This window comes from Lotus japonicus, chromosome 3 (genome assembly GCF_012489685.1).
Source record: "Lotus japonicus ecotype B-129 chromosome 3, LjGifu_v1.2".
In the NCBI taxonomy this organism is placed as follows: domain Eukaryota; kingdom Viridiplantae; phylum Streptophyta; class Magnoliopsida; order Fabales; family Fabaceae; genus Lotus; species Lotus japonicus.
The window spans coordinates 20327908-20452925 of record NC_080043.1 but is presented as its reverse complement, the minus strand read 5'-3'; the positions used below and the strand labels follow the sequence as shown (position 1 = coordinate 20452925).

General features: G+C 37.3%; 11 protein-coding genes, 1 non-coding gene and 1 pseudogene across 16 annotated transcripts; 8 read left to right on the top strand and 5 right to left on the bottom strand.

Moving 5' to 3' along the window:
• Positions 1 to 2269: 2269 nt before the first annotated feature.
• Positions 2270 to 2910, top strand: LOC130749566 (non-specific lipid-transfer protein 4-like). Its single transcript, XM_057602940.1, has one exon. The coding sequence runs from the start codon at positions 2381 to 2383 to the stop codon at positions 2738 to 2740; it is 360 nt and encodes a 119-aa protein (XP_057458923.1). The 5' UTR covers positions 2270 to 2380; the 3' UTR covers positions 2741 to 2910.
• Positions 2911 to 8636: 5726 nt separating this feature from the next.
• LOC130748892 (non-specific lipid-transfer protein 4-like) lies at positions 8637 to 8994 on the top strand (annotated as a pseudogene).
• Positions 8995 to 26912: 17918 nt separating this feature from the next.
• On the top strand, positions 26913 to 28531 carry LOC130745955 (F-box/FBD/LRR-repeat protein At5g53840-like). Its single transcript, XM_057598419.1, has 3 exons — positions 26913 to 27852; positions 27944 to 28093; positions 28255 to 28531. Exons 1-3 carry the CDS (start codon positions 26962 to 26964, stop codon positions 28528 to 28530), a joined length of 1317 nt encoding a protein of 438 aa, XP_057454402.1. The 5' UTR covers positions 26913 to 26961; the 3' UTR covers position 28531.
• Positions 28532 to 35702: 7171 nt separating this feature from the next.
• LOC130709498 (non-specific lipid-transfer protein 1-like) lies at positions 35703 to 37442 on the top strand. The gene is made up of 2 exons (XM_057558866.1): positions 35703 to 36170; positions 37116 to 37442. Exons 1-2 carry the CDS (start codon positions 35803 to 35805, stop codon positions 37123 to 37125), a joined length of 378 nt encoding a protein of 125 aa, XP_057414849.1. The 5' UTR covers positions 35703 to 35802; the 3' UTR covers positions 37126 to 37442.
• A 7162-nt stretch (positions 37443 to 44604) lies between these two features.
• Positions 44605 to 45444, top strand: LOC130743745 (uncharacterized). The gene has a single exon (XM_057595972.1). It carries the CDS (start codon positions 44605 to 44607, stop codon positions 45442 to 45444), a length of 840 nt encoding a protein of 279 aa, XP_057451955.1.
• An 8016-nt stretch (positions 45445 to 53460) lies between these two features.
• Positions 53461 to 57506, bottom strand: LOC130749168 (protein MAINTENANCE OF MERISTEMS-like). Its single transcript, XM_057602477.1, has 6 exons — positions 57028 to 57506; positions 56329 to 56940; positions 55437 to 55580; positions 54992 to 55120; positions 54163 to 54594; positions 53461 to 54047 (listed from the first exon to the last, which is right to left on the bottom strand). The coding sequence occupies exons 1-6, from the start codon at positions 57079 to 57081 to the stop codon at positions 53799 to 53801; spliced, it is 1620 nt and encodes a 539-aa protein (XP_057458460.1). The 5' UTR covers positions 57082 to 57506; the 3' UTR covers positions 53461 to 53798.
• A 7169-nt stretch (positions 57507 to 64675) lies between these two features.
• LOC130748335 (uncharacterized) lies at positions 64676 to 65188 on the bottom strand. The gene has a single exon (XM_057601520.1). It carries the CDS (start codon positions 65165 to 65167, stop codon positions 64676 to 64678), a length of 492 nt encoding a protein of 163 aa, XP_057457503.1. The 5' UTR covers positions 65168 to 65188.
• A 4013-nt stretch (positions 65189 to 69201) lies between these two features.
• LOC130749813 (probable serine/threonine-protein kinase PBL1) lies at positions 69202 to 73175 on the top strand. 2 transcript variants are annotated; one of them, XM_057603183.1, is made up of 6 exons: positions 69202 to 69552; positions 69826 to 69853; positions 70317 to 71177; positions 71379 to 71636; positions 72070 to 72189; positions 72361 to 73175. In XM_057603183.1, exons 1-6 carry the CDS (start codon positions 69401 to 69403, stop codon positions 72916 to 72918), a joined length of 1977 nt encoding a protein of 658 aa, XP_057459166.1. In that variant the 5' UTR covers positions 69202 to 69400; the 3' UTR covers positions 72919 to 73175. The 2 variants fall into 2 exon arrangements, with proteins under 2 accessions (XP_057459166.1, XP_057459167.1); XM_057603184.1 differs by lacking the exon at positions 69826 to 69853 and having other exon boundaries at positions 69412 to 69552.
• A 3121-nt stretch (positions 73176 to 76296) lies between these two features.
• On the bottom strand, positions 76297 to 83300 carry LOC130745320 (B3 domain-containing transcription repressor VAL2). 4 transcript variants are annotated; one of them, XM_057597505.1, is made up of 13 exons: positions 82954 to 83300; positions 82731 to 82874; positions 81631 to 81712; positions 81418 to 81519; positions 80421 to 81061; positions 80183 to 80279; positions 79875 to 80049; positions 79287 to 79363; positions 78793 to 79110; positions 78501 to 78550; positions 78203 to 78316; positions 78021 to 78118; positions 76297 to 77332 (listed from the first exon to the last, which is right to left on the bottom strand). In XM_057597505.1, the coding sequence occupies exons 2-13, from the start codon at positions 82841 to 82843 to the stop codon at positions 76551 to 76553; spliced, it is 2649 nt and encodes an 882-aa protein (XP_057453488.1). In that variant the 5' UTR covers positions 82844 to 82874; positions 82954 to 83300; the 3' UTR covers positions 76297 to 76550. The 4 variants fall into 4 exon arrangements, with proteins under 4 accessions (XP_057453488.1, XP_057453486.1, XP_057453489.1 ...); XM_057597503.1 differs by having other exon boundaries at positions 76355 to 77332; positions 78793 to 79218; positions 82954 to 83299; XM_057597506.1 differs by having other exon boundaries at positions 76355 to 77332; positions 78051 to 78118; positions 82954 to 83296.
• A 5627-nt stretch (positions 83301 to 88927) lies between these two features.
• Positions 88928 to 91814, bottom strand: LOC130748770 (2-alkenal reductase (NADP(+)-dependent)-like). The gene is made up of 5 exons (XM_057602016.1): positions 91489 to 91814; positions 90729 to 90906; positions 89823 to 89989; positions 89665 to 89747; positions 88928 to 89408 (listed from the first exon to the last, which is right to left on the bottom strand). The coding sequence occupies exons 1-5, from the start codon at positions 91720 to 91722 to the stop codon at positions 89033 to 89035; spliced, it is 1038 nt and encodes a 345-aa protein (XP_057457999.1). The 5' UTR covers positions 91723 to 91814; the 3' UTR covers positions 88928 to 89032.
• A 1682-nt stretch (positions 91815 to 93496) lies between these two features.
• On the bottom strand, positions 93497 to 93569 carry TRNAA-AGC (transfer RNA alanine (anticodon AGC)). The gene has a single exon. It is a non-coding gene; the product is annotated as a tRNA-Ala (tRNA).
• Positions 93570 to 102760: 9191 nt separating this feature from the next.
• Positions 102761 to 111096, top strand: LOC130748484 (kinesin-like protein KIN-14N). Its single transcript, XM_057601710.1, has 17 exons — positions 102761 to 103023; positions 103156 to 103407; positions 103630 to 103774; positions 103849 to 103958; positions 104062 to 104181; positions 104302 to 104484; positions 105557 to 105766; positions 105847 to 105921; positions 106084 to 106230; positions 106301 to 106439; positions 106546 to 106655; positions 108800 to 108961; positions 109056 to 109273; positions 109578 to 109659; positions 109786 to 109890; positions 110003 to 110107; positions 110726 to 111096. Exons 1-17 carry the CDS (start codon positions 102958 to 102960, stop codon positions 110903 to 110905), a joined length of 2409 nt encoding a protein of 802 aa, XP_057457693.1. The 5' UTR covers positions 102761 to 102957; the 3' UTR covers positions 110906 to 111096.
• A 2713-nt stretch (positions 111097 to 113809) lies between these two features.
• On the top strand, positions 113810 to 115975 carry LOC130749658 (thioredoxin-like protein CXXS1). The gene is made up of 3 exons (XM_057603029.1): positions 113810 to 114088; positions 114254 to 114376; positions 115548 to 115975. Exons 1-3 carry the CDS (start codon positions 113987 to 113989, stop codon positions 115701 to 115703), a joined length of 381 nt encoding a protein of 126 aa, XP_057459012.1. The 5' UTR covers positions 113810 to 113986; the 3' UTR covers positions 115704 to 115975.
• Positions 115976 to 125018: the final 9043 nt, after the last annotated feature.

Below are 125018 nucleotides of genomic sequence, written 5' to 3'. Positions count from 1 at the left end.
AGTGAGAGAAAATGTATTAAATGAGGGTATATGTGGAAAAAATTAGCAAAAAATGCATTGGCTTTCTAGAACAACAAACATTTTGGGATATTAAAAAATGGTGCAAAACAACAAACTTTCTGGAACAGAGGGAGTATCATGTTATTCAAAGTAAATACTACATTAGTTTACTTGTCAATTAACTTCGTCTAATGAAATTTATTTTTTAATGAAAAATGAACAAGTGGTCTGGCGAAAACGAATGATGATGATAGAGATGCGCGTAAAATGGTCATGGTTGATGGATGAGTAAAACTCAAAAAACTCAACTCACATTCTTAAGAATAAAACGCTGATACTTGAGTTTTATTATTAAACCACCTCATTTTAAATATCACATCTTAATCTGAGATACCACAACAAACACCAATAATTCTTATTTCTTTAATTTATCAATTATGACTTTGAAAGGCGAAACAAATTTTCAAACAAGCTTTCAGATTTGGCATTTGAAATTCGGCGTCGTTGCCGTTGAAATCTGCTAGTTTAATTTTACTGTGAAATAATAGTTCACCATTCCGTGTCTAAGCGAAATAGATTATTAGCTATGCTAGCTGGGCCTTTTTATAAAATTTACATATAAATGAAATCAACAAGGCGATGTTATAAACAAATTAGGATATTTATTTTTCCAAGTGCAAAAAAAAAAACCGATTTAGCATAGTTGTGTCATAAAAACAAAAACCAATTTATCAAAATATAATATAACACAAATGACCAACTTTTGTTTACATAATTACCAATATATTACACAAATTAAAACTATAGCTATATATGATATTTTTCTTTTGATATTGAAGGTTCAAAAACTCCTCCTTCCCAATAATCATGGCAATTTAACTTGTTGGAGTTCGGTGCAGTGACTATTAGCTGAGCATGCAGTACTTGAGAACAGTGAGGTAGGTCAACGGTAAACCACCATTCAAGAATCGTCATGTGAGCTGGGTAATTAAATCTATGTAGTAATTAAGAGGGATATACAGTATACTGACCAATGATGACAATATTGTCTGTCTTTATCATCCCTTCCAACTATTTTCAATCCAACGTCTCATATTTAGCCAGCTGCTCAAAGATGAATCGTGTACCCTATACAGCAATTAATACAACACAACTACTAACCAACACAATTCACACTACCGGCCAATTTCACTTCACATGATTATTAGTGTTCAAATTTTGCCTATCAGAAATAATTAGTGTTCAAATTTTGCCTCCACCTGTTTGTTTAATATAAAGTAATGATAGTGGTACATCCAATTAGTTGTGCAATCAGTGAACACAACAGATACCTAATTTCCTCTAGGTCCCATATTTGAATAAAAAATATATGTAATTTACTGAACAGTACAGTTTATTCTTATACGCTTTATTTAGTAGCGGTTTCTAAATACCACAAACTTATATGTAGTATCCAAAAACTGCCACTAGCTAAATGAGTGTCTCAGAGTGAGCTGCAATGTTGAATAGTTTGTGTGTCAAAACAGTGTTTGAATCTTAGAATTCATGATGTACATTTCTAATTGTGATTTTCACTGTCGCCAAATAAAAAGTTAAAAAAATGTTTAACAAGAGTTTATTTTAAAATCCTGCAAAATAAATGTATAACTTTGTAGTTGTTCGAGCATGAGTTTAAAATCCCAAAAGGAAAAAAACTTCTATTATATACTTTGTAAATTGTGGCAGTCGTTAATTGAATGATTGGTATTTAAAAATCATTTTTCATTTTCCTTTTATCTTTTGCTTTTCCTTTTTATCAATTGAATAACTGGTATTGTACATCATAAGCAGATTAATTAAGAATTTATAATAATTAGTTATAATTATAAATTAATTCAAGAGAAATAAGCTGAAAGTATCCTATAAGTTATTCTGTGCAATCGTTAATTCAAACATTTTATAAAATAAAATTTAAAATACTTATGAAATATTATGGATCACATTTACCACTATATATAAAATGGAAAATTAAGTTTTGTTTCTTATTTTTCACACTATGATAGTAAAAAAACCGACACAAAAATGATTGTTCAATGGTGGTCACCGAAGACATGCGATTTAGTCACATAACATTTTTGCCTAAAAAGCTTATTGAACAGTTGTATAAATATTTAATAAAAGCTCAAATAAATTATAAAAAACTTAATTCAAATAAACTAACACCGTCCTAGTATTAATTAGGACAGCAAAGGAATCTTTCATCATCACCTAAGCCTCATCTCTTGCTTCTATATAAACCCTACACCCCTGCAGCACTTGAACTCACCAAGCAAAGCAAAACACACACACACACACATTATAATTTGCAAGTGCCTTTTGGTTTCCATCTCGATCAAGAAGAATGGCTACAAGTGTGAAGTTCTCATGCATGGTTGTTGCCATCTGCATGGCGTTGGTGGCAGCACCCATGGCAGAGGCTGCAATCTCATGTGGGTCGGTGATAGGCGCCCTTACACCTTGCATGCCTTACCTGACTGGCGGTCCTGCTCCATCGCCTCAGTGCTGTGCCGGAGTGAAGAACCTGAACGCCGCCGCGAGCACCACCCCTGACCGCAAGACTGCTTGCGGGTGCTTGAAGAACGCTGCTGGTTCTATGCCTAATCTGAATGCCGGTAACGCTGCTGCTCTCCCTGGCAAATGTGGTGTCAACATCCCTTACAAGATCAGCACCTCCACCAACTGCAACACCATCAAGGCTTGAATCTTGATGCTAGCTGATGCAGGGCACTGGAAACTAGTTACTAGTATGAGTATGAGATAGCATTATTGAGAATAAATCTGAGAGTGATGAGGGATCCCTCTCCTCTTCTTCTGTACTCTACTGGATCATGTTACCTTTATTATGAATGAATTAGTTAATTACTACTTTAATTTCCTTTTGTCCCTCCCCCCCCCCTACCTCGATTTATTCATCTGCTTTTTTTTTTCTGGTGTTAATTCCTGATAAATTTATTATTCACCGTTCGAGAATAAGCGACACCATCATCATGTATTGGTGAATATTGCATTAGAAAACACACAATACAGGAGTGATACATACCAGCCAATATATTTAGTTTTCATTTATTGTATTAAATCTCGGAATAATGTTACTATAAGGCTTAAATATGTTGGGGCCCCTGCAAAATAGGGGTCATTTGGTTTAAGCCCCTATAAAAAAAATTCTTTTCTAAAAGCCCTTAAAGGGAAAATAATATATAAGTTTAAGCCCCTGCCATCTAGTTCCGTCAAATTTTTGCTGAGTGTGCTAACAGAAGCTGACGTGGATTTATGCACGTGCACCCGTGTGAATGACAGAGGAAGCTAGAGCCACGTCATTTAATGAGGGTAAAAAAAAATTAAAATCCTAAAATCCTAAATTGGGGATTTAGGGTTAGAGGTGGTAAATTTAGGATTTTAATTATTTTTTATCCTCGTTAAATGACGTGGCTTCCTTTGTCATTCACACTGGTACACGTGCGTAAATCCATGTCGACTTCTGTTAGCACACTCAGCAGGAATTTGATGGAACTAGACGACAGGGGCTTAAACTTATATATTATTTTCCCTTTAAGGGCTTATAGCAAAGAAATTTTTTTGTAGGGGCTTAAACCAAAGGACCCCTATTTTGCAGGGGCCCCCAACATATTTAAGCCTTACTATAATAATCCATTTTCACCTCCACCTTAAAGAAAGAATAAGAGAAATGAGTGATATGATTTGTAATGTGATAGAAAATGCAAAAATGAGAAGAAAAAAAAAGTGTGAAAATGAGATGGAAAAGAAAATGATGTGTATGTATCATTTCCCTAAATCCCGTGCACAGCTTGAATATAAAGGGGAGATAAATAAAATAAACATATTAATATATTATCATTAGTTAATTATAAACGTAGACAAAAAAAAAATAGAGACTACTTTTACATAAATATGAAACATTAGGGGTAAAATTAAATTTTAGCTAAATATTAAATTGCATGCATTTCTTTATAGAATAATCCTTAATTTTTTTTTATTCAGGTGTATTAACTTATTGTTAATATGTGTGAACTAGAAATTAGTGGCTCCAAACAACCAAATATGAAACAACCAAATGACTGTTTTGTTACATGGTAAAAATTGCGGTGATGCCAAAATTATGGTGAATATTTTTAAAAGCTAAGAAAACTATTGTGATTTTCTAATGTTTTTTCCAAAGATCTAACAAAAGTTGTAAAATATAACTATAATACATATTAATATATTATATTTTCAGTCAAATAAATTTGTATATATATATATCACCACCACAACAAACAATTCCTGAATCCGGTAGTGGACCTGCTAACACCTCGGCCAATAGACTGGGTCTACTTTCTCCATATTATTATACCATCTTTTTAGTGAAAAAGAAAAACTCCCCCCTTTTCCCTAATCCGGGCAATTTGTTGAGACTCGATCGGTGAGTTGACATATATAGCTGAGCAGTACTTGAGAACAGGACTGAGGTAGGTAAACCATTCAAGTATCGTCATGTGAGCTGGGTAAATCTATATACTAAGAGGGATATATAGTACTGACCAACGATGACAACATTGTCTGTCTTTATCATCCGATTCCATCATACTTGTAGAGCAGCTAGCAGTCAATCCAACGACTGATATTAAGCCAGATGCTGAAAGAAGAACTGTGTACCAAACAAGCAATTAATAGAAGTATATAACACAACGACCAACTAACAAAACATCACGTTACCGGCCACATTTCATTTAAAATTTTACATCAAATAGTGTTCAAAATTTGCCTTCATGCTTAATTAACAATGTGTTTACTTTCTGTCAAAAAAAAAAAAACAATGTGTTTACTTAAATAGCTTTTAACTTTTAAGACAATAAATACCTATTATAATATATAATAACTTATTTATAGATTTATCATGCTTTTGAATTTTGATTCAGAATTTTATTTAAAATTTTATATAATAAACGTTTATTTATTCGTAAGCTAATATTTTAAAAAATAAGCTCAAAATATGAAATTAATAGGTAAAAATGTTTATATAGAACATGCATATTGAGAGTATGAGCATCTCCAATTGTTGGTTTTTAAGTGAGTACTTTATCACAGAATAATTATATCTTCACACCTCAAAAATAAGGTGTGGAGAGGTGGAGGAAGAAGGAGATAGGAAGAAATGAAAGAAAAAATAAAGATGTGATATGTGATTTATTTGATAGAGAAAAGAGAAATAGATAGAAATGAAGGTGGAAAAAAAGTGAAGATGTGTGTATATATCATAACTCCTTTATCATTATTTTTGTGGGTCTGAAATGTCTCGCAGGATGTAAGGTACTTATAAGCAATTGATGTATTTTTTGCTCTAATAGCAATATCTTATATTATTTTTGGTTGAATTTCACAATAACTCATATATTTAAATTTTCTCCTATGTATATTTTGCTTGAAGCATGAAAGTGAAAAATTAATTTCTTATTCAAAATCTTGGTTGGGAGGGTGACTTGCGGGAGATACAAATCCTAAATTTAAGGCACGTGTAACCCCAACTCAACCTTCTCCAATAGTTACTATTTTATAGGACACGATTCTTAAGCTAAAAACTGGTCTAAGGTTTCTACATTTGAGAAGCTCTTAAAGATGGTGAAGACTAGGGTGGACCTTTTAAAAATTGGTCCACTGGTGCACTAAATGTTATTTTGGTAGTTCACGATAAATTAAAATATGTCAAAAAAATGGAGAATTCTAGTGGTACCACCTCGAGCTCCGTCTCCATATATAGCAACACCTAGGTCGAACCCAGACTAGGTTGTCGTACTCGCACCACCGTGACAACCTTCACACATGGCCAGCGACGTCGTCGTTGAGGTATGGCTGTCTCGCTGATAAGCGCATAATTGATGCACTTTATGTTTGTCTTTCTAAGCTTCATTATATACATTTTTGTGCTTAATTGTTATGACTTAACCATGTTTTGACCATTAGTGCTTATTTGGATTATTCATAGAAAAGTGCTTAGTTCTACACTTTTAGTTTTTGTGACTATTTTTCTAGAACAGGTTAAAGCTGGAGCAACAAATACTCAAAAAAGGCGCATAATATGTCGTTGGAAAGCTAACTCGAAGCCCTACAACTTTCATGTTCAGCACAATTCGAGAAAAAGCTTCTAACATGGTCCGAATTGCCTTGCAAAGATGTTGTTGCTAATCCTGCGAGTCTGGAACAGTCTGCACTAAAATGATCATATCTTGGGCTACAGAACTCCGAATTAGGATCCGATTAAAAGCTCGTGAAGCTGACTTAAAGAGCTACAACTCTCATGTTTACCTCGATTAAAGATTCAGACTTCTTGTGGGACCCGCAAATTCCTGATTGTTCAGCAGCTTACTCCTTTATGTGGGCCCGATTTTGTGAAGATTTAGAAAAGATTTAGATAACAAGGATTGTTACTTGATGAGCAAGTTTATTTATTAGTATAAATAAGTGAGGTTTAGGCTTTTGTTAAAAAACCACCTCACCTCACCACCACCTCACCTAACCTCCTATCTCTCCCTCTTTTCTAGTATGAGTTGCTAAACTTCATAGTTAGTCTTAGGATTTTTAATATTCTTGTGTTGCAAACTTGAAGTTCTATTCTTAATGCGAATTTGTTCTTATTAATTTTCTTCATCTCTATTTCTGATCTAGGGTTTGCTTAATTCCTTAGTTTTAGGAATAAGAGTTGATGCATGTTCGCTTAGTTCATGTTATTTCGTAACTGTTTCTTAATCGCTTAGTTTAGGAAATTATGAATTAATTTCCGCTTAGTTAATTAGTTCTCATGAATTAGGGAATTGATAAGGAAGAATTAATCTTTTGTAACCAATGAAGGTTTGTTGCACTTGAATGTTATAATCCGGCGACTAACGCTTTCTCTCTTCTGTCTGATCTATTTAATTTGCTTTGTTACCTTCTATCAAATCTATCAAAAACCCCCCTTTTTATTTGCTTTTGTTTTACTCTAATCTCAATTAATAATTTATCAAGTCCTTGTGAGAATGATCCTGGTGTTCAACACCTTGTACTGCATTCAAAGTAAAAATACTTTGACACGCACCCGCAACAGTGCGTTTGAGCTCTCCTATATCATTCTTCATGTTCTTCACCATGAATATTAATAACAAACCATAAAACTAATACTTAGAAATCAATACATAAAATTCAACAATTTCAATCAAACTGGTTTCAAAATCTAAAAGGTTTAAAAACATAACAAAAGGATCACAGAATGAGGTGATTATGAGATTCTAAAGATAAAAGAAACCCAACTTTTTTTGAGAAACATGAGTAAGAGGGAAGGATCAAGGATATGAAGCTTGAAAGTCACGACCCTAATTCCCATGGCATTGGTGGAGCTCATGCACGATAAAGGCAACGAGATGATGCGATGAAGATATAATCGAGATGGAGCTCGCAACATCATATATATATGGATTTGAGATTTGGATCTCATATGGGTTGCTCCATGGGGGATGAGATCTGGACCCGAGGGCTAAGCGTGCAACATCTAGGGGCTTGGTGGGTTGTTTCAGAGGCTGAGATATGGATATGAGATCCTCGCACCTCGCAACTTGGACCTTTGCACCTCAAGAGAGGTTTCGTTTCGCTTCCATTGTTGGGTTTTGTAGATTTTGCATGTGAAGTTGGTGTGGAAGAGGGAATTGGGGAACGAGTTCAACGAGCTAGCCCTCGTCTAAGTCATTTTGAATGAAGATGACAGCGGTGAACAAACTTTAGATCTAGTCTCCCTCTCTCTCTCTCTCTCTATATATATATATATATATATATGAATCTTGTTGTTGATGGTGTGGGATTGAGGTTCCGATGTGGGTGTGGGTGGGAGCTCGCAAGCAGTGGATAATGGAACTCAAGCACGGTGGACGACGGTGAGACGCGAAGCTCCGACGATGTTGACGGTAAGTGGCGGAGTTCGAGCAATGTTGACAGCAGTGAGTTGTGGAGGTCTGACAAGGTTGATAAATTACAAAAAATATCTTTGCTGAAGAGATGAGATATTACATTTTAACCATTTTATCTCAAATTCAATCCTAACCACCAATCTAGCGAATATTCCTAGATTCCAAAATCTAACAGTGATTAATGGTGGTACATCGGTGGACCCAAAAAAAGTGTACACTAGTCTTTGCATCTTAGGAGTACTATCTTATCACTAAGTAATTATACCTTGGTAGTTGTGAGAGTAATCATTTATAAGCGCACTAAGCGGCAGATGGTTAACTAATGAATTTTTTCCATTCACAAAAGTTGAGATTCAAACCCCTAACCACCTGCTTAATTAAGGGACGAAGTGTTAAACTATTATATCAACTCAATTATTTAAAAAGTTTATTGAGTACTTGCATATATATATTTAAACTATAAAATATGTTCAAATAAAAATATTAAAGACTAAAATAATAAAACCCTCTTATTAATTAGGACAGTCAAGCCTCATTTCATCACTTGTCATCTCTTCATCTTGTTTCTATATATACCCCACACAACACTTGTAATCACTAAGCAAAGACAATAGTAATTGGCTTGTGGTTGGTTGGTTTCCTCGTCTCTTGTTTTACATATCGATAATGACAATAAGTGTGAAGTTTGCATGCATGGTTGTGGTTGTTTGCATGGTGGTGGTGGTAGCCCATGGCTGAGGCTGCAATCTCGTGCGGGTCTGTGATGAGCTCCCTTTTGCCGTGCATGTGGTACCTGCAGGGCGGTCCTGCTCCGTCAGATCAGTGTTGTGCCGGAGTGAGGAGCCTCAACGCCGCGACGAGCACAACCCCTGACCGCCAGGCCGTTTGAAACTGCTTGAAAAACGCAGCAGGTTCTATTCCTGGTCTTAGTACTGACCATGCTGCTACTCTCCCTGGCGAATGTGGAGTCAACATCCCTTACAAGATCAGCGCCTCCACCAACTGCGCCACCATCAAGGCTTGATGCAGGGCATTGGAAACAAGTACTTATGAATGCAATTTGAGAAATAAGACAGAGAGCCAAGAGGGATATCCTTCTCCTCTTATACCTTTATGTATGGTTTCTTGTTGCCTCATGAATGAACGAATTACATAATATTAAATAAAATACTTTAATTGGGTTTCTCCTTACTTTATTTATTCTTCTTTTTCTGGGTTATAAATAAATTTAAAATTTATAATCTGGAAAAACCTATATCAATGTGTGGTGAAACACACATAGCATTTTCAAATTGCATTTCAAATTGCTTATCAAAAAAAAAAACATTGCATTTTCAAATTGTTCAGCATTTAAATAGAGAAAGATATTACATTAACCTCACAAATTTTTTTTTTCATGGTTGAAGAAACATAAAAGACAAATTGAGGACATTACTTTAAATGCTGAACAATGAAAAACAAATTTCGTCCAACATGAGTAGGGAAATTAAATGAGGTTTCATCCAACAATCAGGTCCAAAAAAATTTTCTTTCCAAAGGAGATCTGCATCTACAGATGAATGATAACTTAGAGCCTACTTTCCATGGTGTTCGGTGCAAAGATGAAAGTTGGTGGTGGTACTGGGTGAGGGGAGGGGGTGTGTTCGGTGATGCTGTGGTGGTGGTTATCGGTGGGGGTTTGGGTGGTGATGGTGATAATGGTGGTGTTGGGTGGGAGAGGAAGGAGGAGGAGAAGATGAAGGGAATTTATGGGTTTTGAAGTTGAAGAAAATGGAGGGGCTGAGTTTTGAAATAATTATGAGGGGAAAATGACTAAATTTGATAGAAGAAATTTTGGAGGGATCGAAATATATGTGAAAAGTCCACATGGAAGCCTATATGGACCAGTCTAGGAAAATAAATTGTAACGTAAGCTTTATGCCATTATAAGGATCATTGTAAATCAAATACAATTTTTAAAGGACTAAAACCTTTACATTTTTTCATGTACCATTTTATATTCATGTATAAAAGTCAGGGACCAAAAACATATTTAACCCTAAATAAATTAATAGATAAAATATAAAAAGACGATGGTGACTGAAGGAAAAGGAAAGGAGAAGATCGGTGAGTATTCTGTTAGTGTCTATGCTCGTGATCCGAGGAGTGATGCACCACTGTTTGTGACTCAGCCGGTAGTCTCAAGGACTCGGTTTGGACGCTCAACGCAAACGATGCAAGGCGCTAAAACTCAAACTGATCCCTCCAGGAGAAGGTTGAAAACAAAATCCACTGGACCCTCATATCTTTTCAAAAAGAGGAAGCTAGTCACTGATGGAGGAAGTTCCTCACCGCCCCAACAACTCAAATCTATCTTTAAACGAAGTACTCACTCCACCAAATAATCCAAGTCCATCACAAGATTCTAAATCTGATGACGAGGACTCTCATACCATCCACACCATAAGCTCTGACAATGAAGAGCAAACTTTCACAACTCTCCACTTCCCACACCAACAATGCAATCATCTGATTCGTCCGATAGACAAGTCTCTCAAGGGCCTATGCAAGAAAGATCATCACCATCTGCTTGTTTCAAGAACAAGTCTACAATGGCATCATCCTCAAGAGATGACATTTTCCTTGCAGCTACCAAAGCTCGCAAGATGCGTCTCAGTACGCTGGTGCAAGAATCCCTAAAGAGGAAGAAGGTCAACACATCATCAGAGGCATCAACATCCAAGCCTCCATTTCTACATTGTCTCGCACAACAAGTCATTCAATCCGAATTTTAGCATGTCATGCATTCATGGACTGTGCCGTTTGCACCTGGCATGAGATTCACTCTATTTGCTCGAAGAGAACCATTGTTGCAAACGGTGTGTATATTGAACCAGAACCCTATGATTATATTACGTTTGTGAACTTGGAGATAAATTTAGATCTGGGTGGGTATTAGATGGTTCAGAGTAAGAATGGGTAATTTATTTTTCTGGGTTTTTGTTGTTCCTGAAGGATGAAGATGATAAAAGAATGATGGTGAATAAATTTAATTTTCTAGATTTTTGTTGTGGGAGGATGAAGATGATGAAAGAATCTTAAAAATGATGATGAATAAATTCCCTTTCTTCGATTTTTGTTGTTAAAGGATGAAAGTAATGATGAATAATGTGAGACCCAAGTTTTTAAGTTTGGAATAAATTGAATGAAATTTCTTTTCACGATTAATTTGATGTAACGTGAAGGAAAACCTGAACAAGTGCTTATTGAATGGGATAAATTTGTGAAGGAGAAAGTTCAGGAAAAAGCTAAGGATTGTATCAAAGTCGATAAAAGTTATAACACGATTAGTATTCGCTTAAACCTAGGTCAAGAACGTTAGTAAACAATTAATTTACCCTTAAAGCACTATAGGAACTAATTCCAAAAAAAAATATTCAGAGGAATGTCAGAATTTCTCTTATTCATTTCCATGACAAGCGTTTCGATACGAAACCCTGGAATGTACGAACGTCAATTTCCAACACTCGGAAGTTTGCCGAAACCGAAACCCTGATAGTTCAGAAACCCTAAAATCAACGGACGATGAAGACTTTTTCTATTCGGAGCTTCAAATAAAGATTTCATTCGCGTACTCCCACTCTAATCGACGTTCCGAATCTTTCTTCAGAAGGAAGTTTCTGCATCCGAGGTCAAAAGCATAAAGTGCATAAAGTGCATTTTTAAGCCGGTAAACATTAAAAACAAGCCTCGAAAACCAAAAATCATACTGATATTTCTTTGGAGAATTAGAAGATTCAGCGGGAAGAATATCATGTCTAAAATACGTAGGAATCAGTAGGAAAAATCGGAATCACGAAATAATCATTTTCTCACGTTTTCAATTTCCTATATATACTTTGAAAAATGAAAAAAAAAAACAAAAGCTTCACAACACACACACGGCCGAGGCATTGGAGAGGAAAAAGGAGGAAAAGTGATTTTTCCAATTCTTGACCGATCGTCGTTCCGTTCGTTGCTACGCGTAGACCTCGAGGTACTGATGCTTTTCCCTACCTCTGATCGTAAATTCTGTTGCTTTTCTCTATGTCTTTCTGTGCTCAAAGTTTTGAGCTTTTTGTAAAACTGTCCAAATAAGTTGATTTCAGTGTCTAAACTTATTGCCTACGTGCTCTAGAGCATGAATATCCGGTTGTTTTCTGCTGAATCTCGCCGAATTGCCGCCGAGTTTCAATTCTGCTCAAAAACCCATTTTTATGCTGAGGTTCCGCTTTTTTGATCAAAAACTCTCGACTGAGCTTAGCTTCAGTAGGATTAGTTGTTATATATGTCGTTAGGATCGACCCCATCTAATTTGTTTTTCGAAATTCTGATTTTGAGTTTCTGAGCTAAAAATATTGACCAAAATACCCCTGCGACAGTTTTCGACCCGATAATTTTTCTGAGAGTTTCCCTGGCCTAGATATTGCTTAAGAATACCTAGGAATTGATTTAGATCGAAGAAAAAGTTCGAAAACCCTATTTTCCATAGTGGCCGAAACCTATTTGCTTGGGTACCGTGTCCAAAAATAATTTTTGGGCCTCTATGACCTGAGCCATTGTGTAGCTCTTTCAATTGTCGAAATTTTGGCGCCGGTTTCGTGTCATTCCGAGTTTTGTAGCTCGAGTTATGCACGTTTTAGCGAATAAAGTGTTTTTGTACAAAACTTGAATCGAGTCAAAACTCATCCATTCGGGGGAAGCCCTTCCATTCGTGCCTAAATGTTGTACTCTGAAGCTTCTTGAGCTTTGTCGAACATTAGTTAGGATTGTTTCGACTGTATCGACTTGTGTTAATTCATTATTGCTTTGTTTGCTCAAAGGTTCAATTGTGGAAACTTTGGGATTGATTGAACAAGCTTGTGAGGGAGACCTACACCGCGAGACTGGAACAACTCGAGGTGAGGGCAACTTACTTACTAGCTATTGCTTTATAGGCGTCGATGAATTCGACTTGAATATTGCTTGAATGTTGGATATTATATTGATATTGTTATTGAACTGAGCTATATGCCATTATTTCTGCTGAGTTTATGATGTTTTGCATATGCTCTATTGAATTGTACTGATTTGAGATAGTACATGATTATATGATTTCGGGGTGTGGGAAAACGTGATGTTATGCCATGCTAATGACGAGGTTTGGGAAATGTTAGGCAGGCTTTGACCGGAGGTCTAAGCCATAGTCATTTTAGGATCGAGACCTTCCCGGGAAATTACTTGGGTTTATTGGGATCTTTTTACTTATAGAGTTTTGGAACAAAGAGAAACGAAACTTGACTTCATAAATGAAATTCATAATGCATTAACCAAAGATAGAACATATTCAAATAGTAATAACAATTTCTTGGAAAAGACTTAGGATCTGAAATAAGTTTGAAAACGGGAAGTGTCGGCGATCCTAGCGTTGTGACTGGGACAGTCACTGAGTGCGGATGACACTCCTAGCTCCTTGAGCATTTGGTTCGGTCATCAAGAAGATGAGCCATTGTGACGAGAGGTCACTGAATGCGAGCAACATTCTCTCTAATCGTTGATCAGTTGTTTGGCCATCGAGATGGTGAGCCAGGGTAACTTGAAAGGTCACTGAGTGCGAGATGCATTCTTTTGCTCGTGGAGTAGTTTGGTTGGCCATCGAGACGGTGAGCCAAAGTGACTAGGAAAGTTACCATGTGCGACTAGCACTTCTTTGTTTACCTCAGGGTATTGTAGAGACAATGTACTCTAGCTAGACACGCGTACCTTGGTGAGGACGTTTCGTTGTTTGGCTAACCATATTGCATTCATGCATACATTTCTTGGAAAGTGTGCTGCTTTCCGAAGGACGATCTCAGATCGAACTTCATCGGAGCGAGATGCTTCATTGGAGCGAGATGCTTCACAGGAGCGTGCTGCTTCACAGGAGCGAGATGCTTCATAAAAGCGAGATGCTTTATAAAAGCGAGATGCTTTACAGAAGCGAGATGCTTCATACGAGCGAGATGCTTTAGCGGAGCGAGATGCTTGGCTCGTCCCATCCATCGAGATGGTGACATTTTATCCGGATCATATTTTGAGCATGACATTGCATTGGCACGCCATGCACCTAACTATATTTGTTGATGGGTTGGAGATCCAATTGTTATTTGTGATTTGATGATGATAAACATCGTTATATATCTTGATGATTTGATGTTGATAAATGTTATGTATATACCTTAGGGTAGGCAATACGTAAGTTATACGTATATATACAACATATATATATATACCCCCCTTATTCTTCACATGTTGCTTGTATTATCTATTATATTCTGTGAGTTGATCCTCGCGCCTTGGCTTTGTGTTCATGTTTGTGTTTGGGCGGTCGGCCTGCTGCCAGACGTTCAACAGCCGATTCGAGATGGTTCGTCGTTCGGGGAGGACCCGGAGCGAAATGACTACTACTGAGCCTTCGACGTGGACCCGGACTTCATGCAGGATCAGATGAGGGTCGATGTTAGGGGTGTAGTACATCGGGTGTCGTTGTCATAGCTCTGACTGTCATTTCTTATTTTGGGGCAGGGTAGGTCCCCGACTATTAGCTTTTTGTGTGGTTCTCTTCCATGAGGATCACAGGGAGTTTGTCGGACGTAGAAGTCTTTCTTTTGGAAGCCGTTTTGGGCTGACTTACTCTTCGGAGGACTGTATTTATAAAACTTATGACTCTATTTATGAGTCACACTTATTTGCCTGCGGGCACTACTTTCAGTTATTTGATGTTACTTTCCGTCACTTGAGGACTATCGTGACGATGTTTTTAGTTGCAGCGAGGGCTGTACTTATACTGTATATTAGTCGCTGTTAATCGCGATTGGGTTGAGTCTTTAATTCGTCAAGTCTTTTATTTACTTAAAACAAATATCGAAAAAAAATATATACCTGCTTTTCCGCTTTATTTTATTTTTGAGTTACTAAAGTGACACTCGAAAATCGGGGTGTTACATTGTGGTATCAGAGCTTGTCGAGTCTTTCGGGAGTCTTTGGGAAATAGGTCTTCTGTGCTAGGTTGTGTGACTCTGCAAAGAGTAAAAGTTGATTGTCTGCAAGCGATTTTTCGCTTAGAATTGATTGAAGTTATTGCTTAATCATATTGTATAGTTATGTTAGATGCTATCTTATGATGAGTACTAACTGTTTGTTTGACTTAACAGAACATGGTGAACACTAACCAACTAGCTGAGATGATGGCCACTATGGCCCAAGTTGTGACTGCCCAAGCAAATGAAAATGCTTTGAGACGTGCGGCTGAGGAAGCACGTGATCAACATGAGCGTCAGAGGGAAATAACTCTGGATCAGAATAAGGGATTAAATGATTTCAGGAGACAAGATCCTCCTAAGTTCTCGGGTGGAACTGATCCTGATAAAGCGGATCTTTGGATCCAAGAGATTGAGAAGATTTTCGGTGTACTGCAGACTGCTGAAGGTGCCAAGGTTGGCATGGCTACTTATCTGCTACTTGGTGATGCTGAGTACTGGTGGAGAGGCACCGGGGGAATTATGGAAGCCAATAACGAGGAGATTAACTGGAATTCCTTTCGAACTGCATTCCTGGAAAAGTATTTTCCAACTAGTGCTCGGGATGAGCGAGAGGCACAATTTCTGACACTTCGTCAAGGAAGCATGTCTATACCTGAGTATGCTTCTAAACTGGAGTCTTTGGCCAAGCATTTCCAATTCTTCAATGATCATGTTGATGAGCGCTACATGTGTAAGCGTTTCGTCAATGGACTGAGGCCAGATATCGAGGACTCTGTGAGGCCATTGGGAATTATGCGTTTCCAATCATTGGTTGAGAAGGCCACAGAGATTGAGCTGATGAAGAACAAGAGGTTGAATCGTGCTGGAATTGGAGGACCGGTAAGGTCAGGTTCTCAGAACTACCAAGGAAGAGGTAAATTCCAACAGAGGAGGCCGTATCAGCATCCGGAGGGGAGAAGTTTTACCCCAAGATCTTATAAGCCTTTGACTACTGCCACTCCAGGGGCAGAGAGCCAATCAGCACACCCAGAGGTGACATGTTTCAGGTGTGGAAAGAATGGACACTACGCTAATGCATGTCTGAACCAAGGGCCTCGATGTTTCAATTGCAACCAGCCAGGGCATTTGGCCGTCGATTGTAGAGCACCCAAGGTGGAGCCAACTATTAATGCTGTGAAAGGAAAGCGTTCAGCTACAAGGGGGAGAGTTTACCTCATGAACGGTGAAGGAGCTGAGGGGTTAGCTGGGGGTGAGCGCAAGAACGAAGGTAACCTTTTAAATAATCTTTCTGATTTCTAGTATGACATACTTTGTTACTCTCGTAGTGTGTACAACACACCTAACTTGCCTTTACTGTCGATCTTTGACTTTATAGTTATTACCCCTATTAGGACTTTATCTGATTGTTGCTCGTGTTTTAACTATAGAAGTTACACGAGGTTTGGAATAACACGCTAAGCTTAGTGAGTTGTTTTATACCGATGCGTTTAAGTGGAAGCTAGAACTAAGAGTGAACCTCGTATAGATTCCTTATGGGTAATATATGGGTTATGCCGAGGGCGTGTAGTTTCGTAGCGGAATCCTTAAGGACTTAATATCAGGATATTTGTGACTACTGGACGATAGGAACACATTGACTGTTCCAGTGGGTTTTTATAAATTTCCACCTTCGATGTATTAGGCCTGAACAACTTACCATTGAGGGGGTGATATACGGGATCACAGCTGACAATGGACTTTGATAGAAGGACTGGTAGGATTAACTTGATTGATCGAGAATTAGTCGGGTTTGGGGGAAAAATTTGTGTTAAGTATTTGATTTCCTTGCGAAGGAGTTGTAGTTTTAAGAGATGAATTTTGACTTGAAAAGTGTTGAAGTGTTAAAGGACATTACCGATGCAAACTAGATAAAGGTTTAGATTTTAAGCCAATCGATTTGATCACGAACGCGTGAGACATGAAGTCTTGTCAGGTTTTGATCGAAAGGCTAAGTATTGGATTGAATGGAGGATGATCTAGTTACAGAAATAAAGTGTTAGTATTAAGATGAATACTTGAGGTTGTTATATGTGGACAAATTTCTTAGAGTTTAAGAGTGAATGGAACTTTGTTATGGATTTCGGTGATGCATGCTAGAGTTAGCAAGTGAATTTTGCTAAGTTGAATGAGAATCCTAGGGTTAAGGTTGACTTCGGGAGTTGAAAATCATGTACGAATAAGAGATTTAGTGGTGTTAGCATTTACGATTGTAGTTAAACCTTATAAAGTTGAAGGATCGGATGATAAAATGACTAGTTAAGACCCTTGAGGTATAGTTATGATTTGATCTTCTAGAGGATAAGTCTCGATTTATGCGAAGCGTTAGGGATTTCAGTAAGTGTAAATTGGTCTGAGTGAGGAAAGTTTTAAGGAAGGAAACGACAATGAAGGATTGTTAGATATTAAGATGATGATTAGCTTATCAGTTGTTTGTGAATTGATGTTAAAGGGAATAAGTCTAGCGATGAACAAGGTGTTAAGACTCAAGTCAAGTTTTAATTTAAATGGTGATTAAGTAGAAGATTGATTTCAGGGTACGAATGAGGATAGTTACGAAGTTCGAAGTGACGTTTAAGGACTAGTAGATTCCAAGGCAATAGTTCGTCTAGGAGTTATCAAGCGATCGAGTTGAGTTTTGGATCATGAGTGAACATCACAAGGACAAGTTGAGCATTCACTCCAGAACATGGAGATGTACCGAGTTTCTAATCAGAATTTTGGACGAACAAAAGCAAAGGAGTAAGTGGTTAAGGTTGTGCGAATGCACGAAATGCCAACAAATATTATTTCCAACGTAGACTAAATGCAAGTGGTCACGCTGGACAACATAGAGCTGAAAGATGATATGTCTTTGGAGACGTCGTTGGACAACATTAGGGCTAGAAAGTGAAACAATCGAGAGGAAAGCAGAGTGCTGTAGTGAAAGTTATTTGGAACAAAGACACGGACGATGCTATATGGGAGTGAGAGGAAAAAGATCAAGGAATAATATCCGGAACTTTTTGCTGAACCTTAATTTTCGAGGACGAAACTTTCTTTTTGGAGGGTAGTAATGTGAGACCCAAGTTTTTAAGTTTGGAATAAATCGAATGAAATTTCTTTTCACGATTAATTTGATGTAACGTGAAGGAAAACCTGAACAAGTGCTTATTGAATGGGATAAATTTGTGAAGGAGAAAGTTCAGGAAAAAGCTAAGGATTGTATCAAAGTCGATAAAAGTCATAACACGATTAGTATTCGCTTAAACCTAGGTCAAGAACGTTAGTAAACAATTAATTTACCCTTAAAGCACCATAGGAACTAATTCCAAAAAAAAATATTCAGAGGAATGTCAGAATTTCTCTTATTCATTTCCATGACAAGCGTTTCGATACGAAACCCTGGAATGTACGAACGTCAATTTCCAACACTCGGAAGTTTGCCGAAACCGAAACCCAGATAGTTCAGAAACCCTAAAATCAACGGACGATGAAGACTTTTTCTATTCGGAGCTTCAAATAAAGATTTCATTCGCGGACGCTACTCTAATCGACGTTCCGAATCTTTCTTCAGAAGGAAGTTTCTGCATCCGAGGTCAAAAGCATAAAGTGCATAAAGTGCATTTTTAAGCCGGTAAACATTAAAAACAAGCCTCGAAAACCAAAAATCATACTGATATTTCTTTGGAGAATTAGAAGATTCAGCGGGAAGAATATCATGTCTAAAATACGTAGGAATCAGTAGGAAAAATCGGAATCGCGAAATAATCATTTTCTCACGTTTTCAATTTCCTATATATACTTTGAAAAATGAAAAAAACAAAAACAAAAGCTTCACAACACACACGACCGAGGCATTGGAGAGGAAAAAGGAGGAAAAGTGATTTTTCCAATTCTTGACCGATCGTCGTTCCGTTCGTTGCAACGCGTAGACCTCGAGGTACTGATGCTTTTCCCTACCTCTGATCGTAAATTCTGTCGCTTTTCTCTATGTCTTTCTGTGCTCAAAGTTTTGAGCTTTTTGTAAAACTGTCCAAATAAGTTGATTTCAGTGTCTAAACTTATTGCCTACGTGCTCTAGAGCATGAATATCCGGTTGTTTTCTGCTGAATCTCGCCGAATTGCCGCCGAGTTTCAATTCTGCTCAAAAACCCATTTTATGCTGAGGTTCCGCTTTTTTGATCAAAAACTCTCGACTGAGCTTAGCTTCAGTAGGATTAGTTGTTATAAATGTCGTTAGGATCGACCCCATCTAATTTTTTTTTCGAAATTCTGATTTTGAGTTTCTGAGCTAAAAATATTGACCAAAATACCCCTGCGACAGTTTTCGACCCGATAATTTTTCTGAGAGTTTCCCTGGCCTAGATATCGCCTAAGAATACCTAGGAATTGATTTAGATCGAAGAAAAAGTTCGAAAACCCTATTTTCCATAGTGGCCGAAACCTATTTGCTTGGGTACCGTGTCCAAAAATAATTTTTGGGCCTCTATGACCTGAGCCATTGTGTAGCTCTTTCAATTGTCGAAATTTTGGCGCCGGTTTCGTGTCATTCCGAGTTTTGTAGCTCGAGTTATGCACGTTTTAGCGAATAAAGTGTTTTTGTACAAAACTTGAATCGAGTCAAAACTCATCCATTCGGGGGAAGCCCTTCCATTCGTGCCTAAATGTTGTACTCTGAAGCTTCTTGAGCTTTGTCGAACATTAGTTAGGATTGTTTCGACTGTATCGACTTGTGTTAATTCATTATTGCTTTGTTTGCTCAAAGGTTCAATTGTGGAAACTTTGGGATTGATTGAACAAGCTTGTGAGGGAGACCTACACCGCGAGACTGGAACAACTCGAGGTGAGGGCAACTTACTTACTAGCTATTGCTTTATAGGCGTCGATGAATTCGACTTGAATATTGCTTGAATGTTGGATATTATATTGATATTGTTATTGAACTGAGCTATATGCCATTATTTCTGCTGAGTTTATGATGTTTTGCATATGCTCTATTGAATTGTACTGATTTGAGATAGTACATGATTATATGATTTCGGGGTGTGGGAAAACGTGATGTTATGCCATGCTAATGACGAGGTTTGGGAAATGTTAGGCAGGCTTTGACCGGAGGTCTAAGCCATAGTCATTTTAGGATCGAGACCTTCCCGGGGAATTACTTGGGTTTATTGGGATCTTTTTACTTATAGAGTTTTGGAACAAAGAGAAACGAAACTTGACTTCATAAATGAAATTCATAATGCATTAACCAAAGATAGAACATATTCAAATAGTAATAACAATTTCTTGGAAAAGACTTAGGATCTGAAATAAGTTTGAAAACGGGAAGTGTCGGCGATCCTAGCGTTGTGACTGGGACAGTCACTGAGTGCGGATGACACTCCTTGCTCCTTGAGCATTTGGTTCGGTCATCAAGAAGATGAGCCATTGTGACGAGAGGTCACTGAATGCGAGCAGCATTCTCTCTAATCGTTGATCAGTTGTTTGGCCATCGAGATGGTGAGCCAGGGTAACTTGAAAGGTCACTGAGTGCGAGATGCATTCTTTTGCTCGTGGAGCAGTTTGGTTGGCCATCGAGACGGTGAGCCAAAGTGACTAGGAAAGTTACCAAGTGCGACTAGCACTTCTTTGTTTACCTCAGGGTATTGTAGAGACAATGTACTCTAGCTAGACACGCGTACCTTGGTGAGGACGTTTCGTTGTTTGGCTAACCATATTGCATTCATGCATACATTTCTTGGAAAGTGTGCTGCTTTCCGAAGGACGATCTCAGATCGAACTTCATCGGAGCGAGATGCTTCATTGGAGCGAGATGCTTCACAGGAGCGTGCTGCTTCACAGGAGCGAGATGCTTCATAAAAGCGAGATGCTTTATAAAAGCGAGATGCTTTACAGAAGCGAGATGCTTCATACGAGCGAGATGCTTTAGCGGAGCGAGATGCTTGGCTCGTCCCATCCATCGAGATGGTGACATTTTATCCGGATCATATTTTGAGCATGACATTGCATTGGCACGCCATGCACCTAACTATATTTGTTGATGGGTTGGAGATCCAATTGTTATTTGTGATTTGATGATGATAAACATCGTTATATATCTTGATGATTTGATGTTGATAAATGTTATGTATATACCTTAGGGTAGGCAATACGTAAGTTATACGTATATATACAACATATATATATATACCCCCCATATTCTTCACATGTTGCTTGTATTATCTATTATATTGTGTGAGTTGACCCTCGCGCCTTGGCTTTGTGTTCATGTTTGTGTTTGGGCGGTCGGCCTGCTGCCAGACGTTCAACAGCCGATTCGAGATGGTTCGTCGTTCGGGGAGGACCCGGAGCGAAATGACTACTACTGAGCCTTCGACGTGGACCCGGACTTCATGCAGGATCAGATGAGGGTCGATGTTAGGGGTGTAGTACATCGGGTGTCGTTGTCATAGCTCTGACTGTCATTTCTTATTTTGGGGCAGGGTAGGTCCCCGACTATTAGCTTTTTGTGTGGTTCTCTTCCATGAGGATCACAGGGAGTTTGTCGGACGTAGAAGTCTTTCTTTTGGAAGCCGTTTTGGGCTGACTTACTCTTCGGAGGACTGTATTTATAAAACTTATGACTCTATTTATGAGTCACACTTATTTGCCTGCGGGCACTACTTTCAGTTATTTGATGTTACTTTCCGTCACTTGAGGACTATCGTGACGATGTTTTTAGTTGCAGCGAGGGCTGTACTTATACTGTATATTAGTCGCTGTTAATCGCGATTGGGTTGAGTCTTTAATTCGTCAAGTCTTTTATTTACTTAAAACAAATATCGAAAAAAAAAATATACCTGCTTTTCCGCTTTATTTTATTTTTGAGTTACTAAAGTGACACTCGGAAATCGGGGTGTTACAAATAAAAATTAAAGATTGAATATAAAGAGGATGTGAACTTTTTTTATTATAATTAATTTCTTTTTTTAAAAAAATATTTAAACTGTTGTAATTTTTTTTTTATAAAAAAAGCATTAACCTGCACAAATTTTTTTGTGTGCATATTAGACATTCATGAAGAAAAACCTTTTTGTTTTCCCAATTCCATACCCTAAACCTTGGTTTCCCACATTCCCAACCGCGTCTGAGTCTGACTCTGAAGGATTCGGAAGCTGGCTGCTTCGATTCCAATTCTGTTACTTCCCATTTCCCCTTTCATATCTCTGTTCTTTGCGCTCTTGCAATTGCAGGATTTAGCTGGTTTGAGCGTCGCTACCTCCATTTATGCGGTATTTGCTTCTGCTCATAGAAACAAGGTTATATAGTTTTTCTTATTATTTCCCCTTGCTGCATTTGAACCTCTTCGGTGTATGTGCACTCCATTGTAAACCATTACATCCTCTTATACAGATAGGTCCTTTTAATTTGTTTTTGTTGATTAAGGCCCCTTCTTCTTTCAATCAGCCTCTGCATTTTCTACCTAAATGTGATTTTAGGTATAACAGAAAGGCAAAGAAGTCTATGAGGATATATTGAATTGAATTCATGATGGTATTTTTTAATGCTGAGAGTATGATAAGAACCTTGGGAGAACCACACCACAAAAGCTAGCTATTGTAATTGGAGAGCCCAAGGCCTTATAAACCCCACATTAGAATCCCATACCTCCAATGTGGGACTCAAGTCCCATACCTTGCAATTGGGTTCCTAACAAAGTATATCATAGTTAATGTTTGTGTAGGGCATCATGTGCTGTACTTGTTGTTGGAGCATTTGTAGTTAGTAATACTCATGAGAAGAAAGCAAATGCTTGATAAGATTTTGATTAGCTTATTAACTACTCCCTAATTGACAAGGAGTTAGTTACAAAATTACGTTGGTTAGCTCCCTAGGGAAATAATCCCCTTCTCCAGTGTTATTTAAGTTTTTGCTTTCTAAATTTAAATATGTTTACATGCATTGCCAGCATCTAACTGTTGTCAGCATCTGAACTGCATTTTCGTCATAGGTTTTGCATGAGGCTACTGTTGAAGTACCAAAACCAAGATCAGGAAGTAGCTACTCCTATCTCAGAAGATTTGATCTAGTATCTTTGTCATGGTATGAATGTTTATCTTATAAAGATACATTTTTATTTTGATGAATTGCCTTTTGTATTCTGCCTACCAAATCACCTGCTTTTTTAACTAGTCATGACTTATATCTGTTAGTAGGAACTGAAAAATTTCAGCGTACATGCTTCTATATAACCCTTCAGATAATTTCTCATTTCAGCATGTTTGGTATAGCTTTTTGCACTAACGTCAATGTACTTCACACCAGAAGCTTCACATGGGAGCTTCTATCTAGATGTAGTCTTGGACTCACCTGGGTGGCTACTGGGTTCCGAACACCTTCTAAAATTACCTTGCATCATTTTGGAGAAGCACAGACATAAACATCTTGGAAAAAAAGAGAGGGGGAAAAGTGTAGATAGACTTCCTTATGGCAGAGTTCGAAAAACATAACCTATCTTTAATTTACAGATTGTCTATTCTCCTCTTCATTCACCATCTTTGTGCTAGACTTCTTGTCAACAGTTATCTGTGAAAAATCATTTTTCCCCTGCTTTTTACATCAACCCTTTACTTTCCATTCTCCACTGTAAGGAGAATTTGAGATAAAAGAAAGATACTTTATTATTTGATAGGTAATGAATTTTGGTAACCAAATATCAAAAGCATTGTTGAAATTATTTGTAGTATTCTACATAACTATTGATACTTCAATAATAATACTTGATTTAGAAGTAAAATATTTATAGATTAGGTTCCTAGAGGTTTCCTAGTCAACTAGTAACTATAAAACAATAAAATCTTATCTTATCCTGGAGAGGTCCCGCCGTAGGGCGTTTCGGGAAGAATGTACCCCCAAGCTGAAGGTGACAGAGAATAGCCACATGGCGGGCAGACGATTGCAAGGCGATTGGGCCGGGAATAGCGAGCCCCAACTAGCCCATTTAGCTTAAGGATTAGGGTTTCTATGTAACCACCCTATAAAAGGGAACTCTTGTACCTTGAAAATGGGCTTTTTGACATTTATCTAAAAAAAGCTAGAATATTACCTCACCCTGCTTCTACTACGGTTTGGGGCCTATACCCGTTCTGAGTGTTCATTCCGGAACATGTCCCAATCTATCATAACAATATAACATCTATCATCCGAGGTTATATGGAGGTTCTTAGTGGTCTTGGTGCTTTGTTTTGGGTGCTTGGTTCATTGGTTTGATCCTGGTTGCGGGTTCGAGGGTTTTTGGCCTTGGTCTTTTATTTTATTTTGGGCTTTGGTGTTGTTTAGGGTGGTTTTTGCCCGGGTGTTAGGTTTGTTCTCTTTTGTCTGTTTGGGCCATTTTGTCATGGTCTTTTTGATGATTTTCTCTTTTTTCCTGTAGCAAATCAGTTGCGTTTGGCTTTCCTATTCGAGAGGCATGCTCTCAAACCTTGATTTATTAATATATATTTTCACTTTCTTAAAAAAACGGCGAGGCCTCGCTAAAGCTCCGCTTCTTGAACTTGAAACTCCCTGACATTAGAGAGTGCCCAGTTCTCTCCGCTTCTCCTTTCAGCAATATAAAATCTAATCTTAATAAACCATATCATAACAAATCTATTTCAAGAAAATATTTCATAATAGATATCTCTTATTAGATATCTCAACACTACCCCTCAAGCTAAAGCTTACTTAGCTTTAAGCTTGTAACAAATTGATCTCAACAATATATAGATATCTCTAAATAATGAGGATCTTGACGAATATCTGAATTGCATAGGTCAACTTTTCGATCTTCTGCTAAATCAATGGTTAGACAACAGACAATAACTCATACTTGATCTGGCTGAGATCGGTGCAAGTCAAAAACTAATTCTACCGTAGTGTCGTAGGGTCAGCTGAGCCAGCGAACTACGATGGAAAACCAGCTACATTTACCCAAATATAAAACTAGGCTGAAGCAACAGCTAACGGCAACAACCACAAAATTTAAAACTCGAGGTTGATCGATTGATGGCATTTGAGACAATGGTGTCAACTTTGTCATCGATAACTGTCGAAAACACGCTAATAGCAGTTGAAGCCCTAAAACCCGAAAACCAAAAATCGATTCTAAAACATACAAAGATGACGTCCCAAGACTAAAAACACTGTAAATAACTCAGAATGAATAATAACAAAGAAAATAATAGATTCAAAAGATTAGAATACCCTCAGGTCATCACGAGGACTTGGTTTGCTTGCTTAATGCGAGTCGGGGAATAGGAAGTCCTCGGTATCTCTCTGATCTAATGATGGATGAATTGGGTAGAAAAGTCACCCTAGCATGTGATGGATCCATGCATTAAGGATGGAACCGTGTGAGTACAACTTTGCACAGGGTCGAGAAAAATTTCTGCACATAACTACTCGTGAGCCCTCGAGACAGCTCATTTCATTTTTGAAGGTGTTAAGATTCTCACGGGGATCAAAGTCAACCGTGTAGGATTTAACCACAGGAGCCTTCCGAGTTTTTCATGTATATGTATCGTGGCCAAATTTAGTGGGGATAAGGAAGCGGGAAGGGAAGGAATTCACCTTCGTCGTTGAGGTGTGATATAGCTGTCACTTCTCATGGACGACTTCCTCTAGAATCCCGACTCATGTTGTGGCTAAGTTCAGGGATTTCCATTTGTGCTCCTTCATTAAGGAATGGAATCAGGGGTTCCAGATCTTCAATGTGCCTTTGGAAGACTGCAGTTCTTATAGGACAGAAGGCGGTTGCAATGGATCTTTACCGACAAGGAGAAGGTTTACAACCCTTTGGTTCCGCTCTAATTCACGCGACAGTTGTTGCTCTGACACTCTAATGACGTTGTCGCAAAGTCCAAGCACAACGCGTGCAAGGCTATTGTCGTGGTGGCTGGAATGGTTGGTTGTCCTCTATTTCCACGTGATCACCGTTCTGGTTAACTTCTTCGTTGGTAATAATTGCATGGCCCTCTCGCGAGGGGTACAACTTTCTTGCTTTCTTCTAGTGGTCACCATAAGAGATTTGAATGGGAGTACAATTTGAATTTTCCCACACACGGTGCCTTTTTTCGGGTTATCGAACTTGATAATGTGGCTTAGGCCTAGGTTGATATGATTTGTATTCTGAAAGGCTCCTTGTGAAGGGTCTCATTCTTCTCGTATTCAGGTATCAGGATGGCACTAGAGGCAGGTACCTACAAGGCACTGTGAAGCTAAGGTCAGCAAGACTAAGAATGAAATAGGATTTAAGTTAGGTAGTGTGTGCCTGAGATGTGTCTTTGTATCATGTATATATACATAGAGTTGCAACAAACCTTAGGAGAATGAATTGTAGATATGACATAATCATATTACATATATAGTTCGGTATACTTGATATTACCTTAATTAGTAATCCTTATTTTCACAATATGTAGGACCTTGTCAATACTAGGCCAATTCATTGGGCCTATGATTTTATTTCGTCCAAGAAATAAAATTTTAAACAAAGAAATAAGTTAATGCACCGCCATGCGGTTGTGTTTGAATCCTTGAGGAATTCGGTCCATGCTTTTATTCATCATTAAGTATTGCCTATTAAAAAGCTTTATCATTTCATAAAAAGAAGTATACTTTCGTATCAAAATCGTACACGTGTCGTGAAACATAAATTATGAATTTTTCCCTATTATTCGTAGTCAAATATCTATCAATTCAACTTCCCCATATTAAATCTATTTACTGTGTTCAACGTTGACAATTCACTACATTTAATTTTGATACATGTAACGGATACACATATTAAAAGCTTTTAATTGCAAAAATAAATGTTCTTTGAATTTTTTTATCGACAATCTTAGAATTTTATATATATATATATATATATATATATATATATATATATATATATATAGAGGTTGTCAGAGCACTACTTCGTTGTTGGTCAAGAAATGGATCCAACAACACAGAACGAAGAAGACACAGGGGGTATTGATAGAATCAATAGTCTATCAAACTCAATTTTGTGCCACATCTTATCATTCCTCCCGACCAAAACGTGTGTGGCGACAAGCCTTGTGTGTCGCAGGTGGCGCAACCTCTGGGAGCACGTCAAGGTGCTAAACCTTTGTGATGATGCTTTTAAGGCTTATGGGAACCTAGACTTGTTCGAACGCTTTGCCATTTTTGTGAACGGAGTGCTCGCTCTAAGAAAGTGTCGTGAAATTCAAAAGCTATGTCTCAAATGTGAGTACTCACTTGTAGACATGCTCTCCTCCATCTCTATCACCACATGGGTTCGCGCCGCCATTGGACCCCAACTCGAGGAGTTGCGCCTCGATCTCTACCCTATGGATGGACCTGAGTTTGTGGTCCCTCGTACCCTTTTCACTTGCACCAATCTCGTCTCTCTCTATCTCTGTGGTCCGATCAACATTCATAATCTTTCTTTAGTTCAGTTGCCATCCTTGAAGGTCTTGCAACTCAACATCGTCTCTGTGGATTCCATTCAGGCACTTTTGTATGGTTGTCCAATCCTTGAAACTCTTGATCTCTCTTTCTCGACCACAAGCTTCCCCATGCTTCGTTTCCCTCCTTCTTTAAAGAGGTTGAATTTTGTGGTTTACGACAAGTCAGGGACTTACCTTGAATTTGACACCCCTTGTCTTAACTATCTCAGAATCGGCCAAAGCTTTGCCCCCTTCAAGTGTTCCTATTGTCACTTACACAAAGTGGTGGAAGCGAATCTTGATGTTTATGTCGCATATGAGTATATGTTTCGCAAGCTTTTACATGCTCTTTCTGGAGTAAAGCATCTAGTCTTGGGTTGTTCTACAACAAAGGTACAATGGAGTTTATAATTTTGCCATAGTTCATACATAATACATCAAGTTATTTAGTTTTGTGCTAATAATGTCTTGTATGTGTAAACAGAACATGATTCGTGCCCCTACTCTTGATATTCCAAAATTTCGCTATTTACATGAGTTGGAGCTCGTTCTACCACATTTCAACATGAGTTTTGTGGTGAAAATACTCGAGAAATGTCATATGCTTCGACTTCTCACAATTGAGAATAACAATGTTAGTTGAACTCTCAAGTTTAATTATATTTACCTTTGCTCTCTGTGTGTGTGTGTGTGTGTGTGTGTGTGTGTGTGTGTGTGTGTGTGTGTGTGTGTGTGTGTGTTTGTGTGTGTATCATTGTTTGAATATGCTTCTTATATGAACCTTGTTGGTGCCAGGAACCATCCAAATGGGGAAAACCACCTAGGGCTCCTATTTTTCATCATGTATTACACCTGACCTTTATTCACTATAAAGGATATCAAGGATTCACTGATGAGCTAGAGTTTCTTGCGTATGTTTTACGAGAAGGAATTGTTTTGGAGAGAATGATTATATCTACTGATAGATTTTTAGACATTCAACAGAAGAACAAAGTTCTCAAAAACTTATTGGCATTACCAAGGTGCTCCAGCATGTGTGAAATTAAGTTTGATTGCGCTACATCTCCTTAAGGTATATACTCTCATCATAACTATTATATATGGCTTGCTAATTCAAAGATGACTGGAATTTGATTTTCTCCATATGGAAATGACCTAGTGATTCTTTTCTATCTCTTCATGACCCTTCCATAGTAATTTATTTATGTATTGTCCTAAAGTTGTGTTATCTATTTTATTGCTTAGTATTGCGCTACTTCAATATTGTGTATTGTTTTGGTTTTTGCTATAAGATGTTAGTCAATTCCTGTAAGTTTTAACTGACAAGGTGTGATATTTAAATAGAGGTTATATTTCAAAGATTTTTTTTTTAAGTTATACTACAATAAAATTTGTAGTAGATTTATTTGGCTACTTATACATGTAACTTGGCCATTTCAAAGTTTGTTAAAGGAAGAAAAGCAATATTTTTTTATAAAATGGGCCTAGTTTTTTAGTGTTCTTCAAGAGGATAGTTGTTATCTATGATACTTTTAAACTAGTAACCCTTTGTATGATTCTACCATTTTGAATTTTTCCTGTAGTTTTACTAAATAAGTAGTCTGATTTGAATTTTTAGTTAATAGTTAATACTAACTAAATGGAATGATTTGTAAATCCTAATTATATATTGATTGAATCTGACTATCTGAGTAAACTATTAGTCTAAAATTTATGATATAGTAGCGTAGATTAGGCATTTGCAAAGTTCTCGTTATCTAGGCTTCCTTGTTGGTGATATATTTAGTGGAATATGATGACTTTCTTCTGCTTGACTTGTTCCTTTGTATGTTGTGTAGTACTTGTTTGCCTTACTACTAGTAAGGCAAACAAGTACTACCAAACATAAAAAGGAAACATAAAGAAATCTAGGGGTGTTCATAACCAAACCAAACCAAACTGAACTAAACCGCTCAAACCAAACCAAAAAACCAAAATATGAACTAACTGATAACCCAAAAAAACCGAAACCTTGAAATCTGCTATTCTGTTAATGGATTGGTTCGGTTTTCAGTTGTCATGTCCAATGCCGAACCAATCCAAACTGAACTGAACGTATTATATATACTAATATACTTGTATTATCGTATATAAAATTACATCTGCGCCCATATTTCATACTACTTTTCACTTATGTCCCATAGTTTGAAGTTTAAACCTAATTTGAAGAGCGAACTGTGGCTGTGATTCTGAATGTGTTACCTCCCCTGCTCTCCGAACCTCTCTGTTCGCCACTCTGTCCTTTCTACAATTTGAAGAGGCAACCTGGTCATCGATTGACCTAGGTCCTCTTTTGCCATCATGAGCTCAAATCTGTGAAGAAAGGGTTTGCACCTATTTGTTCCTGGCTTTCTACTATGGGAGTGCTCTTTGCTGCCTTTGTTGCCTTGGTGTTATTGATTCTGATTGCTAACTTTGTTGGTTTTTTAACTTTGTTGTAAATGACTTTACGCTAATGGTTAAACAATGGACAACAGAGGCGGAAAACTGTTTATTGATTGATTAGTAGCATTTTGGCACAACAGGGTTGAAATTTGTGCTTTCCAAGTTTCAAGTTTCCATTATTTGTTTTGAAGCAATCAAACCCACTTTCCATTTGCATTCTAGTTGATGTATGCTTTCAAAAAATACCCAATGATGTACAATTAACAACTGTTAAAAATGTTGTATATTCATTCTGATACATATTTCTTTCTCTGTTTCCATTTTTGTGTTTGGTAGTACTTGTTTGCCTTACTGCCCAGTTAATAGGTTACTCCTTCTAGAGCAAAATAGATATCATAAATATATTACTTCACTTGTTTGCCTGCTAATTAATAGGCTACTCTTTCTAGAGCAAAATAATTTTCAAAAACCTGCTGAGTAACTTGTTTGTCTTACTGCCCAGTTTTAAAGGAATCATCTATTTCTTTCTCAAGATGATTCTTTTTCATGTCTTCATATAGTAATATTTTTTATCTGCTATATGTTGATTATCTTTAGTTTTGCAGACAAAATATGCTGGAAGAGTGAAGTTTGAACGAAGTGAAAGCTAGCTAACACCAAGGAGCTACAACTGATTACTTGATTTAGTTGTTTTGTCTTTGAGATGAAGTATTAAACTATTAAGGATTGGATTTGAGTTGTATTGTCTCTGTTGGATGTTGTCCGTTTGAGTTTTTGGATTTATTGGTGATATTTTATATTTGTCTTGACTTTTTAATTTCAAACATAAAATGTGATGTTTTAGTGTCTTAATTATGTTCTGTTTAGTTATTTATTTTAATATTCATAGCTTTGAAAAACTGAAATCCATTCCAATCCAAAAACAATAGAAGTTGGATTGGATTTAAGCATTAAAAACAGAACTGGTTGGATGATTAATTGACAAAACCGATTTTGACCGGATGAATTTTTCCCTCAAAACAGAACCAATCTAGATTGCGAACACCCATATCTTGCAGTCCTTTCTTGCAATACTATAATTTTGAAGTTGTCAAAATCATCTTTACCTAGATTCTTTCAACTTCACCAATGACGTGACATTTAGAATAAAACGGATGGATGTGTATTTTTCGCTTTATGAACGTTATATGTATCTTTGACCTCAAATTTTTTTTCTACTGGACAGTAATTAGGATATGTGCGGAAAGGTTATCTGATATTGGTGTTTGGACTGGTAAAATATTTCTTCAAAATTGTTCTTTGGTTTTCATGCTGAAGCCCTGATGAAATAAGATCCACTCACCTGTTTTTGTATCCAAGCCAGTGGTATTCCATATTTTTTTGAAATTCCCTTATACTAGTAATTGATCCCGTGTTATGCATGATGGATGAAATAAGAGTACTTTATCGGTATTCATCAGATTTTTTTTATATTTTCTCTCTCGTTTTTCTTTTTTAAATACGTATATCATCTATTTGAGTTTTTTTTTTCTAATGCTAATTACATTCTAATTCTTTTTTTTTCTAATTTATTATGTTTTGAATCAATATACCAAAATCATTTTAATCTTGCAAATGTATATAAGAAAACCTAAAATACAATTTTATTTTAGTTAATTTCCAAATCAATCCTTAAAACTATTTGATATCAATTTTTTTATTTCATATTTGATATAATTTTGAAAGTAAGATATTACATTCAATTTTTATTTATTGTTACATAAAAAATTAACCATAATCAATAAAAGACTCTGTCAGCATACATCTTAATGATAGAAAAGTCACAATTGACTTTTAATAGTTATTTTAATGTCATTAAAAATCATTAAATGTCAAATTAATACAGTAGTTATTTTCAAAAAAAGTCACAATTGACTTTTGTTAATTATTCTAATGTCATTAATAACTATTAAATGTAATATTAATACATTAATTATTTTTGAAAATATGGAATTATTTAATATTTAAACTACTAAAAAATCAGAAAATATAAATATGACATCATCTACCTACTAATTATAGTATGAGAGAGAAAATTTATGAAGAAATACATATAATAAGAGGGTGAGACTTGTCGCAGTTGCCACTTTTGTTTTCGAAAATAGTATATAGCATAGGATGCGTCGACCAAAACTGACATTATGGGGCAGTTCTAGAACCAACATATGCAACCGACGCTAATAGGGCAATATTAGTGTCAGTTTTCGTCTCCAATGAGTTGCGTTGGCTTTGAGTCGACTAGTTGACGCTAATATTTAACTCAAAGAGTTAGCTTCGAGCCTTTTAACGTCCACCCCAAAGTCGACGCTAGGCCAACTCTAAATTGGTTCAAGTGTCGGCTTTTGGTGTTTAGCCGATGCGATTTATCTTAGTGTAAAAACCCAAGTCCCAAGAAAATATGGGTTTCTCAAATTTCAGTAAATCAATTTCAACAATATATACTCCCTCTGTTCCTTATTAACTGTCTACTTTGAATAAGAAAATTTGTTCCTATATATTTGTCCACTTAGAGTTTCAAGAGAGCATTAAATGATGTTTTTCCAAGAAATGCCCTTGCAGAACAATAAATGAGGAAAGATAATATACATTTTAAAGGGTGAAATTGGAAATCAAATAATACTTTTATGAAAAGTAACAAAATTAATTGCACTCCTTAATATGCGTGTTTCTTCTCTTCCTGGACTGTTAAATAGGACCGAAGAGAGTACAACATAGTACAAATACAAACAGAAGAGATCTCATTCATTATGTATTTGATCAAAAGTGCATGCATGATGTATCGATTACCACCTCTCATGGATGCTTTGGAAATGACATTTGTGGGCCATTTTTGTTAGAGGAGAGAGAAAATTCTTTTCTTCTTACTCCCTCCGGTCCTATTTATAAGCAACAACAAAAAATTTCACATAGTTTAAGAAATGTAATTAAACTAGGTAAAATGCATTAATTATGTCTTGAATCAAAATAAACTTTCAAAATTACCCTTTGTTATTAGTGTTGGAATGTGAGAAAGAGAGAGAATAATTAATGAGACACATTTTACAAGTTAGAATTAATAAGGACATCATTGGAAAAAAATAATTAATATAGCTCAAATTTTCATTTGGTTCTTATAAAAATGACCAAAATTTTTCTTCTCTTTCATGCTTATAAATAGGATCGGAGAGAGTATTTATTTATCTAAGAGGATTATATTTAAGGAAATCATTTTAAGTTGAAAAAATAGAAATATCTCATTTTTATTTTGGAAAAGCCTAAAATTGTAGGATAATAATTTAAAAAATTGATAAAAAAATTGTTTTGAAAAAATTTTATTCTTATTTTCTTATTGGTCGAATATGAATATGAATATATATATATAAATATAAGTAACTTAAAGATGAACCGACCTTAAGATAGGAGAGTCGTCTTTAGTTTTAATATTCCATTATCTTCATACAACAAATGAAATCTATAAGTTTACCTTAGAATTCAAATTTGTGTCACTTTTTGAGAAGATGAAGTGTTTTGCTCAAACACAAAGATGAGTGGTTAGGAAAACAAAATAAATCACCCTGTATATCTAGAGAGGCTTAATTGAAACGGTGGTTTGGGGAAGGGTATGATATGTTTGCTATAAATAAAGGCCTTTGGTTGATGGAAAATTCATTCAGCTGGAGCTGCTACTCACCCTCACTGAAAATACACTTGATGAATCATTAAACCTCAAGCCCCTTTTCTTTCCCTTAGTCGAAACCCTACATGTCTCTTCCTAAGAGTTTGAATTTTGTTTTTTCCTTTCTATGTAACAAGGTTATGATCCACTTTTTGATAATGTATGTTTGATTTCATAAATTTTGATTGTAATATTGATAGGTTTTATCACGTGATAACACTTTTTACAATCCAAGAGACTTAGTTTGGAAAGTAAAAACTTAGACAATTAGAAAGAGTTTTGAAAGGGGGAAAGATCAACGATCCGAAGAGTTGAGAAGAGAAAGCGACCTGGAGTTTCAAAATTCATAGAATTTCACACATTATTGTTATGTAACAAGGTTTTGTCACATACTATGAAAAATAAGTATATACATATATTATACTCAAAATTCATAGAATTTCACACACATTATTATTATGTAACAAGGTTTGGTCACATTCTATGAAAAATAAGTATATGAATATATTATACTCAAAATTCATAGAATTTCACACACATTATTAATATGATAAAGAAAACATCCAAAAATAATTATAATAAAATATTAATTTTTCGGGTCTTATTAAATTTCATCTCACTTATCACATCTCATGTTAATCAACCACAATTCTTCTCTATTAATTACATTTTTTTATCCAATGTAAAATTAAATAGATGCACATGATACTAGTAAAACTATATAGGGATATTTTAGAAACATCGTACTATCAATAATTTTTATCTCATGGCTCGTTTAACACACCGTATTAGGCATGATAGTATAAACTTATACAATACATTATGGACTTATCCACTGTTTGGTGCTAACATTGTATTGTATAAGGTTATACATCAATCCTCTCTTATACATTAAAATGGTGGATTATTTAATCCACCATATAGATGATGGATAAGGCATGATAAGAGTGTGATATATAAGCCACAACCACAACCCTCCACCATCGCCACCACACCACCCTCCACCATTGCTACCACCACTCTCCACCACTCTTGCCGCCGCTTCCACCACCTCTGTCGCCACTACTGCAACTGCCACCTCCACTGCCACTACCGTCGTTGTCGTCATTGCTATCGCCACTGCCACTGCCGCCACAACCATCATCACCATAATCTTCCACCACCGCCTCCACCACCTCAACCGTCATTATCATCGCTGCTACCACTTCATACCGCCATGGTCCAACACCACCACTACCGCCACAACCACCTCCCTTCGTCACTGTCGTCGCCGCCACCACAATCATCAACATCACTTCCAACACCAACACCGCCGCTGCCACCACCTAAACCATTACTGCCACCATAACCCTCCAACATCACCACCACCACCTCCCTCCACTGTCGCCACCACCATCACTTCCAACACCGCTGCCGCCACCATCCTAACCACCTCTGCAACCTCTTTAGCCACCACCACTCTCAATCACCGACACAACTATTATCGTAGCCACCTTAGCCGCCACCGCCTTCTTGACCACCCCTAACACCATCTTCATTTTTATAATATACATCATTATTCAATATCTCACAAAACAGAAGTTTATATTAATTTAAAGAAAATGATAAGTTATACAGTGTCTCACCAACGTTATATAATATTAAAATTTTATCAGACTGAATACTATCAAACTTAATACTATCAGGTCTTATACTATACTGCATACCAAATAAACCCTTGCTCTAACTGTCCCAATTTTAAACAACAATCTTTTTTAGAATGAAGAATAAATATGTATTAATTTTAGTGGGCCAACTTAAGATTAAGATAAGATACACTAATTTGAATTCCTGTACCACTATTGAATTAATATAGTATTGATAATTCCAAGGCTGTAGGCATAAATGTTTCATGAATGCGCTACCGTCCTTCTTCTTAAATCTAAGCATGGTGGGTGACGGTTGGCCTTTATCTTTTGGCTCAGATGGGAACCCTGGCATTTAACTTGCCCAACGACAACACATTAAGGGCACTCAATTCACCTCAACTACCAAATAAGTACAAGCACATGGTTAGCCACATGCCCAATTCTACTAGCCCCATACACAATCCCATAACCCTTCTCCCTCTATATATACTCACCATCAGGGTACCCAAAAACACCACCACAACATCTCTTCAAACCAATTAAATCTTCAGTGAAATATAAAAGAAGCTAAGGTTACATTATATTTCTTGCAGCATTATGGCTATGGTAGCTCGGCTTGTCTCTTTGGCAATTGTGTTCGCGGTGCTCGTGGCGGTAACCACTGTTCCGAGGGCTGAAGGTGCTGTGACATGTGGTCAGGTTGTGAACAGCCTGTACCCATGCGTTTCCTACCTGATGAATGGTGGCAACATGGTGCCCGGGCAGTGCTGCAATGGGATCAGGAACCTGTATGGCATGGCTACGAACACGCCGGACCGGAGAGCGGTTTGCACCTGCATCAAGCAGGCTGTTAGCAACAGTGGATTCTCCTTCACTAGTTACAATCTCAACCTTGCTGCTGGACTTCCTAAGAAATGTGGGGTTAACATTCCTTATCAGATCAGCCCCAATACTGACTGCAGCAGGTACTGGACTAACTTTCTTCCTTTTATATTATCTAAAATGAGAAAGTTATTAGAGTGAATTGTTGTATGGTAGATCATATGTTAAAAATTGGTATAATCATTGGTTACACTTTTTTTTTTTAACTTCATTGGTTACACTACACACGCTATTTACAATATAATCCTTATTTGCTAGTAATTTTTTTTATATACATTTGGAAATATAAATTACAGCATACATGGATTGCTAGTACTTATTTGCACAGAAGTTCTATTATCTTGTAAATTATTTTTTTCTTGATTTACGGTAGACAAAGTCTAGTTTTAATATTTTTGGTATAAGTTGCTAATTTACTCATTGTAAAAGGGTTAAATATGTTTTCAGTGTGGGATGTCTAAATGATCCATGAGAAAGTGTGGGTTAAATAACCTATCATCCAATCACATTGGAGATAAGTGAGTTAGAAATAAATTAATAAATAAAATGCAGGAGTTCCAACTCACTTATCTTCAATGTGTTTGAATGATCAGTTATTTAACTCAAACTTCTCATGGGTCATTTAGACAACCCTTTAAGTCTTAATAAGATAATGGAAAATTAGATTTGTTTTCTACAAAATAATTATAGCTTTTAGCCTCTACAATAAATAATTAATGAAATATGTGAAGTTTTTACTTTGTGTGTTTTTAACTTTTTATACATTAGTGTAAGATTTTAGCGGCCACTAATTGTTTTTTTTTAGTGTGAATGGTGGTTTAATCGCCACAAAATGAATCACAAAGACTAACATCACTTATTTTATTAATGTTGGGTAATTAAAGTTATTAATTTGTTTTAGAGGGATAAAATCTAATTTTTCCTTATTTTACAAAGGAAAAAAAAACATATTAAACCCTATAACTATTTTGTGTTTGTAGTATGTAATAACCAATAATTTTCCTGATGTTTTTTGTTTTTTGATGCAGGGTGCAGTGAGGTTGGTGCATCATGTGGGGAGACTCAAGAGGGATGTTATGTTAACTAGTATTTAGTAGTATGTTTGAATAAGAGACTACACATATGAACATGTAACAACCTTTGAGGCTTGTAGTAGTGTTCTTTAATTGTGTGTCTGTAGGGCCTTTGCCCTGGTCGTGCTGCTTGTGTACGCTTATTGTAGTTACTAGCAGGAGATAATAGGGAGCGGGTGTAGTCTGGAACATGTGTGTAAGCTGTTGTTGTCTCTTAATTAATGGTATGATGAGTAGTTTGTTTTGAAAATGAAATTTGAGAATGTTTTATGTTGGATATAATTAATGATTTGACATTCCAATTTATTTCGTCTATTACTTAATTAAGAGGAAATAGTGAGATTTTTTTTTGATACATCGGAAAACTAGAGATCTTTTTTGAAACTGAAATAGTATTTTCTGTAAAAAAAAATAGTATTAAAACAAAATTAAGTATTTTTGTACTTAAAAGATTTGAGTTGTTCACTTCTTCTAAATGATAAAAAAAATGAAGAATTAAAACGTGATTGATTTAGTATATTTTTTGGAACTAAATTAATTTAGTATATTTTAAGCCAGTGTGAGAATTGAGATAAAATGAATTGAGGAAAAGGTAAGGAATGGAATTCTTTGTGAAAAAAGAAAAAAGAAGGCAACATTAATTTGAATGGTTTTGGGGGCAATTACTGTGGTACAGGAAATTTTTTTTGGGTCTGGTACAGGAGTGACTTGTACCATAGAAATAATAACATGTGGAAATAGATATAACTATTATTTCTAATTTCTTGAAACTCTATATTAACCCATTATGATTATTTTAATTATGAACCAACCCCATAGGTTACATTTGTTTTGAATTTGGTCCTCATATCAAGTGAAAAGAAATCTGAGATTATCGACGTGCTTAACTCTTCAGATCTTCATTGGTTTGGGGCGTAGAACTCTAATTCGATCTTGTCTTCAGTTCATTGATTTTGGAAGATCCACGTTTGCGGTGTTTTCAATTTCGTGCGTCGACAGGGATCCAGAGAAGCATAAGGGATTTCGCCGATTTCGTTTCAGTACGTCTATTGCTTCCAATCCATTCCAGTTCGTAAATTTGTTGTAATCCATTGATTAGGGTTTGGCGCAACAGGTTTGAGGATTCTGTGCTATTGATTCGCTCTCGTTGAATAGGGATCCAGAGAAGGGTTTGACGGGTTTTTGCTCCACTTCTTAAATTTGTTCTCAATCGTTTGTGGTTCGTTTGGAGATTACAGCGACATGTATGTTTCTTCTATTCCATCTTATTCACCAGCTTGATGCAAGGCTCGTAACCTTAATGAATATGGCTCTGATTTGATTTCTCAGTTGTTGTGATATTGTGGCAAGCATTAATTGTTTTATAAATTTGATATTGGTACGAACAAATTATTGTTTGGATCTCAAGTGTATTATGTTACTCCCTCCGTTCCTAATTATAAGAGCTAGTTTTAAAATTTTCTAGTTCCTAAATATAAGACCTTGAACAATAATCTAGCAAAAAGTATTTTACTCTTCCATATATAACCCTTACATTAATTGTGTGTTTTTAATTCCAAAGTTTTAATTACCACTTACCATTTATTAGTGAGAGAAAATAACAAAAGATAAATATGGAAGAATGTATGCATTTTTAAAAAATCAACACACTAATTAGACACATTTAATGTTTTCTTAATAAGCGCAATTTTTTGTATTAGATCTTATAATTAGGAACGGAGGGAGTAGTATTGAAGTGCAGATTTTGCCTTCTATTTCACAACTTTCACAGCCGAGCTTTTGGAGAACAACGACGAAATATCACGACGATGGTCTCCTGCGGGTCTTTGTCACGTTGAAGCAGAATGAACAAGCTTCGTATGAGTAAAGGCAGCACAGTGTTCATCAACTTTTTATAAAAGAAGATATTAAGAAGTGGGGATATATTTACTGGTTAGTTATTAAAAAACTGGGGGGTATATTTAGTAAAGTAAAAAGTATTGGGGTCATGGCATAAAAAGTGTAAATGATATCCACTCTCTACTAACTTATTCATGTCATATTAAGTGTACTATTATTATTGGTCCACATCACTCATGTACCATACATTCACCTGAATTTTTGGGCACCGGAGTAAGCACCGGTTTTGGGCATCACTACTAGTATTTTACAAACCACTTAAATCATTTGTATTTAATTTTTTGCCTAAAATGATTTTGCTCCCTGAGAATTGGGATTGTAAAGGGAATTAAATTGGATACGTGGAAATTTTTTATTTGAAATGTAATTCCTAAAATATTTTTTAATCAAATTAAGTCATTTTACTCAATTTTGACCAGTAAATAATCCAATGGCAAGCTCAGTTGAGGATGACCACGTTGACTTTTCCACATAAAAATTATCTTATCTAACTAAAAATATAATAAAATAAAAAACATAGAACTAGTACGTTCGAGAGTAAGTAATCCTTCACCACCCGCCTGTAAAGAAAAATCATATGTTAGTATGATGTCAAAAGAAAGTAAATAGCGATTACATGTTCATTGGTGTAACATGTGAATGTGAAAGAATAGGTCAAGAGAGGTACCCTTACAGACAAGTTGAATGACATAAGTCATGGCAAATATGAGAAGAAATCCATAGATAATTGTAGCCATTATGTTTTAGCTGGCTTTAAGTCTCTCTAGCTAGTTAGCCTTATGCTCTCTCTAGCTAGTATATAGTCTCTCATGGGTAAGGTTTACCATTCATATAGATGCAAAAAATAACACGATAGGATAAGAGTATCATGCTCTTATCTTATCTTGTTCTTATCCAATTATGTAATTTATCATACCATGATCACATAACAGGTCAATGTTATCTATTACAATAAATGACTTTGTTAAATTGAAAGATAGCATTGACATTTTCACCTCTTCTCAATGGACAATTTTATTGAGTGAACATCCTCGATATTGTAAGGTAATTTTAGTTTATGTTGAATCTTGAAACATTGTAGACCCTATGTTTAATTATTATTTAGTGGTCAAGATTGGATAAGAACATGATAGGATAAAGAGTTGGATAAAGGTAGGACATGATAAGAGCAGAATAAACTCTTATCCTATTTTGGCGTTTGAGATGAACAGAATAATAATAGATATGATGTAAACAATGAAAAATGTGTCCAATTTTCCTTTGGATAAAATATACATAAAAATTTTAAAAATTAATTTTCTAAACTAACTTTTTTGTATTAAATTTAATTTTTTTTTATATTTTTATAAATGACCATGCGTTTAAAATTAACTGAAATTATTTTTTTATCACCTCATTGCCACTTTATAACGTTTTGAAAGACGGGATAATCACGTGGGACAAAACCACCTCATTGCCACTTTAAGAAAGTCAAAACAAATATAATCTGAATGAGTTCAAAAAAACATTCAGATATATAAGCTAACAATATAATTTTAAAATAGATATCAACATGATCAATACATAATATCAACAATTTCGAATCAAATAATCAAGTTAAAGTAACACATGTTATTCATTATTTTCAACAAGCATAAGTCAATTCAATTATGCATACTAACTCATCAAGTCAATATTAACAACAAGATATTCTCATCAAGTAAGTCATCGAGCAATGTACAATGACCTAAGCCCCAGAAAGCCAAGGCGTAAGCCTCAAGGTTTAACAATGACCGAAGCCCCAGAAAACGTTTGGCAAAAGCCTCAGAACAATCATCCTAAGCAAGTTTATACCACGGTAAAACATGCCAAATTCGTAATCCAAGTAAACATTTTCATCTCAAGCACAAGTAGTCCAATTAAGAGCATGCAAGACTCAATGACACTTCTATACTGAGTTACCCTAACCTTTGATTTCTCCTTCCAAGCTCGACATCACAGTTCGATCCAAAAACAGTTCCTGAACTCAACAAGTTCTCTAGGGAGTCCTCCTCCGTCATGAAACCTCACAACTTGCTCCAAAACCTCTTTCCTCAGCTCAACTCGTTCCCAAACCTTAAGCAAAATATCATTGTTTAGTCACTAAGAAACAATATAAACTAATAATACTAATCAAAACCGGAAAAAGCTTTCGAAGCTTCAGAGTTCCACATTTAGGCACGAATGGAAGAGTTTCCCTGAATGGTGAGTTTTGTACAAAAACACTTTGTTCAACAACTTCAAAACTGAGTAGCCTCTTGGGCAAATTTTTAGACACATAAAACCAACCCATATAATTCTAATATTTTTACTACATGATAAAAAAAAAAAACCTTAGAAACCCTAGTGAAATTTCAAGTTCGAATTCCAAGTAAGGAATTCATAACGAATCATACAATGACTGAAGATCACGCATGTTGTTACTTTTGGTTGTTTGGCATTTTGTCCAAAACAACCTGATGTTGAAGCAGATGTTGTGACATCTGCCTTTGTGTAGCATAGGACATCAGTCCATGACTTAGAGTGCTTATGTGTGCCCTGAAAATCTGGTGAAGATTTTATTGTGGTTACTTACAGTTTAAGTAATTGTACACTGATTGTTTATTGTGGGCTGGTTTATTTGTTTATGCAATCTCTGATTGAGGATATGTCTCTATTGTGTTAATATTGATTGACTTGTAAACGCAATCATCATTTATGGAAAATTGCGTTTTGATTTGTTGTTGTTGGACTACTGCTTCAGCCTCTGGAAACCCTAGTGTGGCTGTTGAAGCTTATATATGTGAAGACCTAAAACGTGAAGATAACTGGGGCTATTGAGAGAAATAGATCAAGTGTTCTAGGGTTGTTATTTGTGTTAGTCCTTGTGTTCGTTGTGAACAAACCTTGCTCATTGATTCTATAGGGCAAGGTTGTGTTCTGTGTTCTTGAGTGTTAAAACTCTGATTGTTGTTGTTCTTACCAATCACTGTAGTAGTGGTTGAGAGAAAGTGAGAGGGACTCTCATACTTAGGTCGATATACTAAGTATAAATACATTGGGTCTGTAGTTCCTAAATTTTGAGATATTGGATTTCCTTTCTTTGGGTGCAAACCCTCCAGACGTAGGTGAAGTTTCACCGAACTGGGTTAACAACTTTGGTGTTGTGCTTTGTTTATTATATGTTTTTATTGTTCTCTGTTATTCGATTGTCAAAGCAATTGCCTAAGCATCGCGTAGAACATCTGTCATACGGGAACTAGAATTTCAACGTCCATGGGCTGCAGGACCTTTGCTCGCTAAAACACGCATAACTCGAGCTACAGAACTCGGAATGACACGAAACCAAAGTCAAAATTGCGGCGACTGAAAGGGATACAGTAAGGTTAAGGCCAACCTTGCCCTGATTTGATTTTTCTCCCAGTTCTAACACATACAAGTCTCGGCCACTATCCAAAACAGGGTTTCCCGAACTTTTTCTTCGATCTAATTTAATTCTTATGTATTCTTAGGTGATATCTAGGGTAGGGAAACACTCGGAACTATTACGTGAGCTAAAACTGGAATAAGGGCTTTTTGGTTCACTTTAACAGTTCAAAAAGTCAAAGTTGAAAATTTCAAAAAGTAAACCGATAGATTTGTAAACAAGGCACATACTAACAAAAAATCCTACAGGCGCTAAGCAAGATCGAGACTTTAAGCGTAAAAAAGAAACGATTTAGTAAAAATGAGTTTATGGCTCAGTTTTCAAATCTACGGCACCACGGCGAGAATCTAAGCGCATGGATCATGAATATGAAGTGTATAGAAGGTATAGAAGACATTTGAAAGAAGAAATCAAATTAAACATACCTTTTTACAAAAACTCAAAACTTTGAGCACAGAAAGACTTGGCAAAAGACACGAGAAAGAAGAAAAGGATGCAAGGGTTATGATCCTTACCTCTGTGCCTATCCAATGAAACGGAAATGACGACGATCGGGAAAGAAACAGACGAACGACGCGGACTTCTCTCTCTCCCTCTCTAGGTCGCGACTCTCCTCTTCAAAGTGTGAGGAAAAAGTGATTTTTCCTCCTTTTATTGGGGGAGGAGAAAAAGAAAAAGAAAGGTTTTGCGGGTCCGGTTGTTTTGGTACTTTCATATGCTGATTTTGAGTAAGTATTCGGCAACAGAATGCCAAAACTTATTTAGAGACTCTTTTAATTGAAGAAAATGATTCAAACACAGTATGCATGAAATACGCTGAAAAACTACTTTTTGCAGTTGACGTCAAACGAAGAAACTTCCTACTGGAAAAAGATCTCAAACTTCGAAAGAAATGAAGTAATGCGGATGGAAATTCGTTAGAAGATCCGAAAGGAAAAACACTTTATTCAGGGTATTATTTAAAGTCATCGAGGAGATAAAGTCTAGCTTTATCGGGCTTCCAGGAAGCGGAACCTATCGTGCGTACGGTCTATAGTTCCGTATCGGAACACTAGTCATGGGAAAAAATACCACGAGGTTCTTATTTTTCTACCGAATTTAAAATTCGCTTAAACTGTGCTCTAAGAGCGGAAACAACCTTTTTCAGGCAGTCTCAACCTTAGTCAGGTGCGAAAACGACTCGTGCTACCATTCAAACTGACTTTTAATGTCATAATCAAACATATTCTGAAATTAATTATTATATAAATAATTTTCATGACTTGGAATAGAATTCGAGTCAGGAAAATAACACAAAAATAATAGCATAAAAATACTCAATTTATTAATACAACGAAAATAAATTGATACAATAGAATATTCTTATATTTATTATTCTGTAATTATGCATGTAATTAGGGTTTAGCCTTTATTATTAGTCAACTTTGTATTTATATAAATAGAAGTTTATTCATCAATAATAGTCACGGAATTGATTTCCTTCATGGTATCATTGAGCAGGTTCAGATCCCCTCTTCAAATCTGACCTAATTTTTATTTTATTTCCCAATTCTCCCTCCAAACCCACCCACAGCTGCTGCCTCTCTCCTTGCAGCCGCCACACCGCCGCCGCAGCGCTCCACTCCCTCTAGCGCCGCCGCCTCAGGCCTCCGTCGCTCTCGTCGGTTCCGCCTCAGGGTCTTCTTTCCTTGTGCCTGCGTGAATCTTTGAGCAGGAGCCCCATCCAGATCCGTCGGACGTCCAGCCGCCATCGCCGTCTCTCGCGCCGGCCACCGCACGCCCTCTCCGCCACTCGCGGACCTTGTTTGCCTGCACCAGACCCGCGTGCAGCGCCAGCCCGTGCCAGGATCCGACCCGCCCGTGTTTTCCTTTTTTTTTGTTTCCGGTTCGCCAGCAATAGGCTCAACCGGACCGGACCGGTTCAATCTAACCCGGTTCAACCGCACCAGCCAGAAACCTTAAAAAAAAAAAATTTCCCTTATTATTCTGTTTTGCAGTTTCTATGGCTACCTCCGACTCGGCCACTGGCTCTCCCACCGGCAACACCACTATGGTCCCTGTCACCAATATCAAAAACAAAACATTCCTTTCAAACTCGAGATAGACAAGGATCATTATGCTATGTGGGCTGAATTGTTTGAAACTCATGCTCACGCCACTCAGGTGCTCCACCACATCATTCCTCAAGCTGACATGGAGCCTCCTACGCGCACCGATGCTTCTTATGCCCGGTGGGCCACTCTTGACTCTACTGTCAAACAGTGGATTTATTCCACCATATCCTTTGATCTTCTCGCCACTGTTATGGAGAAAGGTTCTACTGCTATGACTACTTGGAACCGTATAGCTTCTATGTTTGAGGACAATCAGAACTCCCGTGTTGTCGCCCTCGACCAGGATTTCATCTCCACTCGCATGGAGGATTTTCCTAATGTTTCGGCCTATTGTCAGCGTCTGAAACATATTTCTGATCAGTTGAGGAATGTTGGTGCCCTAGTCAGTGATCATCGTCTTGTTCTCCAGTTAGTCTCTGGTCTCACTGAGCCTTTCCGTGGTGTTGTCACCCTGATCCGTCAGAGCGAGCCTTTGCCTCCATTCCTCAAGGTCCGCTCCATGCTGATTCTAGAGGAATCCGGTCTCGCCAAGATGTCTGGTCCTGCCTCTCAGACTGCTTTGCACACCTCTGCTTCCCCTCCACGGGCCTCCGATGACTCTTTTCAGCAGCGCACCACCAACCGCAACACTCAGGGACACTCCAACTACTGTTCTGGGTCAGGGCAAAATCATAACTATTCGGGTAATTCTGGTAAACCTAAAAAGAAATGTGGCTCTCGCTATACTGGTTCATTTGGCTCTTCTGGTTCCTCTACTGCAGCTCCTCCACCATGGCGCCCGCCTCAGTCGGCATCATGGAATCCTTGGGGTTGGGCTCCTCCCCCTGGTTGGGCTCCTTCCCCTTAGGGCATGCCTCCTTGTCCTTACCCCACATCTCAGTGGTCGCGTCCCATGGGTTCTCCGCAGCAACCCAGCGTTCTAGGTCAGCGTCCTCAGACCTACACCGCTACTGCGTCTCCAGCACCCACTGATATCGTTGCTTCCATGCACACCATGTCCTTGACTCCTCCAGACACCACGTGGTACATGGATACCGGCGCCTCGTCCCATACTACGACATCTCAAGGTACTCTCACGTCTTATTCTAATTTAAGTCATTTAAATTAGAAACTGATGGTCGGTAGTGGTCAGGGCATTCCAATTCAGGGTTCGGGACACACTTTTATTCCCACCCCTCACAAACCTTTAGCACTCAACCATGTCTTGCACACTCCGCGAATTATTAAAAACTTAATTTCTGTACGACAACTCACTACTGAGAATAATGTTTCTGTTTCTTTTGATCCTTTTGGATTCTCGGTGTCTGACTTCCAGACGGGGATGCCTCTCATGAGATGTAACAGCCTCGGCGACCTCTACCCAGTCACCCGTTCCTCTCATTTTGCTGGTCTTGCTTCTGGTGTCTGGCACAATTGTCTTGGTCATCCAGCTTCCTCAGTTTTAAATCACCTTAGGAATAATAAACTTATTTATTGTGAACCTTCACGTTCTAGTACTATTTGTGATTCTTGTGTTTTAGGCAAACATGTTCGGTTGCCTTTCAGTTCCTCTGAAACTATTACTTTGAGGTCATTTGATATTTTGCATAGTGATTTATGGACGTCTCCTGTTTTAAGCACTGCTGGTCATCGTTATTACGTTTTGTTTTTGGATGATCACACTGATTTTTTATGGACGTTTCCGATTAGCAAGAAATCTCAGGTTTATGAAATATTTACTACTCTTCCTAACCTTATTCAAACTCAATTTTCCGCAAATATTAAATGTCTTCAATGTGATAATGGGCGTGAATATGACAATGATTCCTTTCACCGGTATTGTGATGCTAACGGCCTTATTTTTCCCTTCTCTTCCCCTCACACTTCTTCTCAAAACGGCAAAGCAGAACGAAAAATTCGCACCATTAACAACATGATCCGCACCATCTTGGCTCATTCGTCTGTTCCTCCTTCCTTTTGCCATCATGCACTTCAAATGGCAACGTACCTTCTGAACATTCTGCCCCGCAAGACACTTGGAAATGATTCTCCTACTCAGCTGTTATATCATCGTGACCCTTCATACTCACACTTACGTGTCTTTGGTTGTCTATGTTTTCCTCTTTTTCCTTCCGCTACCATAAACAAACTACAACCACGATCGTCTCCGTGTGTTTTCCTGGGGTATTCGATGAATCACAGAGGTTATAAATGTTATGATTTGTCCAACAGAAAACTAATAATTTCGCGGCATGTTATCTTTGACGAAACTAGATTTCCTTTTGCTGATTTGCCCTTTGACTCTACCTCCTCTTATGATTGTTTCACCGAGGACCTACCTCCTTCTCTGATCCATCATTGGCAAACTACATCCACACGCCCTCCTGAACCTCCGATCCCATCGTCGAGTCCCACTGACTCTGCGCCGCCCTCACCGGCCTCCACATCCTCGCCTACTTCTTCCGCGCCTTTACCCTTGCCTTCGGTCCCACCTGCACCTCCAATTCGGACCATGACCACTCGTAGCATGCACGGTATTTCGAAACCTAAAAATCCTTTTAGTCTTTCGGTCTCTATTGATGACCCGTCCATCTCACCCTTGCCTCGCAACCCAAAATTAGCCTTATCTGATCCCAATTGGAAATCCGCTATGAAGTCTGAATTTAATGCTCTTATTAGAAATAATACGTGGGAGTTGGTTCCCCGTCCTTCTAATGGTTTGTTTGAGCGTTATAAGGCTCGTCTTGTAGGTGATGGCAGGTCTCAGATTGCAGGTGTGGATTGTGACAAGACTTTCAGCCCCTTAGTAAAACCGGCTACCATACGGACAGTTCTCAGCATTGCTCTCTCTAGAAACTATTTGTGATTCTTGTGTTTTAGGCAAACATGTTCGGTTGCCTTTCAGTTCCTCTAAAACTATTACTTTGAGGTCATTTGATATTTTGCATAGTGATTTATGGACGTCTCCTGTTTTAAGCACTGCTGGTCATCGTTATTACGTTTTGTTTTTGGATGATCACACTGATTTTTTATGGACGTTTCCGATTAGCAAGAAATCTCAGGTTTATGAAATATTTACTACTCTTCCTAACCTTATTCAAACTCAATTTTCCGCAAATATTAAATGTCTTCAATGTGATAATGGGCGTGAATATGACAATGATTCCTTTCACCGGTATTGTGATGCTAACGGCCTTATTTTTCCCTTCTCTTCCCCTCACACTTCTTCTCAAAACGGCAAAGCAGAACGAAAAATTCGCACCATTAACAACATGATCCGCACCATCTTGGCTCATTCGTCTGTTCCTCCTTCCTTTTGCCATCATGCACTTCAAATGACAACGTACCTTCTGAACATTCTGCCCCGCAAGACACTTGGAAATGATTCTCCTACTCAGCTGTTATATCATCGTGACCCTTCATACTCACACTTACGTGTCTTTGGTTGTCTATGTTTTCCTCTTTTTCCTTCCGCTACCATAAACAAACTACAACCACGATCGTCTCCGTGTGTTTTCCTGGGGTATTCGATGAATCACAGAGGTTATAAATGTTATGATTTGTCCAACAGAAAACTAATAATTTCGCGGCATGTTATCTTTGACGAAACTAGATTTCCTTTTGCTGATTTGCCCTTTGACTCTACCTCCTCTTATGATTGTTTCACCGAGGACCTACCTCCTTCTCTGATCCATCATTGGCAAACTACATCCACACGCCCTCCTGAACCTCCGATCCCATCGTCGAGTCCCACTGACTCTGCGCCGCCCTCACCGGCCTCCACATCCTCGCCTACTTCTTCCGCGCCTTTACCCTTGCCTTCGGTCCCACCTGCACCTCCAATTCGGACCATGACCACTCGTAGCATGCACGGTATTTCCAAACCTAAAAATCCTTTTAGTCTTTCGGTCTCTATTGATGACCCGTCCATCTCACCCTTGCCTCGCAACCCAAAATTAGCCTTATCTGATCCCAATTGGAAATCCGCTATGAAGTCTGAATTTAATGCTCTTATTAGAAATAATACGTGGGAGTTGGTTCCCCGTCCTTCTAATGGTTTGTTTGAGCGTTATAAGGCTCGTCTTGTAGGTGATGGCAGGTCTCAGATTGCAGGTGTGGATTGTGACAAGACTTTCAGCCCCGTAGTAAAACCGGCTACCATACGGACAGTTCTCAGCATTGCTCTCTCTAGATCCTGGCCCATTCATCAGTTGGATGTCCAGAATGCTTTTCTGCATGGTGATCTCCATGAGACTGTCTACATGCATCAGCCTTTGGGTTTCCGCGACTCTCAGCGCCCGGACTATGTCTGCCGCTTAAAGAAGTCTCTTTATGGTCTGAAGCAGGCGCATCGTGCTTGGTATCAACGGTTTGCTGACTATGTTTCCTCTATTGGCTTCCGGCACAACACTTCAGATCATTCTCTTTTCATCTTCCGGCGGGGTACTGATATTGCCTACATACTTCTCTATGTTGATGACATCATTCTGGTTGCTTCGTCGCATGATCTCCGCAACTCCTTTATGGCACTTCTTGCCTCAGAATTTTTTATGAAGGATCTTGGTCCTCTGAGTTACTTTCTTGGCATAGCTGTCACTCGACATGCAGGTGGCCTCTTTCTCAGTCAGAGCACTTATGCTAGTGAGATTCTTGCTCGAGCCGGCATGACTTCGTCCAACCCTTCTGCTACTCCGGTTGACACCAAGCAGAAGCTCAGTTCCTCTTCTGGGACTCCTTGGATGGCAATGGGTAGGGTCTGGGTAGGGTACTATAGTACCCATCCCCATACCCGCATTTTCAAAAACTACCCGTACCCGTCCCCATACCCGCGTGGGTAGCAACAAGAATGCCCGTCCCCGTACCCTCTGGGTACCTATTTGCCCATACCCATGCCCATTACCCGCAATTTATCTAACCAAAATATATTTTTCACTATTTTTGTTAATAGTAAACAAAAATACAACTATAATTTTAAATAAAAAACACTAATAAAAATACAAAAGATTATTAAAATACTTAACAAATAAAATCATTCAACTAAGCATATTTTTTTTAGATGGAATAAACGAAAAAGATATAATTTTAAATTTATAATATAGCCCTAAAGTTGTAGGTTAATAACTTACAAATTTCATAAATAAGTGGGAGTAAATTAGTGATGATTATAAATACCTTAAATACTCACATATTTTTTTAAAAAGGAGTAAGTTTTAAAGCTATTGCTTAAGTTAATTTGTTATATATTACCAAATAATAATAATAATAATAATAATAATAATAATAATAATAATAATAATATTATGTGTGTGCGGGTATGGGGCGGGTTGGGTACTATAATACCCATACCCGCACCCATACCCGCTACTTTTTGCGGGTAATTACCCATACCCAACCCCATACCCATATAGCGGGTTTTTACCCTACCCATAGTGGGTATTTTTTGCGAGTACCCTATGGGTCCTAGACCCATTGCCATTGAGGATGCCACCTTGTATCGGAGTCTTGCTGGTGCTCTCCAGTACCTCACCTTTACTCGCCCTGACATTTCTTATGCAGTTCAACAAGTTTGCTTACATATGCATGCTCCCCGCACCGAGCACATGCTTGCCCTCAAGCGTGTCTTACGCTATGTTCGTGGCACCTTGACCTATGGTCTACATTTGTATCTCTCCCCCATTGCGAAACTTGTTTCTTACACTGATGCTGACTGGGGGGGATGTCCTGACACCAGACGCTCTACTTCTGGTTACTGTGTTTTCCTTGGCGACAACCTCATTTCTTGGTCCTCCAAGCGGCAACCCACCCTCTCTCGCTCTAGTGCTGAAGCTGAATACATGGGTGTTGCTAATGTTGTCTCCGAGTCTTGTTGGATCCACAATTTACTTCTCGAACTTCACTTTCCTCTCTCTCAGGCAACATTGGTCTACTGTGACAATGTGAGTGCCATCTACCTCTCTGGCAATCCTGTGCACCATCAGCGTACCAAACATATTGAGATGGATATCCACTTTGTTCGGGAAAAGGTCGCGCGTGGCCAGGCTCGCGTCCTTCATGTTTCTTCCCGTCATCAAATTGCGGACATTTTTACGAAAGGCCTTCCTCGGGTTCTTTTTGATGATTTTCGTTCCAGTCTCAGCGTCGGTGAACCTCCCGCTTCGACTGCGGGGGTGTGATAGAATAGAATATTCTTATATTTACTATTCTGTAATTATGCATGTAATTAGGGTTTAGCCTTTATTATTAGTCAACTTTGTATTTGTATAAACAGAGGTTTATTCATCAATAATAGTCACGGAATTGATTTCCTTCATAAATAAATACACTAGTTATTTATTTCAGGGTCTTACATGAAGGGTCTCGTGGTCGCTGGCAGCAAGCTCCGCTTGGAACCTCACCGCTGCCTCCACTATCCGGCGAAGATTGAAGGAGCCACCATTGAAGACCACCTCAACCCGAGCTTTCCAAATAGCCACAACAAGAACCCAAAATCCAAAGTTGTAGAAGAACAGACTGTAAAGAAGCAAACATCAAGGAAATTATGAACCCAATCCTTCAGGCTTAACCGGAAGAAATGCGGGAGGCAGCTTTGAGCACATATCTGCATCCACAGAGGTTTAACTTCCGAGCAATCTCTGAAAAGGTGCAGTGCAGGTTCTTCCTCTACTCCGCACAGGGGATAGTGAGGGTTACCTCTAAATAATAGAAAATGATAATATAAAATTAGTCTATATTTACTATTAACATATCAATATTTATAAGTGAATAGTGTATATAATGTTAATGAATAATTGTTTATTATTTTTTTTTTTGAAGCAAAAGATATTATTGAAGGTAAAGACGATGAGAACAATCCTCTCATATGGATACAAACAAGAAAAATCATCAAACCACAAAGTTTTTTGACTCATAACTACCACGAATGTGCTAGAGGATAGAAGAAGAGGGGTCGTGTTCCAGATCCGATCGCAACCGTCATTGCCATTTTACTCAAGTGAAATTTCTTTGGAGCCCTGTAACTTCACTTTATGTGTTTTATTCAAGTGTTTTAGTCTACGAAGACTCATTCGTTAATGAAGAAATTGCTCAATAATTTCCTTTTTCCTTGTCAGGACATACACATTTACATACTCAAAATGGCATTTTTATATACATAATTGTTCATTCACCTCACAAAACAAAGCAGTAAGACATGCAAAAAGTGGATTACCAGAATAGGAGGAGAAAAAAACTAGTACTCTCATTGAATCTCTCAGCATGCAAGTGACAAGAATAGTACTTTTAAACATATCGAAGCTAATAATAAAAACTAGACACCCTGGCTTGATTGAGAGTCGCAATCCAAAAGTGAGTCCAGAAGAAGGACATCAAGATCAATCCTGAAGCAACACCAATAACAGTAAGAAGACACCTAGCTAATAAGCAGCAAGAGAATAAAAACTGCACAGCCAACCAATCTAAACCACTTGTTAGACTCTGCTCCCGCATTGTATTTGGCAAAAATCAAATTAAATTTTCCAGCATAACTTTCCTTACTTCAAAGACATAAGTTAAAGTTTGAAATATTGGCATCAGAACTTGAGGACTGTAATAAGCCGAATCCCAGGCTGCAGTGAAAGTTCATTTTGTCAGGTAATTGTCAAAGAAAACCAGCAACCAGCTAAGCTACTAACAGCTAGTTTCCATAAACTTTTGAATAAACACTTAAAGATATTGAAATTATCCGACAAACACTTGGAATCTTCTGAAAATAGCTTCTAACATAAGTTGAAATCAACTTCTGCACCTTTTCTTTTTTCAAAAAGCTCCCTCATCTATTCCTTTTATAAGCACCAATAACTAACTTTCAAAATCACCCTCAGTTTCCTATCCTTCGTATTTAGTTTATAGAATGAGCTCATTTTTATATAGCCAAATAACACCATTTTGGTCTCACCTACCACATACCTATTTCTGCTGCACCATTTACTCAACACACTTACATAACTTCACGGTTACATCAAAGCTCCAACAAATTCACTTTTAAATTCTTTCCTCTATCCTTTTACCACATCCTGAAGAATCTGGGAAGATTTCAGGAAAGTGGAAAAGCCGCAGCAAGAGAACAAACAGCAACAATAATAACAAGGGTTTTAAAAGCTTATGATAAGTAGTAGTAGACTAGTAGTAGACCATAAAGGTAGCACACATTAAGTTTCTCACTTATCCAACAGAGGCTCAATCAGAAAGGATTGATGGCAACTAACAGAATCACCAAAAAGATAATAATAGCATGTGGGTATGTCAAATTCCAATAGCTGAAATCAGAAATAAAAATAGATAATAAAACAGATTAACAGAACCTTAATAATTAAAATGACACTAAAAAGTATGTAAGTAACAGTATTCATGCAGAGAAAAAATTGAAGCTTGCCTGGGTCAGAGCCTTTCTCAAATCTTCCAATTCAGGGTAGAAATGAACAAACACATCAAGAAGGAAAGCATTTGTGCGAAAGAATGGCGTGAGGAACTAGCAGCAAAAGCGAGCTACATCACAGAGGCAGGGTTCTTCTGTAATTGTTTGGGAATTAGGTTTTGATTTTGTGAATTAAGTTCAGTCATGATTTTTTGTCTTTTGGTAAAAAAATTGCTTACTAAAATTTTAAGTAAATAAAAATGACGGGATGTGGTCTGGCACGGGGGCTAACCCTGTCCCAGCCAGCCGACGTCTTCAGTGATTTGTAAGAGGCCACGGCTAAAAAGCCCCCACTAAAAGTGGGCTGCAAAAGTTAGGGCTAGGATAAGAGACTTGAGGGGCTGTCCCATGGGATAGGGCCAAATTGACAGCTCTAAAAAATGGCCAGTAGTTAGATCAACGTACTGATAAAAAGGAAAGAATAATGCAAAGTTTCTAGTGGCTCTTTGCAAAGCCTCATGATGATCAATGATCATGAAAAGAACTTGTACATATTACAGGACTCCAAATACTTGTGTTTGGAGAAGTACATAAACAATCTGTCTACCTAGCGCAAATATCATGTTTTTGCTTTAAAGAAACCTCCTAAAACAACCCACAAATAAACTGATAGTTTATTTACCTTACAAGTTACACCAAATATATACACTTAGCAGCCCAAAATTCTATGCCTGTCGGGAGAGCAGAAATTATCAATGTGGAGGCTGCAGCTAGACCAAAAGTGACCATGTATCGGATGGTTTGTTTGCCACAACTCTATCTCTAAACAGCTAGGAAGTTTCAGGGTGCAATTCAATTGCATTTGTTTCGAGATCCAAATCATGTCTATCCATTCGGGCCACAAAGTCACTTATTAAAAGTCTCAATGTTCTGTTTTCTTCTCTCAAAAAGTCGCGCTCTTTATTCAACTCAGCGTTCTGTTCTTCAACTTGGGTATTTGAAATCATTAGTTGGCTTATTTTCATCTTCAACACAGCATTTTCCTCTTCTAACAAGACATTTTTCTTCCTTATATCATCCTGTTCATAAAAAAAGTTTCATGATGTTCGACAAATAACTGTGGATATTTCTGTATGATAGAAACTATAGATATGTAACCCATGACAAGATCCAAAGAACAAAACAAAAACTCACATCACAAAAGCTCAATATTGGGGGAGCGTTGTCAACTGTGACATCCTCAGCACTGAACTCTTGCTCTTTGCCTACTTCGTCTGCAATGCTCAAACTTGTGGGGGTGTCCTCCACTATGTGTTTTGCAACATGGAACTCTTCCTCTCTGCCTACGTCATCAACAGTGTTCAAAATTGTGAGTGTCTCCTCCACTATCAACTTTTCACCATTCATTTCCTGCTCTTTATGCACTTTGTCACCAATGCTCAGATTCGGGGGCGTCTCCTCCACTCTCAGCTTTTCAAAATTGTTCTCTTGTTCTCTATTAACTTCACCACTGGTGCTCAACCTTGTGGGGGTGTCCTCCACTACCTGATTTTCAAAATTAACCTCATCCTCTCTATGTACTTCATTAGAGATGCTAAGCTGTGACTCAGAATCCACACCAGAAACCTGCCGATGTACAAGTCTCAATCAATAGAGAGACAAGAACAAACAACCACATTCTTAATCAGCATTGAACTGAGTAGAAAATCTGTAGAAGACTGATATATTTAAACTTTAAACAGAAGATACTCATCTTAAAAGGTCATATATTCCAATAAACTACAAGAATTCATTGCCAACATAAAATGCTTCCCATTCAATTAAACTTCAGTAATGCCACAATAAAACCAGAAAGTTGCTAGTTATCCTCTGAGGTTTGGTTCAATAGAAAATGACTTGACTCAAAAAGTTTTCTATTGCGGGTCGCATGCCCTGACCTTGGAATGGACCAACTTTTCCCTCTTCCTAAATGTTTATGTACCAAAAACAGAGTTAAAAAATAAAAATAAAAGTTATAACTCACGTTAGTTGATGTGCTTGGTGAACAGTTTACTGGCCTTTGAAGCTCTTCGCTGTCACCCTGCAACTGCAGTGCTTCTTTGATTATCCCTATTTGTAGCTCTTCATAAGTAGGTTGGAGTTCCCAAATCACCTGAGACACACATATCCATAATAAAATACAAAGGAATTATAATCCACTTTTCCTTTTACACATAACACCAAAGCAACCGTTATTAAATCAAACACCAAATATATCATCTTCAGATTCAGAGTGAACCGTGAAGGACTCTGTCCAAAAAGAAAGACTTGATACTTCCAATCATTAGATCATCAAGTAAGGGCGGAATATATTATAAATATGGTAAGATGTCAAGAAAGACTTAACTTTTTTCTACCTACCATGTTATACAGGGAGCCAGAACTACAAAGAATAAACACAACATTCAACAAACTAGTACACAAGTTACCTGGTCATCATGCAGATCCTTAAACGTTGAAGTACCTCGTTGCTTTAGGTGAGATTTGCTATCCCATCGACATACACGAGGAAACGTCAAATCGAGATCTTGCAAAAGTGGTCGAGCTATATCAAAATGCTCGTAACACCATGCCTGTTTGCCATAGATAACAAGAAATTAGAACATAAAAACAAGAACACTCTGAGTGTGAATTGGTTTTTTGATAGATACCAAGTTTTTTTTTTTTTCAAAAAACCGATCACAGTCCTCTAACCAATGAATAAATTGCTTCCTTATATGCGCTTTACTTGCAAGACAACGCACACACCACTATATAATCAATCTAAATATTAAAATTATCAAATCAAACAACCTGAAAGAATGAACTGATATGGATAAGAATCTATTTTCATTAATTGATCACATCAATCTTCAAATTTAATTCACCTAAGACATTTGATGTACTAAATTGATCTAACAACATTTTGGAGGACTAGAATTCCAAAAGTGTCAGGACATGACGAAAATCATTACCTCTATTCCATCATTTTTATTGTTTAAGGTTATCCACATAGTTTCTATAACACTAAATCTTTATTTATACCATCACTCATTTCATTTATTCTTTAACAACTTTTCACAATCAAACCACACTAAATGAGAGTATGGATGGGCTATTAAACAAGCCTTGAAATTTTCTTTTTTTTTGGTACATCGGAAAGTTAAATTGCACCCGCCAGAGATTGATCCCTCGACCTCCCCCTCGCCAACCCATATGTCACCCAACTCTTACCACTTGAGCTATCATGCAGGGACATAAATTTTCTAAACAACATAAATTTTGAAACAAAAGTAAAAATCTAAAACAACAAAAGTCATGAAAATAGAGAAAGTAAGTTACTTGGAGAAATACAAGACAACCACCCACATACTGCACATTGTTTTGCTTCCTCTTATCCAGCCATTGACACAGATCTTCAACAACAGCACCACCCCAAGCAAATCCAGAAACACCCTCCAAATCACAGAGAAAATTCAAGTATCTCGAATCCACTTTCGCATCATTGGAAGAAAGAAAAGTCCCAATTGTGTAAAGCAAAAAAGTCCTCACAAAATCATCACTAACAACATCCCCAATTGAATCAAGCCTCGCTTCAAGAGAACCCATCGCCACCTTCCTCTTCCCACGCGCCGCCCCATACACCTCCTCCATTTCAGAAAACGCCTCCTCCTCCGTCAGCACCACAGGGTCCCCCACCACCGGAACCCCCAGAATCAGCGCAACATCCAGCAAGCTCATCGAGATCTCACCTGTGCCCACCGCGAACACTCGCCGCTCGGAATCCCACGCCTCCATCACCTCCGTGAGGAAAACCTTGTTCAGCGTTTGATTCGGAACCGATAGCAAGCTCCCGAAGCCTGTTCGCGAGATGGCGGACCTCTGCTCCGCCGTGAGCCGCTGAACGCGCTTCGTGAAGGAAGTCAGAGAAAATCGCGTCCGGAAAGTTTTCACCTGGAAATAAAGCAAAATTGAGGGACCAGAAATTGAAATTTTAAAAAGTGGAATTCCGTTGTTGTTGGAATTGAAGTGAAGTGTTACCGGTTCTCGAACTTGGGTGAGACCAATGGAAGATAACCTTGTGGATTTTCTCATCGGAACTGGGTTGTTTTCCGGCGCCGGCGGTGGAGAAGAGAAGTGATACGGCGGCGGGAGCAGCTTACATTCCACTACGCTTATGGCTCGATGAGGGTAATGGCAAAGCTTCTCGCAGAAGCTTCAAAATTGGGTGACGTGTCACTTTATATCAAAATTAAAGGCGCCAACTCAAATAATTATTTTAGATTTTGGTTTTTTTTCCTTCTGAATAATGTTAAAAAAATTAATTAGTAAAAGGGGTGAAAACAATTATTTAGCAAATTGGGGTAGTTTTAGACACGTTTTGGATTTGACGTGTATGGGGTTGATTTAATTCGCAACATTGTTTGCGAATCGGTAGGTGCTTTTCAGAGTTTAAAGATTTCCTACAACTGTTGTATTTTATGACATTAGTCTGCCATTTTTCGTAGCTGCACTGTGCTAGCATGCGAAATAAGTTTGCAACCTGAGATCATGAAGTTGCTCATATATTTGTGCTTTGTATTTGTCGATGTGTGGCCAAAATTGTCCAAATTTTTGCTCGGTCCCTAATAAGAATTCTTGTCCAACATGGTACCTTGCTTTTCTAAAACATGTTTCCTTCTTGGCCATCTTTGGTGTTTTTCTTTTGTATTTGTATGAAGTAGAATTTTGTTTAGCATCATTGCTTGCGTTGGTGGGTTTGTTAAACCACCATCGCAATGCTTCTCCTTTTAGTGTCGAGAGAAACAGCCTGCAATTCATAACATCCACTTCCTCTACCAGCATTATTTGCATCAATTCAATGCGTTGTTCGAAGGTTTCCAGATGCTGCTTTGTGTTTGCTTGCTCGTAAAAGGATTCCATGTCAAATTGCTCGACAATTCCTCTCAAATTGGATCCTTCCAATGAATGGCTTATAAACGCTTTTGACTAATCTTTTCAATGAAAAAGGCTTTCGTTGAGAGAACTCAGCTCTTAGCATTACTTTTAAAACTTTCAAAGTTTATGGGCATTCCCCTTGAACGTCTTGGAAAACTTGTCCTTGGATTCACCCTATACATTAAAGTAAGAGGTGGTAGAAAGTTTCTTCACAGAAGACTCCAAATGTTCTTACCCTAATTTGGATTTCGTCTCTTGCCGTGCTCGGTGGCGGAGCTCAGCCGTGGCTCAACTTGAGAGAGTGGTTGTGTTGTCCACAAGCGAAGGGGAAGTACCAGTAGAAGACACTCTGATGCTCAAGTCAGTGAATAAGTCAAAAGGAGAATCCATGAGTCTAAGAAAACTTAGAAATGCTAAGAATAAATAGCATGTTATGTAAGTGGAAGATATAACTTGTATTTATGAGTATATGTTCGGAGTCTCTACAAATGTGTGGGAAGCCCCTTAAGTGGAGTTGTCGTGTTTAAGTAGATATCTCAGCCCTTTAATATGTGGGTCAGACACTTTGCTAGTTGAGTCGGGTAGTTCATTCATGAACCAAGTTGTGTTAGTCGACCATATAGTGTCAGCTTAAGATTATAACTTTGTGAGTCGGTCGCAACTGCGTCAGGTCATATGGCTTTCAGATCGGACCGAAACAACTCTCCTTAAACCTATCAAATTAACAGTTACACTATTTGGTGGAATGTTCACAAACCAAAACTCATTTGAAATTTGAAAAACTCCACTATTGCTCCATAATCGCCACACTAACTCAACAATATTTCGCATCAACTGACAATTATTTGACGCCCGAGGCACTACTGGTCGTTCCACTTGGGTTCTCTCATGAACATGTGGTATATCTTGATTGGTTAAACCTTCAATATGTGCACACTATTTCCCACACCATCAATCTCAAGCTCCATACTTCCCTCCTGCTAAACAAACACATCATCAGCGATATCCACCGCCTCCTCCTCCGTTTGAGATGATGAAGAATTCATCATTTGATTTAGGCTTAATTGCAACTTTGGTCCCCGACGTTTATCAATACCACAATTTTGGTCCCCCACCTAATTTAATTACATGGATGGTCCCCGACGTTGTAGGCCGTGTGCAACGTTAGTCCTACCGTTTATTTCTTAATGGAGGAGGCTTACGTGGACGTCCAATTGGAGAGAGAAAGGAGGTATAAGAAGAGAGGGAAGCACGTGAGTATCACGTGACCCTTATCTGAACCCATTATACCCAAACCCCTGACCTCCCTGGAACGAAGAAGGTAACACGATTTAGATTCCTAGGGTTTCAGATTTGGGTATAATGGGTTTATATAAGGTTCACGTGATACTCACGTGCTTCCCTCTCTCCTCAGATCTCATTTTTCTCTCCAACTAGACGTCCACGTAAGCCTCCTCCATTAAGAAATAAACGGTAGGACTAACGTTGCACACGACCTACAACGTTAGGGACCATCCATGTAATTAAATTAGGTGAGGGACCAAAATCGTGGCATTGGTAAACGTCGGGGACCAAAGTTGCAATTAAGCCTTTGATTTATGGGGCTACATTACATGACTATCAAGATAAATAGACATCTCCTTTACAACCATTATAGCCCATTCCTTTCCATCAATTGACACCACCATGTTACCCAATTCCAACAAAGATTTTGGAGTAACAATCAAAATTCTACCATAATTCAACCTTGACCTCCTAGATGTCGCTTCATCCATGCAAGCGTATGAACCCACGGTGTTTCCCACAACTGCAAAAAAAAAAATATTACTCCATGCCCCCAAAGGCACCTTCCACACCGTAACCCGCACAAGGTGGGTATAGTTACAATTGATAAATCCAAACAGGGTTTCACCAATTCAAATTGTTCCTCTAGAAATTAAAACTGCTTGCTTAAGATAGAGTGAACTACATTTCTTACCGTGACTGAAACTTCTCGACCACTTCTTTTGCACCCAAAGGCTTAATATCAAACGGCGCTAGGCCAGGTGTAGTGTAGAACACTTTAAGACTCTCAAACCCTTGAGTTACGTTGTACATCATTGTGACGGAACATCTCTCGACCCATGCCCTCTCCTTCACCTTTATCACGTGGTCTACTCAATTCACACCTTGTTCTTGTTAACCTTTTGTCTGCTCATCGGTCCGCTTCTTTCCAAATCAATAGGACGCCACTATCTCCCTCTAACTTCATACATCAGCCCATTATTTCTGACATGATTAATCGCTTGCAGTAATCTCCTTACTCTTTGAAACATTGCTTTTTTAACGTCCAAATATGATCCTTCCAACCTCCTACCATTGAATTTCCTAATAGAATTCTATGCCTTCTCGTTCGAACCATATCGCACAAACCCGAACTTGAAACAACTTCCCAATTTTCTTTTTTGTTGTAAATAAACATCCTGCAACCTTCCAAATTTTGAAAATGTGGTCGCGACCTTCGCCTCGTTGGCTCTCTACGCCAATCCATCAATGAATACAATGCACATGTCCTACATGCTCTTCTATACCTGTCCCACGTACTTTCTCTATTACTATTCTTCTTGTTTTCTCCTAGCTTCAAACTTCTCCCATCCTTTCCACGATCGATATGTTTCCTTTCCTCCGGCTATCTCACTTGCAATTTTAGCACCTGCTAGTTCTTCGTCGCTCGACGTTTCGGGCAAAAAGCCATAACAGAGCTTATCAGAGCCATTCAAGATTAATTTTTAAATTATAATACTTTATATTTATATATTAAATTTAAAAATTGTTCATTCAAAAAATTATACTTTAATATCTAAATATTAAATTTATCTATTTCATTTTTAATCTATATTATAAACTATATTTAAAATAATTGTTGCAAATTTCATTTTCAGTATTTTCAAACGTGCATTGCACGTACTACAATACTTGTTACTAATAATTCCTAAGTATACCATCAGATTATAGACCCCACATTTGGTAGGTAACTAGGAGATTTTAGATATCTTTTATATTTATATACTTTATGTTTTATATATAAAGAAAATATAAAAAAAATCATAGTTTCTTATTTAAGTAAAAAGTGCACCAGCATAAAAGAGTTATCATTATTTTGAATGAGGTAAATTATGTGCGTATTTCTGAAGGAAATATTTTCCATGACCATTATTGATAATGAAATACCCTATATATACAACTTACCTAGTTGACTAACAATAAATATTAAACCCTAATTACAGGCGTAATTACAAAGAGAATAAATAATATCCTATTCTATCACACCCCCGCAGTCGAAGCGGGAGGTTCACCGACGCTGAGACTGGAACGAAAATCATCAAAAAGAAGCCGAGGTAGGCCCTTGGTGAAAATGTCCGCAATCTGATGACGGGAAGGAACATGAAGGACGCGAGCCTGGCCACGCGCGACCTTTTCCCGAACAAAATGGATATCCATCTCAATATGTTTGGTACGCTGATGGTGCACTGGATTCCCAGAGAGGTAGATGGCACTAACATTGTCACAGTGGACCAATGTTGCCTGAGAGAGAGGAAAATGAAGCTCCAGAAGTAAATTGCGGATCCAGCAGGACTCGGAGACAACATTAGCAACACCGCGATATTCAGCTTCAGCACTAGAGCGAGAGAGAGTGGGTTGCCGCTTGGAGGACCAAGATATGAGATTGTCACCGAGGAAAACACAATAACCAGAAGTGGAGCGTATGGTGTCAGGATAGCCCCCCCAGTCAGCATCAGTGTAAGAAACAAGCTTTTCAACCGGGGAGGGATACAAATGTAGCCCATAAGTCAATGTGCCACGAACATAGCGGAGAACCCGCTTGAGGGCAAGCATGTGCTCGGTGTGGGGTGCATGCATATGTAAGCAAACCTGCTGAACAGCATAGGAAATGTCAGGACGAGTAAATGTGAGGTACTGTAGGGCACCAGCAAGGCTCCAATATAGGGAGGCATCCTCACAAGGAGTCCCAGAGGAAGAACTGAGCTTCTGCTTGGTGTCAACCGGTGTAGCAGAAGGGTTGCATGAGGCCATGCCGGTGCGAGCAATAATCTCAGTAGCATAAGTGCTCTGACTGAGGAAAAGGCCACCTGCATGTCTAGTGACAGCGATGCCAAGAAAGTAACTCAGAGGACCGAGATCCTTCATAGCAAACTCGGATGCAAGAAGTGCCATAAAGGATTTGCGGAGATCATGCGATGATGCAACCAGGATGATGTCATCAACATAGAGAAGTATGTAGGCAATATCAGAACCCTGCCGGAAGATGAAAAGAGAATGATCTGAAGTGCTGTGCCGGAATCCAATAGAGGAAACATAATCAGCAAATCGCTGATACCAAGCACGAGGCGCCTGTTTCAGACCATAAAGGGACTTCTTCAGACGGCAGACATAGTCCGGGTGGTGAGGGTCGCGGAAACCCAAAGGCTGATGCATGTAGACAGTCTCATGGAGATCACCATGCAGGAAAGCATTCTGGACATCCAACTGATGTATGGGCCAAGATCTGGAGAGAGCAATGCTGAGAACTGTCCGGATGGTAGCCGGTTTCACCACGGGGCTGAATGTCTCATCACAATCCACACCTGCAATCTGAGACCTGCCATCACCTACAAGACGAGCCTTATACCGCTAAAACAAACCATTAGACTGCTTTTTATGGCGAAAAATCCACATGCAACGAATAACATTAACATCACAAGGACGGGGAACCAACTCCCACGTATTATTTCTAATAAGAGCATTAAATTCAGACTGCAAAGCGGACTTCCAATTTGGATCGGATAAGGCTTGTTTTGGGTTACGAGGCAAGGGTGAGATGGACGGGTCATCAATAGAGACCGAAAGACTAAAAGGCTTTTTAGGTTTGGAAATGTCGTGCATGCTACGGGTAGTCATGGTCCGTACGGGTGGTGCAGGAGGGACCGGAGGCAAGGGCAAAGGTGAGGAAGAAGCGCGGTAGGGGAGACGGGAGCCGATAAGGGAGGCGAAGAATCAGTGGGACTCGACGGCTGGACCGGAGGGTCAGGTGGGCGGGAGGATACGGTTTGCCAATGGTGGATCAAGGAAGGAGGGAGGTCCTCGGTGAAACACTCATAAGAAGGGGCAGGAGTCAAGGATAGGTCAGCAAAGGGAAATCGGGTTTCATCAAAAATGACATGCCGCGATATTAAAATTTTTCTGTGTGACAAATCATAACATTTATAACCTCTGTGATTCATCGGATACCCTAGAAAAACACACGGAGTCGATCGTGGTTGCAATTTGTTTATTGTAGCGGAAGGAAATAGAGGAAAACATAGACAACCAAAGACACGTAAGTGGGAGTAGGAAGGGTCGCGATGATACAACAGCTGAGTAGGAGAATCATTCTGAAGAGTCTTGCGTGGCAAAATGTTCAGAAGATATTTTGCCATTTGAAGGGCATGAGGCCAAAATGAAGGAGGAACTGACGAATGAGCGAGGAGGGTGCGGATCATGTTGTTAATGGTGCGAATTTTCCGTTCTGCTTTGCCGTTTTGAGAAGAAGTGTGAGGGCAAGAGAAGCGAAAAGTAAGGCCATTAGCATCACAATACCGATGAAAGGATTCATTGTCATATTCACGTCCATTATCACATTGAAGACATTTAATATTTGCTGAAAATTGTGTTTTAATAAGTGTAGCAAGAGTAGTAAACATTTCATAAACCTGAGATTTCTTGCTAATCGGAAACGTCCATAAAAAATCAGTGTGATCATCCAAAAACAAAACGTAATAACGATGACCAGCAGTACTTAAAACAGGAGACGTCCATAAATCACTATGCAAAATATCAAATGGTAAATCAAAGTAATAGTTGCAGATGAACTAAAAGGCAACCGGACATGTTTGCCTAAAACACAAGAGTCACAAACAGAACTAGAACGCGAAGGTTCACAAAAAATAAGTTTATTATTCCTAAGATGGTTTAAAGCTGAGGAAGCTGGATGACCAAGTCGATTGTGCCAGACACTAGAAGCAAGACCAGCAAAGGGAGAGGAACGAGTGACTGGGTAGAGGTCGCCGAGGCTGTTACATCTCAGGAGAGGCATCCCCGTCTTGAAGTCAGACACCGAGAATCCAAATGGATCAAAAGAAACAGAAACATTATTGTCAGTAGTGAGTTGTCGCACAGAAATTAAGTTTTTAATAATTCGCGGAGTGTGCAAGACATGATTGAGTGCTAAAGGTTTGTGAGGGGTAGGAATAGAAGTGTATCCTGAACCCTGAATTGGAATGCCCTGACCACTACCAACTATCAGTTTCTGATTTAAATGACTTAAATTAGAATAAGACGTGAGAGTACCTTGAGATGCCGCAGTATGGGACGAGGCGCCAGTGTCCATGTACCACGTGGTGTCTGGAGGAGTCAAGGACATGGTGTGCATGGCAGCAGCGATATCAGTGGGTGCTGGAGAAGCAGTAGCGGTGTAGGCCTGAGGACGCGGACCTAAAACGCCGGGTTGCTGCGGAACACCCATGGGACGCGACCACTGAGATGTGGGGTAAGGACAAGGAGGCATGCCCCAAGGGGAAGGAGCCCAACCAGGGGGAGGAGCCCAACCCCATGGATTCCAGGATGCCTGCGGTGGTGGGCGCCAGGGTGGAGGAGATGCAGCAGAGGAACCAGAGGAGCCAGATGATCCAGGATAACGGGAGCCACCTTTCTTCCTAGGTTTACCAGAACCACCCTAATAATTGCGATTTTGCCCTGACCCATAACGATGGTTGGAGTGGCCCTGATCGCTGCGGTAGGTGGGGCGCTGCTGAGAGGAGTCAACGGAGGCCGGTGGAGGGGAAGCAGAGGTGTGCAAAGCAGTCTGAGAGGCCGGACCTGACATCCTGGCGAGACCAGATTCCTCTAGAATCAACATGGAGCGGACCTTGAGGAAAGGAGGCAAAGGCTCACTCTGACGGATCAGGGTGGCAACACCACGGAAAGGCTCAGTGAGACCAGAGACCAACTGGAGAATAAGACGATGATCACTAACAGGGGCACCAACATTCCTCAACTGATCAGAGATATGTTTCAGACGTTGACAATAGGCCGAAACATTAGGAAAATCCTCCATGCGAGTGGAGATGAAATCCTGGTCGAGGGCGACAGCACGGGAGTTCTGATTGTCCTCAAACATAGAAGCGATACGGTTCCAAGTAGCCATAGCAGTAGAACCTTTCTCCATAACAGTGGAGAGAAGGTCAAAGGAGATGGTGGAATAAATCCACTGTTTGACAGTAGAGTCAAGAGTAGCCCACCGGGCATAGGAAGCATCGGTGCGCGCAGGAGGCTCCATGTCAGCTTGAGGAATGATGTGGTGGAGCACCTGAGTGGCGTGAGCATGAGTTTCAAACAATTCAGCCCACATAGCATAATGATCTTTGTCGATCTCGAGTTTGAAAGGAATGTTGTTTTTGATATTAGTGACAGCAAGGGCCGGATGAAAATCTGGCTTGGGAGAGGAGGCCGACGGCGCTGTGGGCGTAGGGACCATAGTGGTGTCGCCGGTTGGAGAGCCAGTGGTCGAGTCTGAGGTAGCCATAGGAATTGCAAAACAAAATAATTAAACAAAAACTAAAAGAAAATAAATTTTGTTTTTTTTTTTTTGTTGGCTGTGCGGTTGGACCGGGTGGGATTGAACCGGACCGGTCTGGTCAAACCGGTTGCTGGCGAACCGGAAGCAATAGGCAGACCCGAAAATGAGTTGGGTCGGATCTGCTTGGGAGATCCAGCCCGGGTTGCAGGAGGTGGCAAACCCTAGGAGCGGCGGCGCGGGTCCGTTGTGAGAGAAAGGAGGCGCGCGGGAGGGGCCGGCGGTCGACGGGCAGGCGTCGGCGGGCGGTGGCGTGGCGGTGCGAACGAACGTGGTGGCGTTCTGGACGTTCGGCTGGCGGGTGGCTGTGGTTCGCTGGGAACGAACAAGAAGGAGCGACGACGTCGTGGAGGGGCGCGATGGCTGGTGTGTCCGGCGGCGCGAAGGAGGAGGCGGCGACGACGGCTGCACTTGGAGGGAGCGGCGGCGGCTGTTGATGAGAGAGAGGTAGAGGAAGGGAAAAAGAAAACTAGGTCAGATAGAGAGGGATCTGAACCTGCTCTGATACCATGAAGGAAATATTTTCCATGACCATTATTGATAATGAAATACCCTATATATACAACTTACCTAGTTGACTAACAATAAATATTAAACCCTAATTACAGGCGTAATTACAAAGAGAATAAATAATATGTCACACACACATATATATATATATATTATATCTTTTACTTTTGTAGTCTTTTAAAATTTAATATATAATTAAATTAATTTTTAGTTTAATTATTTTTGAATAAAAACTATCTCCCTTAATTATTTCGATTAGAATTTTAATAGTATGAATATTTTTTCATTTTATCAAACAATCACATCACAATGATATATTCAAAGTTGAAATCCAAGTAGATTAAAAAAAAAACATTTGAATAAGCTTAAAGTTTTTTTTTTTTTGAAACTAAATTTAAAGTTTTATATAAGGTAACATGTTTAGAAATAAGAATAATACCAATGATATAAATGTTATTATATATTTTTCTAAGTAGATCAGTTTATTGGGTCTAAAAGTTTTTTTAAATGGTGTTAAATATGGTCTTTATAATTAAATAAGTCAAACCAGACCTAGTCCTGATATATATTAGGTCTCATGAGGAAATAATACTTTTTTTTGTTACAAGAGGAAAACTCTAATTATATATTTTTTAAAATAGATAAATTTGTGTGGGTCTAAAAGTTTTTTAAATGATTATGCATATGGTATTATTAATTAATTAAGTCAAATTTAACAGCTAGTGATATATATTAGTTCATAAACTCTCACAAGAAATATAACATATTTTTAGACATGTAGAGTTCCCACATTCAGCAAAGAATTCAAGTTTTATTCAAAAGAAATAAAAAATATTCAATTATCCTTATAAACAAAAAAATTGATTTGAAAACCTACCCTCTTCAAACTTTGAATTAATAAATTGCAAATAATATTACGATAACAACTTAGAAAGGTTTTTCCTTTTCTAGGGTTTTTCTCACTGGGTTTTCCTTAGAAAGGTTTTAACGAGGCTTCACTCCCAAGCTTTGGCTCCCCCATGTTTTAACCAGTTGAATTTGGCTGTGTTTGCTCTAGCATGAGAGGAGTGTTCTCATGGTATACTCTTAATCAATATATGATTTTTGTTGTCAAAAAAGAAAAAGCAATATTTTTTTTTTTGGTTACAAGTAGGGGTGGAAATAAGCCAAGCTTTGCGTGGCCCAAGCGTGGCCTGCATTGTGTTTTCATGGCCCAAGCCTGGCTTGTGGCCTGTCAACAAGCCAAATTTTAAGGCTTGGCTTAGCTTATCCAGGGCCGGCCCAAGGGCCAAGCGACCCAAACAAGGGCTTTAGGCCTCCAAAAAAACTAAATTTTACTAAGTAAAAAAAGGCTTCATATTTTTGTAAATAAGGCCTCAAATAAAAAGAAAATGCTCCATATTTTTGTAAATAAGACATGTTAAATAAAAAAAGTTAAATAAAAAGTCATCACTTTAAAGTTCGCTTGAGGCCTCATTTAGTGTTGGGCCAGTCCTGGGCTTATCCTAAAGTCTGGCTTGGCCTACAAGCCTACTTAAAAGCCTATTTATCTAAAACGGTGGTGGTCGTGACTCACGGTTGTGGAGAACAGACGGACTTTGGGCGCCGCAGTGGTGGCTGATTGAGGCCGCCGGCATGGGTGCTTGCCTGCTGTTGTTGTGCCTCATGTGCTATGCTAAAATTCTAAAAGACTTCTAATCTATGTTAGAGACTTAGGGTTTTATGTTTTATACAAAATAAAGTAAACATCAGTTTAAAAAAACAATATACTATATTATTAATATTATATTTATTTATAATATTAATAAAAATAATTGATAAACAAGCCGGCCTATCAAGCCAAATAGGCTTTTATGATAGCTTAGACTTGGCCTTTTTAGTTAATTAAGCCTTTTAAAAAGCCTAAACCCAGCTTTTTTAATAAACGAGTCAAGTCAAGGCAAGCCTCTGACGAGCCAAGCCACAAGCCCCTGTTAGGCCGCCTGACTTATTTCCACCCCTAATTACAAGAAGAGGAATGATACTTAAAGCAATATTTTGCAAGCATAGGATAATATTAAAACAAATTCAACACAAATTTATTATTATTTCTGTCTTGATACTTTAATTCCTTATGCCTAATAATTACTTTTTTTTTTACGGTTATGCCTAATAATTACTAACAATATATAGAAAGCACATATCAAATATTAAAAATTTCTTATTTAAGTAAAAAATTCACCATCATAGACTCAAATATCTTAGAGTCATGTAACCAAAAATTATCTTAGAGTCAAATTTCTTTTACTTTGGTAATATATCTCTTTTAAACTTTGATATTAAATTAAATAATATTTTTATTTAAATATATTTTTAAACAAAATACTATTTCCCTTAATTATTTTAATCAATGTTCAAACATTTTTTATTTAATATAATAAATTATATATAACTTTCAAATAAAATAATTTTTTATCAATTGATTTTTTTTTCAATATTTCACAAAAATTAACACTTTAAAAGATACGTTTTCAATATTGTAAATTTAATAATAATAATAATTTTTATCTACTAAAATATATTGAAACATTTTATTTTAATTTTTTTACATTTGACCAACATCTAAATTAATACTTGTAACAAAAAAAATTAATACTCTACGTACTTGCTAGTGAAAATGGGAATCTAAAACGAATTCAAACTTTGTTCATTATTCCCATTCAAACATCCTCTTAAGGCATAAGCATACCACCATTCCACCAATAAAGAAATTAGTCAAAATTCAAACCAAGGTATAATAGAACTCTGTATCTGGAATGTTACTAATACAAAGGGCTTTGATTATTTTATGCTCACACAACAAAACTGGCAACTTTATTAATTAATACATAAAATTTGTGAAATCCTTCTACAAATTCTCTCATCACTTTTTAAATAAACTATAAAAATATAAATACATATAGTATCTTAAAAACATAAAAAAAAAAGTTTAATGCAGTCAAGGTAATATAAAACTCATTCAAGTAGTTTAGCCGTTGGATCAATGAGCTCAAATAAACTCAAAATCTGAGCCATTCAATTTTAATGAAACAGCATTGACTGGAAATTCAGTATTCATCATCAGGCACATACATGGTTAGAGGACAGAGTAGGGAAAAATGGGTCAAAGAGTTTCCATTTTTGTGTGTGTGCTTGGATTATGGTAATGATTAATAAAAAATACTTTAATAAGTAAATTCAAAAGAGAGAATCCTTGATCCTGCATAAAGATTTTTGGTCTGATGCTTTCCATAAGAGTCTTATTTCTCATGATACTGTTCAACATGTTCCCAAATAATGCTCTTTCCTCTTCCTCTTGCAAAAAGAACATACCTTCCTAATCTGTTTCTTTCTTTGCCTTTAAAAGGGGCTTTTTGTGCTCCACCCAGAACCACAAGCTACAGTGTTTGCTCATTTTGCATGTGCTGCTGCTACCTGCTATCTTACAGGTTTGACATAGTTCCTTCATTTGGGTTTTATATTCATATGATTTGAGCATTATTTTGTTTATCATGTGTTTGTTTTTGCTGGTTTTTATATCTTGAAAACTCTGGCTTGATTGTAGTTTGATGCATTTTCCAGTTTCATTCTTTTTGTGGTTGAAGCTGGGGGGGTCCAGGGGAATTCTTGGAGTTTTGTTAAACTAAATGAAATGAATTTCTTTTGTCATATTCTAATTTTATTTTCTTTGTTTATTTTGATGATTCCTGATGGGGTTGAAGCTGGTGGGTCCAGGGGAAATTCTTGGAGGTTTGTTAAACTAAATGAAATGAATTTCTTTGGTGATATTCTAATTTTATTTTCCTGTTGTTCAATGTGTGAGAATTCATGGGTGCATGGAGCTCATGACCAAGAAGCCATTTTGGTTCATTAGCAAGAAGCCATTTTGCCCAATTGTATTTTGCTATATTTGTTGTGAAATTTGAGAAATGACTTAATAAAAATGAAGTAATTTATTGTTCTGTTTTTGAGAATGTGATGGAACAATGTAAAATTGATCAGTTTTCCAGTAATGATTATTTCTAGTGTTTCATTTACATTTAATTTGGGAGCCATTAGTAAAAATAAATATTTGACCATGAGGTCTTAATAATAACTGTGACCAAGATTTGTGAGAGGAATGAAAAGATAAATGGGAATGAAAAAGAGGGAAAAGGGACTATTTTTCTAACATGAGTTTGTCTAAGCTTTTTTTATCCTTTTGTTGTTGCAGCATTTAAACAGTTTTGTATTCGAGATGGGGTGTTTTACTATCTTGAAGAGCAAGAAAAAATTGTTTGACCGAATTATTCGGTCAAAACGTGTCAATCATAATGAGCATGGAGCTGCAGTACTGCCTGGATCTCAAACTCAAACCCGATCATTGCAGTCGGCACCTCCTAGTTTTAAGACTAAAGTGAAATCCATTCACCCTCTTAATAAAGTTTTCAACAGCAAGTCGCGGGCTTTATCTGCTCCATCGGCTCTTGATTCTGCAGAACAGAATGCTTTTGCTTCAACTGAGCATGAGGAACATGAAGAGTCAAAACACCGAGTAATACCAGGGAAGGAGCCGCGTTCACCTGGTCCACAACCTTTACCTCTTCCATCTCCTCAGGGTGGTGGAGCATTGAAGGTTATTATCAGCCTTAAGCCAGGGTTGGTTAATGGCCCTCTATATGCTTCTGGAGCTCTTAATTCTGCAGAACAAGATGCTTTGGTCTCAGTTGAGTTTGAGGAACAAGCTGAGTCGAATAACAGAGCTGGAACGATGAAGGAGCAGCGTTCATCTAGTCCACGGCCTTTACCTCTTCCACATCCTAAGGGTGGTGGTGCATTGAAGACTACTCGCAGCTTTAAGCCCGAAAAAGTTAGTGGTCCTTCACATGCTTCTAGACCTGTGCCCCTTCCATCTACCGGGTTGCTTAATTACTTTCGGTATGAGGAAATTGCTGCTGCTTGCCACAATTTTTCTTCAGATCAATGTATCTCAGAATGTCTTTCTGCTAGCATATATAAAGCTTCCTTTCATAACGATGCTTTAAGCCCAAAGAAGTTTGAAGCCACTGTGACCCGTCTTCGCCCACCAACTCTGGTAATTTGCTTCACATTGCATTACTTTGATCTATTGATCTTTTCTTGCCTAGTAAATGATGTTTGGTAATCCTAATAGCTAATGCTTCCTAACCAAATATTTAAGAGATGTATAGAATTCAATGTTTTATGCACTCTTTGATATGAGATATGTTGAACTTTCTGACAAGCTCTACATATTTGTTGTCATCTATTCTTCTAGGGCTTCAGGGAATTCATAACTGAGGTCAGTAATCTTGCATCTTTGCAACATCCAAACCTCTGTAAATTGCTAGGATTTCATGCCCGCGACATATCCGAACCAAAGATGTTGGTTTATGAGAGGCTATGCCATGGGAGCTTGGACAGCTTGTTGTTTGGGAAATCTGATGGCTCTTCAATTGATTGGAACATAAGAATGAAGATTGCCTTATGTGCTGCAAAAGGTCTTACTTTCTTGCATGAAGAAGGGCCTTTCCAGGTGATGAACTATTTGTAGGTTAATTTGCTGTATAACATATATTTTGGTGGTTGTAAGTGTGAGTCTAGGGTTCCACATTACTCAATGCCTTAAGACTTTAGGTAAAGATGTGGTGTCAGGTTCACTTTGTGGTCTTCAATGTTGACCTATTAGTGCATGTTCTCCTGCTTCAGGCTCCTCCTGTCTCCCCAACATATATGAACATTCAATACTGAAGCAGCCTCATGTCATCATGTCTTCCTTTATTTTCCATATTTGCATGTGTTTAGACCTCATTAAGTGAGTGCCATTGGACATGAGTTATTGTGTATTTCTCAATATGGATTGAACAATTATAGGCTGAGTAGATATTTTGAATGTTACATTAGTACATCAGATTTCAATTGAATGGGATGTTTCTATCTTTGCTGATATATCTCCATAACTCATGCAGGCAATGTATAATGAATTCTCAACCGCTAATATACAAATTGACAAAGATTTCAGTGCAAAGCTCTCAGAATATGGTTGTGTTGGACATGTTCCTGAAAAAGAGTTTTCAAAGAGTTCATCTGTAAGTTCTTTGACTCAAAAGTGCATTGTGTCTCTTGTTATATGAAAATTTATATAATATTTTCTACCCTTCGTGTATCTCCTTATCCAGCAGTATCAAGATCCTCTCATGTGAAAACTTCATATGACACTGACATTTTGAAATTATGTGTCTATTTCTCTCTTCATACAGGCTGTTGGAAAACTTCCAGTGGAGACATTGGAGAGAGGAATGCTCACTCCAAAGAGCAATGTGTGGAGTTTTGGAATTGTTCTTCTGGAGCTACTTACAGGCAGAAAGAATCTTGATAGCCACTATCCCAAGGAAGAGAGGAACTTAGTCAAGTGGTGCCGGCCTTTCCTGTCAGACGATTTCCGACTCTCGCTGATCATGGATCCTCAACTTAAAGGCCAGTTTCCATCCAAAGCAGCAAGGACAGTAGCTGACATTGCACAGAGATGCCTCCAAAAGGATCCATCAGAGAGACCCACCATGAGAAGCATTGTGGAGCATCTGAAAATGATACAGGACATGAAGTACTCTTGTTGGCACCCACTGCAAGAACCATCAGCTGCTATATCTAAGAAACAAATGTCAAAATCACCAAGTCTTAATGGTGTTTCATATCAGGCACCTGGAATGAGTCTCTCTCTACCACAATCATCCATTGCTGAAACAACTTTCTCACCTCCAAGATGCTGTGCTGTGCCCATCCTGCTTCCTCCTCCTCGCTTGCCAGAGGAGCTTTAATATTCAGGATATTAGGAGTTCACCATCCTCAGAATCTAGACAGCTAGTGTTGAAGGATATTATTGTTTTATTTATCTATTATCATTAGTATTATTGGCAATACAAATTTATAGGAGATAGATTTTGTGGTTCTTTAACCTTCCCATTCCATCTCTCTATAATGATGAGAAGATGCTCAAGTGTAGATATTGCAAAGTCAGTCATTCTGGGTTCAACTAGTCAAACTATTTAATAAAAAAGTATCTGGTCTTAAACAATCAAGTGTGATTCTCTTTCATTTCATCTTCACCAATTTTTCGAACAACCAAGTGGAAGGCTAAAATGTGATGTGATCTAAGTTTTTTGATTTTATTCACATTACATTTTTTCTTTGATTTCATTTTCACCCACTTTGAGGCAGAAAGATTCAGCAATTAAAGCATCACATACAAAATGTAAGTGGATGAGTGTTACTAGCAATAGAGAAAGAAAAAAAAAAGTAATATCGGAAAGTTAAATTGCACCCACCAGGGATTGATCCCTGAACCTACCTCTTCCTAACTCATATGTCATCCAGCTCTTACCACTTGAGCTATTATTCGACAACGCAAGAAACAAGTTAATTTCAAACACTCCCAACATGTTCATCAAGAATCATACAGTGACAACCAAATTAAAGTCAACATATTTTCCCCTTGAATAAGAAATGAGAAGGACCCTGGTCAGCTCCCTCTTTTGGACCAAACTACTCTCACTTGCTCCGTCTCTGCATGACACGACAAGCAGCACTGTGGATAGGAAAAGGTAAAGGGGAAACTAAAGGCACCCTTTCTTCCCCATTTCCATTTTTTCGAAAGGACTAAAATCCACTCTCTATAATAAAAGAGAGTCCTCTCATTCTAATCAATGAGATACCCCTCAACAAAACTTACTATTTCACTAAGCCACATTAGCATTTAAAAAAAACTTTTGAATTGATTAATATGAATCATCACATTCTCTCCTATGTAATTTTAAGGGTGTCAGGAGTGTGTCTTTAAAAGAGCGTGTTACTAATATTTTGCAAATGAAAAATTATATGAATCGGTTATTCAATGATCCTTCTATATTGAAAATTCTTATTGGTGTTTGATTTTAATCATTTTTGTAGTCTTAGGTAGCGTTTGGCCCGACTTATTTTTTACTTTTAAATTACTTTTAAGAAAAGTTGAGCCAAACACACTTGATAATAAGCTCTTAAAAAATAAGTTACTTATTCTTTTACAAAGAAAATATGAAAAAGTGACTTTTAAGTAAAAAGTTAAATGAGGGAGCTTTTTTCAAATAAGCCGTAGAGAGATCACCTCCACCCTCTACCACAACCACCACTTCTACCATCACCTCCACCACAACCATCCACCACCACCACGACCACCACCTCCATCGCCGCCACCACCACCACCGTCGTCGTCATCGTCGCCATTGCCACCACCACCATCACATCCACTACTACCGCCACCCTCCACCACCACCACCTCTACCATCACCTCCACCATAACTGTCCACCACCACCATCGTTGCCACCTCCACGACAACCCTCACCACCACCACCACCACCTCCATTGCCACCACCACCACCATATTCATTGTCACTACCACAATCACCCCACTGTTACCACCACCCTCCATCCTCCACCACCATCATCATCACCACCTCTACTATCAACTCCACCACAATCGTTCACCACCACCCTCCACCGTCATCACCACCACCACCATCTCTACCATCACAACCGTTCACCACAACCATTACCACCGCCATCACCTCCATTGCCACCAACACCACCACTTTCATTGCTACCACGAACATCACCTCCATTGTTACCACCACCCTCCACCTCTACCATCACCTCCACCACAAACGTTCACCGCCACCACTGTTACTACCGCCATAAACATGCACCGTCACCACCACTGCTGCCTCCGAACCACTACCACCGCCATTTCCGCCAACTCTTCCTTCATAACCCCTTCTACCATCGCCTCCACCATCACCACCACTGCCACCACCTCCACCACCGATAACAACCACCGCCACCGCGACCACTGCCAATAGGTAACACCGACCTCCAACACCAGCGCTACCTGACCCTCCACCATCATGTCACCTCAACCACCTAGTGTTGTGAATTTAATAACTAACTAATAGATTTTAAATTAAAAGCAATTTTAAGTTATAAAAAATTAAAAAACTGACAAACAACTTTTACCTTTTTCTAAAAGATCTTATTTTCCACTTTTACTTAAAAGTAACTTTTAAGACAAAAAAAAGTCGGGCCAAACACTACTTTAGTATATGTAAGTAAAAGCTGAAAAAAAATTACACCAGTAAATATGATTTTAGGCGTTTCAAAAAAATTGGTTTTAGGCTAGTAATTTCTTTATAATTATAGAAATACTAACAACACACTCTTTTAAACACATATTCTAGATTTCCTCTTGTAACAAAAAAAAAACACATATTCCAACCCACCCGTAGTGGTTGATTTATTTTTTGAGAAGTACACATTTTTTAAAAAGTTGGAAAAATATGTTGACTTTTTAAAAAATAGATCACAAGTGTGTTTTTAAAATTAGAGTGTTGCTATTTTCCGAAGCACAAAAAAAAAAAATAAAGTGTTGCTAATATTCTTTTTTCATTTCGAGATCCAAACAAGTCATAGTAATTTTTTAAGAACAAACAAATCAATCAAGAAAAAATAAACAACGCTGCATGTTGCTAGCCAAGAATATTTGCAATGCCATTGACTCTCACATCCGGAACTTTATCTGGTCCTCAAACAACGCTGGTCGTCGCTATAGAACTTGGTCTCATGCGTGAAAGTTATCTGACCAAAGCCTTTGGGAGGTTTGACTGTGAGGGATTCCTGCTTAACAAAGGAGGCGCTTTTGGGTAACCTTTGCATCTAAACATTTATCTATCAAATATCAAAGTATTTTGTAACTCATAATGAGAGAGAAGGACATGTTTGTTTGCCGTTTTCAAAAAACTGAAGATGTTTGATACGATATGTTTTTGAAAATAATTCTCATTTTTTAATTTAAAAAAAAAATTAAAACAGTTAAAAGATGTTTCACTTTTTAGTTTTCAAATATCAGTTTTTTAAATGTTGGAAAACATGTCATTCAAACTGTTTTCTTCTTCTCACAACTGTTTTTAAAAAATGTTTCAGAAAACTGTTTTAAAAACTGAAAATTAAAACTGCAACCAAACAACCCTAACTCAGACCAATATAACGTCTTCTTGCTTCATAAGACTAAATAAATAGCTGATCTCTCCCTTCATCATCATAATAGTAAAGAGGAGACAAACAAAGTTTATTAGAACTTACCCACATGGTAAACAAACAAAACCAAGGGTATTAGCATTGCAAGGAAGATATTTCAACTCCTTGCCTCACTAGTTAATAACCTAAAATGCAAACTTCGGCATATACTTTTGGGCGAAAATCATTAAATCACAGTCATGGGACAGAAAAAGACAATTCATAAACAATATAGATACACCAGTCAAACCTCCTATAACTTTATAACTTATCCAATGTTTCTTGTAAAATGATTTCAAAAAAATAAATAAAAAGGAAAAAAGAAAATGAAGGTAGCAGAGCAGGACTTCATGTGAGTGAGTTGTTTTGGTCTTTGTCTTGCTCACTGTCCTCTTCAGGACTGCTTTGCTGGTCATGAACTGCAGAAGTAGTATTGCAATCCTCATTGTTTCTTCCCTCACTCTCGTTGGCTGTCTGTGCCTGCACATTTGAAGCTGAGTTTGTTTGCTGCTCTGATATCAAGCTAGTAAGACCGTTTTGCTTCAGGTATGTCTCCAGCGGTAGATTTGCTTCTTCAAGTAGACCCATCATGCTCACTGAGTTTGGCCCAGCTTGTGTGTCCTCTCGATCAGGTTGGCAATTCAAGTCTAATTTCCCCCCCTTGGAAGCTTCAGCCGCGCAGTCTTGACTCCGTGATTCCAACGCATTTGGCACCCGCGTTTCATTCTCTGAACCGTTAACTGGAGTTAAATGTTGAACGGTGCTGTCTACCTCTGATTCATCCTTGGTCCTCCAAGATAGCTGATTTTTCTGAGCCATCTCTGCTTCACGCTCAGATTGGCGCTTCTTCTTTCGCATCATCAAGGTTTTAAACCGGCGTTTAACTGTCATGCACACGTTGCAGGTGCATGTAGGTTTGTGTTTTCCTTTCCCACTTGGTGGCTGGATACAGACAATGCAGGAGCACCCAGGTCTATGCCGGGGGTGTCTTGTAGTGGTAGTGACTGGTGTCCGGCCAGAGTCACTTGCATCATCCCCAAGTACTGCAGCATTTGCCAAAGCATCCAGTCCAGAAGATTCACGTTCTAGGCCTTGTCTGTGGCTTGCTGCTAGTCTCTGTTTCTTGAATTCTATTCCAAAGTAACGGATCTAAATATATTAGATATCACAATATTTTGGCAAGAAAAACATATCTTCATGCATTTCTAATAGTCGTAAAATCACCAACATGAACATGTAGCACAATTAGGGTTTACAGATTTGTTAATTTCTTTCAACACATAATTTGACTATAAAGGGTAAGCACAATATGGCAAGACAGAACTAGTTAATACAGGCAGCAACAGTATGGTAGCAAATCCACAGAATAAATAATTACTGTTCGCACATTTTTGTCATCTTATTGGCACAAAAGTCAGTTTCTTTCAAGTGGTGGCTCAACATCAATTATAGTTAAGAAAGTTAAAAGGGTACTATGATGGCCTTTAGTCATTATGTATATATCTTAGTTACTTGAGTTATGATATCGATTGAGTTGTTAAAAGATGGAAATATAAGGTGCATATTAAAAGTCAAGACTTCAATAATATTGACCATCCGGTGCATACTTTTTTTCCTTAATTTCCATACCAATTGCGAAGATTTTCAATTCTCCTGATGCTAACTTATGGACTAAATATGTAAATGATACTCGAGGCACTAAAATTTTCAGCTCTGTATGTGTGTTTTCTTCTTTTAAAAAATGAAAGCATCTGATCCTAATGTGAAGCACAACTTCATAAGTAATGCAAAACTATTGCAGATGGAACCGTTTTCTACCAGTATTTAATGCAAGGAATGGTGTAATACCCTTGTTCTGTCTCAGAAGCTTATCCAGTTCCCTTGGGTTCAATTCATTGGGGGCAGAACATGAACACCTGTTACAGCATTGCAGAAGCATGAAAGTCTTGCTAAAAACAAGTTTTGTTAATAACAGTGTAATGTTTGGGTCTTCAACTCACCTGCTCTGATCCCATTGATTCTCCACACATGTCCACTTAGGTGGAATAAGTACATCAACTGGCAGCTTCCGCCATTTTGAGCAAATATCACACTGTGTCCACTGCTCATTTATCCTGAGGACCAATTGTACTCCAAATTGAAATACTCAATTGAAATAAATAAGCTTCTACATTGGTATGGTTTGTGAGTATAACCATGAAGTTCAATAGAAAATATCAAAGAAAATAGGAGGGGAAAACCTGACACGTGCAGTAAAAAGATAAACAGAAAATTAACTAAAGAAAGCATTCATCTTACCCAGTTGGTCGTGCTACAAATATACTTCTCTTTCCAAAGACAGGAGGTTCCTGCATTGATTGAAGTAAGTTAACTCCTACACAAGATCTTATACATGGTGTGTAACACGTAGTCATTTTTATCAACCCCAAAACTGATTTTGCAAACTCCAAAAATCAACCAAACACACTGACTATTAACAGGCTATTAACTCACGGCTACACACAGAGACACACACAAAAGCAAAGATGAGAACTTAAATGGGTTAATTACATAGAAAACCACTTCAATTTCTCATAAATAGTTTACTTACGTCGTATTCTTCAAACTCATGATCCTCAATCATGACAACGCTTGGCTTAACTGTTGGAGGTGGACGGAGCAAATCCTGAGCCTCTTCCCAAGTAAGTTGCAGCTCCAGTGCATCCTGGCTATCAAAAAGTAACCTCTTACTTTTTGACCCAATATTGCGAGTTCTTTTCTTCTCAGGAACCATTACAGGAGGTACAGGCAACCCATCTCTTTTCCTGCCTTCGGGCATGTCAATATTATGCCAATTCATGTCACCACCAGCTGAGTTCCAGCTTTTAGACAATGCGTTTAGGTGAGTTTCTGAACATCCCTTTTGTGACTGAAGAAGGCCAGAGTAACCACTTAATATAGGTAGATTCTCATAAACACCAGAATAGGTAGTTTCACTTGAATGAGAACCATTGGGCATATTAGACGGAAGTGTTTCCTGCTTAATAGGAAATTAATATCAATTCAAATAGTTTAGTTTGCTTTATGAACTAAAGTGACTATTACCTGTACTACAGCAGAAGTTTTTGCCTTCCTGAAACCCATTATAAGTTTCCCCTCAGGTTCCATGCGGCTAAATGTTACTGCAACATTTTTGAAAAAAGTTATAAACATTTTTACTATCCAAATTTGAAGATGAAACTAATATTAAAAAAAAAAAAAATCAGTTGCAAATAGAAACTTAGAAATGGTACATTTATCAACTGCTTTTCATCACCAAAAGCACGACTGATTTTAGTTCTATAATGTTGGCATTAAAGTTAGAACAAGAATAAAACAGCAGTAAAATTATACAAACTTAATAAACATTTTCAGAAGAAGACATAAAATAAAACAAAAGACTTCAGAAAAACTATTTGCATTCAGTAACTAAAGTCAGCATCTCTTCTAGGTATAATTTTTTATTAGTTGACATAATGAGCAAGAAATTTGCAGAGATTTTGTAAAATACATATGTAGAACAGCTGAAAAAATATAAGAAAATTTAGCCAATGTTGCAGCAGTACAAAAGGACAAGTAAAAAAATTCCCATGTGGTTTATCTATTCTTAGAATGGGTAGTTGAACAAATTAAGTGGTTCTAAGTAAAATATACCAGTATCTCCAGCTTGCAGTTGCATGGACTGAATGCAGGGGGTTACACCTTCTAAAACATACATCCTGCTGTTATTATTTGGCCAAAATCTAAATTGAAACATCCATTCTTTTCCTTTCACATCTTGGATTTGTAAAGGAAGGCCCTCAGGTTGAGAGATAGGAGGGAAATATGCCTGCACAATACTCTCTTCTATCAGTTCTAACAATTTACAAGGCTCATCAAGAAAAATAACTTCTAGCAGAATTATTGGCAAAACAAAATGACAAGAGAAGATTCAGATCAGCAGCGAAGTTAAGAAACATTACTTCAGCACATGCTTTTGGTAGAACCAAGCGGCCAATTCGACCAGCATCACTTGCACTAAGCATCTTTTCAAAGAGTGGCACAATGGTGGAATTTGAACTTAAACGTATCATGAATCATGGTTAAGGAAATATATTTCTAAGGTAAATAGTAATGGTCAAAATAATAACAAATTTATCACCCTGAAAAAAATGTAGTCAATAATTAACAATTTACAGAACTAGTTAGCATGATGGATACTCTCCCGATATTTGCTGCAACTCTTGTTCTGTAATTCGAGGCCAATAACGCGGAAGCAGCTGACTCTTTCCCCATCCTTCAGCAGGAGGCCTTGCTATACGAATCTGGGACACCATGCCTGCATTTGCTTCTAAGCCTGGGGTAAGAGTTTGCCTAGGGGGTTTAGGTAAAAGATGGCGAGATCTAGACGCCAATAGAAGTGGAGGTGATGTTTTACTTAGTTCCCTTTCATCAACAACAGCACTATTAAAGGGATTCGAAATTCCTAAAGGAGCAGCAAGCGCCATACTCAAATTTGTCTGTGCTAATGATTCATATATATCTTGCATGTCTGTGTCTGCCTTACAGTTCTCTGCTTTGGCAGGCTTAGATGATCCATTAGAGTCACGATGAAATTGTGATATCAAAGTGCTTCCAAGTTCTCCAGCAGAGGGCAGTACTTCTGGTTTGATTTCTGTAGAAGGTTCCTCTGTACCAACACTATGAGGTTTGAGCCAGCACCTCAGCCCATCATTCTCTGCATAATGCCCTAATTGCAAACCCCTCACATTTAATTGGTTAGCCAGAGATGTGCACTGTTGTGCACTGACATTTTTTACCTTTGATGTCCCAGATCCAGTAGGCTTTTCATTACTTGCAATCTGTCAAGTTATCATTGTCAATTTTTGGAATATTTAGTTAGACAAATGAAAACATCAACAAAAAATAAAGATGCAACAACCTATATATGGCACCACTGACTTAAATGCTAACATAATAAAACTTTTAATTATTTGTTAGATCATAGAACATCAATTTACTCTATAAATGCTAATCAAAAACTAACTTTCCAACTTTATCATAAAAAAGATTCAGCCAAACTTAACCTTAAATTAAGATCTTCTATGTATCATCATAAATTTTAATCTATTTGAGACGGTGGTGAAGTTCAACAAACGAAACAATATTTCATCTGTTTATGATTAGTTAAATATGCAAAATTGTGATGTCATCTTACAGGTTGAAGTCCTGAATTACTTGTGCAGTTTTTACAGCATACACCACCAGCATCTAGCAATTGAAGCTGAGACTTAGAAGCAACACATCCACAATGGAGACGCTGCAGATAACAGAACATATAGGATCACTAAGTATAGTGTGTAGCAAGTGGAAATACTGAAAATGGGTCAAAATAAAAATTGTCTATTGCACACACGCACACACACTGTACCTTGCCACAAGAAGTGCATTCTCTCCAACCAGAGTCCTTTGAGTGAAACATATCACAATATGTTGATTGCTCATAAGCAGAACTAGAGTAGACAAAAATTCAAAGTAAGAATCAGAGCACTTTCTTGGTCATTTCCAGCTTCAATAAGTAAATAAGGTTTCCAGACTTTTGATAAAAGTCAATACATAATCTAAGGGACACATGTTATCCAGATAACATCAAACACCCTATGTGGGCATAGCTCAGGGTGAAAATGAAAATTACAATATAGCAACTTAGCATGATATTTTCACTTAGTACTTGCTTGTAAACTCTGCCAGACTCATTAGCCGAAGCATATGTACTAATTTCAAAATTCTATTATGGACTCAACATATGATGGCACCCACCCCCACTAATTCAGTATTTCCTAACCAGACAACAATTGTGCAGACCACTCAAATACAAAATGATTTTGATGGTAAAATTCCCCCCCAGAATGAAAGCCTTACCAGTGTATCACATACAAGATTCATATCATAATTCATGCAAAATTTATTTTCCTTTGTTTTTATTTCTTTTCCCACTTCCATAGGAAATCTAATGTTACTACCCATAAAATTTTTTTGAGCCATTTATTCACAATAATATCAGGACAATTAAAACGACCAAACAAGAGTATAATGTTACAGACAAATATTTCAAATTATTGTCCGACAGCCACAATTACACTTGAGCTACCCAATTTCACCTGTGATGAGATCAACAACCCACAACATAATAAATTTTCGAAAAATAGAATAAAAGCAAAAAGTTGTTGACACAGTAAACACAAACTTTGGAAAAATCGGGAATAAAAGAAAAAAGTAGCCAAAGGTCACGAAATTAACAACTTGAAAAGTAAATTTAAAAGAAAAACATTAACCAATCAACCAACCCCCTTCAAAAAAATAAAAAATTGACAATAACAAAGTCATAAAATCAGTGAAATCAAATACAACTAAGTCCAAATCCACTGTTCGATTCGTACAATCAATCTTATATCAACGTTGTCACGCGCATTAATTTCAACGCAAGCACGCACGCACGCGTGTCAATTAGAAATCTAGAGAAATGATTACCCGCACTTATCACAGAGATCGGCGAATTCACCGGATCGCAGAGCCCAACCTTTGCGCCACCGAGCCGACGTCGCGGCGGCACACGCCACGTTCATACACCTCTTTGACTCCATTTTCAACTCCAATTCCACAAGCTTCGTTCCACTGCATCAAAAAAAAAACCCTAACGGTCACTTCACCTACTTTCGAAAAACAGGAAATGGAATCAAGAGTCAGTAGGTACCGAAATCAGAATCGAAGAATGAAGCTCACGCCGGCGACACTCAGGAAGTTCGCGAGGTTCGACGGCGGATTTAGGGCGAGGCCGCCGCGGTTTTGGATTTGCAATTGGCGTGGCGGCGCGTTGAGGAGAGTGGTGATGGGACGGTGGTCGGAATCCGGGAAATGGAGGGGGAGTGGGCGGAGATTGGAATTGACGGTGGTTGGAGAGAGAGGAAGGAGGAGAGAGAGGTTGAGGTTGAGGTTGAGGTTGAGGGAGAAGGCGTGTGCATGCAGAGAAGAAGAAGAGAGGAGAAAGGAAGAGGCACTAAAATGCATGCACGATGATGATGATGATTATACTTCAAGACTTGGCCAACTCGCACTTCATCTCTCTCTCTCTCTCGATTTTTTTTTTTTTTAATTTTTTTAATATTCTTACTACAACTTTTAGTAATTATTAATTGGCATTGCTGTTATTCTTAATTTCTTAGTTATACATGTTCCTTTTTTGTTAATAAGATGAGAATATAAGTTCAAACACCGTGAGAATTATTAGTTGAAAAAAATAACTACAATTTCTCGTATTGGTGAAAATATCACTATTGATGATGACTTGGGCCCTAAAATCCTCAAGTCGTATGTTGTCGGATGTGATGGGGCTGGTGGAGGAACTCTGATAGGGCAAGTCTCACTTAAAAACAAACCAATGTGAGACTCCAACTCACACTTGAATTCTCAACATTCTCTCCTCAAGTATGAGTCACCACCATATTACCATGCTCTCCCTCTGCGTAAGCTATATCAACACTTGCACATGTTTTCACTTCACCACGTCAACGAGACACATCGCATAGCCACACGACAAGGAAGACTTTTGACACAAGGAGTCGTAATCATGGTTACACAAACTATCGGTTGTAATATCACTTGTTAGGGAGACAGAGGAAGCTCAGAGCATGAGACATGCACCAATGGACCAACACTGAAGACCACCAAAAGAATTGGACACCGCATCTTTAACCAAAACCTTAACGCGTTGAGCTTATGGGTCACATCTCTTATAAAGTTTTCACCTCACTCATTCTTAACCAATGTGGGACTCCAGTTCACACTTAAATTTTCAACAATCTCTCCCTCAAGTGTAAGTCACCACCTCATTACTATGCTCCCCCTCCGCGGAAGCTATCTACACTTGCACCATCGTTGGCTTCACCACGTCAACGAGACACACCGCATATCCACACTACTAGGAAGACTTCCGACACAAGGAGTTGTAACCATGGTTACACAAACCAGCAGCTCTGATACCACTTGTTAGAGAGATAAGGGAGCCCAAAGCATGAGACATGATTCCATGGGTTGACATCGAAATTCTCCAAGAGAACTGAACACTACATCTTGTTGGGTAAGCAGGGGGAGCCCAAGTCATGAGACATGCACCAATGGGCCAACACCAAAGACCACCAAGAGATTTGGACACAACATTTTTACCCAAAACCTTAAGGCGTTGAGTTTATGGGTCACATCACTTTAAAGTTTCCACCTCACCGATTCTTAACCAATGTGAGACTTCCACTCACACATGAATTCTCAATATTCTCTCCTAAAGTGCGAGTCACCACCACATGACCATGCTCCCCCTCCTTGGAAGCTATCCACAATTGCATTGTCGTTCGCTTCATCGCGTCAACGGGACACACCGCCTAACTACAGCGTCAGAAAGACTTTTGATACAAGGAGTCGTAACCATGACTACACCAACCATCGACTCTGATACCACTTGTGGGGAGTCAGGGGGAGCCCAAATCATGATACATGCACCAATGGGCCAGCACTGAAGATCACGCAAGAGAATGAGATATTACATCTTTACCCAAAACATTAAGAAATTGAGTTTATGGGTCACATCTCTTATAAAGTCTTCATCTCACTAATTATTAACAAATATGAGACTCCAACTCTCACTTGAGTTCTCAATGGCTATGCTATGATTCATCACCCAACCGCTGGCAGCTCTGGTGGGAGTGCCACTTTTCATGAGGAAGAAGATGACATGTTGAGAGTTGTATTTGGATCGCGATGATGGAAGATGTTGGTGTTGAGCCAATAATGAGAGATTTACGTTGATGGTGTTGCTTGTGGAGTTGTCGAGCCTTATGGTGCCATCTTGGTCGGGAAACGCTTAAGCATGGAGTACGATTGCTTAGATGATGTTTCCCTCTTCAAGGTTGCAATCCAGATCAATGCGCACATGTTTTGTTAAGGAGGCAGTGGGAGGGTTTTGAGTGTTGGTCAGTTTTAGGGGTCTTTTAGGTTTTGAGGTATGAGCTTTAGGGTGTTGTTTATTGCATTGGGAGATCCTTTTTTCTTCTTTGGTGCTTTTTTAGTTTTTTAGGCGGGTGTTAGCTCTTTTTGGGTTGGTTTGTTTCTAGTACTACTGGTTTTTAATCCCTTTTGAGGACGGTTGTATTTTTTTTTGATATTTTCCTCGTCAATATAATTTTTTCTTTCAAAAAACTGATTATAATTTTTGGTAATGATTAAAGCGAGCAAACCTCCTTAGATGTGGTGGTTGGTTTGTCTCTTTTTGGTTGGGTGTAGGGGGTTTTTTAGGTTGATTCTTTAGAGGCTTTTTTGTTAGTTGCGCTGACCCTTCCTCATTGATCTTCTGGTAGGGGTTGCTTTGGGGTTTGGGGTTAGGTCATTTTCCTTTTTAGGGCTAGTTGTATAGTTTGGTCTTGGAGCATGTTTGAGCGCTTTTGCTAGGTTGACTTTATTTAGATGTTGTGCCCCTCTTTTTGTTGTTGGTTTCTGTACTCTTGACTATAATATCTTATATATCATTTTGCTTTCGAAAAATAAGTTTCAACTAATGTTTTTTAAAAGAATAAATTACACTTCATTTTTTTATAAGTAAATTACCTTCAAGTTTTCCTATATAACACTAAACTTACTCAAATATTGCACCTCACGCCATTCATTGCTTATTTCCTACCAATTTTATTACCAATTTTTTTTTTACAAATATTCCCTTTGAAATTTGCTTCAATTTTGAGTAAAATTCCTGCAAATCTATGTCTATAGGTAATTTCACAGATAATTTTTTTTTTACTTTACATTTTATCATTTTTTGAAGTCTTTTTTTTTCCTTTTGACATATGATCCTTCATATTGTTTTAAAGAAAATTGGATCTGCTTGTATACATTGTGAAGCACAAAAAAACGACTTACATACCACTTGTATAAGATTAAGCACGTATAATCTCTGCAAAGAAACTAGCACACATAATTTATATGCATATTTCCAATTAGACCACTATATTCCACAAAAGGACAAGATATAAAGACCATATATAAACCTACACTTGAACATCGCCTGCAGGGCAACAAGACTGTGTGATTATTAGATTCAAGTCCCCCATAATGTGAGATCGCGCCTACACTTGAATGACGAAATTAAAATCAGAGATCCAATTATTTTAGAAGAATTTCAGCCCAACAAGATATAATAAATTAGATTTTTATACTCAATTACATATTACCCTTTCAAAATCATTACAAATACATTCTAAACATTGGAGACAGGGCCGACCCAAGGGTATACTCACCCAAGCAAGAGCTTTAGGAAAAAAAAAACAATTTTTTACTAAGTTAAAAGACTCCCAAATTTTTTTACTAAGTAAAAAAGGCTCCTGAATTTTTTTAGGTAAAAAAACTCACTTTAAACTTTACCTTAGGCCTCATTTAATGTTGACCGGCCTGGATTAGAGATTAATATAATAAAGTCGATTAGAAATTTAAAATTGTAGTAGCAATTAAGAGAATTGAGTCACTGTAAAAAAAAAAAAAAAAGAGAATTGAGTCTTCCCCAGCTAATAACTAATTTAAAACAAATTAAACTTTCCTTCTTTTTGGTATATCGAAAAGATAAATTGCATCCTCCAATGATTGATCTCTGGACTTCTCTCAACTCATATGTCCCTAGCTCTTACCAGTTATGACTTGAGCTATCATTCGGTGACAACTTTCATTCTTTAAATTAAACACTCGCATAAAAAATTAAAATCATCATGTTAAAAAGAAAAAAAATACAAAAAAATATAAAAACTAAAATGAGAGAAAGTTGTATTAATTATCGGAATTAGATATAGCTAGATATAAAGAAATTTTATTCAAATTTGAAGCAAAATTTGCGGAAAAATATTTATAAAAAAATTGGTAATAAAACTCGTAGGTAATAAATATAGTGAGTGAATTGGAATTAGATATAGCTAGATTTAAATAAATTTTATTCAAATTTGAAGCAAAATTTGCCGAGAAATATTTATGAAAAAATTGGTAACAAAACTCGTAGGTAATAAATATAGTTAGTGAAATTGAGTGTAGTGTTTAAGTAAATTTTACAATCTAGTGTCATAAAGAAGCTTTAAGGCACTAGGTGTAATTTACTATTTTTAAAATAGAGTAGCACATGTATTAGCTTCTATGGCGTGTGATTTTCCGAATGTTTGTTGGTGGGATGATTTCTCTACCAGACTGAACACTGCTATGTTAGCGGATGTATTTGCAGTTTCTATTAATTGATTTGTCTAAAAAATATTAGAGTAGTTATATGACGTCACTGTGTCGAGTGTGATGACGGGGTAACACAAATGAGATAATATATTTTTGTGTAAGTGCTTGGAATGTGAAGAAATATGTATTTGATCTATTAAACAGCCATGAAAAGAAATGATTGATATTTAAGAAAAAGAGTGAGGATTGAGGAGGAGTCACGTCGAACGACCAGGACACACAGAAGCATCTTCATTGAGTAGGTAATATTGTTGGCCTGGCAACACAGCAACGGCACAGACATCATTTTGGCCACCATTTGCTTTGTACTTACGTACTCACCCTTCATTCAAATATAAAATCCTGATATTATTTGAGTTTGAATCTCATATAAGGTTCACAAATAAACTAACAAATTATCTTCTCTATATGTATGAGTATCTTTATTTGACGAATTGTAACAAAATTAAATATTAAATTTTGAAAAAAATTGTAGAGAGCAATTAAGTTATTGATTATTCATAAATTTTTTATTTAATCAATGCTATGAGCAATTAAGGAGAATTTCTTTGTGCAGCTTCTCGGATTGAAGCTCAACGTCTGGAATGTAGTGGAGCTTGCAACAAGCAGTGGAAATGGAAATGGACAGTATCATTATTGAGTCTGATTCAATGGCAGTAATCAATGCTATGACAACTACTGTTTGCACCCCTGATATTGAGAATGTGATAAGGGATTGTTGGAGCTTAATTGCAAGATTAATTCCAGGTTTAGCTTTTAATCCTGTTCGGAGCTATGCAAAATTAATGCTATTTTGCAACATACTGGCTTCTCTTAAGGTGCAGCTGTCCAGTTACTGCTATGTAACTTCCAACTTGAGCTATGCCAAATTGGTGCATCGAATCATGCCTATGCTTCAAAATGTGCACACCTTTTAGAACCCACATTCTAGTAACCATGCGACAATACCACAACAGTTTACGCTAAAAACGTTACATTTACACTTATGATGTTCAAGATAGCCTAAGTCTTCTCTTCATGTCATTTGTCAATGTTGACCTCTCCTTCGGTATCGGGAAATGGTCATTTCAGCGCTAACACTTGATAATTCTATAATTCGTATTTCATAAATGCCACTTTAACGCCTATTTTCTAGCTTGAGTTCTTCATACTGGTATGAACTTCTCCAACGCTAACACTTGGGTAGATTTGGACACTTAGCTTGTAAGGTCGTTCATTAGCCCCGAATCCATTCCATTGGTTTAGCTTTGCAAAATTTGTTATTTCAGCCTTTCATGCTTCCCTTTCAACTATTGAGACCCTCTTCACGTAGTCAGCACAAATCAATTTTGCCACCATCAACCAGTTACAACCAGCTGCAAGTTCAAAATCTTTTCAATGAACTTCCGAAGTTTCACACACCATTTTCTGCCAAAGAAAAGTTTTGAATAACAATCTTGCACATAAATTTCATCACAAATTACGTTCATATAGTGACAATGAGTAACATTTTAGCCCCTCTTATTCATCCTTTGCGTTATTACTCCTTAACTTGATAACTTTACAAGTTTCTTTCCAATGTTATCTCCATTAAATAGACCAACAAAAGCAGAGGGAATGCTCTCCATCCCTGATGATATGTCTTCAATCACCTGCAACTTTCCTGTACGAAGGCAATCCGATGTTTCTGCCAAAAAATCTGCAAAATCATTTGCAAAGTCAACACTTAAAAATCCCCTGATGGTGATTCTCTTGTACACAATGTCCAACATGTTTGGTGAAGCTCTCTTTCCTGCATCAGTGTACTCGGAGATCACCCCACAAACAGCCACTCTTCCAAATGCTTTCATATTGGCAATTGCTGCTTCTAGCATCTCACCTCCAACATTGTCAAAGTACATGTCAATTCCATCAGGAAAATACCTGGAATATAAAACAAATTACATCAACACATGTTAAATATATAATATAAAATCATTAATGTATCTTCCCCCAATAGCTTATGGTTTTGAGATAGTTGGTTCGTGACATGGCGCCAGATGCTCTATAACTAAGTGACCAAGAGTTTGACAGCTGATTCATGACAACACAAGCATTCTAAATTTAAAATTACTACTTTTGAACATCTAATTACAAATGAACTTATGATTTTATCTGCTACCAGTAACAACTAACAAACCTTATGAGAGTGGAGTTTAGATCTGTTTCTTCCTTGTAGTTGAATGCATCATCAAATCCTAGCTTTTCTTTGAGAAATGCCACCTATGATTGAGCTTTTTAGTTAGACACCAAAGTAAGGTTCAAGAGGGTAAAAAAAATCCTAATTAAGGCTCTCACCTTTCTTTGGCTCCCAGCACACCCAACCACATAACAACCTGAAAGTTTTGCATATTGCCCTACCAAATTTCCAACTGATCCAGAGGCTGCTGAAACAAATACCTTTTCACCATTCTGGGGTCTGCAGAATTTGAAAAATCCCATATAGGCTGCTATCCCACTAGGTCCTGGAATCAAGAAGAGACAAAAATATGTGATCTTCAAATATGAGCAATACTAATGTAGAACACAAATGGAGACTTACTAAAAGAATAATTGGATGATATACTTAAGACCTATGAATCACCGACTATAACTTGGGCATCGAACACAACATGATCCCACGACACGGTTAACATCAAAGAGTAGGACACCAAGACATCGCTTATTTATATATCAAACAATAAAACAGTACATATACTCCCTTTTTTCCTGTCTCTATCTGTCACATCATATTACTCTTTTCTCTTTATAAATTTTGGTCTCTACACCAAGCAAGAAGAGTGGTTCACCATCTTTATTGTTGGGTTAAGAATAGTTAGTAGAAGATGAATTGAAGAAATAGTTGATAGTAGAGACTAGAAGTAAGAACCGTGTAGTTCATTAATTTGGAATTTTGGATATTGGTGATAGAAGCTAGCAAACTTGCTGCTTGCTTCATACTATCGGTAACTTATATAAAACTATTAGTAATTTGAAGAGTTATCATGATAGTGTAATATCAATATCTCCTTGATAGGTTTTACAAGAAACGTCTAGAAATTTGTATCACACTTAAACATTTTATTGCTATCAAGAAAATATCTTTTTACTAAAACTTGTAGAAAAATACACTCACTCAATTCAGCAGCAGACAAATTGAACAAAGGAAAGAGCACATGTTAAGCAAGTGAAGTGATAACTCATAAGCAGCAGTATGTAACTTACCCAGCACTCCAAGATAATAAGAAAGAGGAAATTCAGAAGACTCTAATTTGTGAAGTATGCTTTCTTCTTTAACCAAACTGTATTCTGCCCAAGTGAATCTTCCCATAACCACATCATCTTTCTGAAACTTGGCATTCCCTGAAGCCACAACTTTTCCAATCACAGAACCATCGATAGCCTGGAAAGTGGCAGGGTGGAAAAATTACAAGCTCAGAATGAAGCATTTCAGTGACTAAATTAAATGCACAATTCTTCTACTAACTAAAAGATGATTAAAAATCAAACTCTTACACCGCATTTAAAATCTCCTAAAATATAGAGGACATCTTATAAGTCTCATCCCTTCACATTTCATAAGAATTGAAAGAAAGAAAAAAGGAGCTGAGCAAAAGAGTACTTGCATTTTCTATTTCTCAATTTGGGGAATTTAATGTCGGGCCGCGAGATGCATAAAACACTAGAGGATCTCCCCCATTGAGCTAATAAGAGCATACCACAAGTCGATTAGACACCACATTTTTCACCTAAAACCTTAACACGTCATGTGGAGAGTCTCCTCACTTATAAAATCTTCAACACTAATTTCATTCCAATATGGAACTTATTGTGTGATATCATAACATTGAAAACTATAACTAAAAATGAGTTTAGAGGAATAATATTAGTAGATTTCAAGAAATATCCTAAAACTTTCCCCTTTTCATAATCTCTCAAGTAAGTGGCAAAATTTCTCAGAAATTCAGTACCAAATAATGAGTACCTCGCCTGGAGTTATTTGCGTTGCCTGGATTATAGAATTCTGGGAAGCGCTGTAGCTCTTCATGCGGTTAATATGGTACGGATCAATAGCAATATACAGATTCTTCACAATGATATCATCAGATCCTGGCTCAACTGACAGTGCAAAAGCCTCAGTTTTGAGCTCAAAATGGGACTCTTTAGGTGCACCTTCGATGTGATGCTTAATCACTATGTATTTGTTGGTAACTTCCATTTTTTTTTCACAGGCCAGCACCTTCAATATCAAGGTTGAGTTTCACTTCTCAGGTTGTGGATATGGTTCTATGTATTGTAGTGTGGTTAGGAACTTCCTTTTTTTATAATGTTTTTGTTTGACTGAAATATGAGTTGGATGTTTGTCTTTATCTGTTACATATCCTAGTTCCTATTATGCTTACTTTTGACACTCCACGTGTCTTTTCACATGCTCATTGCTATTACTTTCACAATTAGTGGCTTCATATATATCAGTGGATTTCATATAGCATCAATGCTATTTTAACCTTCTTTGAAGTTTTTCTAATGTTTATTAATTTTACGCTATTTATACTTTAAGTTGCAAGTCATAAATTTGAGTAGATAAACCATGACCATGGTGACAACACCTATATCGAGAGTCTCCCTAACAATGTGGTGATCAAACAACATGTCCCTTGATGCTTGATAGAGAGCCTCCTCTCTTAAAAGTTTATACTAGTTGACAAAAGTTCACTAATGACTTTATATCACACACATTGCAACCCACAACCACATAGCATTAAGCCTCACGTTATGATAAAAGAAAATAGGTTCAAACAGTTGATCAAACAACACATATGGTGTACTTCATTAGGAGAAGTACCACTACCAGGTATGACAAATTTCATCAATTTTACCTTTCCATTCAGCAACCTAGTTGCATAGTTAGATAGAGCTTCTAGAGTTTAATTATCAGAATGTGCAACTTGATACTTGACCATAGTTGACATTTGGCAAACTTAGAACTACTTAACATTGGTATTGGGACAGAAAAAAATACTGTTGAATTAAATTTAATACCATGGCCAATCTCCAATTTCCAAAAGAACTTCCAATAAGATGATGATGCTGATAGCAGTTAAAGTTGAGGTTAATGCTGGAAACATGATTGATAAGGAAAAAAATAATGAAATGTTGCAGACAGGGTAATGGCACTACAGGTCCCATCAGTGGGCAAAAATTCGTTGTTGCAATGAAAGTTATATATTCAGTGGACTAAAGTAGGTACTTGTCATTCAAATAACATATTGGTCATGAAAAACTAAAGTAACATGTATATGCAAATTTAATTAATAAGCTTGGTTCAGACATACTTTATTTATTGAATAATCACTTGAATGCGAGTCTCGTGACAAAGGAATTATGATCCTAAAACTTCAAAAATGTGAAAATAAACAAGACATAGGACACACTGTGCATGTGTTCCCTCTTTTATCATATTGGGGCTTCTGTGAGACTGAGAATGGAACATTCCCATCCAACTCAGCAACAACTGGTGCCTCCATAACTACATTCTTATTCATTGTCTCCAAGATGTGTACATTATTCACATGTCATTCCGTACTACAAAACAAATTAAAAGAAGCATTATCTTGTTCCAATAATTTATAACCTTATTATGCCTAGACACAGAATATAAATTGATAAACCAAATCATACCAAAAAAAGAAATTGTAGACTGTGACTTTCAATTTTCTTACAGCCTAGCTTCTTAAATCACATGGGATACGATGAATATTCCACGATGCTTATTAAGTTAAGGCTAACTTGGAAGTTTCATGGCATCAAAGTTTTTTTGCCCCTTAAAATAGAAATGGAGTTACAGAAAAACACCACGTTGTGGTGGTTAATTCTCATGGATTGTTCTACCTGATTCACTTATAGATGGCTCGTTGATGCATTTCATCGAACAGATGGAGGGCAATATAGAAGGTTAGTTAATCCACAAAAACATGAAAAAAAATAAAAAGTGGAGATGCGGGGTATCGATCCCCGTACCTCTCGCATGCTAAGCGAGCGCTCTACCATCTGAGCTACATCCCCATTTGCTTGTCTCTTTCTGCTTCAATGTATTTAACTCGAAGTCTACGTCTTACAAATATTTCAGGACTATTTCAAAGACGGTGGATAAATAAAATAAAATGCCTTTGTCGCTTCCTCTACGTAGGAGTATGCTATAAAAAATAGTTCTCTTTTGCTTGGCTCACCAATAATAATGAACTGTTATTTTGCTGTCACAAAAAAAATAATAATGAACTTTTATTTCAAATGTTATGGTGCTTCTAGCGAATTGTTTAAATTGGGGATCTTTTGGCCTTACACAGTGACCTTCTCCTCATATGGGAGCTTAATCTTCGTGTGACTATTTGTGAGGTTGATTGCCTTGAGATTGTTAACACGTTGCGTGATGATCGCTTCCATTATCATGAGTTGGCGACTGACTTTTCTGAGATTTGGAACCTCCTTAATCGATCATGGAGTGTATAAGTTGAGTAGATTCCGTGGAATGCTAATAATGCGGCTGATTGCCTTGCCGGCTTAGGGCTGATCTTCAATGTGCTAAACTCCGCTCATTCTCAGCTTGATCCCTTCTTGGCTAGGAATCTGCTAGCCGTGTAGCTTTTTCTGTTTTTATTTACTTTTTCGATGTACCAAAATAAATTGGCTAAGCTATTGTTGAGTAAAAGAAATAGTTTATCTCCTCTAAATTAAAGTTAAAGATTCATTTTAAGAGTAAAGTAAGTTACCACAATTATTGATTAAATTTTTTATTGACATTTTATGTTAGATAATTAGTATTAATGATTATGATTACTTACTTTAGATGAGTCAAATCTAGATGAAAAATTTATTGTTTAATGTAATGCAGGTCATGTGAGTATTTTTTTTCTTAATCAATTTATTTCCACAACTAAATAGTCAGTAAAAGACTAAGAATTGAAGAAGTTACTTTTTCATTGATAAAAGTTGGCAATCAAATCCCAACCAAAGGTCTATCCTTAGAAAATAAAAACACCTTTGAATACTTTATGCAAATGTGTCTATTTATTTAGTTGACCGATCAATTAGTCAGTGAATTTCACTTAAATCCAAACCTCAAAATGGATCGAAAAAATGCATGCTAAGTAAAATAGTTTTTACTATGAGAAATAGTTATTAAAGGATAGAACTAGTTTTGCAGAAGAGAAATCATATACAAAATTTAAAAGTGAATCTAGATATGGTTTTCTAAGCTTTTACCTAAAAATCAACTAAGCAGGCTAACCAAAATTGAGGAGGTCAACCAGCTTATCCTGTTCGTCTAACTTTGTAAAGAACTAAATTCCAGAATACTCTTCCATATATATGCCTGGTTAGGACATATGGAGGAGATGTCATTGAGTTGCACAAGTATGCAGGCCACCAATTAATGTATATAATTTTTATTCTTTCAGCAGAATTATTTTGTGTATTCATATAAAAAAAAGAGAACTACAGAGAAGCCAAACCACAGTTCACATTGTTCACAAGTCACAACCCAACTAGACACCAGGAGTAAAGAAAGCTGGTTCAATTCCAGACATGCACTAAATGTGGATTAAAACACACAATAAATAAAGGAAATTGCACTGGCTGCTTCTTATTACGAGTATCATTTTTGGGTTACAAAATGAGTAAGATTTTGTTCCCATTTTCCTTCATTGCAGGAGCAAGATAACCTGCTAGACTTTTTGGAAAGAAAAACCCTTGGATCAGTTTGCAAATGCCACCTTTTAAAGGACAGACAAATTTGAACATCAAGTGTGAAATTGTGACAGAGATATTTTAACTTTATTCTATTTCACATAGAATTGAAAAACATGAGCCATGTTAACATAATGCAAACAGCCTTGGTAAAAAAAACTTTATTTGGTGTAGAGAGAAGAAGACAAGTAAAGAAGAAGCCTGAAAAATTGGTCATAGGAAAAGGACATAGAATCAGATGAGTACCAAGAAGTGAATGGAAACACCAGCTACCTGTATCATCATGTGCACCATTCTGCTAAGTTGTCAGAGAAAGTTGGGTGATAACTAATTTTCTTGGAAAGGGAAAATTCTAAACTCCCATCTAACGCAATCGAAAATACTTGTTTAATTCTAAGCAGGTTGGCAAACGTTTGGGTTGGAGGAAGAAGTTATGTTGGATCTTGAACAGCAGAGGGAGGAATAATGATCATTAATCAATTCTTATTTTATTGGTAAGAAACATTTAAGTGGACATTTTACTAAATTCACCAGAGCTTGTTTATGTTACACTTTGGAGGGATCTAAAGTAGATGTCTAATTTTATGGAGAATTGGAGATGGAGGGTATGACGAAAAATCAAGTTTAGTGATTTTGTTCTCTCTATAGTGCAAGTAAGCATTTTAGGAAAATTGGAAATACCCATCAAATTCCATATAAGAAATTATGGCTACGTAGATGCTAATTGTGCTGACACATTATTAAAAATTTCTCCGTATCCTTTTAGAAATTATGGCTACAAGAGGAAGGGTGGATTGGTGGCTTTAAAAGTGGACTTAGAGAAAGCATATGATCGTGTGAGTTGGGATTTCCTCCGAGCAACTTTACATGACTTTGGTTTTCCACCACCCATTGTGGATCTAATCATGTGGGGCGTCCAGTCAGCATCCTTGTCTGTCTTATGGAATGGCTCCAAGCTTGAGTATTTTGCACCCCAACGAGGACTTCGACAAGGGGACCCTCTTTCCCCTTATCTCTTCGTCCTTTGTATGGAATGATTGGCGCTTCTAATCCAGAAGAGGGTTAATGAGAAGGCTTGGCATCCCATTCACATTGCCAAGGAGGGCATAGGTATCTCTCACCTTTTCTTTGCTGATGATGTGTTGTTATTTTGTCAAGCGAATGAGGAACAAATGCTTGTTGTGGCCGATACTCTCAGAGATTTTTGTGAGGCATCTGGAATGAGGGTTAATTTGGAGAAGTCTAGGATGTGTTGCTCTAAAACTGTTACTCACACTGTCCAACAAAAGCTGTCCACTATTTTGGGTATTCAAAGGGCCAGCAACCTTGGAAAATATCTTGGGATCCCTCTCTTGAGAGGAAGAGTTACCAGGGATCATTTCTTACCTATGCTCGAGAGGATCAATGCTCGCTTAGCTTCGTGGAAAACGAGATTGTTAAATAGAGCGGGGAGGCTCTGTTTAGCAAAATCTGTGTTAACGTCCATTCCTATTTACTCTATGCAAACTCTTTGGCTTCCGCAATCAGTGTGTGATGTGGTGGATAAAAGAGTTCGTAGCTGTATTTGGGCCAAAGGAGGCAGCTCTAGAGGTTGGAATTTGGTGCCTTGGCAAGAGGTTACTCAACCGAAGGAGCACGGAGGCTTGGGTCTTAGGGGTGCTTCGACAAAATAATGTGGCAATGCTTGGAAAATTAGTGGATAATTTGCTGCATGATCATGATAAGCCTTGGGTGCAAGCTCTTGCTCAGAAATACTTGAAATCAGAACTCATTCTTAACAGCACCCGTAAGAATGGTGAATCGTATATCTGGAGGAGTATTATTAGAGCCAAAGAGTATGTTGGAGGAAGTTTCAAACCACTGCTGGGGAATGGACACTCCTCTGTTTGGTATGACAACTGGCTTGGGACAGGAAGAATATGTGATCGAGTACCCTTTGTCCACATTACAGACACTAAGCTACAAGTTTCAGATTTATGGAGAGATGGGGCTTGGCAATTGGACTCCTTGTTCACTGTTCTACCATCAGAAGTAATGGAAGAGATTCGAGTTGTCTCAGTTCCGTCATCAAGGTTAGAAGTGGATACCCTGCGTTGGATTCACACACCAGATGGGTGGTATACACCTAGTTCCGCGTACCATAGTCTCACCCCTCATACTGATGATTCCCATGGACCCTGGAGATTGATATGGAAACTTAAAGTTCCTGAACGTATCTGCTTCTTCCTATGGCTGGTTGGGAAAGAGGACCTGGCAACGAATGCAAAGAGGAACCATTGTCACCTAGCAGCTAACGCTAGTTGTACTAGGTGTGATGCGGACCTGGAAGATGTTGATCATATCTTCAGACAGTGCCCGGATTCACGCAGCCTATGGTTACACTTTCGCCGATCCTTACCATCTCTGGATAATCACATCTCGTTTGATGCTTGGTTTCTTGGTCTGCTGCGTCACCGTGAGTGCACATTGGGCGTGGCTGTGCTTTGGTGGATGTGGAGGTGGCGGAATCATCGAGCCTTTGATGGTAACCACTGGACACTAAATCAGATTCTGCGAAACATCCTTCGAGATGTTGCTCTTTGGAAGAAGGGAATGTTGCATCAACCTGCTCACCATTCCATCTCTGCTACGTCTTCCACTCCTAGCATTACTACTGGTACTGTACGCCTTACGACGGATGGAAGCTGGGATCCTCTGCTTAATCAAATGGGATGTGCGGCGGTTCTTTGGGCTGGTAATGGGGACTGGCAATCCGCTATTTCTACGAGCGCGGGGCCTGGGAGTGCTTTTTTGGCAGAAATTGCAGCGTTGGAGTTGGGCTTGAAACATGCCCTGGATTTAAGAATCAGCATTTTAGAGTGTTATAGTGATTGCCTGCACATGGTGACGATGTTACAATCTGGTAGCGACACTAGTACTTATTGGGCGAGGAATAACATTACTCGTATTAGGAGCATGATGGCCAGGTTTCAGAGCGTCAGTGTCTTGCATTTCCAGCGGGAGAAGAACAATACTGCTGATTGTTTAGCTCGTGAGGCGGGGAAGAGTGATACACCGATCCAAGTTTGGGCGAGACCGCCGTCTTTTGTTTATGATAGTTTGTATCTAGATGCAATTAGCTAGTTTTTCTGTCTTTTAGTTACTTTTCCTCCTGTAACCAAAAAAAAAACATTATTAAAAATTTCGGTAAAAGGACTAAATCCTCTGCATTTCCACATTAGAAGATTTGTTTCTATAAAAATTTAGTTTAGGGACCAATATTAGTAATTTACTAGTGAAGACTAGTGTGGATGTTTTTTAAATTGGTCTTTATCATGATTAAATATCATTGGATCAGAATCTATGAATATTCTTTAATTGAATGATTAAGATTGGTTGGATGCTAATAAGGGTAAAAATAAAAATTGACAACCCTTCCTTCCCCACTCTACCCCTTCCTTCCTCTCTAATCAATCCAAAACCACCGCACAACCATCGGTGCTCTGTCGTCGCTGACGCTTCATAATCTTCGACCCCAACATCCATGCAAAACTACCCAACACCCAACCCGTTACATAACTTCCCTGAGCCATCAACAAATCGTCGCATCCCAGATCTTCCACCTTTAAATGGATTCACAAACTCCATAACCGAAGGCACCACAACGCGCAAGCTTCCATTAGCGAGAGCTTTGTCAATGAAAACTTGGTATGCGCCTTTCTCTGTACAAACCCTAACCAGATCACGAACAAGGAGAACAACATAATAAATCGACATTGTGTATTGCCATTGATTTTACCTATTTTGAGCCCCTTCTTGAAGGTGATGATTTCTTCGTCGAAGCGAACCAGAAACCGCTCAACACTTCTCAATTTGCTACCAAACCCCTCTCTGGAAGCAACAACAATCAACAAAACTAACAACGACTTCGGACAAAAAACACAACACTTCTCGATCTACTACTGGATCTCTCTCTCTCTCTCTCTCTCTCTCTCTCTCTCTCTCCCTCCTACCTCCTACCTATCCAATTTGCCACCCAAGCCCACGAACAACCTTTGAACCACCCCTTAGACCTCAAGGAAGAAACTCACACTTTCATCTTCAACAAGTGGCTGCCTTATTTTCATATTAGTAATGGTTGCGGAAAGGGGTGAAGTTCATGACTCTGGTGGTTGTAGAGAAACCACGCGAAAACTACCTCTCAATTGGCGGAGTTGTAGAGAAACCATGTTGAAACCTAATATAAAAGCATCAAGATTAGCGTGTTGCAAAGACCAATGACAAATCTAGGACCAACTCATGAAGAGGAATCACACACTACGATGTCTTTAAGATCCGATTTCGTCGCTGCTAGATTTCACCGACATAGCCCACACGCAGCTACGACGGAGTCGAACGAGAACGACGACGAAGAGAATTGGGGGTGACAGCGGTCGAAGGCGAAGAGCGTGAGAGGTAAAGGGTGGTTGTTGATCACCTTGAAGAGAATGGTGTGGCGACGGTTGATGATGAAGAGGGTGAGAGGTAGAGCGATGGTCGTCAACGACTGAGACAATGAGAGAACGCATGAAACTTTTAAAGTTTGAAGTTTTTGATTTATGTTTTTGTCTAAGAATAAGAGAACCCTAAGAGAAAACCTAACAGCGATAGGTAAGTGAAATATAAGTCTCATGTGATAATGAAAGGATCCCTTTTACAATAGGTGACATCCCTTTTTATAGTGGGGTGATCGAAAACCTTAATGCTAGCCTATTTGGGCCTCATAAATCCTCGGCAAAAGAGTCCTTACAAGAGAATACTCTAAGTTTGATACCTATTGGTGATGACCCGAGGTTTATTATATCTTTGTCGAGTCCTTCTTGTTTCTTTCTTTTACTTTTTGAGTCCTTTATTGAGTTTTTGAGTCAAGTTGAGTCCCTTTTTAATTCATATTTGCATCTGCATTATTTAAGTGTTTTTAATTTATTTAATTGATATTTTTATTAGCTTTTATTAGTTTTAGTTTAAGGTTCATCCCTATGGTCAGATTTGAGCTGAAATCTTGTGAGAATATGAGTGTTGATGGTCTTTTGGGGGTTTCATTTGCTAAATTGAATGAATGGTTGTTGAATTATTGTGATTAAATGAGTGTTTCCATGAGTTACATTGGTGGAATGATTGTTTGTTGAGATTCTTTGAAGGTTTCAGGTGTTTTTGATGGCTAATGATGTTGATTGAAGACCAAGTAATGAGCCATGATGATAGATGAAGAAGGAGTTACAAAATTAAAGAAAAATCAGATGAGCCACGCATGTGCGCCCACGCACATGCGTGGAGCTACGGGGTTGGAAAAATTTGATGCCCACGCATGTGCGCCGCCTGATCCACGCACATGCGTGGAGGCAAAACCTGATGCTGCGATTTTTGCGTTTTGAGCGTTTTTGCCCACGCATGTGCGTGGAGAAGGCCACACACATGCGTGGATGACTGCTGGAAACTCTATAATAAATAGGGCTTTTGTTATTTCTTTTAGGTATCTTGTAACTTTTTGAACAAAACTTAGAGTTTTAGTTTCTTGGAGCTTGTGGGAGGCTTCTTGGCACTCTTAATTCAGGTTTTTGTTCTTTTGATTTGCATTATGAGTTCTCTAGCCATGTTTGGCTAGTTTACCTTTGTACCTTGGAGATTGTGGATCCTAGTTTAAGTTATGTTATGAACTTCTGAGTTTCTTATATGAATAAAGTTTCATTTCTATGTATCTTTTCTCTGTTTCAATACTCTCTTGAATGCATGCAAGTGTTTGGCTTTCTTCTTGCACAACGGTAGTTGGTAAGGATTAAGGGACCATGGGATTAGATTGATTTGTTTTCTATCACTTAGGTATAAGGGTGAGAACTTATTTTGTTGGCCTGAACATACAAGCTTCATTCTTCAATTGAATTGACTAGGTACTAAGGCATTAGGCTTAGCAACTGAAATTGAATGATTTACTTGATTAAGGTATTAACAAGTGAAGGTAAATGCTACATCACCATAGAAATGTTCCTAAGAGTTCATATATGAATTAGATTCTGAGTAACATAACCGAATTAGGTGAAACTTGACACAAGGTACTGTTTTCTCATAAGTTTTACAAGATTCTTGTTTATGTTTTTGTTACAATTGCTTCCATCATAACAAACTTTAATCTATATTTCTTTTTCTTTTCCATTTCCAAACATTAATCTCCAAGATCAAATCAACAAACAACTATCCATGTGGTTCGACAATCTTTTGTATTACTTCGATTAATCCGTACACTTGCGGAATTGCTATCAATGGGCGTGACATATCATCTTTACAAGGGTCAGTTCGCCCTAACCTAACTAAAGATATGATTACTCACCCTAAAAAAGTCTCGCCTAGCCTTCTTGTAATCATGCCTAACTCTGACTCTAAGTGGGTCCTATCATGGAAGATCTCGTCCAACACAATATATTTTAATTTATTTTGAATTACCAAAATAACCTCGGGTGACAGACCAAAATATAAAATGTTGCCTAATCACTAAAGTCCAAGAACTAATAACATATTTATATTTAACCCATTAAATATATTAGTACCATGGCTTAAGAATATAGAAAAAACTATTGCACAAGAAGTCAAGATCCAAGGCTGATAAGTTCTAGGGTTCTATTTCTATATAAGTTTCAATTTTTTTATATATTTGTGATGATTATTGTGATGGTTACATTTGTCAAGAAACAAATAATGGGAAAGGAGACCATTTCCGAGAATCTAAGAATCTCTCAACACGTGATCCTCACATTTGATTTAAGAGTTAAAATTTATTATAAATCTCCTCCGATTTTTATAAAACGTTATCCTTTAAAACTTATTCACAAGACTTTTGAAATAACCATAAACTGCACGCTTTTTTTGGGTTGAAACCCATAACTTGCACTCTTTTTAGCTACAACGTGAAAAACCATAAATTGCACTCTGACATTTAACACTTTTTAAAATGCATAAAAGAACTCCATACAAAAAGTTTGTATCCACTGTCACTCTGTGTGTGAATTAAACGAGTGATTCTTTTACAAAAATTCAAACGCCAAATTTTTTTCTGCAATCGATGGATTTCATTATTTTAATTATGGTTCGTTTAAATTTATTTTGAAAGTTCTAAAGATTTTCCATTTTTCAGTGGAATTTAAAAGTTCAAAAGATGATGAGCAATAAATTCTACTGAGTCTCAAGCCGGTGCGAATCAAACAAAACAAAGGGATCTAATCCATCATCCACACACACAAATATAGTAAGAAATAAAATTTTCAAACTTTGATTTCATTGCCGACCTCATTCAATGAGATAAAACTTCTTATTGTTGTATCTTTTTTTTCTTATCACATTAGAAATTTTACTTGGGTTCCAATTTTTACGCTGGTTCGATCCGGTTTTCATAACCATTGTGTGAACAAGAAATTTTCCATGAGTTTTCAATTTCTATAATTTTTAGATTGACTAGTATTCATCTCTCTCTCTCTCTATATATATATATATGTATATACCAGAAAAACATCTAAAGTACCAAAAACAGATCTGTCTCTCTCACTCTCTGTGTGTTTGTGTTTCAACTTTCAACTTCATTCATACTCTTCCTGCCTGCTAAAGCAATGGTTTTGATACATTGTTGTTAGCTAGCTTTCAATGCAATCCATCACAAACAGTCACATTCTCTCTCTCAATCTCTGACTGCTTTTGCTTCAAAATGGTCACAAAAAACCACAACCGACCTCCATTTTCACTCCCACCCACATCTCCAACCCCTTCAAAGGTACCATCTTTTCTCATTTCCCAATATTTAATTTACATCTTCACCTCATTCTAAATCATGGGTTCTCCACATTCTTCACTTTCATTGCAGTATCATGCATCCAAATGTGATTTTTTATTGTTGAGGTTTCAGGATTTTGAGGGTGATGAGCTTCTCTTAGATAAAGGGCAAGAATTTGGAGCTGAAAATATGGTGGTGACTCCTATTAATGGAAGAGGAAGACAAGCTTTTACAGTTGTAAATGGTGGTGGCCACGATCTTGACCCTAGTAGTGCTCCTCCAAGCAATGCTGGATCGGATAATGGCATGATTGAGTTCACAAGAGAGGATGTGGAAGCTTTGCTGAATGAAAAAGCCAAGAGAAAGGACAGATTTAATTATAAGGTCAGTTACAGTTTGAGATTTCAAGGACATTGGGCTGATAAGTCTTGTTTTTGCACTCAAATGCATACATGGTTGTGTTGATATTTGGATTTTAGATCAAAGGGGATACCATGTTCAATGTGCAAGGTTGATGGCTTTGTTTATGTTATTTGATTTACATTTCAATATTTAATTTGAATTGCTGATTGATGACTCATAGATTAGCATAATCCTCTTTTATAGGAAAGATGTGAAAATATGATGGATTATATAAAAAGGCTTAAGGTTTGCATTAGATGGTTCCAAGACCTTGAGATGTGCTACTCACTAGACCAGGAGAAGTTAAAGAGTTCACTGGAATTGACCCAGCAAAAATGCATAGAAATTGGTAAGATTAGTTTTCATTTTTGAAAGGCCTCGCCGAATTTGAGGACTAATATGCTTAGATTTATTTAATTACAGAGTTGCTGCTTAGAATCAAGGAAGAGGAACTAAATTCAATTATTGCGGAAATGAGAAGGAATTGTACTTCTTTGCAAGAGAAATTGATAAAGGAAGAATCAGAAAAGTCGGTAAGAAAGATTATGGAATTGGTTGGCTTTTAGATTTTGAAAAAATTGTGGTAGGAAATGTTAATCATAAACTTAAAACTTATTATCTTTCTAAAAATACAAGGTTGCAGTGGAAGCTCTTGTTAAAGAGAGAGAGGCTAGGCTTGACATTGAGAGGTCACAGACTACTCTATCAGAGGACCTTGGAAGAGCTCAACGGGAGATTGAAGGTGCAAATCAGAAGGTAAAATAACAACACAATTCCAATTCAATTAATTCTTTCCATTTTTTTGTCATTATTTTTTTCAAATCATTACAAGAACTATACCTAATAAATAACTTCATTCTGTAATGGATTTTGCAGATATCGTCGCTCAATGATATGTATAAGCAATTACAAGATTACATAACAAGCTTACAACAGTACAATGACAAACTGCATAAAGAGCTTTCATCAGTTGAGGATGAACTTAAACGTGTAGAGAAAGATAAGGCTACTGTAGTGGAGAATATCTCCATGTTAAAGGGTCAACTAACTTTATCCACTGTGAGTCTGCTTTCGCATGTAAACTTTTTCAATTCGAATTCAACTATTCAAGTAGACCACGTGAATGCTAAATTTACAATCTTAGTAGATACATAAAAAGCCTTTTGATAAGCACAACTAAGTGGTAGCGGCCATTTTGATGACAAGGATAAATGGTTTGAAAGAATATGATTTTCTCATTCTTTATCTTCTTATGCGGATGTTTAGATGAGGGACGATACTTGTAGATTAATATGATGTATTTTTGAAAATTTCCCCATATGTTTTCATTGTGGGTTGACTGAGTTCTACATTTTCCACTCATTTGTGTTACTTAAAATGGAGCTTGTATAGGTCCTGATCTCTTAATTAAAGAGGTTTAGAGTTTTGTGGGGTATTGAATGAATGATTTGTGATTGAAATAAATTATTACGAAAAGTGATTTTTTATTAAACAAATAGCCAATGTGCATGTAATGATAATTGATAAGTCTTCAATGATAAAAAGGCACATGATTTTCTCTTTTTCCCTTAGACATTAGTACACATAGCTAGAATTTTAGAATCTTTGCAATTTCCTTGTTTGTTTTGAAGAAAAAAAAAAACTCTAAAAACCAATGTTGTACCATTTTGAATCTTTGTTTAAGCCCAATAATATCTCTGACAATTTCTCAATATCTGTTACTGTGTTTTATAAGTTAGTAAGATTGTTTTTCAGTTAATCCAGTCAAGAGAAGATTGCACTAGCATTCAATAATACTTTACATACATTAAAAAATAGTAATAGCGCTGAATGAACTGAGACTATGAATTTCTTCATGTTGATAGCGGAGGAAACCACTTGATCTTGAGGGTTAAAGAACTCAAAGTGCTTATCCTGCCAAGTTCAGCAGATTGTGGAGTTTTAAGAGCTGGCATAATATTTTATTTTATGTAAATTTTAGGCATAAGCTTTGGATTTATCATCATTTTCATCCTCAATCATCATGATCATCATCTTTCATGAAATTTCTCGTGATTGATTTCCTGTTCTGTTTGTTCTTCTATCTTTGGTTTACTGGTATATTACCCAGTTTCTGTGATTCTCTTGATAGTCTTCTCAAGAAGAGGCCATAAAGCAGAAGGATGCTCTGGCTAGTGAAATTGCTTCTCTTAGAGCAGAGTTGCAGCAAGTAAGAGATGATCGTGACCGCCAATTATCTCAAGTTCAAACGTTAAATGCTGAATTATCGAAATGTAAAGAATCTACGGAAGACTCCAGCACTGAATTGGATAACTTGACATTAAGAGCAAATGAACTGGCGGTTAGTTTGTATACCCATTTCCTTTTATGAAATATCAAATACTTATTACAGAGTCATAGAGGATGTTTTTTCCTGCACAGGCTAAATGTTCTTTGAAAGATAATCAAATAAAGGCATTGCAAGAACAGCTTACAACAGCAGAGAAGAAACTGCAGGTAATAAAGACTTTTTTTAATGCTTACTACTAGATATAAAACTGTTTGGTATATTTTCTAGATATAACCATTTGTGAACTACTAACAGCTTGGGAGTGTTGGTCCTTGACATATGCATTATAATGATTATCTATCTTTTTCATTGCCTATGTTCCTTGTTAGGCATCTGATATATCTGCATTTGAGACAAGGGCAGAATTTGAAGGGCAACAGAAAAATGTAAATGAGTTACAAAGACGCTTGATAGATGCAGAATATAAACTTATAGAAGGGGAGAGGCTGCGGAAAAAATTACATAATACCATTTTGGTAATTCACTGATCCAAAAGATTTGTTCAGAATAAAATAATTGGCATCTTAGCATTCTAATTTTTAACAGGAGTTAAAAGGGAACATTCGTGTATTTTGTCGAGTGAGGCCTTTGTTGCCTGATGAAAGTTGTAGCACAGAAGGCAAGATTTTCAGTTATCCATCATCATTGGAAACTTCTGGACGAGGCATTGACCTAGCACAAAATGGTATATCTCTTGTGATGTATTTGAAGTTATTCTTTTTTCTATATTATAGTTTTATTTAATCATCTAATTAGATTAGCAACTCATGTTGCTCTTGTTTTGTTTTTAGGACAAAAACATTCTTTTTCCTTCGATAAAGTTTTTACTCCAGAGGCATCACAAGATGAAGTTTTTGTGGAAATTTCACAGCTTGTACAAAGCGCTCTTGATGGTTACAAGGTAATTTCAACGTTCTTCAGGTGTCTCTGTCAATATATTTTTACAACAGCAACAAAATGACTTTTCCCATTAGGTGGTGTCAACTGCTATGTGTAGCTGTCTACACTCAAATGACGTAATAATGTTTTTAGATCATGTATTAGATCTAAAGATAGACTAAGACTAAGTACTTATTTGCCAACTGTTGCGTAAAATTTCAAAAAGCAGAACTAACAACTGTCAGTATGGCTTTGTTCATATAGAACTCATCAACTCTGATCTGCCTTCTTTGGTTCGAATCATGCATCGTGGGATGACCGTTCATGCTAGACACACTTATCCAACAACCTTGCTGCAGTGTCGGCCTTTGTGGCTTGCACAAATAATTATTTTGTTGGTCTCTCTTTTGTCATCATCCCCCATCCCTTGGATCCTTGATTTTGGTGCCACTGACCATATCTTTGGTAATAATTCCATTTTCCGATTTTTCCCCTTCTATTCTACATCTGGTTATTTGCCAACTCTAACCCTGGCTAATGGTGTTTGAGTGAAACCCACTGAGTCGGTACATTAAATCTCTTTCCCTCCCTCAATTACTAATGTGCTATATGTCCCCTGTTTAATTTGCTTTCCATTGACTACCTGGCTTGTTCTCTTGATTTCCTTGTTTCTTTAACTAAAGATTAATCATCTCGCACGAGCAGAGTTCAAGGAGAACAAAATATGAGTCATGTGAACCTTATCAGCTTTCATTCCCTTCCACTGTTTGCTTAGTCGTGGAGTCTCCTCATATGCCCATTTAGGACATCCCAGCCTAGGCAAGTTCCAGCATACGGTGCCTTGTCACCACTTTCAAACAAAAGATCCTGGCAAGCTTTGATACTTTTTGTGATACGGTTGCACCAACTAAGGATGATATTGCAATTTCTCAGAGATAGTGTGCAATGTATATTTTAGTTGAAGCAGGTCTGGTGAAAGCTAAGTCTACTGGACCCAGATATATCCTTTAGGTTATGTTTGGTTGGAAATGGTAAGTGAGTAGAAAGAAAGTGAAAACAAAAGAAATTGAGGTGATTTTTTAGATTGTTGTTGGAGAGAAAGTGATTTCTTTCATGCCCTTATTCTCGTGTAACCAAAGTCCGAAAGAGAGAAGTAACATTGATTTGTGTGTTTTCTTTCTACTAGTATTCTTTCTCTCCTTTTTCTAGTGTACCAAACGAAACATTAGGAAAGGGTTTTTTCTATGAAGACAATGGTCATACACAGTTTTTATGATATTTAAATGTTGATTTGGTAGGCTCTTCTATGAACAAGAGAACCACTTCCAAGTATAGTGTATGAATTGAGGATAACTTGTACTCTGGAAAAGTAAGAAAAGAGTGTCGTCATTGGGTCAAGTGAAAAAGTAGAATATCAAACCTTGGCATCGGATACCTATGAACACATTTGGCTTAAATGATTACTTGAAGAACTTAGATTTGGGGCGGGTACATAGATGACGCACATTTGTGACTATCATGCTGCATTGCATATCACCTTTGACCCAGTTTTTTCAGAGAAAACCAAAACACATCAAAATATATTGCCATTTCTAAAAACAGAAGATTTTATTTGGAGACATTACCACTAGTTTGGTTTAGGGTTTAGGGTTCGTTTGGTTAGTTCTAATGACCAATTGACAGATGTTTTCACTAAGTTTTTGATAGGTTCTCGGATACGTTACGTGTGTAACAAATTTGATGCACATGATGTATATGCTGTAGTTTGAGGAGTATTGTTTATTTTTTTTTTTTTGAAATTGAGGAGCATTGCTAGAATGTAAATAGGGTAATTATATGTTGTATAATGTTATATAACTATGGTGATTAGTGAGACTGTAGATCTTGCATTTGTTGTTTTCAGTCAATACAATATAGCTCTTTTGTGTTCTTTAGAACATGGAATTCACTCAAAGTCTCATTGTTTTCTCTTTTCACCTTTCCTCAACCAATTGTCGAAAACCTAGCGGAAAACTTTATAATTGTATTTGTTTCATTACAGTATTTCTAAACAAGTTCTTGGATAACAAAGCCCAACTTTTTCCAAACAAGCACATTATTATAGCTATTACATACATGTTTAGCATTGAGGTTTCTTTTAAAATATGATGATGTTTTCCTTTTCAGGTTTGTATCTTTGCCTATGGTCAGACAGGGTCAGGGAAAACCTATACAATGATGGGCAGACCAGGCCATCCAGAGGAAAAGGGGTTGATACCCCGTTCATTAGAACAAATATTTCAAGCGAAGCAGTCTCAGCAACCTCAAGGCTGGAAATATGAAATGCAGGTAACATAGAGAATATTTTCTTCTTAATTTCAACCATCATGGCAAGAAAAATTTAAATATGACGCTGAAAATATTTTCGTTGTCAAATTTGCAGGTGTCAATGTTGGAAATATACAACGAAACCATTCGTGATCTGATATCTACAAACAGATCATCATCAGATTCAACACGCTCGGAAAATGGTACCCCTGGAAAGCAATATGCAATCAAACACGATGCAAATGGAAATACACACGTCTCTGATCTCACAGTAGTGGATGTTCATAGTGCTAAAGAGGTTGCGTTTCTTTTGAATCAAGCTGCAAATAGCAGGTAACTAGTTTCTAGTGTTTACTGTTTAATCTATTCGGCTATCTATTGTATCTATTGTCATTACATCAATGAGACGCCACTAAGCAACTTGCCATTTTATGACCAACATTATATAGCTACACTTGATGTATTTAGGATATATCTTTTTATTGCTTTAAATGGGATTAAAAAACACGTTTGGTAAAACATAATGTCATAATTTCATTGCAACAAAATATGGATTTATTTTCTCTTAAAAGTGACAATGCTTATCTTTTTTATGTCAAGTTTGACTGTTTTGATTTTTCTGGCTTTCTCCATGTAGATCTGTGGGAAAAACCCAAATGAATGAACAATCATCAAGAAGTCATTTTGTATTCACTCTTCGAATATATGGTGTAAATGAGGTATAGATGTTTATCTTTAGATAATAATCAAAACACTGTTTTATATTCTTTTCTTAATTTCCATCTCAATTTTCCATAAACATATTAGGTTAAATCACAATGCAACCTATTTTATTTTTCTGCCAGAGCACTGACACCCAAGTACAAGGTGTTCTGAATCTTATTGATCTTGCTGGTAGCGAACGTCTTTCTAAGAGTGGCTCAACTGGGGACCGGTTGAAAGAAACTCAAGTATGTTTTTTTTTATAAGCAAAACTCAAGTATGTAAATCCATGATGCTTTTCTTTTCCACTTGTGCTTACTTGAATAGAAAATAGCTTAACTCTCTTTCATTTGTAATCAGGCAATCAATAAAAGCTTGTCATCATTGAGTGATGTCATATTTGCCTTGGCCAAGAAGGATGATCATGTGCCATTCAGGAACTCAAAGCTTACATATCTGCTTCAAGTAATTCTTACTCTCTCACATGGCATTTCTTAAATTGCACACTAGTTTGACTTAAATAAGTTTTTAGTCCCCCATTTTAGAGTCATATTTAGTTTGGTCCATACCATTTATTTTATGGTTTTTCTCCACTTTTACAAATAACTTTGGTTTTAGTCTCTGCTTTATAATATCTCACTTTTAACTCGTGTTGTGGCTAACAAATGGCCATATTACCTTCGTCATATGTCCAGAGTAATCCTATATGATATATTTTGCTTCCAAATCGAAACAAGCTAGCTCTTTTTATAAATTCTCTCTATGTAAGGTCATCATGTCTCAATTGCTAGAAACTTTAATTAAGATTTGGCACCAAAATAAGCCATATAATGACAATAGTGACGTAACCCTATGCAAACCACATCACCAGTTAGCAGTAGGATATTATAAAACGAAGACTGAAACCAAGGTTCTATGTAAAAGTAAGGACCAAAATCATAAAAATTAGATGGTAGAGACCAAAACCAAAGTTGAGTATAAAACTAAGGACTAAAAACCTATTTAAATATGATAATTTCCTTGTTGCTGTTGGGTTTGGATGATTTGAGATGATCTAATATCGTGAATATGATGATTGAACAGCCTTGTCTAGGTGGGGACTCCAAGACACTAATGTTTGTGAACATCTCACCCGATCCTTCTTCAGTTAGCGAGTCTTTGTGCTCACTCCGGTTCGCATCCAGAGTAAATGCTTGTGAGATCGGATCAGCTCGGAGACAGACTAATGGAAGATCTACAGACTCTCGCTTGAGCTATTTCTGATCTTCTTCAGAAAGATGTATATTTGCTATTTAACCTTTTGTGGCAATCAAGTGCATGTGTGAGACTGTGAGTGCTACCCAAAAGAAAAAAAATTGAAAATGAATTTGATTCTAACATAGCTTGTATAGTGAAGGAAGTTGCATTTAGTTGTGTAAACACATTCTAATAATTCAATTTGTTATTCTGCTTAATGTTATGTATTTATAACATTCATCTCATATAAATGGAAAAGGAAATTGTTTCTGATAATAGAAATAGTAAAACAACTTGATTACAGTCATATCAATTTATTTTAGAGAGTCCATCACCTTTTGGAGCATAACTTTATACGTTTCAATATTTGAAGCTCATTTACATAAATCCTAATAGATGATAATCTGAGTAAAATAATATATATATATAAAGAAGAAAACTATGGAAAGAAAATTTATTATGTCCTATAATCGGCTATAGTTTCTCTGAAGTTGGAAAATGAATATTTATAATTCTCAAGTTGCTAGTAGGGTAAAAAAAAGGTATTGAAAATGATATAGATATTTCATAGACAACTATGACCATTTTAGATTGTTTCTCTCTCAAATTCAAGTTAATTCTATTTGAGTCGGAACATCTATATCCTAGTGGAGTTGTTTCTTTAAGCGGAATTTTTTTCATATGCAAAATTCGAACCTGAAACCTTACTTAAAGGGAATGAAACATGTAATACTTAAACCAACTAGCAGTTGGTAGTATTCAAAATTGTTGATTTTGTAGTTATCTAAACTCAGATTTAAAACTTGGAAACTGGGGGCAGAGAAAGATTTTATATGATGAACATCGATACACATCAATACTGTTCACACCCATCTATTTCTTCTATACTTTGAGTACCTATGAAATACTTGAGCAAAGACATAGCATGTTACTAAAAAATTTCGTGTGTCTCTAATGACGTACAAATTAAATACACTAGATACGTTAGCTGATAAACTTAACCATCCTTAGTCCTTACTAGTTTCATCAGGTAAGGATAAGATGGATTTATATTGATATTTAATAAGATGGATTTATATGCAGATCCTGACAGCAACAAGGATGGTCTACATAATAATTTCATTGACATGTGTGCTTATATAAAATAGGCTACTTACCACTCATTGATAATCAAGAGATTTCGGCTTTGAAAAATGACATTACTAATCTCTATCTAAATTTGCTTATTAATTATCCTGTTTATTTTTTTTTTTGCTAACACAGGACATGTTCCTCAGGATATACAAACAGGTGTGATCGGGGAGCGACCAAACTTCCCGGAGACAGGGGTAGGTGAAAGGAGAGGTGAGGCGGTGACGCGCTGCAGCTGGGCGATCCCGGAAGGGGCTCCTGCAAGGGACTCCGATGCTAAAGTAAGTAGGGGAATGAAGAATGTGTAAGTGAAGAGGTGAAGAGAATGAGTTACCTTAATATGGAGGAGGAGCTCTCCTTATATACACGAAGGGAAATTAGGGTTGGAGCCATGCAACGTCATGCCTGGCTCGTACTTGGTTCATCCTGGGCCGTTGGATCCTCTGTTGCTCCCTGCCGCAAAGTAGTGATCCAATGGTCCCGGGTTCCTTGGGACCTGTGCCTCCAACCACTAGTACCGTAGGGTGGTTGGGATAGGTCAACCCCTACATGGTGGGCCCGGTGATTGTCTTGTACTCAAAAGGGAAGTCTCCTCCGTCCCAAGCGGGTCGGGAGGAGGTAGCGATCGTTTAGTGGGTGATCGTCCCATTAGGTCCACTCCGGTCGTCCGTTCGAGGGTTTCCTGGAGCGGTGGTCGTCCACGGGCGGTGGTGGCCGTTTCATTAGGTTTCCGCTCTAGGCCTGCTCTGGTCGTCCGTGCCATGGTTTCCCAGAACAGTAGTCCCCCAGCTCTGGTCCACTGCCATAGTGGAGCATGAGCTTTAAGGGCGGCGTTTTCGCGGAGGAGTTACTAGGGTTCTCTGAACAGTCATGCATGCCATGTATGCGGGTGGCTCCCAGTCGTTCGATCCTCTTGTCATTCCTGCGACAACAGTGAGATCTCACGCTCCAGGATTCCCCGTGTGGTAGGTACAGTCCCTAGCTTTCTAGGGTGGTTGAGGGAAGTTAACTCCTAGGCCCTGGGACCCACCGTTGTCCTTTGTGGGAGTGTGGGGTCGGACCTAGGTATTTCCCAAGTTCGCAGAACAGTAGTCCCCTAGCTCTGGTCCACAAGGGTTGTGGAGCTTGAGCTACGAGATTGGGTCGATCGTCCTCGGGGGACGGTCGTTTTTGGAGGCTCCCAGAACAAGGTGGATGGTTAAAATTCCCTTTAAACAATGTTTTTAGTTCGAGTCATCTGCATGAGAAAAAAATAAATTGATAGAAGAGCTAGCCCCATAAAAAATGCGGATGTTTAGGACTCAAAATAATTATTTTCTGTGGAGTATACATGTGTTAGATAAAAAAAAAAAATAGCCAAAGGAACAAGAAATCGCCTAAACTAAATTTTGAACTAAATGAGAATTGCATCAGATATATTAATTTCTGAGTAATTGTATTTGTATTTGACCCACAAATTAAAAAGGTATGGTCCAGTACTTCCATGTGAAAGCAGAAGCTAATATTTGGAATGTTGTTGCATGTCAACATAACATGAGTTAGAGAGCACAGCTGACAAGAAGCAAGATGTGTTCTTTGATTTGGCAAAGTTCTTATTTCTTTTTTTAATTAATAGATAATAAAGGTGTTGGTCTAACTATAACTTCAATGCATGAACCTCAAATGGCCAAAGAGTAGGCTAACACAAAGGCCCCAGCAAGATTAAATTGGCTATATCATGTACTATATATGTCAATTCAATTGGTGTCTTATGTAAAAGAAAAATCAACGTATATATCTTTCTACAGTGTGTACCTTTCGAGGATAAACTTCGGTGAGTAGCGAATGACAGGATAAACTTCTATGAGTAGCCTTTAAATAACAGAATTGATTCTGAGAAAAAATAAGCTTCCAACACGGTAGTCTCATATTTCCTCCCAGAGCATTTTATATATAAGCACACTTTTGAAAAAGAAGCAGAAACAGAAGAAGAAAGAAATGGCAGGGAAACAACAGCTCAAAAAGTCCAAGGTTGTGAAAATTGACTCACAGAAATCATGGGAACACCACATCACTGATGCTACAATTAAAGGCTGTCCTGTGAGTTTCATAAGCTTTTTTGGGCATTTATTTAATTATAAATCAGTTTGCATCTAATTTCAACAATTGGGTTGGTTGTGGATTCAGCATCAGATAGCATTAAGGATGGATGTTCAGAATTGTAATATCCATAGCTCTTATACTATGCCTAATTTTTTTTTACAGGTTATGGTTCATTTCTCTGCTTATTGGTGTGTGCCTTCTATTGCTATGAACCCTTTCTTTGAAGAACTGGCCTCCACCTATCAAGGTGTAATCTTTCTGAAGGTGGATGTGGACGAGGTTAAGGTAATTTATGTGAAGAACCTATGGCATGGAAGGTCTTCCCTATTGATTTTTGTTTATATAATTGGATGGTCTGATCAACTTTTCTTTCATTAAAATCGAATCCAAATGTTACTTAGATTTTAGAATCAATTGTAAGAAGAGTCTCCAAACATTCACTAATGCATGTGTGTTTAGAAATCCTTCTACGATTGATTCTAAAAACAATTGATTCAAAAGAAAGAGAAACCGATCCAAACATGTTATTAGTCCATATACTTTAACATCTCTGATTTTCAATTCATGTTTTTTTATTCAAGGCCTCTGATTCACAGAACATGCAATGTCATTTAATATTCAGCACTTCCAAATTGTTTATTTTCTGATTCCAAACCCCACTTTAAGGTCAAGTGGACTGTGTTTATACTTCATACCAAACATAGGATTACTATTTATTAAAGCATATGTAATCTAATCTCCAGAAAAAATTCATATAGGTTCAGCCTTTAACTTAGAGCAATTACATTATTGGTCATTAGAACACTTTAAGTATCACTTTGTATATGATATCAATACGTGGCCTATAATAATAGCTTTTGTCATCCATTTTGGGTGGCATCAAGGGACAGATTCTCTATGCATAATAGCAGAGTATCACTTGTATTCACTGTTCTCTTAACCAATTTTTGCTCTACTGCTATGTGCATTGTGTAATAGAACTACAATCTAAGAAGTTACACCCAAGTTGGAAACTGAAACCAGAGTTTCAAATTGCGGCCGCAACGGATTTTAGAGTCACCACATCAGCATCGTGACCGCAATTGAGGTTGCATCAACCCGCATTACCATGACCCAAACTGTAATTTAAAAACCTGATCAAAACCATAGCTTCCCTTTTTTATGATGAGTGGAGGAGCTTCCATGGCATTTGCAGATTCCATACCCCACTCTTGAGGTCATATAGGCTGTGTTGATGTAAGCAGGGCATAATTAAAACCTATTCTAATCTAATTTAAATAAAAACTTCATGGAACCTTTAACAATTATAATAATGGCATTATTGGATGATATCAAATATGTGACCTATTTTCCAATCCATTTTGGATTGATTCAGGGGACAAATTCTATGCATAATTGTTGAGTGTCACTTGTATTCATGATTATCTTAACCTCCTTTTGTTCTACTGTTATCTAGGAAGTTGCCTCCAAGTTCCAAATCAAAGCCATGCCTACCTTTTTGTTGATGAGTGGAGGAGCTCCAGTAGATAAAACTGTGGGAGCAAATTCAGATGAGATAAGGAAAAAAATTGATCATTTTATTCACCAAACTCATTCCTCCAAATCAATCTGATGCATGAACACATAAAGCAAAGTTTGCCAGTCAGTTGTAAATTAAGACCCATAAGTGTTTGTTTTTAAAACGTTTTCAATTACAATTCATTTCTTGTGTGTCATATATTCCAAGTAATAGTACTGCTGTTGCTTTTTTTTTTTTTTTTTTTTGAAAGTGTTGCTTTATTTATTTATTTATGAAATGATTGGAGTGGATTTGAAATGGCAAGTTGATGTATTGGAAAAAGGTATTTTATTGTATATCTTCAGAATGCTGTTTTCCTCTTTTAATATCCTTTGCGGTGTAGTGAAAGTGAAGAGATATGATTTTAGGGTCATGGACTGCACATTTGTTGAGTTGAGTGAATTTAAAGCTATTTAAGATATGAACCAATTAAAACTGTTCATGTTGGGTTGGGTTGAGTTGGATTTCATGAATTTTCATCTTTAGACTCGAATATTCGGGCTAGTTTGAGCGGGTTGATCGAATTTCTATATTAAAATAATAATAGGTCCGTAATATTGAAAGAAAAAATATGAAAAAATCAAGAAAATAGAAAAAAATTGATAAATTTGTTATAGTACCAAATAACATAGAAAAGATACCACATAAATGACACATAGCCAAATACCACAAAAAATAAGTACAGCAACAAAATCAAGTTAATCAATACGACAATGACATGACACTTAGAACTTAGATGTCTCCATCCTCCAACATGCTAAATAACATTGAAACAAAGAGTGAAAAATGTGAAAAATGAAACTGTGAAATAAAATTGGGGTTTTAGAATTACATTTAGGTTAGGTAAAATTATTAAAATATATGTTAAATAATATATTTTTATTGTAGGTTTAGATTTCGGGTTGAGTTAAGTTGATTGTTATGTTAAACTAGTGTTTTTTACCCGTGCGTTGCACGACAAATTTTGTTATTGTATTTAAGACATCAATCAATACTTTCAAATAAGTTGAAATACTAAGAATGAAAAAAATCATAATAAGAATAAAGATATTTTAAAAATTTAAATTGTGAAACTCAATTATAGTATATTGTACTCATACACTCATTTAACAAATATAAAGATTAAAAATATAAATGAATCAATCGGTAAATATCTTCATTTATGCGAGGTACAAAAGATTTTTGCTTACCAAGATGAAAATACATATATCTGGATCTATTAGGTTGCGGACCAACAAAATGAAAAAAGAAAAAAGAGTACGATGAAGAGCAAGAAAAGGAATGATCAAACATTTGTAAAGATCAGTAGAACCTAACAAAGAGTAAGAGAAGTTGGAGCATTTTTCAAAATAGGTTTGGATTTAGAAGAAGGTTAGAGCATTGCAATCCAAAAGAATCAAACAGCTGCGATGTAAAGACGGGACTTACTAAACTTCATAGGTCAAGTTAGTGGAGAGGATTTGTATACTCCGGTTATACATTCTATTTACCTATCTAAATATAGTGGTAACCTCTCAATCAAATTGTTGTTTCTACAAAGAATAAAACTTTAAACAAAATATAAAAGTAAATATATTAATTATTTCCATAAAGAATAATTTAAGAACACCAATAAAAAACACTTTAAATATCCAAAAATAGAAACTGAAATACAATTTAATATCAGAGCCTACAAAAGCTAGGAATCTTAAACTACCAATCCTAAAACCTATAACTTGAAACACATCAAATATTCTCCTTGTTAAATAGGCCTCATTCTCCTTCCCATATTTGTCAATCCTCCCCGCCCGAAGTGCCCCATTAACGCTCCAGTAGACTACGAATAAATGCACGCCAAATCAGCACAGTCATCAATCTAATATTGGACGCAGGGACCCATCAAGAAATCCTGGATAAGTTTCCAACTGGTAAAGAGCCAATAAGAATCCAGTTTAAAAGCACATATAGGAAAAACTACAAAAAGCCTTTGATAGAAAAAAAGCAAATAACTCATGATTGTTCATGTTCTGTTCTAGATACTCATGTTGTAGACAAAAAAGTAAATAACTTAAAAGGGACATGACAAATGATAAAAAGTCTTCTTCAGTTATATGATAGACATCTAGTTCCTATCCATGCCATCTGCTGAAGATAGTACAGACAACAGAGAAAGATTTGAAAAAAATAATCTTTTAAAAAGGAGAGGAAGCTGGAAACATAAGAGAATTTTATAAGAAACCAAAACCATCTAGCTCAATGTCAAACACGAACTCATCTATTAGAAAAAGCAGCACATTCCAATGTCCCCCGAAATTGCATCCCCAAATACAATCTGTCAAATAAGAGCAAATATGATTCTATGAGAAGAACCACAACAAATGTTTCATGTCCTCTAAAATGTTTTATAGCTTCCAGCACCTGGCAAAGGAGAGAGCATGATAGCTTTGACAAATCTCGGACACGAAACAGATCCAGTTCACTTTTGATTTACATCCATGTTGATCTGATTTAATGCAAACCATAGCTCAAGGACTTCGAGCTAAGCAAAATCCTAGTTCCCGGCAAAGAAATTGTAGAAGAGAAATGAAGAGGAAAAAAGTTATTTTTCTCTCTCTTCATCTAATTATTGCCAATCCCAATTATTTTAGTTGCTACCAGCATCTTGGCTCCACTAATAGATTGCGGACAGGCAAACAGACCACAATAGATGATCCTTTCCCCATGTGGCTTCTAGCCTCATATCAAATTGCAAGTAAAAAACTCAGAATCAGATGAGACAAAAAATTCATGAAAGCATATATGTCAGGCCTTTTACTTAAGCATCAATCCATGATTGCTTCAGGGACATTTTATCTAGGCAAGAAAACATTCACATGGAAAAATCAAAATACACTGAATGCTAGTCATAAATAAAGAGTACAAAAAAATAAAAGTTTGAGATAAGAATCAAAATATATCATTTGGAGGTCTTCTTCTATTAATCTTCCTTGTTGTTCATCATATGCTAATATTGTAAGGGAACTTAGAGAACAATTGTTGTAACCTAAGGATGCGTCAGTTCAATGATATGGGAGAACTACTAATTAAATGTATGATTAACTTCTCAGTTCTCACCTGTATCTATAATAAAATCCAGATTGCAAGAAGCAATGTATAGGTGCGTGGAGTATGAAAAGAGAAACATTGGAATGTGTAACTGCAGCATTCAAAGGCTGCGCATGAAAAATACACTATAAGAAGGAATATCATATATGATGAGTGAGATGAGTGAGAATTCTCGACCATTTAGCAGTAATCACATCATATGGAGGATTTCAAAGACCAATACAAAGACTTAAATTAATGACCCGAAGCTTTAGAGCAAATACCTGCAAGTATAATGAATTCAATCAATGATATCTTCAGTGAAAACATTTCTAATCTAGCCAATCAATCAAAGCAGTCTACAATGAAAAATAATGTCCAAATCCAATCTATAACCTGGAATTTGAAAGTATTGAAAGCAATTTATAGGAAAAGATAAAATCAATTGAGGAGTTGAGCATTTAACCTGGAACCTCCACATAGACCTATCAGAGGAAGAGGAGTTTGAAAAACAAATAACAAATGATAAAAACAGTGCATTTAGTAACACACAAACAATAAGAGACATTACAAAACAAAAGAACAAATCAGAAACACCTCGGGGAATGAAGAAGAAAAATAATCTTTTAGTTTATCTTAGGTGATTAGGTGATAAAACTGAAACTTAATTGTTCAGTTCTTAGTCTGTAGGCCAAGAGTTATATTCAAAATTTTACATGTAATGAAAATGTTGCCTTGATAATGGTTATGAAAAAAATTAAATCATGTAGTATGAGAACTTACCATGTTAAGTTCCCTGCAACTTGATGGTTTCCTCTTGCGGCTGCCCCATTCTCTTCGGTGTTCATACTCATAATAAGTACTAATGATTTCCTGCAAACAAATCATATACATATGCCCGTAATGGAACAAACAGAGTGAAAGACTGTCACTGGCTTACTGCGATTCTGCAAGGAAGTTAAACAGATAAGATGAGATGCTTGAAATGAAATTAGGGATTGATGAGAACATAGCACATTAAAGCACAAAACAATTTAATTCTTTTCACCAATGGTGGTTAGTGATTTAAAAATAGTTGCATTAAGAATAGTAAGCATTGAAGATAGGATATCATGAACTAAAGTAAACAGGACCCTAAGGTTTTGTTGTCTTTCTCATCATAAATCAATTAAATCAATTGTTAAGGTTTGCTTAATGTTGAGGAAAAAAACAAATCCAAAAAAGCACCAGTAGAAAAATCCTTGCTAAACTATGTTAATAACAAAATAACACCAGAATTAAATTAACCAACTTTAGGTGATAGTAATTGTATAAAAGCTATTTCAAAACCCAATAAACTCTAATCACATAACTTGACAGTGCAAGATACAGAGACAATAGTCATCCGAAATAAGAAACTCATTTTAAAAACAATCTCATTGGTTTAAAATTCACCAGATTATGATGAGAAACCTTAGAATAATATTCATGAGCGAAAAATATAAGCTATAATCTTCTATGTTATACTACACATACATAGCTCTTTATAGGCACCTTAAGATTGATTGGGAGCAAATCAATTTTCAAGGGCACTCCTAATCTGTATAGCATTTTGTTAGGAAATCCACATTTCAAATTAAATGAGATAGTGCAGTGTTCCCCCCTCAAAAAAATAAAAATAAGAGACAAAAAAACTAAGAGAACAAAAAGCAATTTGGCATAACATACCTCGGGTACAATCATAGTTGATCCATTCACTGCATTTTAGCCAGCAAAAAGTAAACTTTTTGACTCTGCTAAAATACTTCACCATATGTCCTAAATTAAAGCAGAAATCAGCTTTCAACTTTAAAGGGATATTATCAAACAAAACCAAAGAAAGGAAATTTCTTCTGCTCACTTCTGATTCAAGTTAGGATGAGAGTGGATTGTGCCTACAAAAATAAAATACCTAGAAAAAAGTGGTACAAATGTGTTGTCAAGTTGGCCATGTAGGCTTTCAATGAAAAACTTACAATCACAGCTAGAACCAAGAACCAAAGCAACTCGTAAAAGTATAACCAGTGACTTCACAATTAGATGCTTCACAATTATCACAAAAACTAAAGAAGAACTCATACTCCTGAATGCACAAATTCACATTTAAAATATAGGTCAGTTCAAAAAAATATAAACAAACCTCAAGCTAATGCATAATATTTTTAATTCTTAAATGGGGTGAACTAAATCAGTAGAAAATGGAGACATGAGAAGAAAATGGCTTTGGCTTCCTCTTCTAAGTAATCTAGTTTGGCTTCCAATTCTTCTTCTTGGAGCCCACCGGCACATGTCAACTCCTTTGCATCTGAATGTTCAGACTTCAGATCCATTACTGTTTTCTTTGTCAACACCATCATTAAAGTGCTCTTGAAATTTTTGAATGGTCAATAAGGTTTGCTATACCTCAGTAGCAGAAAAAGGCAAAGAAAAAGTTCACCTTGTTGAGTTCTTGAATAGCACTTGAATAGTCATGGCTAACAGAAGAGCTGAACATCCTTTTTGATTGAGGACATGCAGCTACTATTCTTCTAAGGAACATTTTAATCACCTCCAGCTACTAATTCTACAGTTGCAAGAAAAAGAAAAATTCAATTAAAGTACATTTACTAATAAGCACACAAAGCAAAGGAATCCCATCTTGAATTTCAATGTAATTGCCACAAAACAGCCTAAGTGAGTGTTTCTCATTCAGCAGAGTTTGCATCATGTAAAATGGAAGCCTTGCAATTTGGTGCATTTGGCTGAAGAGGAATGCTCACTTGTTCAAGTCTCAACTTATTATCATGTATTCCTAAAACCAGCAAAAAGTAAACTTTTTGACTCTGCTGTAGAGAATCATCAGCAAATGAAATTCCTAAAATCAAATAGATTTGAAATCTTTTTAACTGGGTAAAACAAATTGCCAGAAGACCAATCAGGAAGCACAGTATCATCAAAAGAACACATTGATTAATTGATAAAAAAATAGTTTGTTCAGAAGCTTACATTACATGTCGCCGCGTGCAACCGTGCTTTGCCGGTATCGAACAGCGAGGTAAATGGCCAATAAGGTTAACTATACCCTTCATAAAGTTTATCATCGAACAATTCCAGCGGCTTCATGTGCGCCTTTTTTGTGCCTTGCAATCCAATAAGCTTTCATTTATCAAAAACAGAAAGAATTCACACACAAAAAGTCTCTTCCTCAAACAAAAGAAAGGATACCAAATAATCACTAAAAGAAATCAACAACCAAGAACTCATATTAGAGCTTAAAAACGATTCACTCACATCTCTGCTCTACACACTCACTTGTGAATCACCTTTAGGGTGACACACTTAATAATCAAATGATTCCGTTGGAGGAAGAGGAGGGATTCAGGTCGAGAGACCTTCGGGGTGTGGGTTGGGGAACGACGAACGCCATGGGATTGGGGTTCGTAGGTGAAACGACGTCAACAGCGGTGGTTGGGTCGTCTAGGGTAGTGGGGGTATTGGATCTGGGGCGGTGAGAGATTGAAATCCGCCGAGAGAAGAAGCCGCGTGCGGAGCAGAGAAACAATAGAGAGAAATTAGGAACCCTAGCAAACTCGTGTCTGAGAAAGGCAGTGGAACCCTAGCAGACTTTTTACCGAGATGCAATTGAAAAGATACAGTGAGCTGTGCAATTGAAAAAATATAAATTAGGGCACATGTGGCAAATAGGGCCAAGGTGGAAAAGCTGATGTGTAAATTATTAAATGAGAATTAATAGGTGGAAAAGCTGACGTGTAAATAATTAAGTGAGAATTAATCTCGGAGCGACACGTCACTAACTTGGCCTGTGAGAGCAACACGTCATGCTAGAAGTTGTTCTTTTCTAATATATATAGATAATATATTTTTATTGTAGGTTTAGATTTCGGGTTGAGTTAAGTGGATTGTTATTAAACTCGATATCAGATCCGGAGATAATTGGATTGTAATAAAATCTATCCGATGAATCTGTTTTTCCAATCCTACCCGCATTTTTTTTCATTGGATTGCACAGATTCATTGGTTATACCCAACCATATGTACCCTTTAACCTCACTTAATTGTGATATAAGAATAGTTTAACTGAGTAATATTTGAACAAGTAAAGCATAGGTTTGGAGATAAAGAAGGATCATGTGAGTGTTTGGAAATGTCTTTTAATGTCAGTCATGAATTTTGATCCAAAGGCTAAAAGTGATATCTCACATAAGAAACCTCCTCTCACCAGATACACTGTATATATTTATAATTTGATTAGCTGACCGAACTGATCGCATTTTTATAACATTACTCAAATCACTAATCTTTTGAATGCATCTATTCAAAATAATCAACATAACTAATATAGACCCATACCATAAATACTTGTAAAATGTTTTGCCACATGTTCAAGAAGTATCCTAACACTTTGGTAGAGAAGAGAGAGTAAAGAGGAGAGAAAATGAGTAGAGAGAAAGATATGACAAATATAGTAAATAGTATAGGTTGTTGGTATGATAGAGATACAAGCGAAAGAGAGGAGAAAGAATAAGGTGAAAGAAAGAGAAAAAATTATTTTTTATACTATATGTAAATTTTATCCAATCAATTAATTTTCTAGTAGTCAGAATGATGCTATTGGGACCTTTGAACTGCCAGAAACATTGAAATAAAGACGTAAAGTACGTGATTTCAGACTCGCCTTGTTACTTTTGAATTTCTTCCCAAATTGGTGAGACTCAACAAAGTTGGTGTGTCCCACATTTTGATATCCCTCTTCCTTCACCCATCTCAAACCAAACAAGGGTGACTTCACTCTCTCTCATCTAACTCTCTCTTATCTCCTTATCTCTTCTCGAACTCGCTCCTAATAAATAAAGCCTAAAAAATAAGAGAATCAAAGCAATCCTAACTCAACCCTATAATCCAAGCGATCATGCAAGGACATAATCAACTCCCTACTAAATTCTACATATCCAATACCCATTATGATCTATTCCTAGTCTTCATTCGTGAGCAGCATGATATGAGAGATGTTGTCTTCCATATTTAATGTTTTAGTTGTTTGGTAAGTCTTCATCGTGCATCAATGATTTACGCCGGTTGGGTTAAGGGGATGGTCCTCAAGGTCAATTTGTTTCACCTATGAGGTAGTCGCCCCTCTTATGGGGCTTATCATTCTTCGTATTAATATCTTAACCGAACAGATAAACCTAAAAGCCCTCTGTTGGGCTCGATCAGTTCACGATTCTAGTAGACACCAACATTAAAAGACAAAGTGTGTCTTAAAAGCTATCAATACAATTCAACTCCCTATGATTTGATTGCGGTGGCCATCTTGTTTTTAAACAGATCATCCCACAAGTCCTCCAAACATTGAGACTGAAAGTCGAAGCGTGTCATCCCTATGAGTTGATTACATGTTCTTGAAGTGATGTATAACATGATACATGATGGAGTGTGACATGTTTATATGATGATTATATGATCTTTAAATGGGAATCACATGATGATTGATGAATTATGAATGTAATAATTTGAATGAACATGATATGCACTTAAGCTTTACACTTGATGGATTGTATTTACTATAAAGCATGATAACAATTATAATAAATTTTTCTTTAAAAAAAACAATTATAATAAATTTTCAAACGCTTACAATATACCCAAGATGAGCGTTTGAAGCCATCCTTTCAAATTAACTTGTCACATGAGGCTAACGAATATATGAAGTCTTTGAGCTCAGCCTAAATATACAATCTTCAAATTCCTGAAGACTCCTCAAGACCTAAGGATCATTTATTCTACATCTTCTAATATTAAAGATGATTTTTCTTTGTGTGTGTATTGCTCTCGATCATCAACTCTTATTTTATAACGATTTGGATAACACATGATTTTTCACCACCAATGTGAGATATTAATTTCATTTATAAGAAAGTTGAATGACAAAGTACTTTCCTCGACCATATGTCCGACTTCTACAAAATCCCATGTAAAAAAAATCTGATATTCGTAAATAGAAATTGTTGGTGATTTTAGAATCATCAATGTATTTTAGTAGTAATGTGATCTACTATAGGCTCATGCAATTACGCGTTAGGCTCGGAATCGAGTCAGGTTAGTGCGGAGTGCACGCTCGGTGAGCCAACGCATAATTGACCGCGAATACGAACCGGGGTCCAAGGGGCGGAGCCCCTTGGCGGGGTCCAAGGGGCGGAGCCCCTGGCTGGGGTCCCGTTCGAAATTTTTTCTGAACGTTAATGACCCTAGTTTGAAATTGTGACTTTTCGGAACAATCGTGATCATTCG

Coding starts and splice junctions, on each gene's coding strand:
- LOC130748484 (XM_057601710.1), top strand. CDS start 102,958: ATGGTCACAAAAAACCACAACCGACCTCCATTTTCACTCCCACCCACA. Junction 105,767..105,846: donor TAAGAGCAAATGAACTGGCG/GTTAGTTTGTAT, acceptor TTTCCTGCACAG/GCTAAATGTTCTTTGAAAGA. Junction 108,962..109,055: donor GCTGGAAATATGAAATGCAG/GTAACATAGAGA, acceptor TCAAATTTGCAG/GTGTCAATGTTGGAAATATA.
- LOC130709498 (XM_057558866.1), top strand. CDS start 35,803: ATGGCTATGGTAGCTCGGCTTGTCTCTTTGGCAATTGTGTTCGCGGTG.
- LOC130749168 (XM_057602477.1), bottom strand. CDS start 57,081: ATGAGAAAATCCACAAGGTTATCTTCCATTGGTCTCACCCAAGTTCGA. Junction 55,581..56,328: donor GTTGTCTTGTATTTCTCCAA/GTAACTTACTTT, acceptor TATGGCAAACAG/GCATGGTGTTACGAGCATTT. Junction 54,595..54,991: donor CACCAAGCACATCAACTAAC/GTGAGTTATAAC, acceptor GTACATCGGCAG/GTTTCTGGTGTGGATTCTGA.
- LOC130748335 (XM_057601520.1), bottom strand. CDS start 65,167: ATGGAGAAAGGTTCTACTGCTATGGCTACTTGGAACCGTATCGCTTCT.
- LOC130745955 (XM_057598419.1), top strand. CDS start 26,962: ATGGATCCAACAACACAGAACGAAGAAGACACAGGGGGTATTGATAGA. Junction 27,853..27,943: donor TGGGTTGTTCTACAACAAAG/GTACAATGGAGT, acceptor ATGTGTAAACAG/AACATGATTCGTGCCCCTAC. Junction 28,094..28,254: donor TCACAATTGAGAATAACAAT/GTTAGTTGAACT, acceptor TGTTGGTGCCAG/GAACCATCCAAATGGGGAAA.
- LOC130743745 (XM_057595972.1), top strand. CDS start 44,605: ATGTGGGCTGAATTGTTTGAAACTCATGCTCACGCCACTCAGGTGCTC.
- LOC130749813 (XM_057603183.1), top strand. CDS start 69,401: ATGCTCTTTCCTCTTCCTCTTGCAAAAAGAACATACCTTCCTAATCTG. Junction 69,854..70,316: donor TCCAGGGGAAATTCTTGGAG/GTTTGTTAAACT, acceptor TTGTTGTTGCAG/CATTTAAACAGTTTTGTATT. Junction 71,637..72,069: donor ATGAAGAAGGGCCTTTCCAG/GTGATGAACTAT, acceptor TAACTCATGCAG/GCAATGTATAATGAATTCTC.
- LOC130745320 (XM_057597503.1), bottom strand. CDS start 82,843: ATGGAGTCAAAGAGGTGTATGAACGTGGCGTGTGCCGCCGCGACGTCG. Junction 80,280..80,420: donor TTGCAGCAAATATCGGGAGA/GTATCCATCATG, acceptor GATACGTTTAAG/TTCAAATTCCACCATTGTGC. Junction 78,119..78,202: donor AATCAATGGGATCAGAGCAG/GTGAGTTGAAGA, acceptor ATGCTGTAACAG/GTGTTCATGTTCTGCCCCCA.
- LOC130749658 (XM_057603029.1), top strand. CDS start 113,987: ATGGCAGGGAAACAACAGCTCAAAAAGTCCAAGGTTGTGAAAATTGAC. Junction 114,089..114,253: donor CTACAATTAAAGGCTGTCCT/GTGAGTTTCATA, acceptor TTTTTTTTACAG/GTTATGGTTCATTTCTCTGC. Junction 114,377..115,547: donor TGGATGTGGACGAGGTTAAG/GTAATTTATGTG, acceptor ACTGTTATCTAG/GAAGTTGCCTCCAAGTTCCA.
- LOC130748770 (XM_057602016.1), bottom strand. CDS start 91,722: ATGGAAGTTACCAACAAATACATAGTGATTAAGCATCACATCGAAGGT. Junction 89,990..90,728: donor TTATTATCTTGGAGTGCTGG/GTAAGTTACATA, acceptor TCTTGATTCCAG/GACCTAGTGGGATAGCAGCC. Junction 89,748..89,822: donor GTGCTGGGAGCCAAAGAAAG/GTGAGAGCCTTA, acceptor GCTCAATCATAG/GTGGCATTTCTCAAAGAAAA.
- LOC130749566 (XM_057602940.1), top strand. CDS start 2,381: ATGGCTACAAGTGTGAAGTTCTCATGCATGGTTGTTGCCATCTGCATG.